Here is a 135540-nt window from a genome sequence, read left to right on the forward strand (position 1 = left end):
TAGCTATAACCAGAGTAGCAGACACAATCGTGATGCTTCACAGATGCTCGTCCTTCGCAATTCCGAACCGTCTGAACCACTTCAGCACATCCACAGCCCGTTGGGTGCTAAACACGTTACTGCTTACTTGCAAGGTTCCCTTCGACCACGAGGCGATCATGTGTCCTGGCATGGCATTCCCTTGCCTCTATCTCCTCCCTTTTTTTCCTTCATCAGTAGCTCTTGCCCCTGTCATTCAGTTACCCACTTACCCAACACATGGAACAAAAGATTGATATGCGCAAACAACTAGCACGCCTTCGTACGTGCCGGCGTACTTTCGCTGGACACAAGTTTTCCAGTCAGTAGGTACGACCCAAAAGGAGGGGGTTTTCTGCACACTGACTACGCCACCTTGGCCTCTGCCTTACGTTTCAAGTTAAAGCATTCCATGGAATTGCATTGGATGTGCATGTGTGTGTACTAACCAACTCTGAAGAAAAAAACCGAAGCAAGCTAGCATCTGTAGCAGGGTATCCTGCTGATCTTCGTCGGTGGTAACAGGGCTCGAGATCTAGATTGTGCTAATTAATAGCTAGAGGATCCATCAAAGGCACACAAATGGAATGCAAACATGATTATTTGTTGATGTGGGTCGAGCTGAAAGCTGATTCATCTTCTTTATGGAAAGAGCGCGAGTAGTGCCAAAGATGAAGAGACAGCCAAACAAAATTTAAGTGGACCAGTGGGACAGAAGAGAGATATCCAAACAAGAACTCTTCTTGTTATGTTTTTTTTTCCTTCCCCCATTTGTTTTGATTTATTTACAGAGATTGGTAAACAGGGGTGGGCCCAGAATTTTGACGCCGGGTATTCAAAATTGTTCTAAAAATCACTAGTCAAAATTGTTTCGAAAATTCATTGATGCAAATTTTGCGTCTCTAATCGAGTGAGCCGTAAGGTGTTTTCCTCTTGTGTGTAGTGTAGTGCGTGTGTGTAGCCGTTCCACGACGAAAGCGCCAAAACCTGGAGCATCAACCAGCCCGCCTAGTTGGCCAACGCCGCAAAAGGAGGGACGCCGAGGAGCAGAGCATATGAGGAGGCAGAGGAGAAGTCGCTAGGTTATTCGATTTGAGACATGTTTGTTTGGGGATTTAAAAGGAGGCGAGGAGGCACGAGGTGTAGGCACTGACCGATGTCGTACGAGGCTATGAGTATCCAGTAGACGGTTCCATTTAAACGATTCAAAATCCTACTTTGACCATTGGACCAACTCGAGGGAAGATGAGCTTGAATACTTTGGCTAGTGTGTTTTAGTGCTCAATGCTTGAATACTTTGAGTTTTACCCCAAAATACTCCCTACGATCCTAAATTATTGTCGAAATATTACATTCATCTAGACGCTTTTTATGAATAGATATATCCATATTTGAACAAATTTGAGTCAAGAATTTAAGGTCAGAGGGAGTACTTTCTACATGCATACATATAAGAATACATAGTACATATATTCATTGTTTTGCAAAAAATCAAGGGTATTCAAGTGAATACCCTTGAATTGAACTGGGCCAAGACGAACACGGATCCAATCTTATTATCCCTCTGGTAAAAAATTTCAGTGCAGAGATGTCAGATGTTGAGAGAAGCTCCATCATAATAACGTAATGTGATTATTGTGACCCCACGGGATCTCCTAGTCACTTAATCAGTACTGAACCGCTGATGACATCTAGTGCTTGGCTGCTCGCATCTTTACAAACAGTAGCCGAGAAACATCACGGAATGATTTTGACACAACCGTTCATTTTATTTTACTTTATTTTTCTGATATTGACACAACAACACCTACAATTGAGTGAGTAGTGATGTACAAAAGCTCAGCAATAATAATCAACGTTTGGTGATCAATATAAGAAAGAATTGGCAAAACAAAACGAGCAGCTTGCAACAAAGGTGTTTGTAGATAATGACAACAATCCATCCGTATCTATATTCCATTTTGGAAGTACTGTAGTACTATATGTTTAGTGAAACTTCAATCTTCACTGTTCTTTTGACAATGATGAGAAAGTTACAGTGTGTTTCTCTATCAAAAGTCAAGTCAAAACCTCTGTCAGCAATCCTCTCTCTTGACACAAATTAACACTAATCAAATCCCCAGAAAAGTCAGATGATCGGCGGGGGCGGCGTCTCCCAGACATCGAACACATTCTCCTCGTTATGCAGGGCGAAAAGGCGGCCCCCGCCGATGGAGAAGTCACAAATGGCACCCCCGCCGTCGCTGCCCCGAAGCGTCGACGTCAGGGCATGATCGGGGCCGCTGAACACTGAGACGGCGTCATCCGTCGACGCGAAGAGCTGCCCGCCGTGCGCGGCGAGCTTGGGGTAGCACGTCTCCTCGGCGTGCATCGCCTTCTTCGTCTTCCTCAACAGCTTGCTCCGGGACCTCCAGCGGACGCCGCCAGCGTTGCTCCGGAGGTCAAGGAACCCCAGGTCGTCGTACTGGTTGACCACGCAGACGGACCGGCCGTCGTCCATGGCGACGGCGTGCACCGCGTGCTTGTCCTCGAGCGAGGCCGGCGTGCCCACGTCGGACCACGACCACGCGACGTCCTTGGCCCGGAAGTCCAGCACGCTGATGAAGGAGGAGTCCGTCCGGGGGAACATGGTGGCCGCCATGAGCGTGCTGGTTCCCTCCAGCCACTGGAGCTTGTCCGCGTCGCCCAGCGCGCAGCCGGGCGGCTCGTAGAAGAAGTCCGTCTGCTGTCCCGTGGTGGCGTCCCACGCGCCCACGCCGTACTCGTTGAGCCGACCCTTGCAGCTCGCGAAGATCTTGGAGTTCTGCCGGTCGTCGAAGGCTAGCGCCCCGGGGGTGAAGGGCCTGGGTTGTTTGTCGTGCGTGACGCGGAAGCGATGGCGGATTTCGCCTGTGAGCGCCGAGAAGACGGCCAAGCCGCCATTGCCGTGGTGTCCGTCTCGTCTGCCGCCACTGCCGGGGCGCTCGCGCGCGGCGAGGAGGAGCGTGGACGCGTCGAGATAAGCGGCGTCGTTGACGGGCGCGTGGTCGAGGTGCACGGGCGGGCGCTCCTCGAGCATCCAGTTGTAGACGCGCACCAGGGCGCCGCCGTGCGCGACGCAGCAGCCGCCGTCGGGGGCGGCGCGGACGGCCGTGCCGTCGTGGCCCGGGGCGCGGCCAGGGCCAGGCACGGACGCGGCCAGGCGGAGGCGGTCGCCGTCGAAGCCGTCGCCGTCCTCCAAGCGCGCGGCGCGGACGCGGTCCAGCAGGCCGTAGTAGAGCGCCTCGCGGCAGAGCGCGCGCTCGGAGACGTGCGGGGGCACGCTGAGCGCGCCCGTGCGGAGCAGGTCCAGCAGCACCGCGAAGCAGGCCGGGTCGCGGTCGATGAAGTACTCCGCCGCGGCCGCGGGGCCGGCGTTCCAGGAGGCGTCGACCATGGCGCCGAGCATGGTGTCGCGCCCCGCGGAGGAGAGCGTGGCCGCCGTCGTCTCGAACACCTTGCCGCCGACGTTCAGCCGCACGCGCCCGCGGCCGGCCGCCGCTGCAGGCGTGCACATGGTGCGCGGCAGGCGCTGACAGGAGCAGGAGGCGAGGCACCAAATCTTTTCGTTGGCTGGGTCGAGGGAGCTTGGCGTATATAACGGCCGCAGCGTTGTTCCGTACGTGCAGGGTGTTTTTTCTGGGCGGAGAAAAGGTCGGGTTCAGGTTTTTCAGGTGGCGACGGAACCGAGGACCTGATCGCGCGGGACGCGTCACCCGACCCACGGCCAAGGATGTTTTTCCTTGTACGCGAGACGAGGTTAAAGCGTCTGGGTTTTGGGGATCAGCGGACGGATTTGGTGCATCGGTGGGGGGCGGCACGACAGGACTGGTTTACGGAGTGGGTTTATACTTTGGATGCGTGGTGTGCCTTTGTCTTTGGTGAGTGCCGCACGGGGAACGGGGAAATCGGAACTCATATCTGCCTCGAGCACCCAAGACTGTAGTGGATTAGAAAGTTCTGTGTGGGTCGGTTGGAGATCATGAACCACTTACCGGAAGCACTTTGGATGCTGGATTGAACTTAAAGAATAGAAATACTTGAAAGGGTGTGTGTAGGCATATCGCGCAATTATAACCGTGGCCTGGGACTGCGCTTTGCTTTGCGTTCTCTGTCCGTCAATCCAAGTGAGACAAATACCAAGTGAAAAAGGATACCAAGAATTTGGTCTTAGCAGCTAGCGCCGGATAACCTTCAAGACATTTCTTCTTCTAAGAGACAATTCTATTGTTTCGACCAAGTGCAGCGGATGACCAATTAATAAAAGATGACCACCACTCACGCTAAAACACGCATGGGCGGCCTAATCCCACTATCTCCTTCTGTACAGAGAATGCAAACGCGCTCCTAAATTAGGAGTCCTAATCCAGCTGACTCTTCTATTCAGCTTGACCACTGGGAGACAGGAGACTGAAACCACTGCAAGCCCATTCCAATTTTCCAAATGGCTAGCGACATTCCAAAGGCTATGTCCTGGTGCTTTCGAGTGGGTGAGTTGACCTCTTCACCAGCACCAGGGTCCGGGGCGTTCCTCCTGACGGCTTTGGATATGTTCCAACTTCCCAACCAAGGTGGAATTGTTGACCTGGTCACTATCTGCCAATTGTGGATGTTCATGTCACGTGAGAACAGACGACCAAGTCGACAGTAGTTGATTGATCTGTGTAAAAGGAGGAAACAGTACTCACTGCACGACGCTGGAAACGCAGAACGTGCTGCCGAGATGCGCACTTGCTTCTGAACATTCCTGGGCTCTGGAATTTATTCCTTGCTTACACTTTTTTATTGAATGATGCTTATAATCTGTTCACGGTTCCAGCAAACCTGTCTGGACTTGCTGGACAGGGCACGGGTGAGGTCTCTGCAACCAGACAGGAAAACGTCAGCCAGGGTACATCAAATTAGCTGCAGAATCCAATGTAAACAAGTTATAGTGAAACTGCATATTGAGAACTTACCAACGGCCTGATCTTCACCATCACCAACAAACAGTTTTCGAGATACATCTCTGAAACCAGCAGCACTACTGCTTCCACTCCCCTACAGCGTTCGTTAAAAAAAAAACTCTACAGCTACAAAATATCGAACTACTAAAGCATGCACATTTGACAGACGAGTACCACCCTTAAAGAGGTAGCCACTGCCATCAGTAGGCATACACTGCTAAAAAAAAGAAAAAAAAGGAATAAATACTACGGTACCTACGAGATGAGCATGACCTCCAAAACAGCATTTGCAATGTGCGACCGGCAGGAGAGAACCTGCACAGGTGCTACAAAGGATCGAAAACCTGCACGTCAGCTACAAAGAATATATAAAGCTGCACGTCTGATAAAAACTCACAGATCAAATAGCCTATATAAATTGAACATCAATAAACTGGCTACAACATCATCCATAGGTTCCATCATGCATCCAACAACACAAGTTACGCCTAGCATTACAGCTACTGCAAACGTTTCTTGCTAACAGCTCCCTACCTACAACACGATGATGCCCAATCAGCAGACAATTTAATGGGTAACCGACAATAATACATAATCCATACACGGTGCAATGTGCCAACACCGATGACTAAAGAGAGGGAACCCATTTACAAGACAAGTTCACGGGCGACCAAGTTTAAGCCTTCCTTCTGCGCTTATTTCCAGCTGATGCCTTGCCAGATGCCTCCTGCTCCAATTCAGATGCCTCAGCTTCTTTCTCCTTCCGCTTCTCTTTGACAGATCCACTATCAGCTGTAGGAGTAGCAGCAACTTTCGGTTTCCGGCCTGGCCTACCTTTGACAGATCCATCACCTGATTTGTTTTCATCCTTTGAATCCTTGCCCTTGCCGGATGCCTCCTGCATTTCAGATGCCTCAGCTTCTTTGTCCTTCAGCTTCTCTTTGACAGACTCATCTTCAGCTGCAGGAGTAACAGCAGCTTTTGGTTTCCGACCTGGCCTACCTTTCACAGATCCATCACCGGATTTGCTTTCATCCTTGCCCTTGCTGCTGTCTTTAGGAACATCAACCTTTGTCTTGTCAGCTGATTGAGTGGCTTTGTCCTTGGATCCCTTTTCACCTTCCCTCTTAAGATCACTGCCAGTTTTGGGTGTCGCTTTGGCATCCTTGCTAGCAATTTTCCCCTTTGATTTACTTGGAGTAGTAGATGGCATGCCACCATTGTTTGGGCGCCATCCTTTCGGGCGGCCCCTTTTCTTCGGAAGACTCCCTCCATCACTGCCATCGTGCAGAAAACAGTAGTCTCAGAAGAGTTGTAAGCAAACATCCATATGGCTTCTATGTGTCAATTACTTACCTTTTAGGTGTTTCAGTTTTTTCTTCCTTCACTGACTGAACAGAGTTTCCTCTCCCTTTTCTGCCACGTCGCCTGGTTGAAACAATCAGTAACAAAAATTAAATAAATAACGCCTCTTGGCTCTTGGGGATGTTCGGCAACAGTTCAGAACAACGCTTTTAAGTTTTAACTTTGCTGAAACAAGTCCGAATTATTAAAAGGGTTCGAAATTGGGATAACTGGTGAGTGATAAGGTGAATTGGATTTGCAGTTCCCAAGAATTGGCAAGAGACACATACTTTCCTTGAACTTTTTAAGATTTGGCTGACAGTAGTATTTTTTCAGTGGAAACCACAAATCCACAACAATTCCAGAATCAAAGATCTGAGACCTGATTGGCATGCTACCAGAATCACTCAACTAGAACCGGAATGATATGAACAAGCGAAATGACCATAATAAACCAATGCCCAGTGTTGATCGAAACAACAATGGAAACCAGGGAGGTAAAATGGACAAACGTGTCCTCAAGAAACACATCGGAAGCACAAGGTTGGCCTACTTGCACTGTGCACCCAGATATATTCAGTTGTGTGTGTAGATTTAATGAAGTTATACATATGAATGCACGTGCATGTGAACTGAGAAATCAATACAATCGTGTAACCTGGTGCTAAGTCTGATGAAGCAAGAATCAACATCCAACTCTTCAGTGCATAATTATCGGCAAATTAAACAGTATTTCAACACCATAGGGTACAGGAGTGGGATAAAATATGATTTTACTTACGTCTCAGTTGCCACGTCAGGAGTTCTGTCTTTTTCCTGCAAGAAGAACGGTTAGTCAGAAAGAAGTTTAGAAAACATACACCTAATATTATCAGGAAGTCAAAAACATGTGCATACCTCACCAATGAAGTCCCATTTTTCATCCCTAAGCAGTAGTACCTCCACATCTCCATCATCATACGCTACCTAGGCTCCAAAATACAAGAGCCAACAAGAAAAGATAAAAAAGAAATGAACAACAGATTTTCAATCAAAATTAGTTCATGTAAACAAAATAGCCACAGCAAGGACATAAAACTGTGTACAAACCTTGTGCCTTTTTGAGTTAGTATCAAATGAGTCAACAATACCCTTATAAAACCTGCAAATGTAAAATAAGTCTTAAAATAGAGCACTAACAACAAAAACAATAAGGTAACCAGACTTAACAGAGTGGATCCACATCAACAATGAGGCAAAATGGTTGAAATTTAAAAAGAAAACCAGAGTTTCTAAATTTAAATGAGAATATAAGTTTTGATGTACCATTTTGACAGAAATTTGAAACAACTTCAATGTAGATTTATATAACTGCTATAAAAAATAATCAGGTAGTTGAAATTGAGCTAATAAATGGCACGAAATATCATATCTACATCTACTTCACTTAGATAAACATTGTACTAGTAATAATTACTAATCCTTTATAATAGAATAGGAGAATCCAGGAATTAACTATGCTAAGAACGTGCTACATTTCAGATGTATAATATCCATCCCACTTACATCTCATCATCTGGCCACCATACTTTAATCCTTGAACCAACTAGGCTACCATCCAGGCCTTTGTTTTTTCTTGAACGAGGAGTCTATTAAGAGCATGTGAAATTGACAGTCAGATTAACTAGACAAACACGTGCAAGATCTGGAGCAGTCAGAAAAGCAAGGAAAAGAAACTAAAATGATAACACAGGGGAAAAGAAAAGTAAGGTGATGCAAAATGATAGCACAGGGGATGTCAGCATTGAAGATCTTGAGAAACTAGAAGCTCAACTGCAAGTTTTTAAAACAACTGTGGACATTATGAGAATCTGAATCAATTGAATAGGCTAGGACCATGATGGTGATTTGTTAGGTTGCACTGACAAACTCTATTTAAACTCTTTTTATTGCAACCAAAGATATTGCAAACGGTCCAGGCATGTGCACAGCCACCTGTTGAAAACTATTTCAACAAATAGAAGTATCAAATTTTGACCTATTGCATAGCAAATGAAGCACAAAAAGGGGGGCTATCTGCCCTCTCTACAGGACAGGCAGATGTACTAAACAGGAGTTGCAGTATGCACATTACATTTAACTTTTAGCTGCAGAATGACAATTCACTCGTGTTACACTTTTATAAGTAATGAACAAAATGTGAGCAAAAGCAGGTGAAACAATTAAGCCAGAGACCAAAATATTTACAGCAATAATCAAGTATTCAAATGTAACCAAGTGCTATTGAATACCTCTTCAGTCTCTTGCTCACGCTTCCTCTTCATCCCACTATTTTCCCTGCCTTGACCCTTGGTTCTACCTGACCCCTTGGCCAGAGACTTTGGTGTGGCCATTTCCTGTATCAAATTTATTAGGGTGTTAATAACCAACCAAACTATGATACCACATTTAGAATTGTTGATTGCTCATGCAATTGAAGCTCTGGGTTATAACTTCCAGCAAAGGTAGGTTCTTCACAGCCACTGAATTGCAAGAATAACTGATACGATATGTACTACTAGCATTAATTTAAGTACTCGTGAAAATACATTGTGAGGTACTAAAAAAATAGAAATCCAGCAGAACATATAAGAAAGATTGGATACTGCAGGAAAATCACTGTGAAAAGCAGACACCTTTAATATGTGTACCAAAATCAGTGAGTGATAAGAAAATAACCTTCAGAGTCGGATCCTTGGCAGTGTCATCCTCAGAGAGGGTTTCATCCTTGTGGTTTTGCTGCTTCTTTGATGATTCTTCTTCACCAGCCTTTCTTGTGGAAGACTTGACATCATCCTTAGCTGACCGTTTTGTTAACTTTCCAGCTGAATTAGTAGCCTCAGCCTTCTTCAAATCTAAACCCGAAGGTTTGTTATTTCTACCAGCCTTCTTCTCTGATGACTTTGGTCCAGGGGGGCGGCCTCGTTTTGGCTTAACTACATCAGCAAGCTTTGATGTCTTATCAGCCACTCCATTTACGGCCTTTTTATCTGCAGACAACTCTCCAGATGTGTCTTTGTCGATATCAACATCAGAATGTGGAGTTGCCTCAGACTTGCTGGATTTGAGCTTCAGGCCTTTGTCTGAATCAACTTCAGATGATTTCTTGGGCTTTGCATCAAGAGATTCTGCGCCTTCACTGTTACCAGATTTCAACTGACCAACATCTTCTGCGTCTTCAGTATTGCAAGGCTTATCTTTTGGTGAAGGTGGTGCTTCACTAGCTTCATTATTATCAACTGGAGTTGCACCACTGCTAATAGCAGTAGTTGGAGTACCATCTTGCTCCACTTTCGAAGATTCCTGGAAACAGAAATGTGATGTTGTACCATCAACCATTTCTATAAGAGATCCATTTCCATGAATATGCAAAATGCAGAGCAACATACCTGAGGTAACTCGTCAGAAATAGTCCTTTCAGAAAGTTTGCCATCATCCACCTGAACATCAGAAACCAAAAGTAAGGACAGACGCATCCATGCAGTCAAACACCACGCAGATAACATATTATTCTTTTTCATAGATCAGCTGATGACCTGAACTATTCGTTAAGTTATTACTCTGACCAGGTAGTCCTACAGGCTAAGACCATAAAAGCAATCACAGTTTCATCTTCTAAGTGACCCATTCCGTTCTATTCAAGAGAACTGGGGAAAATCATGAATTGTAGGCATATCGTACAATACAGAAATTTCCACATAGCACGTAAAATAATCATAGACAATCTAAATTTAATGAAGTGCAAAAATCTCCTAATACTGGTTGTCACATGTAAGTAATTGAACTGACCGTGTCCTTCCCAGAAGGATCAACGTTGTTGTCTTCCTTGACAACTTCAGCATCTTCACAAACCAGCGTGACAACTTTGCTGTAATCATCCAGGGAAGTGCCTTCAACTTGAAGTAACTCCAGCAATATTGGTTTCAGTTTCTCAGCATCACATGAACTTATCACCTTCTCTGCAAGTTCAAAAGAAGCTGGAGATTTTTCCTGGAAAGAGAAAACAAAACCATTAGATCATTGAAATCTCTCTTCTTTGGAATGTAAATCCACAAGGATCAACATCAAGAAAGTTGAAAGCATATACCCTCTCTTCATTTCTGACATTTTGGAGAAGACATGACACAAGAGCAGTCTGTACTTCTTCACTCTCATCTATTACCAGTCTCATTGTTGTCACCATAGATGATATGACATATTCAGGATGGTTTGATCTGAAATATGAGATGGTAAAGAAAGTTATTTTCATCAGAATCAATACAAAGAATACAGTAGATGCATCTAAAATTATAATATCTCGCCAACAGTTTATGGATCATTTGATTAGACATATGAGATGATAAAAATGTTTTATTCATCAGAATTCATGCAAAGACTACAATGGATACATCTAAATGATCTAATATCTTTCTTAAAAACTCCTAGAGGATAAAGCTTGGCAAAACATAAAACATATCCAGAGAGGTACCTAAACTAAGATAAATAGATGAAACTAAGATAAATAACAGTAAGAGGTTTCTTACGACACAGTTTTGAAGAAGTGGTTAAACATATCCCGTATCAGATCATCCAGCTCAAGATCTAACATCACCACACATGACCGGACCTTTGCCACAGTGTCAAGGATTGAAAAAATCCTTGCAAAGGACGGGCTCTCAATATCATCTAAATTCTGAAATGCCCCCACAATTATGGAAAACACATCCTGAAACAAAGTAAACAGCACATGTCAGAATACAAAATACAGAACGAAACAATCTTGTAATCAGGAAAGATACAGTACCTTCATAACATTATCATCATATGGGGCCTCAGGTGCAGTGATCCTTGTAATCTCAGATATACAGGATGCTACACCAAGTTTGACATCAGCGTTAGAGTGACTCAGCAGGTCTTCCCTAACCAGGGCAGCCATTGCTGGGCGGACAGCATCAGATGTGCTTCCTGGAGGTGATTGTTCCACTCGCGTCAAATAATCCTCGACCTCCTGCATGAAAACGAGATCGATTTTGATGAAATCAAACGAGCGACTTTAAGCTAGAATAACCGCTGCCATGATTAGACTGAAGAAACATCTACATGAATACTAGACAGCAGAGGTATGCATATCAAGGAAGCTAACACCTCGGTGGCTCTGTACATCAATAATCCACCATGGAAACTACCCTAAAAACAGTTAAAATACTCCGTTTTTCTGCTAGAACGAAGAATTGGGCAAAATCAAGAGAATAAGCGACGAAATAAACCTAAAGCAATCCAAAACAAACAATCATCCAAAGGGGATACAACCAGAGATAGAAATCCCACAAACAACTGAGAAAGCATAAGAACAAAAGTAAACACAGGAAGTTGGGAGAGAAGGCTCACGGCGAGGAGCTTGAGCAGGCCGTCGGCGTCGTCGGGCGCCGCCTGCAAGCGGGCCCCGACATCCCTGAGTTGCTCCTCGAGCTCGTTGTTCGCCCCCTCCGCCGCCATTTCAGGCCACGGGAAAAGCCGAATCGGGGCGCTGGCCGCCCAGATCGGAGCGCCGGCGCAGAGATCTACAGCCGCTAGGGTTTCCCCTGGCGACGCGGTGGGCGGAGAAGGGCTCGGTGTCCCTCCCACGCGAAGGAGAGAGGCTTAAGGAGGCGACAGGGAGGGTGGCGGTGAACGGTGGTGGTGACGAGAGAGATTTGTCTAGAACTCCCAACGCCCCGCTCCCTTTCCACGACGAGACGCGATTGCGGTGCGGTTCTCCGTGGCTTTGCTCGGGCTTGCGTTGTTGCGGCAGGGGTGGAATCGGCGGGCGATTTATGGAGGGGGTTTGGGCCAGTTCGGCGCGGCCTGCCAATTTTGCGTCGCCCACGGACGCGTCGGGCGCAATGGAGTTTTGGTTTTGGGCGCCCTTGCGTCCGTCCCCGCAGCCCCGTCCGTCCGTTCCAGGAGCCGCCGCCGGGCAGGGCCAGGATTGCCCTTGGTACCATCTGGACGGTCGATTCCGTGGAGCGGACCGCCCGATGATTGCCACGATGCTCGCTCTGCCCGAATTGGCAATTTTGCCTAGGGTTTTGGCCATCCTGTATGCAAACCACGAACAATCATGTCAAAAAGAACCATGAACAATAAGAAAAGAGCGAATTGGGAACTTTTTTTTCAAAGAGGTACATAGGCAACCATGGTGGGCGGCGCCGCCGCGCCGACTCGACGAGGTTCCAGAAACAAAAGAAGACCAGTGGTCTTGGAGTCGTCAAAGGAGAAAAGATGCGACGGGCGAAAGACCGAAAAATAAAAATGGCGAGGAAGAGTGCGGCGAGAGGTAGGAGACGACGGTTCGAGAAGAAGGGTTTATAAATACAGGCGGGGGAGGGGGGGTCTTTCGGTCGCCGCAATCCAACGGTTGCGTCTAGTTTTATATAAAAAGCAATGTGCTTCAGCACCTCATACGCAGCACGTGATAAATAAAATGTATATTCTATTATGTTGCGGCATATGACAGCATCACGCATTTATCATGCGGTGGCACCGATGGTAATGACAAACCTTCTAGAAACACCACAGAGGCTTGTTGGCGAGGATGTCTGATCCGTCATGAAAGATGGTGAATGGTGGGTGTAACTCTCCACGGTAGATTTCTATAATAGACTATAAGCAAGGTGGATGTTGTCGCTGAAAAGTTCTCAACCAATCATCAAAATTAACTCTCGCCGAAGTGAGTTGGAGATGTGAGCTTTAGGGTTTGGCACCGCTTTGAGTTCACTATCATGATGGAGGAAGCAGGTTGGTGGAGTTCTAGAAATTATGGGTATAAGGACCAAATACGGTGGGATCATAAATCGATCTAAGGGGGATTTACATCGCTAAAGTCCAAAAACCAATGAAAAGAAAGGCTAGGAGCTTGTATAAGTTCATTGTATCTGTATACGAGCCCTCACAGTATGAGTTGTATATGATAGTTGTATCCATATACGTACACCAAGGGCTTATACCCGGAGCACCGACTCAAGGACCGCGATGAGTGATGGGATACAAAACGTACCCATGAGTACCGAAGTCCCTCAAACGAAGGAAAGTTATCCCTAGGACTAAGGTCGACGAGAATCCTACTAGGAGAGGAACCTACATGTAGGGTGTTTGCTAGGGTATTCTATTTGTTATGTTTGGTTATGATATGTTTATAGCTGCATATTGTTTACTTTGTTTTTTATGTTAGTTCTGATCAATCTTAGAGGATGGAAAAATAATGTGTGCAGTCGGAGCATTTTGACTTGCGGGGTGGACCCTAGTGACAAAAAAGATAAAAGGGGATAGCTACATTCTATGCCCCATGGTGGTGGATCGATTTTCCACTTCACGCCATTTTACGTAAAACAATCATTTGTACATTGTACTTTACTTTTGAATGTGCATGCTTGGTGAGAGTATTGGTGTGCATGCTCTTGGATGTATGGATGTGATGCCTATATAAATGTAAACAGTCATATATTTTTATTAACAATGACGTTAAAATATCTGAATAGATCATTACTCGTGTGTTATGCATGACATCATTTCTGTGAAAGACAAATCAATTGAAACCAAGAACATTGATCCATTACTCTACACAAGAAATCGTCCGCTTTCCTGTGTTGGAGCTTATTTTCTAACACCATTGCCCTATTCGTACTTTTTCATTGACCACTTCGAATAGGAAATTACAAATCATCTTGTTGTTTCACTCATCTTGGCAGCTAGCAAGACCATCGTAATTGACAACTACTTCGGTACCATTAGATCACATGAGTGCTTTTAGTGTCATTTCCGGTTTCTTAATCTCCAGCTAGTTCGATAAACCTTCGGTCACCCACCTAAGGGAAAATTGTCGCCGCTGCTAAACTCAATTTTAGGAGATCCAATAGTCATGATGTTTATTGTCAGCAGCAACCACTACAAAGGAGGATGAGACATTATGTGCTCATATGTTGTTCAAGTTACACGAAGCCGAAACCATAGTAGCTGAGTAGATTCGCAAGGGCACAAATCTGCATCCGGCCTAGATCTAGATCTCATCTAGCCGATGTACTAGAATAAAGGATAAATATTAGTAAAGATTAAAACAAATAATATAAAAAAATAAAAAAAAACTGTTAACACGAAGAAAATCTGCTTCTGCCCGATGCTGGTAGAAATATTAGTAAAGATTAAAACAAATAATATAATAAAATATAGAAAATCTAATAAATAATAGAGTAAAAGAGAATTTGTCGCATTTCTTTCCATTTTTGCACCCTTCATCGGTTACAATAAGAAATTTTCCACCATGTATATTTCTAGTTTTCTTTGCATTCTAACTATTTCTTTCTATTTTTACATTCCGCGTTGTATTACTTTCTGCTTTTACATTTCGTGTTGTATTTCTTTCTACTTTTACATTCCGCATCTTTGCACCAGAAACATAAACGTGTTTGCTTGTTTCTATTTTTACATTACGCGTTTTTGCAACAAATACATATGTGTATTTCTTTCTACTTTTACATTCCGCGTTGTGCTTCTTTCTAATTTTACATTATGTGTCTTTGCAACGGAAATATAAGCGCATTTCTTTTTACTTTTACATTCCGCGTCCTTGCACCATATACATAAGGGTGTTTCTTTCGACTTTTACATTCCACGTTGTGTTTTTCGTACTACTTTACATTTCGTGTTTTATTTCTTTCTACTTTTACATTCCGCATCTTTGCACCAGAAACATAAGCGTGTTCATTTCTTTCTATTTTTACATCCCGCGTTTTTGTAACAAATACATAAGCGTATTTCTTTCTACTTTTACATTCCGCGTTGTGCTTCTTTCCAATTTTACATTCCGCGTCCTTGCAACGTAAATATAAGCGTATTTCTTTCTACTTTTACATTCCACGTCCTTGCAACAGAAATATAAGTGTATTTCTTTCTACTTTTACAATCCGCGTCCTTGCACCATATACATAAATGTGTTTCTTTCTACTTTTACCTTCCATGTCTTTGAACCAAAAATACAAGTGTGTTTCTTTCTATTTGTACATTCCGCGTCTTTGCACCAGATACATAAGCATATTTCTTTCTACTTTTACACTATGTGTTGTGCTTCTATCTACATTTACATTCCGCGTCATTACACCAGAAATATAAGCGGAATCCATGCAATGAGCCAAAGTCATGTCAAATTTACTTGATATCAAATGGACGAAACCATGCTGCTACTTTTGGCAATCCAGCTTGTTACCCGTCATGTGGGCCCAGGCCTACGTGGCTCTGGCCAAACAACCACAAATCACCCGAAGGAAATATTAGTAAAGATTAAAACAAACAATATAATAAAATATAGAAAATCTAATAAATAATAGAGGAAAAGAGAATTTGGCGCATTTCTTTCCATTTTTGCACCCTTCATCAGTTGTTGTAAGAAATTTTCCACCATGTATATTTCTAGTTTTCTTTGAATTATAACAATTTCTTTCTATTTTTACATTCCACGCTGTATTACTTTCTGCTTTTACATTTCGTGTTGTATTTCTTTCTACTTTTACATTTTGCATCTTTGCACCAGAAACATAAGCGTGTTTGCTTGTTTCTATTTTTACATTACGCGTTTTTGCAACAAATACGTAAGCGTATTTATTTCTACTTTTACATTCCGTGTTGTTCTTCTTTCTAATTTTACATTATGTGTCTTTGCAACGGAAATATAAGCGCATTTCTTTATATTTTTACATTCCGCGTCCTTGCACCATATACATAAGCGTGTTTCTTTCTACTTTTAAATGAGTTGTGTTTCTTTCGTACTTTTACATTTCGTGTTGTATTTCTTTCTACTTTTACATTCCGCATCTTTGCACCAGAAACATAACCGTGTTTCTTTCTTTCTACTTTTGCATTCCGCGTTTTTGCAACAAATACATAAGTGTATTTCTTTCTACTTTTACATTCCGTGTTGTGCTTTTTTCTAATTTTACATTCCACGTCCTTGCAATGGAAATATAAGAGTATTTCTTTCTACTTTTACATTCCGCGTCCTTGCAACGAAAATATAAGCGTATTTCTTTCTACTTTTACATTCCGCGTCCTTGCACCATATACATAAATGTGTTTCTATCTACTTTTACATTCCGCGTCTTTGAACCAAAATACAAGCGTGTTTCTTTCTATTTGTACATTCCGCGTCTTTGCACCGGATACATAAGCATATTTCTTTCTACTTTTACACTATGTGTCGTGCTTCTATCTACATTTACATTGCACGAGAAATATAAGTGAAATCCATACAATGAGCCAAAATCATGTCAAATTTACTTGATATAAAATGACGAAACCATGCAATTACTTTTGGCAATCCAGCTTGTTAACCGACATGTGGGCCCAGCCTACATGGCTCTGGCCAAACAACCACAAATCACCCGATCAGACTAGGAGACGCACATTTAAGACCTATGATGAACAACTTAAAAAAGTATTATGATCCAAACGTGCTTTTCGAAGTTTCGGGATTAACTTATAACACCTTTAAAAAGAATTAGGACCTCCAACGTATTTTACTCATTCGTTTTCTACAAACTTTTGTTAATTTTTTTTTTACTTAGGACAAATCTAAAATACTATTCAAATAACAGAATAATGCAACGAAGACTGTACGTGTATAAGTTTTTTGAGGTGATGGCTGCAGTATAACTGTATTAGTTCACTAGCTTCATTTTCTCCAAACACAGATTGACAGTATAGCTACACCATAACAGGAGGAAGGCACACAAATATTCTATATACATACAGCAAAGATTGTTTTCCGATCGAGAGTCCCATTTATTCGCTACGGTACAGATTGATCAACTAATATTATGTATACTACGATAAAAGCACACATGATATCTCTTCCAGCACCAGTTTACTGAATCATTTACCAAAGAGCGACTTGAACCACCAGGACCCTTTGGTGTCGGCGGGCGCGGCGTCGCTCTCCGGCGGCGGGTCGCTCTGCGGCGTCTTGTGCAGCTTGGCCACGTCGTAGCCTTCCTCCTTGGCCTTCTCCAGCAGCTGCTCGTACACCTCCTCCTCGATCTGCGTCTTCCTGCACAGAATCTGCTTGCACACAAACAAGAACAATTAAGCATACACTCGCAACTGTAAACATATACGGAGTACTCCTCCCGTTACTAAATACTTCTAACTGTTTTAGTACAAACTTGTCGCCGCTACGAGTATTTAGGAACGGAGAGAGTATGTGTTAACTGAAAGTGCTCTATATTACGTACCCAGAGGTTTTTGCGGCGGGGCTCGCCGACGAGGGCGTACTGGTAGTCGGGGTCGACGTAGAGGACCCAGTAGTCGCCGACGACGGGGATGATGGGGAGGATGGGGGGCACGTAGAACTTGACCTTGAGCTTGGCCTCCTCGCTGGACGGGTCGGCCTTGTAGGCGGTGCCCTCGATGTAGTCGCGCTTCCCTTTGCTCCAGGTCTCGTTGAGCACGTGCACCGTGGCGCCGTCCTCCATGAGCTCGTACGTGGCGCGCGTGTCCCGCCCGTCCCGGGGCTGGAAGAAGTTTGGGAACGACGCGATCTCGTACCAGCGGCCCATGTACCGCGGCACGTCCAGACCAAGAACCACCCCCATCTCGCTCCCGCTCTTCTTCGCCGTCGCAGCTGCCATTTGTAATTTGTGTCTGACTCGAACGCTAGCTAGCTAGCTTTGTGAATGATCTTGGTTGCTTGATGGATGCAGCTGTAGTAGTGAGCTTTGCTTCAGATGGGTGGATTTATAGAAGCTGCCGTGGGAAGGGGGGGGGGGGGGGGGGGGTTCAGGGGGTTGTTAGCTTAGCTTGTTCGTAGGGAAGGAAGAGGGGGGGAAGAAGGAAGGCCGGGGGAGGATAAGGTGGTCGAAAGGACGTGGAGGGCTCTGGAACGCTTGTCGACCGTGTTTGTAAGTTTGTTTGCTTGCTCGGGGCTGGGCTCTACAAGCTCTATACGTGTAGTCGACTTCTGGCTTGCTCGTGAACGTGAAGGTTACCGCTTTCGCGGGACATGCGATCCATCGTCGTTTTGGCCTTTTGGTTTTCATCAATGGTAAAACAAATTTTAGCGTCCATTGACCAAATATCGATCGACCATTACGTGGGGGTTCATTGCTACGTACAGTTCACAAAACTCACGCTAAGCTGGCTCATCCATGCCTTTTCTTTTTTCACATCTTTTGAGAGGCATCCCGTGCAGTTTTTTTTGCTAATGAACTGCTATGTCTCGCCACCGATCCTGACAAATACACGTCAATTGCACACAAATTGGAAAACGTTCTCAACTTCTCCTACAAGTATTGTGGTTGGATCTATATTAACCTGAAGTTCTAAGCCACACAGAATTACTCCCAAGACCCAGGGACTACTTTCACACTGGGCTCCCTTTCCACACATACCTCTAGCTCTAGAGCACTCCGGAATGTGGTAGACATTTTGCTCAACCTTCCCCTGGCTGGTTCCTTGCCCCCCAAGGTTTAAACTCTACCCAACCAAGCATAAAGAGAAAACAAGAAACCATTCCGGCCGTATACCGGTTGTACGTGGGTAAACATCTCGAAAGGGATATTCAGGCTGCCTCCTCTACGAGCTAGTGTACATGCATGTCACTGCTTACACTCTTTGCGACTTTAGTTTATTTAGTTACTCCCTTCGTTCCAAAATAACTGGTCTCCGTCTCAAAATAAGTGACGTCAAATTGTATAACGAGTTTAGTTTATACAAATACACGTAAGTTATTTTGGAACGGAGAAAGTACGTGGTCCCGTAGACCCGTACCCCATGGCTCGCATGAGCACGTCTTCTCGACGCAGGGCTCACTCGCCGGCTGCAATCTGCCACGCCGCGTTGTTGTGTCAGGCTCGCAACACAAGTTCCGTGCTAGGTGGTGCAACTGGATCATCAGAGATTTCGTTTAGGGTGTGTTAGAATGAACTGAGATGCATGTCACGGAGGCTTCGTTTAGGGTGCGTTTGGTTTAGATAACCAAATGCGCCGTTTCCAGGAATGCTTGCACACTTATTACAGTACAAACTCACTTCAGACGAGTCATCTCTCAGAGGCTGAAATGCTATCCAAGATTTTCCGAACCACAGAGTATGTAAATGATATGATATATATTGACGGGTAGCCAGGTAACTGCATAAATATTCTTCACCGAAACAACAAAGCACTGAATTTAACACTATTAGCTTGAAGTTTGGAGAACTCTCGAGTCAAAAACCCTAGTACAGATGGAACAATATAGATGTGGCATCAAAAATTTCCTGATCAAACTTAGTAAGATTCTGTAATGCTTTGATCAGGCACCGGTAAATGCCTTCTTCACTGCACCACTCTTTGAGCCTGCCGGGATAACCTTCAGCACATTGAACCGCACGGTTTTGGACAGTGGTCTGCATGGCATAATCGATGTTGTTCAGTATGAGCCGTGTCAACCCGATATCATAAACACAACAGCATAAGTTCCCTGGTTCAATCTTCACTCTATCGGTGGGATTTTAACAAGGTAATGTTATGTCACATTTAACCATATTACAAGTTTTCAGCCATCTAGTTAGCTAGCTAATGTGAGCATGAGCAAGGTAGATATTTTTACCTGCACTGACCAATGATCACGTGATCTCCTTCCCTCACACGGAAGCAAGGGGAAATGTGGGCAGGGATGTTGGAATGCCTCTTCTCATACCTATTCACGAATACCAATATAATGGTTATGATCTGTAATAAACTAATAACCCCAGGCAATTTGAAACCAGGGAAGAACATTTGACTTACCTCTGATATTTCTTGACAAAGTGGAGGTAGTTTCTGCGAACAATGATGGTCCTGTTCATTTTAGCACTATGGCATGTTCCAGCAATGATGCGACCTCTAATTGACACGGTGCCAGTGAATGGGCATTTCTTATCAATGTAGGTTCCTGTAACACAAGCCAAATTAAGGACAGTTAAAATTCAAAGTACAACAAAAGTTTCCAGGCAGTGCAATGGATGGGACAAACAATATTGATTAAACCACAATGCAAAAACAACAACAAAAAAGATTAATAAATACTACAATTCAAACAAGTTCTGCTATTTGAGTTGTTCTAATGTGTTCTTGCAAAATCTGAAAAAAATGTGAAGCAAGCCTAAACAATCACAAATGCTGAATACCTTAAAAAACGACAAATACTGAATGCGAAAGTAATCCACGCAGTGAACATATGAATTCAAAGAATAAAAATATTGTACTCATATAACATCAGATACACAAAGATTCAGGGACATCATTAGAACAGAGAGAACTTCATAGATCAAATGCGCCAAAGATCACTAAGAGAAAAGAAATGCACTACAGTTTTAGATTAGGCCAGGTAGCACACATGAAATTTAGTGCTCAACATTTGAAAGCTATTCAGGCTCAAAAAAATCGTCGACACAAAGAGATAAGAGTATCAAACAGCCAAGAAATAATTGGATATGAACTCTCTAGCCAAGACATCAGTAACGGCAAATGTTTAGAAACAAGTATTACATTTTGCCGTCATCGCCATAAAAACATTCAGACCGTTCTATATTAGAAACCTAAATATGTTAAATGACAAAAACAATACCTTAGAGCATTCTCAAAAATAATCGAACGGTGCAAAAGATTGACAGCTGAAACACCATATTTCACGGCAAGTAAAATTAGATGCTAGCCATAGATAATCCTCAGAAGCGAAACAGACAAAACAACATTGAATTTGACATAGTTGCGGACTACTAGTTTTTTATGATCTACAGAAATGAAAGGCATATATCTAGCCGTACAGGCGTACAGCATATGGAATACACGAAGAAATTACCGAAACACAACCAATATGGAGCAATAACATTAGGTATTATAAAATGGAACAGGCAGACCACCCAAACAATAGCACTGCTTGGAGAAATGGACTACAGAACATTACCCTCAATGGCTTCCTTGGGAGTCTTGAAACCAAGGCCAACACTTTTCCAGAACCTGTTGCCCTGCTTGCCAGGCTTATTATTCCCCTTGGTGATCTTCTTCGGGCTGTAATTGCAATGCAAGTCATGATAGGCAATTGAGGACACACGGTAACACACCATCAACTTGTAATACCAAAACACCAATTTCTCTTACCAGAGGAACACCTTTGGCTGCTTCAGAAAAGACTTCTCAGTCTGCAAATAACAAAAGAATTTTCAGTGTATGTTTGGTTCAATCCTAAGAGTGACAGACTTTGTGGCTTAACAACCCATATTTTTTCGTAACTTAGCAGAGCCTCACAGCATCTATCACAGAAATAAATAAACCCACTTACCAAAATTAGCAATTATAAGGATCCAATGATCAAACGAATACATGTCACTATTTCGGATTGATCAAGTTCAAATCCAGCTGAAATAATAGTTACTAGCGATACCGATGCATGGATTTAATACTGCTCTATTAACACCGATAAGCACCTACGTGGTTGTGCTAGATCTAAATCTTTGATCAGACAAACGAGTGAAAATTATAGGAATTGACTGAAACCCCGAGAGCTCCAGCTGCGTCGTCTCCGATTTGGCAAACAAAAGAAGAAGAGAGCCTGCGCAGTGGGAGAAGGGAGATGGCTGACCTGCTCCGCCATGGTTGATGCAGAGAGGAGATGGAGACGACGGCAGCAAGATAGGCGGCGGTGGGAGATGAGAGAAGGCGTTCCCGAAGCCAAAACCCTACTTGCCTGGAATATGTATGCAAGTCGGGTGGGCTCTTGCTGGCCTCGATCTCAACCTAGTTTCCCCAATTGGGCTTTTATCGTTCTTAGGGCCCGAAATATGGGCTGTTATTGAATGGGGCTTGGTTCGAAAGATCAGTTGTGTATTAAGATGGGCTGGGCCAGAAAACCTCATCTCAAATGTTTGAAGTTTAGTCCTCTAAAAGTACGTGCGAGTGTGCGTTCATAAGAGTGAGTGTACGTGCGTGTGCTGTTTTTAAAGAAACGATAGAAACTTTAGGGTGGTCTATTTTCGAAGAAAACTTTAGTAAGTACTCCCTCCGTCTCATAATTCTTGTCGAAATAACATGTATCTAAACACATAGGTTTTAAAAATAGATACATTCATTTTTGGAAAATTTGAGACAAAAAATATGAGACGAAGGGAGTACTACACACTATGAGGTAGAAAGGTTATCTCCAAGTTTGGCTTCTATAAAAAATACAAGGCCACATCCTCCTTTCTGTATCCTAGACAGAATAGCTCGTTTTAACATTTTGTTTCTTACTTGTTTTTATCACACACATTGCACGTTTTCATGGGCGGAGCCATCGCTCGGTCACCGCAGGGCGGTTGCTTGGGCTACTCGGTTGGACTCCTCTGCAATTAGAGTATACATGATTATTGAATTAGCAAATTTTAATGAACAAACTCTAGTTTAGAAAGAAGAATATACAATTTGACCGGGTTTCAATAATCAGTCGGCTCCGCCAATGCATGCTCCACATCCATGGACCATCCGTCTCTTATAAATATGAATTTCACTGCCTATGTCTGTTCATTGTGGTACTCCGAATGATTGAGACGCGTTTTGTATACATGTATGAATTAAAGGAGTATTTGTTATGTTCCAGTATTTTTGTTTAAATTGACGTACCCAATGAAAATCCCAATTCATTGCAAACTTAAACTACCTCGTAGATCGTAGATCGTTGGATGAAAAACATACGGTTTAGACCAAAGGTGGAAACCCCACCACACAGTGAAACTCAATGGTAGAGGTTATGCACAAAAGCTTATTTAAGTGGCTAGTGAGATTTCCATCTTTGATGAGAGCTGTGTGTGTTTTATCCAATGGTTATGCACAAAGGCTTATTTAAGTAGTTCACAAGTTTGTACTGAATGTAGATTTTCACCGGATATGTCGTCGTAATTTATTCTAGCCCATGCTGCTTGATATTTCCAGTTTTCTAAACCACTGTGTAGCTTTTTTTTACGAAATGAATTTTGCACACCTTTGAAATAAAGACTTGGACTATGTTTGTTACGTTGCCCTTAAAAAGTTGCACAGATTGGCTCGAGCCTAGAAGAAAAATTCACGATACATTAAGTTCGTAAAATCACGATACATTAAGTTTGTACTGAGTAATATTTAAATTATGTATTGTCTCAATTCATTTACTAAACTGAACAAAGTTGTCTACTACCACTATTTCGACATAATGGTATAAATGCCTATGCGTATTCGTAGGTTGACGATTTAACCACTAACATGAGCTATATCATAAAAAAAATCATGAGAAACTTCAAATATTTCATTCTCTAATGCTATAACTTTTGACATAAGCAATTTACATCATATTGATCGAATTGATGATCTAAGGGTACATATAGGTATTTTATATCACAACAGAGGAATGGTTAGAACATCGTATTAAACAACTATAAATACCATCACCACACCTAAAACAACACCGGCTGATATTGTTAACCACGCACACTACACATATGACCACACCTAGAACAACACAGGCTGATATTAAACACACACAGTTCACACATTCGTTCGATTATCACTATGTTACCGATCCGGTTGAATTTCCGAATGTCGCATGCTCGTAACATGTGCCTTTTCTGCTGTTTTAGTGCACACTAAAACATTGACGATTATGTATTTAGAAACGGAGGGATGAACATCGATGCCATGGCTGAGCACGCCACGTGATAGCCGAACGACCAAAACGGAAAAATAGACGGAATACTGCGCAGGGAATCACCACGCGCGCATTATTTTCTTCTTTTCACGAACTTTATCGTATGGCTCGAGACGATGCCACTACAAAGCCGGGCAGGTCATGGTCTCATCTCACCACCGACCATAAATGGCAGCTTTGCCCCACGGTAATCGCCCATTCCTTGCCTCACATTTCGGCCACCGCGTCCCACTCTCCGTGCGCCCTCGCATCGCCGCTTCCTCTCCACCCTTCCCTTCCCTTCCGAGAACCGTACGTTGCTCTCCCGATGGCCGCGCTAGCACGCGCGTCGCTCCTCCGATCCGCTGTCGGACGGCTCGGGTCCATCCGCGCCTTCTCAGCGGCCGCGCCCCCCCGCCGCGACGCCAGCGCGGCGTTGGTGGCCGCGGTGGCTGCCGGGTCGGGGCTGGGGATCTGGCTGCTGCCCCCGGCGTCGCGGCCGCTCGCGGACTCCGGCCAGGGCGATTTCGCCGTGGCGGAGGCGGGCTTTGGGGACGCGGAGGAGCGCGAGGAGAAGGGCAAGTTCCTGTTCGGAGGTGCATGCCTTTGCTTTTGATCTTTCGATTCGGGGTGCTGTATTCATGCATGTTCGATTTTATTTTGCGAAGGCTCGATAACTATTTCTACGTGCCTTCTCGTCTAGTTTCTGGTTGGAATTTTGCGTTGGAAGTTTCGGTTTGGAATTTTGTGAGTGGGCCGGGCGAACATTTTTAATCGACTAATCGCGCTATTCGATCATTTATGCCGGGCGAACATTTCTAGCTATTTATTGTTTTGAATCCTTCTGCTCATATGATGGGTTCCTTCTTCTTTTTTTGACGAAAATATGATGGATTCCTGGAAACGGAGCAATTGCTCACGGTCCTTTTCGTGTCTTTGTTATGCAGACTCATACCGCAGAAGGGTGTTCTTCAACTACGAGAAGCGGATTCGGACGCGCAGCCCTCCTGAGAAGGTAACAATGGCTCGCGGCATTACGTGTGATTTGATAAATTGTTATCATTCTAATTGCGGACTCGTGGTGTTCTTCCTGCTAGATATTTGAGTACTTTGCGTCTGTTCGGAACCCGGAGGGCGAAGTGTACATGTTACCTGCCGACTTGATGAGGGCGGTTGTCCCCGTTTTCCCTCCATCCGACTCTAATGTTGTCAGGGAGGGGAGACTCAGAGGGGAGCGCAACCCCGGCGAGCTACAATGTGCCCCATCTGAATTTTTCATGCTATTCGACACCAATGGTGATGGGCTCATCTCCTTTGCTGAGTAAGTGGTTTGTGGCTTCAGATGAAATACCTAGCATGGTTGCCATTTTCTGTGGCATCTAATTTCCTGTATCAGATAGAAAGGGTTGTTGCAGTTTGTCTAATTATTATCATGCACTGTATGATGTAGTAATATTTTAAATGGGGGCGTATCAGGTGAAAACTCCGTGAAAACTGAAAACCATCGTAAAAAGTTCAAAAAATTGCATATGTTAGGAAAGTGATGTTTTATATATGTGTAAAATTTGAAGTCCAACTCAATTGCTTTTAGCGGGTGGGGAAAAAACAGATTCAGCATGAATAGTGGTTCTTCACTGTTTGGCACTATTCATTTTTATTTCTCTTTTTAATCCTTCTAAATGTAATTGAGTTTTGACTTGAAATTTTGCACGTTTGTAGAACATCACACCTCCAACCTATGCTATTTTGTAGGAATTTTTTGAAACTTCTAAACATGGTTTCCAACTTTCTATGGATTTTGCACAGTTTGCACCCTAAGGGTGGTTTTCACCAGATATTTTGCCATTTTTTTTTTCCATACATATATTATATGGGATTGACTAGGGAGCAGGTGACTGAGATTAAGATAATCTCAGTCGATAGATACCCTGTCCATCAGCTTGTTCTGGACGGAACATGCATGCACGAGATTGAATACCGGCTCGGGACGGAACATGCATGCACAAGATTGAGTACAGACCACAGCCATCATGTGCATGCACGATTGAATACGTACGAAAAACAATCCGTGCTAAAAATTTGCATATACATTTTCACGTGCAATTTTAAATTTGCGTATAAAATTTCACTTGCAATTTTTAAAAATTACACATAAATTCCACTTCCAATTTTTAAAATTGCACCTAAATTTTGGGGTGCAATTTTTAAATTTTGATAGTTATTGTTTTTCTTGCCTTTTTCCTTCCCCCTTTTAAAGAAATTGCGGTGCAATTGTAAAAACTTTAGTTGCAATCCCATGAGACGGAGAAGCATGAATGTGCGAATTTAGGCTTTCAAAATGTGCAGCCCTATATAATTACACTCGCACATATAATATTTCTGCCGTTATGGTTTTCGGAATATGCAACTCATCCAAAAAAATCGGAGCACAAAAAAATAAGACAAATATACAAATGATCTTATACTGCTAATTTACGTTAGTGTACATATATAAAATTTAAAACAAAATATTAAGAGAAATAAAAAATTGAAGACAAAAAAGAGACGAGTCATAAATTATAAACCAAAAATAGGAAAAGGAAACAAAAAATTGGACGGGAAGGCATTCAAACCTGTGACCTCCAGAACAGAGCGACCATCCATGAACCACCAGGCCATGTACATATCGATGTTTCATTCAGTTATTAACATACCTATCATATATTAGTTTCCGCCGTTGACTGAGAAATTTGATTCCTCAGGCGACTGTTCCCTAGCAAATCCGATATTATATAGGTCTTTTTCTTGAATCGTCTCAACTAATCAGCATGTATGCTTAGAGATGATGTATGTAGATATATAGGTGTCACCTATAGGGTGTCACTATGGTATGAGCAAGTGTGGTTTTGTACTATCTTGAACTATTAGTGGAAGAAACTCAACTCAATGCATTTCCTGAACTGCTTATGTTGCCTTCTACAGGTATATCTTTTTTGTGACATTGCTTAGCATTCCTGAGTCGAGCTTCAATATAGCTTTCAAGATGTTTGACCTTGACCACAGTGGGTAAGCTATCCTCCAGCTACTGCACCTGATTTAATCATGTCACAATGCTCATGAGATCGATATACCTGTGTCTCCTAAATATTATTTAATTAATAACCATCTTGACAAAAAAAATTCATTACCAGAAACATCATTTGATAGAAACTTTACCTTGAAATACATTTCATAAGTTTTATCGTTATTTGGGTTTGATGTCAGATCAAGAATTATGTTGACCTGTAAAGTCTTTGATAGCTAAAGACATGTGAAGTAAATAATATTAATATTATATCTTTTATTTTCTGTTGACCGGACTTGATCAGTTTTGTTGTATAGAATTTCCTATGAGCAAACAGCTTCCTTTCTATTGGGAATTAAACACAAACACATGGCAACTGAAAAAGTACTGCATACAAGTACTGACTGTACATAACACGTGTGGGACAGACCTGGTTTCCATTTTGCTTTTTTAGTAAGAAATCCAGCTCATTAAATTTATCAGGCTAATATACCGTGGTTCTAGTTTAAGTTCTTTTTTTCTTGCCAACAAGACCACACCTTGAGTCAAAGGGTCTTGCAAACATTGCAATGACATTTGACCCTATCAGATACTTAAGGCAATCCAAGCCTATAGAGAGCAAGTATCTCAGCTTTATAGCTGTTAATATTGCAAGCTTGAGAGTTCACTGGGAACATATTCTGATAGGGAGAAGGAAGATTTGGCATTCCTAGTGGTAGTTCTTTGATTTCTGCATTTGTTTTCATTTCTACTTCTAAACTCATTATTTTCTGAAACTATTAAATGTATGCTTTCCCCCTTTTACACAAGGATCATTTAGTAGTGTTTGTGCTTTATTTTTGTTTACGTGTCACCATTCGTGTGCAGTTAAAATTGTCGTGCAGAAAAGACCTGCTTTCTGAGCATGTTCAATCATCCCACTTGTTATTTGATGATAAAGAAGGGTATGAACAAAATTCGGCAAGGTTTTTCTCTGTTATTTCTATATTCTCATCTGCTATTTATCATTCTCAGGGAAATAGATAAAGAAGAGTTTAAGAAAGTAATGGCATTGATGCGGTCCTATAATAGGCAAGGAGCTGCCCACAGGGATGGGTTACGTATTGGACTTAAGGTTGGTCAGCCAGTGGAAGATGGTGGACTGGTTGAGTACTTCTTTGGCAAGGATGGAAACGGACATCTACACTATGAGAAGTTCTCTGATTTTTTGAAGCAATTGCACGATGAGGTGCGTTTTGTTTTCATGTTTGGTTCCCTTGAAATATTCATCATCCATCATGCTACGAACAGTTTACGTGGCGCAAGAACAGCTCCTTGGCTACATTGTTATCTCTAGAAAGAACATGGATAAACATAAGTATGCCTTATGTTTATCGTTAGTACAGACAGTCAAACACTGACTGTGCTGAACTTCCTAGTTTTATGTTGTTTGACGTGTTGTGTTGGAAGCATAAAACTGTGTTAAGGTGAAATTTCAACAACTGTGCTATCCATCAATTTCATTTTGTACTGGATAGTGTAAGTAATGAAGCATTGTGATTCTATTCTACCTTTCAATAGTTCCCACTTACCCACCTGCCCACACACAGTTCAAATTTATAAACCAAGTTAAGGATATACAGAACTTGTCCCCCCCTTTTATTATCTCTGGTCTGATCTGTTGTGACTATACATATAATATTTCTTTTATTTAATCATCATCCACAGATTGTTCGCTTGGAGTTCAGCCACTACGATATAAAATCATCTAAGACAATATCTGCGAAGGACTTCGCATTATCTATGGTTGCTTCTGCTGATATGAATCACATAAACAAGCTACTTGACAAAGTTGATGATTTCGATGAATCTCCTGATGTCAAGGATTTGCGCATTACCTTTGAGGTTTGGGAGTTTGCTATACGGATATCCGGGTTATACTTCTTGTGTTCACCATGTTTATAAATCATCATTATTATTCCCTATTTCAATATTTCAGGAGTTCAAGGCTTTTGCTGATCTGCGGCGAAGATTGGAACCATTTGCCATGGCTATCTTCAGTTATGGCAAAGTGAACGGTTTGTTGACGAAACAGGATCTAAAACGTGCGGCAACCCAGGTATGGTCTTCCTCAATTGTACTTCCGTCCTTTAGATACCAGATATTGGCTGAACTACCTAATGACAGTGGAACCTTTTCTTTTAAGCTTTCTTAAGAGAATCACCGGCTTGTTTCATTATGTAGCATTATGTGCTAGCTGGACTGGTAGCTAATAGATGATATGTGTAGTTACCCAGCTTGTTATTAGTTTTGATTTCTCATTGTGTTCCTAATCATGCTTTTTAGGTTTGTGGGGTGGACTTGACTGATACGGTGGTGGATGTCATTTTCCATGTGTTTGATGCAAACTGTGATGGGAACCTAAGCTCGGAGGAGTTCTTGAGGGCACTACAAAGACGAGAAAGCAATATTCGCCAGCCAACTACTCCAGGTTTAATGGGGGTATTCTCCTGCTGGCTGAACTGTACGAAGTGTTCTTTTCAACAAATGCTGCTCCAGTAGATACTTTCAGTACTCACAAGATTAGCATTCTGTCGCCCCTGGGTCACTCTCCCTATTTGATGTATGTACGCCCAACTCACCTTATGAGATCTGCTATTGCACAATTTGCACTTGCATAATGGCTCCTATCGTCCTATATCAGTACAGTATCTGATGGTGATGTTTTCGATCATGCGCAGGAGCTGGAGAACGAACACAACAACCACTAGAGGTCTGCAGAGACGATCTTGTTGTAAATATTGGCCTGCTGATCAAAGTTGCCCAAGTATGTAGCAGCTGTAAATAACATCGTTCGTTCTAGCCCAAGGGCTCAGTTGACAGACATCTCTCCACTGATGTAACGAACCTGTGACTTTGAAGCTTGCTTACTGTCTGCCACGTTTTCCCTTACATCTGTATGGTCAATCTAACACGAACCTGTGGTGCATCTTACAAATCTCTCCTGTTGATCATCAGGGTAGAATTGATTTATCGGAGCCTGCCACCTGAATTATATTTCTCAATTATAGAGTGATATGATATACTCCCTCCGTCCCAAAATAAGTGTCGTGAATTTGTATAAGATTTTGTACAAATCCACGACAGTTATTTTGGGACGGAGGGAGTAGTACTATGCAATAACAGCCTGACCAAAATCCTTCTCTGTTATCTTCTTTGGGTCAATTTCTCGATCTTTGATTTTTAGGAGTCTGCCCGCATGTTTGATTCCATACAATTCAATTCGATGTCATACAATAACAGCCTGAATAAAATCCTTCCCTGTTAATCAAGATTTTCCGACAGAATCAAAACACACACTACACAAGCATCCTGACCCCTGAATGATCATCAGTAGGGAAGCCTGACATTGAGCCTCCTGAGCCAGATGGAGTGCAGCACCATGTGGATCATGTCGAAGCGCCTGGCCGGTCGGTGGAGCACGAAGTGTCGCTGCGCCTGGAGCACCCTGGCCCGCAGCACCCGGTACCTCCTCTCCGACACGCCCCTCAGGATGGCCTTGAGCTCCGGTATCCTCGCCGCGGGCACGGCCACCGACATCTTGCTCCAGTCCAGCACGTCGCCGAACGGCAGCGGGTAGCCCTCGGAGATGATCACCGGCACGCACCCGGCGAAGACGGACTCCACCACCCTGGGGCTCGCCACCTCGAAGCCGCTCGGGCAGAGGCAGAACCTGGCCCGGCCCATGAGCGCGTGGTAGTCGTCGTAGCCCGGCCCGCCGCCGTGGGGCGGGAGGTACTCGTGGACGTCCATCTCCGGGTCTTCCCTGCCGGCCCACTGCTCCAGCAGCGCCCTGCGTATCTCCCCGAGCATCCCGCCCGCGAAGAAGGCGAGCGTCGTCCGGTTCTGCCGCGGCAGGCCTTGCGTCGGCAGCCGGAGCACGCCGTCGGCCAGGTTCACCTCGGGCAGCGTGGCGTCCTTGCGCGGCACGAAGCCTTCCGAGACGTTGGCGTTGCAGAGGACCCGGATGGCGTTGTCGCGCAGCTCGGGGCTCCCCTCGGAGACCAGCGGCGCCCAGTCGTGGCAGGAGACGAGGACGTGGTCGGCGCCCCCGGACCGGTTCCAGTACGGGTGTTTGTCGGAGATGACGGCCACGTAGTCGGCGAGGAGCTTGCGGAGCGGGGCGAGGTGTGCCGTGGTGTTGAGGCGGTAGACGTAGTGGACGAGGTTGCAGACGCTGATGGGGAGCAGGAAGACGTTGGCCTCGTCCGGGTGGCGCGCGGCGAAGCGGTTGAGGGGCTCCTCCATCTCGGCCAGGAACTGGCCCTCGATGGAGTAGATGTCCGTGCCCGGTGCTAGGTGCGCTAGTGGCGGCTCCCCTTCTGAGTACGTCCATATCTTCAGCCTCTTCTCCATCTCCACGTAGCTCCTGCAGGAATTATCCATCCATCCATCAAGCGGCGCTTAAGAACGACGACATCAATGGCATTATTTTGGTTCAAAAAAACAGAGAGAGAGAGAGATCCGGATCAGCCAGCCCGATCCGATCAAATGCTCGTGAATCGTGATTGGAAGTGCGCAGTCAGTAATTCTGTATGCGTTGTACCTGTGGGAGGCACGCGCGTTGCGGTAGATGGCGCCTCGCGGCACGAAAGCGTCGCTGGCGTCCTTGAAGCTCCGGATCCGGCGGACGCTCTCGACGCCATTCGGCGCCGCGCGAGCCGCCCGGCGGATGGCCGCCCGAGACCGTGCCAGGCCCCGCTCGATCGCGCCCCCAACCACCTATATATGCATGTATACATCACACAGAGTGTCAGAAGACGATGCATGCATGCACGCGTGTCAGTTGAGTATTCACCTTCACCGGCAGCTGCAGCGACGCTTTCTGGGTCTCGCCCGGGACGTGCTGCGGCAGGGGCGACTGCTCCCGGAGGCGGCGCCGCCTGTCCTGGGTATGGCTTCCAGTAGCGCTGCCACCTCCAGAGACAGCGGACTGCAGCATGAACACGACGGCCGGGGCGACGACGACAAAGGCCAGGAGCGGCGGCACCGCGATGGCATTGCCAGCGCCGCGACGACGTCCGCCTTTCTTCTCCATGGCCGATTCGTACGCACCAAGAGCTCCGTGGCCTCTAGCTCCTGAACGCCCTCTTCTCCCGGCCCGGTGCCGCGTGCCTTCAGCCGTTTGACTAAGCTATATGATGCGCTGTGTGTCGATCAGTTGAGCTCGATCAACGCCGCAAAACGCTACTGCTGGGTTTGACTCTGTAAACTTGGCAACATCCTCCTGCAATTTGAATCCAGCGCTCGGTGCGCAACCGACCCACGTAGCAGCGCAACAAGCTAGGAGGAGGTGACCGTTTCCAGGAACGGCACGAGTTCAAATTTTTAAACGTCCAGCAGCGTACTCGTAGTAGTGAAGTTACGCGCTTATAGACGTTAATCATCCGTTAACTTAGCTTGCCGGCTCATCTCTTCGACCCACTCACCCAAACAGAACCCGAACTAATCTCATGACCAATTTATACTACCATTTTGTACTCGCACACATTCTCTGGAATCTCCATGCAGTCTACTATCAACATACCCATCCCCATGCAATCCACTGTCTAAAGCGAAGAAAAATCCTGAATAGATTTGTGCCGTAAGCGATGACCCACAAGGCCACAAGAGATAACATGCAATTACCATAAATGATAACCCTCTACATGGCGAGGAAGCCTGATATTTACAAGTTCGTTCCTTCCCGTCGTGCCTTGAAGGGGAGATAGCATCAGTGTTCTTTCAGTACACCAAAACGAAGGCCTTAAAACAGATAATCTACTTGTGTGTTTTTCACTCAATATCCTTGCAAGCTGGATTAACATTTACAGGTCTTGGGACTCTTGGGTTCCAACTGTCAAACTACTCAGGCCGAAAGCTTATCAGATTCGGAAGCGCCGTCGCCTGGAGCTTCCTTATCTCGTTTGCTGTTACCCTGCAAGAATCCAGTGTGAGCGAGCGCAGGTTCTGCAGTGCGTTCAGGTGGCGGAGACCAGCGTTGGATACCCGTGAGTTGGAGACATTCAGGGAGACTAAAGCAGTCAAGCCTGCAAACCAGGTCCATGAGATATTAGCACAAAAAGGCAGATATCATTTTCAATTTTTGACAGGGAAGAATTTACCAGATATCAGCTCCAAAGTTTTGTCTGTCAGGTTAGCATTCTGGGAAAGATTGAGGAGCGTCAGAGCTTTGAGTTCCTTGATATTCTTCACTCCAACATCAGTAATTGACCCACCACATGCTTCAAGAGATTCAAGATTCTTAAAATCTGAAATAGCACAAACGATGTCAACTTACGAGCCATTTATTTTCGGGGAGAGAATGTGTTGCACGAGTAAGTACAGAAAACACTAAGATACAAATAATTTCAGATGATACATCTTCTAAATGGGATTACAATTGGAAGATGTGATGCTTAAAAGTAAAGTCCAGCAGAAAAACAGGCTCTATGTATCTGCGATAGCCTCAACTAGCCAGGTGCAGCAGACGGACAAATGGTGATACGAGAAATGGCAGGCTTATTAATTGAAACTGACACTATTGGATTCAGAACTAGCTACCATTTCTATGCGGGGAAAATAATTGCTTTCAGAATATTCAGGACTAGCTGAAAATAGTGACCTCCCTGAATAAAGGGTCAACAATCGTAGCTTAGCAGTTACCACAACTATCAATAGAAAATGATTGAGGTGCACCACGTACATCTGAAGCAGCTTGCCCCGTTGTCAGTTATCCGAGCTCCAAAAAGGTCAAGATGAGTCAACCCAGTAAGACCTGTATTACCACCAGGAATCCAAACTTCAACGTATGGTATACGGAGTACTAAGTAACAACGGAACCAGGATTCACACCAACCACCGGCACGTGTGCATAACTATGGAAAATTTACATATAACCTTTACAAATTATCAGTTCTTCATATCACAAATTTTATCTGAGGTAACAAACCATTCTGCATTCTCACCAATACTTTAAATAAATATCAAACACGAAATACAACACATAATAAAACCTCCCCAAATGCTGCATAAGATCCATATGAGACTGAGAGAAAACCACAACAAGCATGCCGATATTGAAACAAAACTGCCCAACACTTTACCCACAAAAATTAATACTCCCTCCGATCCAAATTAATTGTCACAGCTTTGTCTACTGAGGGAGTAGATACTAGCACCACAATTGGATATTACTCCCTCCGTCCCGATAAGTGTCGCAATTTTGTCTAAAGATACGTATGTATCTAGACACGTTTCATTGTGTAGATTCGCTCATTGGGGAAAAAAATTGCGACACTTATTTTGGGACGGAGGAAGTACTATTTTACTTTAATCAGTTCAGAAAAGGATTATGCATCAATGTAGGATGTGAATATGGGACCCATACCAGTAAGTGCTGCTAAGCCAACATCAGTTATCAGGCGACTGTCAAGATTAACCGACTTCAGCGAACTCAATGCAGAGATCTTCTTCATACCAGTGTCTGTGACCAATGTAAATGAGAGATCGATCCTTTGCAAAGTCCGAAGACCTGCAAAAATGGAATAGCTTTGTAATCAAGATGTTTCCAGTGGCCGTGCAATAAGCGAACAACAGGCAAGTAGGCAACAAAACAACTCAAGGGACTTCTTATTCGATAAGTTCTGGCAAGTGGTGACAACTAAGTATTAGAATTGCCTGAAGTGAGGAAACAATACAAAACCATCTACTGTATGTCTGTAGCAGAACGTCTTGATAAGGTGTCTGTTATAAACATAACAAAAATATAATGGTGAAGGTGTGCATTTTGAGTTTCAACTAAGAAAAACATCCAGTATTCTAAACATCATGTTATCCAGTAACCACTGACCTGCTACTTGATGTAATACCGCGAGGAAATTAAGAAAATGTGCACTAGAAAACAATTACAAAATGCACACAAAACAAATTTCACATATATTATGTTTTGCCACACTTTCAGCATATTATAGTTACTCGTATTATCCATCAGTATTTTCATTTTGGCATAATGGAAGAGAACTCTCCCAGCTCCCAGCTTCTGCATCATAAGATGCAATCCATCAGTACGCTAGTGTAAGTGAATGACATGCTTGTTCTATTCATCATTTCTTGTATGCAACTTTTATCCAGTGGTTTATAAGACAAATGGCATCAACTTAACTAATGAAAATTGAGAACTGAATAGATCAACATCAAGAGTCAAGACAAACCAGAAAGATGCCGGAGCCCGTTGCTTCCAACTTCAGTGTCAGAAAGCTCCAAGCTTTTCAATAACACAAGGCCTACATGAAACACATGGACAGATTGTCATAAGCATAAAGTAGCAAAATGTACCCATTGTTACAATCAAGCACTACTCTGAAACAGCTGCTAGTACAACCTAAGATAACAGTATAGTTAAATGAAGTGCTTGTAACAAGATGCAGTCGACAGCGTATCACTGATGCTAGTTTGCGCCAATCACAATGAATAAACAAATTATGATACTAACTAGATACAACCTAATTTTGAAACCAAACACCTTGTGAAAACTAAGAATCATAATAATTAACAGAATGGTACTCAATAAACGCTACACTCAAGACTGATGAGAAACTAACCCACCCTTCAGATGTAGTAGACCGGCATCTCCAACCTTGCATGAATCCAGGTTCAAGAACTCCAAATTGATTAATTCTAGTACGAATAAATGAGCACCAGTTAGCTTTACCGCATAAAAGTCCTGCAACTCTAAAATGGCAGTCTAGTTTTGATGCATCTCTTCAGGCACCAAAGCAGAAAAGGGGTATCATCAGTCTAGAGCAGCAATCAAGGTAACCGATGTACAAGGGAACCACGTGTCTTATTTTATCTTCTTTTTTAGCCTGTGATGTGCATTTAATTTAGTTACACACAAGAAACATTATAATGCCTCTTTCAAGGGAAAATATCTCCTAACATTTCAACTATCCAGCCACCACCAATTTGTCAATTTCACCATTTTCAGATCATTACTATCAAGTGCTTGCTGCATCTTCTTCATTCTAAGATCACGACAAATGACACCAAACCTTTTTCTCCTTCCAAACACATCTACTTGGGCCCTTACAAGAAATAGGAATGAATGGGTATTTAATGAGGTGACAGCGGTGTGCAAAATCAAGCTAGATGTATTGCTTAGATAAACGTGCAGGTGTATCCCATATGAGTGAAAACCCAAGATGTAAAAGCATAGATATATTTTAAACAACATACTCATACCTTTCAAATGCACCAAACAAGCATCTGTAATATAGTTAAACCCCAAATTTAAGACCTTCAACTTTTTAAGATCTGCAAAGCACCAGTATTTTAATGAATAAAACAAGCCTGACAAAATGTTGCCCAAAATGCTATGCAGTTATAATGACACTACGTAAGTACTAAGTGAAATGTAATTAGAAAAACTTTCTTGGCTTAATAACTAAAGTAAGACCTAACAAAGCAGGGGCGAACACAAGTGTCTGTTCTGTAGCATGCCAATGGGCGTATTTTTTCACAAAAAATTACAAATTCATGGTACATCTAATAAAGTCCGTGTATGATGTTCTTGGGAGTTTTCCAGAACTTAGAAGTGTGCAAACTCACCTGGGTGTGTGCATGCATGGTGATTGGAAACAAGAAGCATTTCTAACGGAGTTTACACAATCATTTACTGAAACTACCAGCACAAGGTTTCAGGGACACACACATCTTGAACAAAAAAAAGACTTACAAGCGTTTTTCCAGCTTAATTCAAGCGATAGTTCTATGTTTGGTTCAATGGCCAACATGCATTGCTCACTTATTTTTGCTCAACATACATGCTTGGATATTGTGAAACAGCATTGCTCCATAATAGTTAGCAAGCAACAAAGGATATACCTTTAAAGCTTTCGCAGCCTTCATCATATATACCACAACGATTTAAATTCAACAACATCAATGAAGCCAATCCTACAGGAGCAAATGATTTGTGAGGACATGAGATTGTAACTTTTACTTTTAGTATCTTTGAGATGAAAACATAATCGTCTTTCATAATTCGATGCAATTCTGGTTTAAAGACAAAATATAATAGCATCACTCATGTAAATCAGTGATCTCAAGACAAGCATGTAATGCTCAGAGTGGAAACCACTTGAAACTGGCTGTTTTTTGGAAACCAGTACAACAGTCGTTTTCCATGGTAGGGCTTGTTGAGCCCGTCAAGGATACTGACCCAACCTTATTTTAAGAGGAATAGAGACATCATGATTTGTGCATTTCACTCAAACATCAGAATTTCATTTTTTTTTGGAAAGACAAAACTTTCTCTCTTTTTTAGACAAACAGCTCAGAAAACCGGAACAACCCAAATAGCACTCTTTCGGGCAGTCCCAATTATCCAAATGTTGTTAAGGCCTCACTAGAAGGAGCTAATAGTAAATAAAGTCACTTAACTCTTATACACAATGAACAGAACAAATGAGACACGGTTAGGGTGGAACATAATTATATTTGCCAACTCTACAGCTACAAATTAATCAAATCACCCCTCAAGCAGCAGAACCAGATTTTTTTTTTAGATAAAAAGCTCAACAGTCCATATTACTTCATGACAATACACATTTTCTAAAAAATATCATGATAATAGACACACTCTTATCATCATATCTATTACTTAATATTTTGTGGGGAGAAATTTTATGTGTATAAAGATAATAAATAAAATAATCAAAAGATTGACTATCAAGGTAGAAGCCAGTACAAGGAAAGTTGGAGGACCTGAGATATCCACCAAACAAGCAGCAGTCACTGGGCAGCTCTCCAAGTTCAACCGAATTAACTTGGACAAGCCTACAGAACACAAATGATAAATAGAAACCATGAAAAGATTTGGATAATATCCAAGTCAAGCAGTTAAATGAAGATCATTGTCAGACCCATAAAACACCAAAAAGTGACTGATCCTTGGAACATTCAATCACTCAAAACTAAAGCACCAAAATTCTAACCAGGAACAAGGACACGAGGCAGCTTAGTCATATTTACCTCTAAGATAAGAAACACCCAGGTCTGTAATTCTACAAGACGATAATTGCAGTTCCTTCAAATTTGTGAGATCTGCAAATAGAAAGGTGCTTGTCAAATTTGCAGGGACAGTATATGTTATAAATTCCTTAAGTTTTGTCTTTCCAAATTAACACTCCTTCCTTCCTATTCGGAGAGTGAGTCATATGCCATGCCAAAGCAGAGAATATCAAATGAAACAAATAGATGACTGTTACCTGATAAATACTTGATATCTGAATCCGTAATGTTGTTACAATATCTCATATTAATCGACTCCAGTTTTCTCAGACCTGAAAATGACAATTGCAGATCAAATACCAGTATCCACCACTCGAATGGTAGTCAAAGTGAAAAAGGGACAAAAACAGTAGCGGTACCAAAAACCCATCACAGCATCCCAAAACAAAAGGAATCCAGAGGATCACATTTGGAATCTTAGATCTCTACAAGAGTAAGTAAATAAATGTGATGTTCAGAGGATGGGAAAGGGGGGCGGCATACCTTTCAAATGAACAAGGCCGCCATGAATCTTCAGGCATCGCTCAAGGTCAAGATTTACCAAATTAACTAAATTTGCAAACACTCTCATTCCTTCAGCAGTAACACCATCACTTCTCTTGAAACTTAGAGATGTCAGGTTAGAGAAACCTGCAACTCCAACATAGCAAATATTATAGTAAGTTAAATGATATAAAGTTAGAATATTACACATTGGAAAGTGGAAGCTTCGGATTGCATAAGCCTGATAAGTCCATATGTATGTCTTATCCAGATAATGGAGTTTAACTTTATCTAACAACCCATTGCATTTATTTTATTTTTTCATAGCAGATTTATTAATGTGTTACTGACCTGACAAGACTCCAAGGCCGTGTTCTGAGATTTGATCACAGTAATTGCATACCAAGCTTTGCATGTTTGAGCAATCTCTAAGAAGGTTTAAGCCACTATCAGTAACTTCAGAGCAAGAAATGTCAACGGATAATAATGACTGCCTTTGTGAAGCCACTACTTCCATCCAGGCATCCTTAACTCCAGGAAACTCCCCCAGACAAATGTCCTGACAGTGAAATACATGTGAAGTGTCAGTTATCCCACGAAAAGAGAACTCTGGTCATATATTGTGACAATTCATTTTACATAGTCAATAAGGCTTCAGAGCTTGGCTTGTCATTTGTGAATATATGGTTCAGTATCAAATGGCCAAAATATAAGCTGGTCATCAGTTATACGTGCTTAACTAATCACTACATTCCAAAGGAGGGAAGAGCAATTAATAACCTTAGTCTTACATAAAATCTTTAGTTGTTTGATGGAACCAGAATACCAGATCCACTTTCTTGGTAAAGACTACCGGCTTATGGTCCCCATGAAATCCCACCATTTGTTGTTTTGTGTCTTACAGGAATAAATTGAGCATCACACTTGCAAGTAAAGTACAGACAACAGAAGCTTACATGCAGTGCACAATCCCGAAAAGTTTCAAGCGACGCCTCTTTGAGACAGTTTGAATCCACAAGTTGGTTGAAAACCTGTTGGCTGAGATCACTCGGCAGCACAGCAAAACTAGAATACTTGCTGATATCCTGCATGCATTCGATAACATCAAACAAAAAATGCAAATTTCTTAGTAAAGGGAAACAAACATAGCCACAAAACTACCTTGCAGACTTTGGCCACACAAAGCTCCATGAGTGACGGGCACCGGCCAGGGCCCTTGCCCAGTCCCTTGCGGGAGACATCAGAGCTGCTGCGGGGCAGTGTAAGCAGCAGCCATTTCAAGCTGCTGGTCTTTGAGAACCTTGTCGGTGACTGGAAAGAGTCATCCTCATCCACCAACTGGCTTCTCTTCCTTGAACAGACGCCGCCCATGATAAGGGATTCAGGGTGACTTGGAAATACCACTCCACTTATAGGAGTCGAATGGATCTATGCGCATGCACAATTTTGGTTCTGAATGACTGGCAGCTGTATCTCGTCAGTCATTTGCGGCGTATGCGTGTAGTTAATTAGGAACCCGAGACAAACTTAGTCAGCTTCCGCTCCATTCTGCAACATGAAGATATCTCACGGTTTTAACATTTTACCATTCCAGTTTATTTATAAAAAAATGTTAAATCATTCATGATGCATCATCCACCAAATACCAGGTGACCAAAATTCCAGTCCTGAATAAAATCGATCGGTCGAAACAGAAGTATATCATGGGGACATCAAAACCAATTAGAAGTGGCACAAATTTCGCGGGATCCTAGCAGAGATATCAGACGCTACGGATCAAGCATCAGTCCTGTAACTAACTACTCGAATAACAAAACCCCAGGTCCCCTGACCCCCCCGGCTAAGTAACAAAATCGAAGATGAAATAACAGCACGATCGCACTCCAATCTAATTCCACCTGAACCTAGAGTCAAGGAGCCAATCAAAACGGCATCGAAAAACCTCACCGATCAACCCGACTCAGATAAAAAGGACAGATTAACCCTCCCCAAAGCGGATAAAGTTAACCGAAGGAATTGGGGGAAATGAACAGTAGCCCACGGACCAAGCGCAGTCCCCACAGAAGCATCGAAACAAACAAGACCGAAATTCTCACCCACCACGCCGCAGAGCCGCCACGGCAGCACGAACCCAAACGCCCGGCGCTAGGGTTCAGCGCTCGCCCACTCCGAGTCCCCGACCGCGAGAGATCAACGAAGTCTCATAAATATCTGATGAGTTCTACTAGCGCGGGGAGAGGGGGCAGTGGGGATGGGAAGGGAGGAAGTTGAAGTGGGGGCAACTGTTATTTATCGCAGGAACCGGAGCGGCAGGCGAGCTCCACGTGTCATGCGGCGCCGTGGAGTTCGGTCTCGCTGCCACATGGGCCCGAGGTGTCGGCGGGGAGCGGCAGGTGCCCCGGTAGTGGAGGCGATGAGCCGATGAGGCGAAGAAGAGTCACGCAAGGGGCCGGCCGGTTATGTGGCCCCTTCTTTCCGTGTACACATGGGCCCGGTGATCTACATTCTACAGTTCAGTTATTGCTGTGGTGATGTTGCTTCGTGCTCGTAGTACAAGAGGTAAGTACGACAGTCGAACAGTACAACCGTACAAGCTTAGTTCGTTTTTATTCATATTGTTAAATCATTTTCCATTTTTCTATGTTCGATAAGACATGCTTGGTTTGTTGTGCTGTTTTTTTAAGGCCGCAGACAATGCACAATTCCGCCATCCCTTCCGTACTCACTCTTATTACTTGTTTCCGGACGCGGGGAGAGTGTTACCTCATCTGTTTCAGGGGGCTCTCAGGAGGGCCAGCCAGGGTCGTCTCCTAGTGTTGTGTCACACAGTACTCCGTACCAGATGTTCAGGTCCGGGTTTGACACTTGTCAGTGTGGCCGCAGAGCATCCTTTACACGTTGGAAGTGGGTTCGAGAGACTGTGGACACATCACGTAGGACACCACTGTACGAACGTCACATATCATAAATTCATAAGCAAAGAACGATACTCTTGAATTGAAGAAACCAGTTAATTAGCAAAGCAGAGCAGTGCCTCCGTGCAAGCTACTACCGAGAGTGCAGTGGTAGCTGTGGCAACCGCAAAGCGTGCAAAAGTGAGTTCCTAGCTACCTAGTCCATGTTGATCAGAAGTATAATTGCTTTCGGATGATGCGTGCTTGGCTGCTTGCTCCTCGTCCAAGCATCTGACCTGACCGTTCTTAATTTCTCCTTCCTCCGAATCCGGACCATCAGTTTGAAGTGCTCCAAGATCACGATCGCCTTTCGTTCTCCAAATACGCCTTTACTGTAAAGGGCCCAACAAAGCTGAGTCTGATTTCCAACTCTCGGGAGAATTTTCGTCAGCACGGGCTTACTTCCTACGCGTGCAAGGTATGTTTCATGCCCGGCGTCGGTGACTAAAGATGCCACGGTAAAGAACATCTACAGTGGAATCTAGAGCCAATAGAGGGTCAATGGCCCTTTCTCTTTTCTGCAATCTTTGTCCGATTCGGCGCTAGGAAAGGATGGTACATTGGTGGTGGGATAGAACGACGGGTCGATGCGATTTGGTACCCGCGTGTGGGCCTGCCGATCGATTTGCTCGTGACCCTGAATTCTCTCGCGATCTACTCCGTACATATCATCGAAGGTTGTAGGGCGTTCCTTCTTTTTTTTTTTTTTGAGAGGACGTGGGGCGTTCCTATTTCGTGACATCAGTCCGTTCGTGTTGCTATCTTGCGTGAGCCTGCCTGCCGATCGATTTGCTTGTGAGTTGTGACTCTGGATCCTGTCGCGATCTATCATCATCTTACGCGGCGGTCTTGTCCTAACTGCCGTGTCGATCTCCAGCCCGGTGACACGTGAACGGAGGCGCGCCTTTAGTTTAAGAGCTTGGCGTGCCACGCCTTCGGCTCGTGTTGTCGTGTGCCCTGGGCCCCTGGCACGGCGGTGCCACGTCCTGACGTGCTGCCGTGTCTCGAAACAGGAGACGTGCCGTATCCCAGAGGCGTGAGAGCAGACACGGCACAGGTAACTCTCCTTTAGTTCATTTTGTAAGCCGGCGTGGTAGATATGCTCTTCTTGGTACGAACCGAATTGAAGTCTTGACAATCAAAAAGATAATTGCGTTTACACATATTGCCATGCAAGTATAGCATGCTGTTCCTTGGTGGTCGTTACATGCTGATTTAGTTGTGTCGATCCACCGGAGCGTGAAATGAAAGCATGAAACAATAAAGCTTTAGCAACCTCCTAAAAACCCAAGCTTCTCCAGATTTCTCTCCAAAATGAGAGGTTGTGGGCAAATTACCACCACCAGCTTACTACTAATTTATTCATTAGAACATCACTATCTGCAAGCCTTAATAAAGCTGGAAAAAATAAGATGATAAAATATGGACGCTGGAGAGGAACGATCAATATGGAAAAACAAGTATTCCCCCCCGAATTTTACACACATATGAGAGCTATCATACGTCTTTACCGAACTAAACTGAAAAGTGAGAAAAATCATCTGTATAACAAGCTCATTTTAATTCGATGTCGTATTGCAGCACAAGAAAAGTACACCACGGTTCACAACGCTTTTGGGTAGGAACCGTAAATGTAAAACCAACAGACATCTAACTCATCATTTATCCTGAACCTGAAGTAAACATAGAAGAGAAAAAATTACTCAGATGTAATGGGTAACTTTATGAACTGATATAGTCGCATAGATCAATCATTAGGAAGTAGGATGTGAGTAAACAATATTTGTACCTTTGAAGTCTGAAGTATACTTCATCTTGCAAAGAAGAAAACTGCACAATTGCGATGCTAGCCACTATCAATGTCGGCGTCCCCATTGTTGTGAACTTTGTGACGAGTCCCCATGATTAAACTGCCCAGAATTGAGTTGTGTAGGAGGCTGACCTCCATTCCCATGGGATGATGGGAGGAGCCGATGTCCTTGCGGGTTGGGGAACCCAGGAGATGGTCCCTGGTTACTACCGGCCAAGTGTGGGAGATTGTCCAAGTTCCCATGCGCTGTTTGCAATCCAGATGATGAAACAAACGGAGGATTTACTGGTGGTCCACCTCCACCAAAAGGCATTCGATTAACAGCCATTCCGCTCTGTGGCATAAACTGTTGTGGGGATATAGGCATTCTGTTCAGTAAGCCACCAAAATTCTGATTATTGCAATATTGCTGGTATTGGTTGGTTGCTCTGAGTATGTTCTGCATAACATTAGCTGCAAGAGCAGCTCCATTGACCCCCATGTTCTGGTACAGAGAAGGTGGAAGCCCGCCAGGCCAAACCACATTTGGCTGTTGCGGTAAGAACTGCTGTGATAGATTGGTGAAGCAGCCACCATTCTGACCTGGAAATTGAACGGATGATGGTATGGCAGGATTCACTGAGACTGATGGCCTCATTGTTGGTGGACTCATAGGAAAGTTTTGAGGACCCAATGAACATGCTGCATTGTCAGCAGCAGGAGCCATATCTGAATGGTGAAAAGGACGATGTGGTTGATGACTTGGTGTGGGTAAATCACGGATCCTAGGTGGCATGTCCTTGCGGAATCCAGCATCCCTTCGCTGCTTCCTTTTCTTATCACCAGAAGGTTTCTTAGACTCGAGTTGCTTCTTAGTCTGCCTTTTTGCCAGCTGTAACGACCTTTTGTACTCAGCCTCTTTCTCGTCATCAGAGAATTCAGGATCATCTGTTTGGTCCTCAACATTATCACCTGATTCATCATAGCTTTTGGTGCATAGTTCCTTCACATTTAATATATGATCTGCAAACTCCATAACGGAAGAGATGGCAGTTCCTGCACTGATCCCAGCAGGCACTTCTTCAGCAGAGTTATATCGCACGAGATAGTACGGGTTTTTTACCGGTCCAAACAATTCCTCAACAATACCAAGCGGTGACCTGCTTTCCGTTATCCAGAGTATAGAACCCTCATTCAGGGGATTGTGTTCCACTGACCCTTCAACAATCACTCTCTCCCCCATGATCTGGATGGACAGCAAACAGGTGTAAACAATCAGAGTATGGTCTTACAGGAAATACACTATGTTTTATCTATAAAAAAAGAATTTATTGTGTATGTCATCAGTCTAGGACTAAATGAGAAGGACTGAATATTCATAAAGATCTCAAACACTACACTAGAGAAGTATGCCACTAAAAATTCTCCATAAAAATGCTACTAAAATAGTAGCTGGAATAAATAGAATACATAACCGTTATCATTCAGGCATTAAGATATTCCAGAACATGCTAATATTACAGTCTAATACTCCGTACATCTTAGTGGATATAAGTAGAAATAATATTACTGACTTTAATTAGACTTCCTAGTAGAAATAATGTACACCGTTTACTACCTACCCCTAACTGGACATATAACTGACTGAATCTCCACCAGATGTCAGATAAAAACTAAGTGCTGAAAAGATTTTTGTTCGCGATAAATGAGGACAAAAGTTTAGACGAAAAGTCAGTGTTCAATGTAAGACTTACAGCTGAAATTGTTCCCACTGGTAGTGTCTTATGATGTGGTTCGAGATGGACTTCAACCTTTGGCACCAGAGGAAGGACCTGCAAGGTATATGATACATCTACTTTAGAAATTAGAATTGGCATACTAACACCACATTTTTGAAAAATCAAACATATTAGGTTGTACCTTCATATACTCTTCCAGAAATTCTATCTCTGGTTTTTCGTGGTCGAGTATAGAAGTTGTTGCAACACAGAATAGTTTGTCGCTAGCGAATGGATAACTGAGCACGAACTTCAGGTATGTACTACTATTAAATTATTATTCATCATCTAACAGAGATTCATTGCAGCCAACTGAGAAAAAAACGGTAGCTCTCTAAAAATGATTCACATTCTGCTAAATGAGCGAGAATGCACAAGATACAACGCAATACCTCTACTGCATGTTTCAACTTGATAGGAGTATCAGATGCTTCCTCATCATCGTCGTCGCCATCATCGATCCCAACCATCAATTCACCCTCTTTAATGAGGGCATCCATGCCACCAACACCACCATGTTGCTTGCCCATCTGCTCCTCATCACTGCTCGACGAGGCTTCACTTGATTCCTCCTCACTGCTTGAAGAAGCCTCACTTGATTCCCCATCTTCCTCCTCGTCCGTGCCACTCTCCGTCTCTTCGTCGTTGATCTCCTCCTTCCCCTTGCTTTCTCCACCTTCCACTTCCGCTTTCACCAAGACATCAGAATTCATCTCAGCACCAACAGCAGCCTCGTTGTTACTCTCTACCTTCCCCTTGCTTCCTCCACCTTCTACCTCCTCATTCACCGAGACCTCGGAATTCATCTCAGCGTGAACAGCAGCTTCGTCCTTGCTCTCCTCCACAACCTTGCCTCGTCCACCTTCCACTTCCTCTTTCACCGAGACATAGGAATCCATCTCAGCATAAAACAGAAGCTACCGTGCTGGGATAGGCGGAGGGCGATGGCACGAGGGGGGTCCGCCGGCGAACCACTGGCGGAGGAGGTCTGGGAGAGGCGGAAGCGATGCCGGCGTGCGGAGCGGAGCGGAGATCCGCCGTCACTTGACGCTCTCACCGACGAAGCTAGGCAGGGCGAAGGGGAGGAGGGGGCGCGAGCGATGAGGCGGGCGCGGCAGAGAGGGTGCGGGCCGGGGTTTTGGGATTAGGGTTTTACTCTACTACCTCCGCGGCCATTCGACCCCAATCTGTCAGGGAGCGAAGCGCGACCAACCCCAGCGTGCACGAGCGGTTCTGATTTATCCAATAGAAAATCGGACGGCGAGAGATCAGCCTATGTTCTCTCTCCCTTTTCCGATCCAGTTCAAAAGTTCTGTTTTTTTTTAAAAAAAAGCTCATGCTTTTTCATCAAAAAAATTGAGTAAGGTTTACACTTGCAAAATTTTGACAAGTTTCATGCAATACAATGCACAATTTTGTTTGCAGAATGGAATCACGTTTTTGCACCGAGTTTTCGCATATGAAATCAGGATAAGTATCCACAATCTCACACAACATACTCTTTTTTCCAAAACACCAAACTTTTTTAAGTGTGTGAAAGGAGGATCTCGATCAAGTTGCCATCCAAGAAAGAAAGAAAAAAAGTAGTTCGAATGTGTACCAGGTTCAGCAGCCACAGTAGATGTAAAGTAAAAGAACAGAGACACGTGCATGAAATACTTCCTCATGTCGCACCTTTTGAAACGAAGGAAGAACAGAATTCCAATGCTTTTGGAAATAACCAAGCACTGGATGGTATCAACCATTTCCATAGCTTTCCACTTGCAACTGATAGTTCCATCGGATCTCTTGATTATTACAGTTTATTTCACATGGAACCCCTTTACGCCCCATGACATATCGAGCCGACAGCACTACCAGTTCAGATACAAGGGGAGAAGCCAAAACGGAAAGGCAAAAACAAAAAGGCTACCGCGCCAGATTGCTCAGTAGCTGGTGAATACAGCCAGGCAAAATGCGGTAATATTGAGTCATGCACAAAATGAACATCTCCGGACCTTCAGCTTGCAATTGCATCTTCGGAGTCAGGTTTGGTTGAACCAGGGGCTCACTGCATTGTTCATGTGCCCGTTTCCATTTGCATTTCCATGGGCACTCACACCATTAGGTGCTACGGAGGATGTGTGGATCAACGAGGAGGATGGACAAACTGACATTGAAGATGAGGGGTATAAGCCAGCGACACTCAAGAGACGGCTGCTACCTTTCCTTTGCTGAAATGCATGGATCCGTCTTAAATTCTGCTCGTGGATGTTTTCAAGCGTCTCAAGTTCCTCCAGCGACAAAGCTTCCACACCAACACCATACAGTGGGGCATGCCGAGCCATCTCTTCTTGGAGTGAAGTTTCTAGGGTGCAAATATATTGCTGCAATAAGAAGATGAAAAAGTAAATAAAACATGCAGTTGAATTCTCATGCAAAGTTCTAAAACCGAAATAAATGATCACGACAGATGTGGTTGACTTGCTCATGAATCCAAAATTACCAGTTTTCAGTGCAGCAACATAAAAGCTAAAAGCAATGCACATCTCATGTGGTAACGATATGTGTTTGGCTCAATGCCTAATGTTGCCACACTTAATGTTCCTTGGTGTGCTTAGAGGTGCAACATGCTGACCCTCAGGGTACCCTTTGACCCTCCTTAGTTCAAACAAATGAACTAGTTTTTAAAAAAGTTGTGTCATTTTAAAACTTTAGTTCATTTGGTTGAACTAAGTAGGGTCAAAGGGTACCCTGAGGGTCACAAAGTTGCAGCTCTAGGTGTGCTGCACTTCCTTAGCTGGCGTATCTTTTCCCACATCAAGGTCCCAATAACTTTATACACATGAAAAATGTAGGTCAAACTTTTGCAATATGAAAGGGAAACAAGATAGTTTAAACCTCAAAACAATCTAAATTGGCACCCAAAAAAGCAGGGCCTCCCAATTTGATCCATGCAAGGTTACGATCCAAATTTCAAGACTACTAATACTTCCTAACAATGATTTTACATGTTGCTTATTCCACCCTTACGTAATTTGTTTCTATGGCAATATTATACGGAATTCATATCCATGTTTTTTTTTTGCTACAAGAGCATCATATTGAGATATTTAGTACCTGCAGCTCACAACAATATGCATCTTTTTAGAAAATTGGAAATAATCATATAATCAAATACAGTTTGAGCATAGAGAGCATAGATTAATATGTTATTTTGACAACATAAAATTAGCAGGGTGGAAAACCTGGCAAACTTGCAGTTTTGACTCCATTCCATCGATGTAAGCTTCGCAACGAGCAATTTGCTCTTCCTTTTCTTTCTTTTCTCCCTCGGTTTGTCCGACTGTATGAGTCAGCCTTCTTACTTCAGCCTCAAGTGATTTTCGAATCTCTTCACGAGCCTGTGTTTCGGCAGCATGCCGTTTTAATTCATCATCAAACCCTTTCCTTGAAGCTTCAGCATTCTTCAGCCTCTCTGCCAACATATTCTTCTCCTTTGTAACTTTCTGCAGCATACAAGAAAACACCAATACTATTATTCTCACTGAAAATTCCAATGTGTCACAAGGAAACATTCAAATAGTTAATACAAATATCAAGATGGCTTGATTCATTTAATCTTCATGATATAAACATGCCCTCCCAATATATGAACATATCTACTTGTGATGTACCAGAGTGAGTTGATCACCAACACATGCTGGAAGTTGTCTTATCGCTTACCGCACTCCTACAGTATCAAGTACTACTTTAGTCAGATTAGGAAAGATGATCGTAAATTGTGTAAATTAAAGTAGGGGTGTTAATTTGTACGCTATAGCAACATTGGAGTGCAGGTGATAAGTTGATAAAAAACACCTAAGCTGAGTGAGTCTACTGTTTCTGACCCCACCAAAAAAAAGAGTCTACTGTTTCTGGAAAGAGCATGCAGATATGGTGCGGCCTGATCTTACTTAACCTCAGAACACATAAACTTCATAGATCAAATATTGAAAATCAAGGTCTTGGTGTATAACTACTTTAAACTGACAGGATAAACATAACTACAAAATAGAAGTAAAATGTGAAATATGGAATTTCCTTAAGGATAAGGCCAAATCTGTGTGTTCAAAGAATTAGTATTGCAATCAAGTGATTAAGAGAAACATCAAAAGTATTTATTTTGTTAGACATAAATACATTTCAACAAACATCTACAGTATGGTGTATTTTATAGTAACACCTACCTTTAGTTCTTCACGTTTCCGTGCTTTGAACTGTGATAATTGTGTCTCTGCATCGTTAACACGATCATTAAGATTCTTCCTATCGGCAGAGAGCTTTGCAATTTGCTCATCTTTTTCTGATCGGACCCATTCCATCTGTTTCTCAATCTCTCGCATCTGCCTGGCGAGTTCCTTCTTCTCCCGAATATGACGATCTCTCTCAGCTTTTAGTTCAGACTACAACAATTATAGAATAAACAAACATTAAGCTAAGAAATAAAGAAGACAGGTGGGTCAGCAGTGGATCACAACAAGGAAATACCCTTAGATGCCCAACAGTTGCCTCGGACTCGGCTATTTGTTGGGTCAATGCAGCTTTTTCATTGGTAGATTTAGTCTGTTCCATGTCCATGTCCTCTCGCAAACGAACATTCTCATTCTCGGTAGCACATATTTGGTGCCAAAGATTGGCACGATCTGCCTGAGCAACTTCAGCAGCCTCACGCATCATGTTTAAAACAGGTCTAGCAATTCCAAGCTCCTCCTTAACAAGAAATACCAAGACATCCATATCGATGTCAACTTCTCGGAAGTTATCTGAAGTGTTTGTTGCTCGATCAACAAGGCCCTTCAGAATTCTGCATCTATAATGATCCTCCGCATAGATCTTAAACATGGTAGCATAAAGCATCCGCACAAAGTCTTGCACCCTCGCTTCCGCAGATAGAGACAATACCTCGCCAAGTGCAAGAACTGAAGTGAAATCACCTTCTTGGACAGTCAAAGCTTCAAACTGCCCGTTTAACAAAACTGGCTTGTTCTGTAAATCATACACGGGAGCCCCAGACTCTGAACTTAACCTGTGAGAATGCCGCCTTTCCAACACCATGGCTACTAACTGCGCCCCAAAGGCCCCTTGTGATAAAGCCCTTTCAAGAACCTGTGCAGCTTCAACGAACAATCCAGGTATTGATAACATTTCTATCAATACAAAAACATCTGATAGATGACTGCTTCCATGTACAGCCTGGTCTTGCCAAGAAGGCATCCCTTCAGCTGTAAACCCATCTTTACTGCAAGTACTAGAAGAAGATGAGAGACAACTGTTATCAGGCTCAGGGTCAGAGGCAATGTCCTTTAATAAAGCTTCAGCTACATCTGGCCAGCTATGCACCGTTTTAGAAAAATAATCAAGTACACACGGTGGAACTTCAGTACCCAGACCTTCTAATCTCCATCGGACAGCTCTAGCCTTGGGGAACAAAATGTAAATGCAGTTAGCAGTCAGCAATATGAAAAGATGGTATAAAAACAGAAATGAAACAATAGATTCGTCGATATTAAACATACAGCTTGAGCAATATGTTGGCACTGTGATGCTGCCTTGAGAACATATGTAATGGCCGCTACAAGAGGCTCATCATTTGAATCAGCCAACAATTCGAGTGCATGAAAAGATGCTCGTTTCCAGACATCACCCTCAAATTCTAATTCGGATAAGGCCCCAAAAACCTGCCATGATTAAAAACAGGAATCAAAATAGGTACCACGTATTCTTTTGCATTTGTACTGACCTGATATATCATGTATGATAGCTATCCCCACAAAGATAAAGACACTAAAGGTCTAAGGCATAATAAATTCAGACAGTTAGACATCCGTTCACCCCCAAAAGTGGAAAGTATGTTCCTTCACAAAAAATATTCAAGGGACCAAACTTACCGGTAACCTCAATGAAGGCTCAGCATCTGGCTTTTGAAGATGATCTAAAAGCGCACAAGCAGCAAGTGAGTGCTCCGAACCATCAACCAACTTTGGTACAAGAGCAATCAAATCTGGTTGAAGCTTCTTTGGAGCTTTCTCTAGTACAAGTGCTATTTTCTGGACAGACTTAGGTCGCCTTCTTGGTTCAGGGCATCCATGTGGCACAGCACAGTCTAGTGCCCTCAATGAGTTAACAATTAGCCCTAACAGTTCCTCAGATTGATCTGGCCATTTTGTCTGGGAAAAAAAATCAGCTGGTTAGCTTATATGGATAAAATGTAAAATGCAGCTGAATATGATGGGAGACATACCCCAGAAGTCTGATCAGAACTTTCATCCCCTGGCAAATCGACGGCAGGTGTCTCTGGAGGAAAACTGGACTGTTCTAGAATGTTGGCAGGCATCTCATTTGCACTCGACTCTGTATTTTGTAATGCAAGATTATGCCTAAAATGATCACTATCAGATCCAACAGTTTCATACTCATTGCTGCATGCACGTTCTGTTAGGTCACCTTCAACACTAAGCTCTGGTGGAGAGCTAGCCTCATTTGAATCATGAGAAATTTTAGAGCTCGCTGACGAGTCATATGTTGATCTTTCATCTGAAGGTTGGCAGCACTCAACCATTATATCTAGAAGCAAATCAATGATAGCCTGCTTCAAGACGCTAACACCCATCAACAAACTTATGAGACTTGTGGAGCTTGAATCACACTTTGAAGCATCTTTCTTTCCACCTCCCTTGGTAGATACTTTGGTAGGAAGAAGCATGCGCTTCACTTTTGCTGGGTTATCAAGATAAACACGCAGGCCAGTAAGAAATCCAGCAATTGCACTAGCATCTGTTAAAATTTTCTCTCTTAAGGTAACCTGCGGCTGAGTATAGTTGTCTCCAAACGTAAGGGAAAATCCAGCTCTTGAGAGGAGGTTTCGGAACATATCTTCCTCGTCGCCGCTCATATCATCGCTGTCTTCCGACTCTATCAGTTCATCAGGATCTGTTGACAATTCATCCTGGTCATCATCTGAGGCCATAACCTGCCAGATAAGTTAATCGTGTGATTATTATATGCAAAGAGCAGTTTCTACCTTATAGGGAATCTGAATATCAGTTGAGAAAATAAGGCATGAACCACAACAGGGTTTTGAAAAGTATATAGGGAAGGACTTGATGAACATGTGAATGATTACAACTGCAACTCACTGATAAATGTTATGATATGACCCATACTTTCTTTTAAGGTAAAAATAAAATAAAAGCCATGTACTCAATATTAGCTAATAATTCTCAACAAGAGGCATATTCTCAACAGGGTAGTAGAAATATAGAACGGTTTGAGTAAACTAGAGGATAGATGCAGGCATCACAGCAACAGTTGACCAGCTATGGTACATACATAGTTACAGACCATAGTTGGGACTTCTAACAGCAAAATAAAGAATAAAGTGTACCTGCAACATCAAATAGAAGATTTTCAATGGGTTTGAGGAAAAATATCCATTTAAGAACCTAAGATTCTAGGGTTAGTTACTGAAAAGACGTTGATATACAAGGGCTAAAATTTATCTCTAACTGCAATCTTATCAATGTTTATCAGCTGTTCTGTTATAGGTGGCATCTTGTTGCAACTCAATAAATATGAATATTTATTAGTCTCCAGTCTCCAAAGTTCATAGAAAACTCAGAGCAATGGAAGTAGTTCATTCCACAGCTTAACTGCGGCTTGGAGTACTCGAATTGCAGATTCACCAGGCTTCACAGTTTGTCAGTCTTTGGTGCGACCAGTTCATTTAATCATAAATATTGCAAACAAGACCTAAGTATAAGTGACCCACACCACCAAATATGAGTACTCTAGGTCTTAACATGTTTATTATTTTCTTTTCACACAATATCCATATAGAATGTACCATATGCCAAGCTGCACAACAACATTTAATATGAGCCTGTGGGTCTTGCAACTGTGCCTTTCAGATTTTTAAGAATGTACATGCCATGCCACGTAAAGGCAGGTTAGCTTGGAAACAGTCTTTTGAAAATGCCTAAGTATCAGCAGAACATGCACAGTGATAAGCCAGACGAAAAATAAGTAAACCTATGCCCACCTCAAGATCAGAGAAGTCAAACCATGGACAGCAATCTATGATTTCACAAACAAAGACAACAGTGTCCCGGACAAGAAAGCCAGCTTCAGTATCCAGAATGTCTGAAACCTTCATAAACTGGAGAACTGAATTATTCCATGTTTTTGTGCAGATTGAAGATTCTTTGCACACGGTTTTTGAGGAATTCTTCTGGTTGACAATAGCCATCTTATAGTGTACCCAAAAGTTCTTATCAGGATCAACCCCAGATGACTGATCACTCTCCAGATATATGCAGATGGTATCAAACGACTCGTATACACCTGGAGGTTGTGGTAATAAACAGAAAATATGTAAATACAAATGAAAATAGAAAGCACAAGGCATGACTAGTAAACAGGCTTCCTTACCTATCCGCAGCTCACAATCGCCAGCCTGGAAATATTTACTGAAAATTTTTCTTGTCTCCATAATATCCTTAAAGGACAAGAAATTTTCCACCTTCCATGTAAATGATGGATGCTTTGGTAAAGTATCAATCTGATATCCAGAACTTGAACTGCATATTTCAGAATCTTCGTCGCTAAACTCTTGCATAGTTACAGTTTCCTTCAGAATGAGAACCTCTGCAGAGAACACAACAGTGTCCTGTACAAGAAAACCAGCATCCTGGTCGAATAGACTAGTTAATGTCAGAAATTCACGCCAACCCCAATCCTTTGCTGACTTAGAGTACCGATTTTGGGACTCTTTCACGATTGACTTCTCCTCCACTTTCTGATTGATGACAGACAATCTATGGCTCACGAAGCATGTCCATTCACCGGTAGTATTTCGGGGATCTGTCACTTCCAGAAACACTGAGAGGTGGCATGGCGGTTGAGACTGCCCTGATTGCAGCAACATTAAAAGAACCAACTGATGAAGTCAGTACATTTACATTCCGAAATACGCACAGGTACATAACTTTTAAAAGTAACCGTACTGATAGCTAACTGGAAGCAAACAAACAATAATCAGATTGCAGTGAGATACCACGTTCACAAGGACTAAATAAGAAGGCTGGAAAATGTAGCAGATGTTTTTTTAATATAATTTCCTATGAGTCTGGCGGAGCCAGCTTGCTCTTAGAGCCTGGGCAAAACCTATACAAATTAGTACTTGGTCTAAGAAAAAAACATGTCTAAACCTTCGGATGATTGTATTAATTAGTAGAACATTTTTTGGTTGAGCCATTTTTTGGTTGAGCCTGGGCAGCTGCCCATGGTCGCCGGGCGGTAGCTCCGCCAGTGTGAGTCATGACATATTGTTTTAGAAGAGGTAACAGCTACTTCACAAAAACAGGTATGCATGTTATCACAGGCTAGGCTTCAGTTCAGTTCAGAGCAAATGGAGCCTGATCAGAACTGGGACAGGATAACTGACACAACATTTACAAGCAAGGAATGATCCGAATTCAATTGTAGTGTTTCCAGATTATTAAAGGGTGATGAAAAGCCACACCAGACACTACTGAATCTATCAACTGATAGACTAGCTAGTAGCTACATTATTTATAAATACAAAGCAGAAGCATGATTTTTCTCACAAAGTTCCCGTTTATTCCACATGTGTAATTGCAAACCTCGAAACAGGCAGTGATTTTCTTCATTTATGCGGATTACATTTCAGTTTCATTCTCGAAATCTAATTTACACCAAGGGCCACCTATAACCTATGCTTGATTCACAATGTTGCAAACAGTTAAAAAGCTTCGGCCCATTTTGCTGTGTGACAGTTCAGATCAAGTCGTTCAGGCATATATATCTATATGTAATGAGGTTGGTTATCTTGTTTTAAGCAGTATATGCCAGCAAAACTCCCACAAAGTTGATGTTGGGACTACCAAATAAATCTTCAGAAAGCACTTTCCCTAATACTTACCGCGTGGATAAACAATAAGGCGGCAGTCCCGATTCCCGGCCTGAAACTTTCTGCTCTTGATGCATAAACCTGTGATCTTCCGCTTCTTGAGCAGCTCCTTCAATTTTGTGAAGTTCTCAATCCTCCACACAAACTTCCCAAAGTGTCCATCCGACTTTCTAGCCCCAGGTCGTCCACCACCAGCACCACTGACGCCCACCACCATTGGTAAGCTACGAGTGAATGAGTTTGATTCCTTGATAACATGCACCGAGGCAGTAAACACCACAGCCCCATCAAACAGGTAACCCCCATCAGCAGCCAAAAACTCATCCATCTTCAGGTAATCCCCCCACCCAAGGCTGGAATTGTCTGCCCCAAACCGCCCATAAGAGTCCTTATGGATGTGGTTCCCCCCAGGCTTCTGATTAAGGATTGAAACACGGAAGAGACACCAGCACCCGCGGTCACCATCCGGCACACCACTTCCCACGCTACTTGACGCCAATGCTGATGCCGAGGACCCCGTGGTCACCTGAACCACAGGCTCCTTGCTCTCCAGGCACACCGACAAATGGTCTGCACCAGATACATTACTCTGATAGACACTAATCCGGAGCCCACAGTCATTCCCGCCAGCAGCAAGGGCAGCGGCGGGGAAGAATGGGGGGCTCATGATCTTCTGTGTGCGGATCATCTCCCGGAACAGGCCGAAGTTGAGCACTTTCCAGGTGAAGCGGCCGTCTGCATCGGCGAAGGAGGTGGACTCCGACAGCACAGATATGTCTGCCGCAATGACAAGGGAGTCGTGAGGTGGCAAGAGGTAGGCGGCGGCGGCGGAGGGCGCGAAGTCGCACCACCCGTGCGAACGCTTCTTAGAGGAGAAACGGTGCCAGGAATCGCGCGCCAGGGACTTGGAGTTATCGGTGGGGTGGACGACGGAGAGGCGGTAGCTGAGGAAGCAGTCCCATTTGGATGATGAGGTGGTGGTGGTGGAGGAGGAAGACGACGATGGGGTTTTGGGGTCGAGAACCTGGAGGTAGAGGGATAGGTACCCCGGGAGGGCCTGGGTGTCGCCGCGCGGGTAGAGGAGGAGCCGGCAGTCGAAGCCGCCGACCTCGAAGTAGCGGCTGTAGAAGGTGCGGGCGCGGCTGCGGGGGAAGTCCGGGAGGGTCCATCGGCAGGAGGCGGAGGCGTCGCCGCGGCGGTCGACCGAGAAAGTGGCCGAGACGGGGTCCGACTGCGATGACGAGGGGTCGTCGGTGGCCGCCGCCGCCGCCGCCGCCGCCGCGGCGGCGGGAGGCGAGACAGTGGTGGGCTTCATGGATTGGGGATTTTTCGTTTGTTTTCTCGAGATGTTTTCTCCCTTCAGTTTTGTTTTCCCTGTGGGCGATGGTTTTGGTTTCTTTGGTCTCGGAAGGCAGAGAGCTGGAGCCGAACTGCCGAAGGGGGGGAAGGTGAGGAGGGCGTGCATCGTGCTATTTTCCCATTTCATTTTATAATCCGTAATGCTGCATATTGCTGTGAAATGGAAATAGGAAACTCTCGTCTGCTCAAGGTATTCGAAGAAAAAAAAAAGTCCCAAAGTTACGTAATGCTCACTCCGTCAATAAATTTTTAGGTTTTGTCCTAATTCAAAGATATTAAATTTTCACCGATTTTATTGGAAAACGTATATATCCGTTTTGAAAAATAGTTTCATAATATATAGATTTAATGTCATACGTGTTGCTACTCTATTTAACAAAGTTGGTCAAATTTAAAAAAGTTTGACTTGAACTAAACCTAAAAGTATACTTATTCGTGGACGGAAGGAGTATACAACAAGGCCTTGACGCTCGTAACCTTGACGGAGCAACTCTGGCATGCACCCGTGACACTCTGATTGTGGTCACGTCAGCATATGGCAACAGACATGTAATTGAATCCTTGAATATTTTGCAACAATTCCATGAAATCCCCTCCCCCAATTTTGTGGCCCTCCATTCCCCATTGCACGTGACTTGAAGGCAGACTATATCTTTGGCCAGCACACAAACGGACAACAAATGGAAAGTAGGCTACTAGCCAGCGGATGCTCCGTGCGAATGGCCCTATTGAGGCCATGCCAGTCGCTCTTCCTTCGCGACGAAGTAAGACCTAGAACCCTAATATGATGTCTATGACAACCCGATCGAGTGTGACGCCTAGGATTCTCATCGAAGAGAGGTGGGTGCGGCCGCATGAGTTGGGGTGGGTTCTATTCGGGGAGGGCTGTTCTGGAAGAATGAATCAGCATGATGGCAATTTTGTCGTTATATGAGATTTAGTGAGAGGGTAATTCAGTAAAAAAATAACTTGACCCAAGAAGCACTGAAATTTTAAATTATGTTTTTTGTCCGTATCGTATCTATATAATTTATAAAATTACTCCACCCTAAGGTGCATTTAATGTTTGAAAGTTGCATGTGCAAAGTGTCCATCTCACCATCCACATCGCACATTATGCAACCCAAAAACAATTAATTTTGGTGGCACCTTCCACAATTCAATATTTTAGCACTTATGACTTTTCACCCAAATATTTCTCCAAGCACCCATATTTCTAAAAATTGCGAATATTCAGTTTCCCGTAGTTTCTTTTTTTCTAGTTTCATATTTCTTGCATTTGATCATTTTCTTATCATTTGTTCAACATCATGCGCAAATATGCAAACAGAATTTTCGGCTGGAATCACTTACAGTTTTTTTAATAAACGCTTTGTTACAAAAATTGTTTATTTGGGCCGATTGTTTTTTTTTTTGAAACGGGCCGAACTTCCACAGCCGAGAAGCTGTCGGAGCTGCCTCCCCGATTCCTCTTTTCGGACTCGTCTTCCCCCTTCTCCCTCCCGTGTCCCGATCCAGCGCGCAGGCCCACGCCAACCTCGGCCGTCGCCTCCGCCTGCACGCCCACGCCCACGCCTACCGCTGCCTGCCTTCGCCTCCCCCGGCGGTCAGGCGCGCTGCCTGCCCCTGCGCCTCGACAGGGACAGGGGGCAGCGGCGGGGGAGGTCGTTCTCCTCCTGCGCGGCGAGGGCTGTGAGCCACCACGGTGGGTCAACCTCCAGCAAATAGATCGGGCGCATTCTTACCAAGTCTTCAATCTAAATTGTGTGAGTACATAATTTTACCAAGATTTTTTTGTAAGCAGATAATTGTGCCGCATTAGATGATAGCGGAGTTTATGGTCGAAATCCCATTTTCCGCCTTTTTTTAATAAGAGCCTCCTGATTTTCGCTTTAGCGTGCGCTCCATTTATGCTTGTAGATAAGCCAACTGCTCAGTAGACAGATTGATTTGCATTGTCTAAGCCTTGCGATCTTAGTTACTTGACATGTATGTTGTATCATGTACTCCCTACGATCCATAATAAGTGTCGCTGATTTAGTACAACTGTATTATATATCAGATACTTAAAAGTGGCTAAGTATGATGTGCTATTTATCTTTCTGACTGTGTTACTGTTACTTTGCTTTTTGCTCTACTCAGTGTCTCCTGCTTATGTAATTTTAAAATTTCTGAACAATGGATTTGTTCTAGCTATGTAGTTATGACATTTTTGTTTGCAACAATTTCAAACTGCTTTCAGAGCAATAAACTGCAATATTCCTGGCGGAAATGGCGAGCACAGCGTGCTTTGTGATTGTTAGTAAGAATGATATCCCAATTTATGATGCTGAAGTTGGATCTGCTCCAAAAGTATGATTTTTCCTATATTCCCTGTAGTAATTAATGTATGTTTTACTTAATTACATTCTTGGTATTTTTATATGTTCATGATAATATGATGGGGTTTAGCTGCTGTAACGAAGTCCAAGCAGGAATGGTGCTTAAATATTCATGTGATGTTTTGTTCCTCTATTCCTTGTTGCTGATGGAATGCATGATGTGTGAAATATTGTATTTAGAGGTAGAAACATGCACACTGGTTTAACTCTTACCCTATGATATATCCTCTGTCAATTACGTTCTGAGCAAGAATAAATTATTCATTTGAACTATATATATTATATGTATCCTTTACAGCTATTTGTTAGACAACAAGATGTTGCACACTGTGATGAACTGCAACACTTACTGCGTATTTGCTATGTTAGCAAATAGCAGTCGTGCATGTGCAATGCACACTTTTGCATCGGACACCTGCCGACCGAATTTTTTTGTAGCTTCAATGAGAAACCAGTTAGGTTATAAATCATAGAAAACACTATGAACTTAACTCTGGCATTTCATAAGTTTGCCAGAATAATGATGGCAAAACAAATTATACCCGTGGTTAGAAATTGCTACTACCTCTGTTCAAAGATGTTCTAACTTTGTCCTAAGTCAAACTTCTTAAAGTTTGAACAAGTTTATAGAAAAATATACCAATATCTACAACTCTAAATTAGTTTTATTAAATCCATCATGATATATATTTCCGTAGTATACTTATTTGATATTGTAGATATTAGTATATTTTTCTATAATCTTGATCAAACTTTAAGAAATTTGACTGAGGACAAAGCAAGAATGTCTTATAAAAAAGAATGGAGGGAGTACTATTTAAAAGCTTATAAAATCATGGAAATCACATAAGTGCATGATACATTGTTAGAAATATAGCAAGAAAATAAACCAAAAGATCGTATCCTCAGCTGTTCATGGATCAATCTGGTACAAAAATGTTATCATCAAAGAGCCTAATTAATGCAGAGTTAGTGTTGAATTGGCAGGGATTGAGAGGTTATATTATGTGAATTTGTGTTCAATTAAGGCTCTATTTGCAAGGGTCCGACTAAAATGGTGCGTTTTTGGATTAGAGTTGGATAGATTATATGCATGTGTTGCATTTATATTTCTCTGTAGTTTATCCTATTACGATCTGTTTAGGCAGTTTGATTGTTTCAACATGAGCCTTTACTTCCTATTGCAGAAAGAAGATCAAGCTTATCAGCATCAGTTCATTTTGCATGCTGCATTAGATGTTGTTCAGGATCTTGCTTGGACTACAAATGCGATGTGAGTGGTTGTTAGTTCTCTCATAGTACTGTTTTATGCAATCAAAGATACCGTATGGTGACAGTTTTTGTTGTTTCTGGCTTCACATAACCCATTCCTTTTTACCTGCATTCTTTTTCAGGTCTCTGAAGTCGGTAGATAGATTCAATGAACTTGTGGTGTCTGTCTATGTAACTGCTGGTCATATCCTTTGAATACCTATATGTAGTGTATTTACTAGAGATCCAAAGCGGCGTGAATCAATCTTAGGATAAGAAGAAACTAAATGTGAGAAGTTAGATAGGGATAATTCTACCTGCACTCTTCTAATCAGAATTATCATTATTTCATGTCTGCTACCTGCACTCTTCTAATCAGAATTATCATTATTTCATGTCTGCTACCTGCACTCTTCTAATTAGAATTATTATTATTTTCCTGTCTGCAAATGACTTAAGTATGGCTATAACAGGCAAATTTGGTTTGTCTTTATTTTCTGTGAGGGGCATAACTCATAACCGGGATTGGCCTTTCTATCTTTCTGTTTTCATTCTTTCAACATCGTAGTAAACTGTTTCCTTAACGGTCAGTTCGCCACATACGAGATTTATGTTGCTTCATGATACACGGACTGAGGATGGAATAAAAAGCTTCTTTCAGGAGGTTCATGAACTTTACATCAAGGTAAACTGTTAGCTAGTTATATATAGTGAGAAAGCTACATGAATTTATTTTGATTGCTATGGTAAAGTATGACAGAGATTTAAATACCATCTTTAAAACTATGTCATATGTTCCCGATGTTCTCTGTCCAAATTTTACTATTCGCAGTGGGATGAAAAACCTCCAATAGTTTCTCATATGTTCTCTTTATGTATTAATTTATCTATAACATTGTCTTCCATCAAAGAGATGGAGCTAACTTGTCTCTACTTTGTATGGTATGCTAACTGTTTCTGCTGATAACTTATCCTGTTTTCCAGTAACTTGCATAAGAAGGTTCTCATGCAATCCAGCATTCTTCTTGCTTGTTCTAGAAATAAGCCCCTTTACTATTCTAGAAAAAGAAATAAGCCCCTTTTGCTCCCTCCAAGTATCTCACTGGTTCATGTTGCAGCTTTGACCTGAGTCCAACTCAGTAAACCAGCCTAGTAAACTCACTTAGGGTGATTTGTGAACGGCATTGGATAGATTAGAGGGTTAACTGAACCATTTTGTACTTCAAGGGGTTATGTGAACCAGTGAGATACTTCATCGGAGTAAAATGGACTTACTCCCTTGGTCTATAATCGAGCTCTACATATTCCTCCTTTGATGTGTGTGCAGATATTTCTCAATCCACTCTACTTACCTGGTTCTCGCATCACGTCCTCTCACTTTGATACCAAGGTCAGAGCTCTTGCAAGGAAATACCTGTAGCATCCAGTCAGGAGGAAGACGTTTTTTTACCGAACACTCAGGTGGAAGACTTTGTAAGCTCCACAGGCTCGAACTTTGTGGTGACACTTTCTTTCTCTGTTTAGTTCTGACTATTAAAGGACCTATACAATTTGTAATAAGCTACTACCCCTGATCTAGAGCTTTCTTTGTTAATTTCTTGGTTTTTCTCTCCCTTGGCTCATTGTATTTTGAGCAGCAAATTATTGAAATAGCCTACCCTGCCGAAATTTCAGCTTTCTGTTCATCTCATCACTTCTGTACTGCACTGCTTGCTAAGATGGTGTCCTAAGCTCAGTCCTGTGAACTTTTCTTTGTACGTTGCACTCGATGCTGTACCTTGATATCTGTAGTTATTCCCGTGAAAGGAGGTGCTGTGGCAGTATCATCACGAGCATTAATATTACAGGACAGTGCAGCTGATCTCGTACTGTTTGCTTTCACCGAAAGGATCAATGAAGAATCTCCGCTGGAAGGACGATCTTTGCGCGTCAGACGAAACTGGCTAAATACCCTCTGCCAGGGTGGACCGCCGTCAAAGATCAAAACATACAGGTATCGTCATGGTGCTTTGTGTCATATCTTTGAAAGTTTTGCAAAAAAATTGAAATCGTTCCATATGTAAAGATAATACTCGGGAAAGTAAAGATCTACGTAACTAAAACCTGCAACCATGTCATACTTTTGTACTAATACCTTGTCGAAAAACTGCAACTATGACATACTTTTCTACTAATACCTCATAAAAATTTTAATCATTATGCATGTGTTTTTATAGGATCCTACCCTATGTTTTGTTTTATATATGCTTTGAAACTTTACAGGGAGTTTCTCAACTTGGTGTATGCACACACGGAATCAACTACTCGCTCCAGTTTACAAAATCATGTAGGTGCATAACTTGTACATACAGGTATGATTTGTCCCTAAGCTACGATGTAGGTCCACGGTCAATTTCGGAATTGTGCATTTCTAGCAAACACAACTGCAATTTCTAGTCTTTAAGTTGTCTATCGAGTGAGTGAGGCTTTGAGGTGGAGGTAAATATGCTTCTGTATCTGACTCAAAGCCTAAGAAATGTAATGGAGTTAAAAAAAAAACTCATAGATGTTGTAGATAGATAATTTCTTATAAGAGTAACCTTGTAGCTTGCAAAAGTTAGTGGAATGGAGTATTCTTTTCAATTTTTTGACAGGCCTCATACATCTTCTTTGTTATCGAAACCAACCTGTCCTATAAAAAAAAATCTTTAGAAAAGATCACGTGTGCGATCTGAATCTGCATTAGAAACAACGTCTTATGATAACCTAGTCTTTTGCGTTGTTAAATCTCTGACGTGACTTTCTAAATCTAGTCTTTCCACTGGCGAGATAGTGGCCGTACTTATCCGGCGAGATCGATAGCGATCCCAGGACAGTGAAAGCCATCTCGCTGCACTGCACTGTGACCGGAATCGACGCCTCGCGTGACACCACGTTTTGCCATCCGCCAATCCAGCTGCGGCGCAGCTGATCGGCTCTTGTCATGAACTGTAATCGGATCGGATCAGATCCAGCCCTTTTGTTACAGCAATCAGCAATGTTACGCATGTCCGTTTAGAAGAAAGGCGATAAGGCCGCCCACTGTTTCGTTATCTTTTCTTTCCCTGGCTGGAACTGAACCGGCCGGCCGGGAGAGCTTTTTCCTTGCTCCTAGGTTTCGATTGGGTGAGGATCAGTTATTAATAGTGGGACTCACTGCATTGCTGACTGAGCACTGCCGGATCTGGAACGTGATGTGTGTGTTTGCCGGCGCTTGGGCAAAATCTCCTCCCGGATTTGCTTGTGATTTGATGCACTAGCTACCAGTAGGTTCAGCGGGATCAGCTTGCGAGGAGGACAGGTCCATAACGCCCAGCGGCTGCACGGGGCTCAGCTGGCGATCGACGATTGATTGACGGGGGAGGTGCTAGGCCGGAGGAACACTCACGGCTAGTAGAGCCAAGTTTAGGAGAACAGCTAAGCACGCGGCTGCACGCCTCAGCTGTCGACCATTATTGACAAGCGAGCTAAGACAGGCATGGTTGTCCACGAGTTTTTAACACTCTTGGCTGTTCTGCGTGCGAGTTGTGATTTTCTTGTCGGTTCAGCAGCTTTGTAATTGTGCCTGTACCTCTATTGCGGCGTCTGCATGCGCCAGCTTTTTAAGTTTTGATATGGGGAACTGACTTAATCGCAAAGATGAAGTCGATCCATGCAAAAAGTGTAAAGCACTGCTTTTTTTTCCGAGAATATGCCTCAAGCCGGGCATATCATCCATTAAAAGAAGGAGAACTGCAGAGCAGTTAGACCTGAAGGCCAGCGTTTACAACAAAATTAGCCAGTGTCTCTCCACTCATCGCTCCCACTCGGTAGTGTCGCAAATCTCGAAAACTCTAACAGTCCCACCGTACGCCAAGCGTCACCCTAATTGGATGGGACGGATGATGCTTGTTGTTTGGGTCTCAACTTCTCAAAAACCACCTCATTCCGGTGCTTCCAAATCGACCAGCAAATGAGCGCCGCGGAAGTGGCGATCACCTTCTTGTCCTTATGGGAAGCCTGGACATTCTTTCGTCAGGAAGCCATGGTTGACTCTTGAGCAGGCATCCACCGGACCTCATTCCACCCCGAAAGAATCTGAAACCAGACGATCCTAGCAACCACACAACCGAAGAGAAGGTGGTCGATTGTTTCCTCCTCCTGATCGCAAAGAGGACAGCGCTCAAGGTGATTCAAGCCCCTTCTGCTCAAACGATCAGCCGTCCAGCAACGTCTACGACATGCCAGCCACATAAAGAAGCGACGTCGAAGAGGGGCCTTTGAACGCCAAACCAAGTCATGTGCCGCCATCTCCACACGTCCTTCGAACCAGGCTAAGTAGGCCGAACTTGGAGAGTACCTGCCATTCGCCGACCACTTCCAACGAAACTCATCCCGGCCGTCCCCAAGCACAAAATCACCCAAAGCCTCCCAAAGAATCAGGAACTCTTCCACATGCGGGGTGCAAGCCTTGGGGTTCAAATCCCTAGCCCAGTTTTGGTTAAACAAACCGTCGGCCACCGTGAGATCCAACAGATTCCGCCTCGCCGAAAACACACCGGGAGCAATGTCCTTGACCCTCACACCATGGAACCAAGGGTCTGACCAGAACAATGTCGAGGTACCACTACTGACCACCGCACACGAACCGGCCTCAAAAAGCTCCACCGACGACTGATGAATGGACAGCTTGTACTCAGCCCAAGGGCGCCGGCTGTCCATCCTCTGAAGCCAACACCATTTTGCCAGAGCATGGTTAAGGACCCGAAGATTTGGGATGCCCAAGCCTCCAAGCCTCTTCGGGGCGCAGGCCGCCTCCCACGCAACAAGGTAGTGACCTCCATGAACGTTGGCTCGTCCCTTCCACAGGAAGCCACGGCAAATCTTGTCAATTTGCTCGATGGTGCATGCCGGGATATCAATAGACAACATCGCGTAGACTGGCATCGCCGACAGGACAAACTTGACCAGAGTCAGACAACCTTCGATGGAGAGGTGCCCGGCGCACCAGCTCTGAAGCTTGTTGGCAATTTTGTTCACCAGCCCAGCGAGTTGAGCCACCGTCGGATTTCTCAGACCGAGCGGAAGGCCCAGGTATTGGTAGGGAAAAACCTCCACTGGGCATTGCAAACAGCCCGCCACCAAGTCCCTTTGGGCCTCCGAGCAACCAATCAGGTAGGCCGAGCTCTTGGAGAGATTCGCGATGAGGCCCGAAGCCAACCCAAAGTCCTGAAGAAGAACCGACACAGCGCGGAGATCGCTAGCCGTAGGGCGGAAGAAAGCCACCACATCATCCGCAAACATAAACGCCCTTCTCATGAGCCCGCAATCAGAAAGCACGCCCACTCTCGTTGCCCAATTCAGCAGCTTGTTAAGAACATCCATTGCCAATACGAACAACATTGGCGAGAGTGGATCACCCTGCCGGAGGCCACGACGGTGCAGGATCATCGCCCCCGGGATCCCGTTCAGGAGCACCATCGTAGTAGCCGTACCCAACATGCCACCAAGCCATGCCATCCAACGCCTTCTGAAACCCAACTTGATCAACACCTCGAAGAGGAAAGGCCATAGCACTAAGTCGAAAGCCTTTGTGATATCCAATTTGAGTAAAACCGAAGCGCTTCGAGTAGCATGTAAGAACTTCGCCGCTCCACGCACCATCATGAAGTTATCGTGAAGACATCTCCCCTTGACAAAAGCGCTCTAATAAGGCTCCACCATGTCTGGCAACTTAACTGCAAGTCTCGCCGCCAAACATTTCGCCACAATTTTCCCCACCATGGATCAAGCTCACCGGTCGATAGTCCTTTAGGTCAAGCACATCCTGCTTCTTCGGAAGAAGAGAAATAAAAGCTTGGTTGATAGCCCCAAGCCCTCCGAACTTAAGTGAGTTCAGAGCCGCGAAGCAGTCCATCAAGTCGCCTTTAATAATCTCCCAGCAGGTCGTGAAGAATCTACCCGAGAAGCCGTCAGGTCCGGGGCATTTATCCGGCGGCATAGACCTAACCACATTCCACACTTCCTCCTCAGTGAAATCCACCTCAAGACAGCTTAGGTCGTGTCTCTCCAAGTGGAGCAAGTCCAAATCCAGAGAGAAAGCCATGTTCGGCGCTGAGCCCAAGAGGTTGAAGAAGAAATTATCCGCAGCCCCCGCCATCTCAACATGCTCAGTCAAAATCCTCCCTTCCGCTCTGATTTTTCCAATGAAGTTCTTGCGGCGTCTATGGCTAGCATGCAAGTGGAAGAAATGCGTGTTCACGTCTCATTCCTTCAACCACAGTAGTCTCGAACGTTGACGCGCCATCGAACGTTGCAGAGACGTCAACCCCAACAGCTTGCGTCTGAGGTTAGCCCGAAGCGCACGTTCATCCGAGGAGAGGCGCCTGGATTCCATCGCCACATCCAGACGCAAGATCACCTCCGAGGCCACCAGAAGTTGCATCTTAATGTTCCCGATCAGCTTATCACTCCAACCCTGGAGTTTCTTCGCACAATGTTTGAGTTTTTGCACGATACAAATAAACGGGTTCCGCAAAGGAGGCAACGAGGCCCAAGCATCGGAAACCACTTGAAGAAAGCCAGGGGCCTTAGCCCAATGGGCCTCGAACCTAAACCGTATCCCGAATTCCACCATCGCATCCAACTCCAACAAAAGCGGGGCGTGATCAGATGTATCGGTGCTTAACGCCGAAAGAAACGCCGCTGGGAACATGCCTTCCCAGTCCACCGACGTAAACACCCGATCAAGCCTTTCCAACGTCGGAGAATCCCTCTCATTGGACCACGTGTAGCGTCTGCCAGCCAGGTAGAGTTCCTTCAGGTCCAAATCTGCAAGAACACGCCTAAACCGGCCCATCATCCTAGGATGAATCCTAGAGTTGCTTTTGTCTTCCGGGTTCACGATAAGGTTAAAGTCACCAAGGATTGCCCAGGGGCCTGGATGCAAATCCCTGATATCCCTAATCTCTTGCAGAAATGCCGGCTTATCCACCTCCCTATGTGGGCCACAGACCATGGTGCACCACCACTCTCCCCCCTCCCCACCCACCGCAGAAATCCTAGCAGTGATTGAGCAGGATGTCTGGTGAGGGAAGGAGGCCACAAAGACACTGGCATCCCCGGCAAGAAGGATACCCCCACACGTCCCAGACGCTGGAACATAAAAGAAGCACTGCTATACGCATGAGAATAGTTTACAATACTTCCTCCGTTACATAAAAGGTTGGCACGAATTTGAACTAGAACCTTATGGAACGGAGGGAGTATTTTTTTTTAAGGATGTGTGGTATGTGGCCTATAATAGTTTGAAATGGGCTTTCAGCGTTTCAGTTTTCATCAACAATTATAGTGAAAAAGAGTATTACTACTCCGTAGTACCTCGTTGAGATTCGAGATTATGAAGCCTTTTTGGTTCCTCCCTCGTAATATCATGGCTATTTGCTCTATTTCTCATAATTTTAACATTGATATTAATCCCTTGAATTTATTGAGTCGTTTTTGCCTTAGAACCAACATTTTATCTTGGTATCAACGTTTTACCCTCACACGGATATTTTGGACATTATCAACATTAAACATCTTTCTTTCTTTTTTTTACAGCTTGAACATCTTTCTTCCTGATTTGCCTCAGTACCAGCGTTTTTCAGGAATGCCCTTCTAAACGGAGCAAGGCGGGGCGTTGGGAGAGGCCCAGTAAGAAACAACGACATATCTTTTTTTAATTACGATGCCATATACAAAGAGTAATTAAGAGACGGTGCAAGGTGGAGCATTAGGTGATACCTTGACTATGTGCCACATTAACAAAATGCTAACACAAATTAATGATTAAGAGACGACGCCACTTAGAACCATTGGTAGAGGCCTTAAGATCAAGCCTTACCATTGGTAGAGGCCACGTAGTTCTTTTTGGAGACTTCACAACATATAAATATGGTTTATTTTACCATTATCAATTCAAGACATTTAGCAACTACTACCTCTGTCTATTTTTATAACAAGTCTTGGCAAGCCAAAATGATTTTCCAAAACGTCTTATAAAAGGGAACGCATGAAGTATATTCCTGGCAATGTCACCATGAGAACAAGACGTACGTTTTTCTTTTTCGGAATAGATGTAATGGAGATATCGATCACGTACTGGAATACTCTTCCATCCCACGACACACGCATAATCCGCTCGATCAGACCTAACAAAGTAAAAATAGTTCTGGATGTTTCCTCAAATAAGCCATATGATGACACAAACGTGCCTATGCATGGCGTGTTTCTTCCGTGCAGTACTCACTCTTTAACTCCCATCTCACGAGTAGGTCACACAGTTGGTTGTCTTTTCCATTTGGCAGCAAATTAAGACGTGTGGTCTCTGCTCTTTCCACTTGGTGTGCTCATCAAATGCTACGGTAGAGCATCGGTCGCTACTCGCGGCTGAAACCAGAGTGCGACGCCCCCGTTTTGGCTGCATTGTTGTTGGTACAACCAATGATGCTGGCTTTTGACGGGCGATCGAGATAGGGCGAAGGCAGCAGCCATAAACATATCGTAGCATCGTCCATATCAGAATCGTTAGATAAGACTTCTCGTCGTCGACGAGATGGCCCGGAGCATTATTATTAGCTTGACAGCAAAGTTGCAGATCCAGATTTCAGAGCAGCACTAGCTCCAACGGTAAAAAAAGAGAGGTGCCGGCATTTAGGGAAACTAAAAGTAGCTTGCGCGCAATTCGCCACTGGAAAGAAAATTTAACCGCACGACGGCGACTGGCAGAGAATTTCCCGCGGTAGAAACTTGGGGATTTTTACGGGGGAGGAAGTTGACGTGGGGGACGACGTGATCGCTCTTTTGACAAAGTCTTGCAGCGTTTGACGGAGACGGTGAAAACTTTGTCCATTTTACGGCCCCTTGGTGAAAACCTTGTCCATTTTACTTGGTGAAAACCGGCCATGTCACGTCAACCTCGTCCGGAGAAGAATGTTGGGTGCGTGCAGGAAGATACGCAAATATTTTCTTCACATTCTTCTTGGCGTGAAAACACGATGGACATTGGACGGTACCTTTGACGTTTTGCAATCGATCGTGCAAGAAAATCGTACTAGACAGCAAGGAGAAGAGCACAAAACAAATTTTGGAAGCACGCTTCTCACGGCGGCCGCTAGTGAGAATCCATTCTCCGTAAGCAAAAGAAAGACGAAAAGAACAGGTGACTGGTTAAAGAAAGACGAAAAGAACAGGTGACTGGTTCAATTTTGAGGGGAAAGTTACCGGAAGAAGAAGGCCCGATGAAACGTTCCTCCCCTTTCTGCGTGCAAAAGTCTGGCCAAGCTACACCGTAGACTCGTAGATTCTCGAGCACCTTCCATATGCAGAGAAGTTTTGCCAGAATTATTTTACTGGTTGATGATGATTGGGAACTGTATAGAGCGATCATTATCAAGATTTTGTTATAGCTAGCTAGCTAGCTAGCTAGGATCTAAAATGTAGGTCGTGGTGGGAATCATGAGAGGAAGAAAATAGTCCTACTAGTAGGTAAACTTACTATGGATTTGTCCTGATTTCTCTCGGACGCGGTACGTACGGACTAACTAGGATCTTCCCCATGATCTCACCTGGAGTTTTGGAGATTTATTTTGTTACTTGCATCCCTGGCTCGACACGAAGGTAGACAGCACATTTGTAATCAGGTCGTGGAACAGAACTTCCTCTGTTACACGGGATATATCTACAGACCCAAAGGGCCGTGGATGTCGCATGCCCACTTTTTTTTTCCTGTTCCATGGCCCCAGCTTCTATCGTTCCATGGCCCCATCCTATCCTACCAAGGTAGGAGTAGACTAGACATCATCATCAGCCCGAGCAATGCCGAGACGTCAAGAGAGATAGTAGCCCCCTTTTTTTTGCACGCAGCGTCAAGTTGTTGCATGACGAGCATACCTACACTTTTTCAGCCCCCATCGATCGACGATCCGCCAGCCGGACGAAGAAAAACCATTCCTCCTTTTTTCCAATTCCTGATCGAACAAGACCCGAGGGGTGGTGGGTCGCGGGATGCGGCGGATCTGGACCCAAGACGTCTTCGATCGTGGCGTCGCCGGCAGAGTGCGTAGCGTAGCCATTTTCTTTCTTTGCCTCTTTTTGCACCTAGCTAGGGGGCCGCCGGCCGGGTGAAGGAAGAAAGAAGGCGGGGCTCGCGATCGATCTCCCCTAAATATCATGGCGCCATCATGATCACGCGGTAGCGACTAGCGATCCATCCGTAGTAGTATCAGCGTACACATTGCGGGGTATGCATGCGGGCGTCGCGTCGTTTTCCTTTGCAGGGGCAGGGCAGATCCGGGCGCACGGACGCACTCCATTGCGCCGTTGAAAGGCGCTTCTTATGGCTGGCGGATCTCGAATTCTCGATGGGGCGCGGGGGTGAGACGCTCATGGGCCTTCACTTTCGCGCGCCATGCAGCCTACGAGAGGCTACGGTTAATTAGATTGGCTATGGCGACGGGGAGTTCGTACGTGGGACCTGCTGCTTGCTTTGAGTCTAAAGGCACGTCTCATGTCGACTGTTGCCGTCTCTCTAAACATGCAAATTTCGTGTTAGTGCCAGATGGCATTCCATATTGCAATGGAGAACGGGGGACTGGTAGTACCACCAAGAGAAGTGCCTTCTACCGCAAATATATTTACCCGCGGTTGTCCACTGCATGTCGAGATTCTGTACGTAGCAGCGGTAGACTCGGTACTTGGGTTGAACACTGATTCTCAAGCTTATTAAAGCATGCATAGATTACTACTCCCTCTGGGCTCTGGGAAACCATCAACGGATTCTTTTTTACCACATATGAACCATCAAAGATTCTAAGTCCTGAACTACTACGGCGCATGGTAAAAACATGGGACTACTGCAAACAATAAATCCATATATGTATAATTCGGAAAGTCCGTTCTAAATACAGAATTATGGCTCTTGATCCGAACCCGGCCGCTACACTAGCCATTTCTATTGGACCCTAAACTTTTCAAAACCGTTCAAATATATCTGAACCCTAACATGGTTTTCGAAAGTGAGTTTGCATTTCGTCATTTATGGAAAAAAAATCATGGATATATGGTATGTTGTGAAACAGTAGCTAGCAAAAATTCATCCATGAATACATTTATAAAGCGACACACACAAATGGTTTCCTCTCGCCTTTTTTTATTAGAATACAAATGTGTCCGTATTTTTTGGAAAACGAAAGGCTACGATACGAGCTTCTTTTGGCTGCAAATTTGTTAGAGAGAAATTTGTGAACCCGGATGATTGTGTCGTCTCGAGAGCCTACGAGAGCCTATGTAACTTTGCTGCTTCGCCACTGGGGGGTGGGGGTGGGGGTGAGGGTGAGGGGGCCTAAGAATTGACATTTTATCAAATCTTTTGTCCTCCTAAGCTGCGAATAAACGAAAAATCAAAAGGCAGGCTACTAAATTCCAAGACCACCTACATTTTCAATTGGATGGAGCATATGTCACTTACGCAGCGTTGGTTCTTCTCTTGTCTTTTCCATCCGACGATGACGTTCATACGCACCACCCAGCTCTCTCGCTACGGTAAGAAAGATTCTGGATGGACAAAATCTTGCAGGTGATGCCCACAAGAACTGCTCCTCGGGTCCCTCATTTCCACATCCATGCTTAAGACCCTGGGGGCCTCTTGGAAAAGCAGCAGGCCATCCAGGCCACTTTTCTCGTCGCCCCGCCTGCCAGTTCGCAAAAGATTTTCTCGCGGCGCACATCGATTGCACCGTGCGGCCGGCCGTGCAAGCCATAAAACGCACAATTAAAGGCGGATCCAGCCGCATACGCATGCATGATGCTTGCTTGCTTGCTTCCGGTGCGCTCGATCCTTCCGTAAACAGCCTCGCCATCGGAGGAGTGCGTAAGCGAGCACGTCGCCGCACGTCTCCCCGATCCGAACCGGGCTGTGCGCAGCGCAATAATAGCATTGGAGCCATGAGAATCATAGATACTTTTGCTTGCGTTCCTGCGGGAAAATCTGTGGATTCGCGTCAGCTACAGGGGAAGATCGTCTGCGTACTGTTGAGACGGATGCCTCGATCCGAGCCGCTGGTACTCTAATCGGCGGCCGGAGCCGGCTGGCTTTAGTCGTGCGGTTCTCGTTGTTTGTTGTAGTACGTGCTTCGCTGAATCGCTGCGATCTGCATGGGCCACTGCCGTGGGGGGCAGGGCCTGATCTTTCCATTGAGACTGTAGCCCTCGTCTACAGAGCTGTAGTGGCGCCCCTGGCACTGTTTGCTCAGCATTGCTCGATCGCCGATGTCCGTGCAGCCGCAGGAGCGACCGTAAGTTGCGTGGATTCGGCTCCTGTCGCTGCCCGCTGATGCGGTGCGTCATTTCCACTACTGCGAGTAATTTATTTACTACTACGAGCCAGGAAAAAAGGCGTGCCACGATTCATCGAATCTTGGTAGGTGCCCAGATGGGTAAATACTTGTACTCAGCGGGCTTTTTGCGGGTTTGGTCTGGTTGGGTCACGGGACGGACATAATTTGTCAGTTTGGGTCGGGCCGCGCGTCCAGCGGGGAGACGCGGATTGAGAATAAAAAAACTAAATTTGAAAAAAAAACACAAGATGAACCATATAAATTTGCTTCATTTCAAAGATACAAAAAATGTTCCAAAGCAGCCTTCGTCTTCCTACACAGGTGGGGAACGATGGTTATACCAGAATAGGTCGTGAACTAGTTATGAAAACTAAATTTCTGAAATGGTTCATGACCCATCTCAGTGTAACCAGCTTTCCACTCCTGGAAGGTACTGACCATCCTCGTCGGCGCCGGGGAACCGGAGTAGCTGACCATCCTCGTCGGCGCCACGTCCTTGTTGGCTCGCCATGCCCGTCGTTTTATTTCGAACGCACGATCCGCCGCCATCCCTCGGGCGATCTCCGCGTCGTCCAAGTCCTTCCTGCGGGCGTCATCCTTGGCGTCGCGCTCTGACGAGGCCTTCATCGCGAGGAAGACGAACCGCTCCTCCTCTTCCTCGAGAGGCCCGAGAGCCCGGAACACAACATAGGGGGCTTGCTCCTCCATCGCCTCCGCCTCCGGCGCCGCCACTCCTTCCTCCTCCCTTGCCTCCACCTCCAGCGCTGGTACTTCTTCCTCCCGCCGGACCTTGGGCTTCCGGACGTTGCGCCTCTTGCGATGCCCTCCGGATCGACGGCTGGCGACGGCGTTCGTACTGAACGCCGACGGAGCAGACGACGGCGGATCCATGTCTCCGGCGGGAAGTTAGGATTTCAATGGGGCAAGCGGGGTATGTGGTGGGGTGGGGGAATGGAGTCGGCTCGGTCCCATTAAAAAGGACCCGGGGTGGGTTGTTGGGAATGCGAAGGTGTCTGACCGCGCGGTGCTTCGTTGAGCGTCCGTGGAGACGCAAGCCCACCCTAAATTTGGGCCGGATTGGGTTGACGCGGACCCGAATCCGGACCGCCGCGCAAATGGATCGCCCCTCTGGATGACATTTTTTGTCCGTTTCAAACCAACCGGACCGTGCATGCCCATTTGCGTCGCCCCCGCTAGAGTTGACCTAATAATCAGCTCCGGTGCCATGCTTGTCCGGCCCGGGACTGTGAATGAGCCATGCATATCAGCTACGGCCGTGCAATGCAAGGAAACGACGCGGTGACCGAGCTTAATCAATTCCGGCCAGCATCCGTGGGTTCTCTGCAAACCAAAATCCGAAACCACATGCTGATCTGATCGTGAAGCAGAGCAGGGGAGATAATGACCAAATCAACCCGATCGATCTTTTTCGTCAGCCACTCTTAAGTACTTGCATTGATCCTGGGTTGGAAGTATAGGGGACGAGCGCTGAGCAGAAGCAGCGCCCGGCCGTCATAATTTAGCGTGGCGCCGAGTCAAGATCCAACTACGGCAACAGTACACCGAATACCTGGACGAAATAAAGGTGACATAACTGGCGCCGTACCGCTCGCCCACTGGTGATCCCTGCACGTCTCTGCAGCGGCAGCAGCGGCATCGGATCCCCGCCCTTCTCTCTCTCTCTCGTTTCCGGTTCCGGGCGCGAAGAAACGTACGGGGAAAATAAAGGAAGTGCGATGCAAATGGCGCCGGTGCGGCGCCAAGTGGAGGGGCAACCGGCGCCAAGTGGAGGCAGAGTAGCCTAGCTCCTCCCATCCCCTGTTTTCTTTCTTCTTTCCCTTTTCTCTCGCTGAAACGGCCAGGCACTGCTCATCAACAGACGCAAAACCCTAGGGATAGGGAGAAAGAGCCTCGTAGTAGCTGTATCCCGGCTTGGGAAAGCGACGCACCATATACACATTGTCACGTACAAGTAGTAGCTGCTAGGCAGGGGCTGGGAGAGTGGGCGAGGCCGAGGGAGGAGGGGGCGCTATAGTGTACACCTGGTCCTAGAGTCAGGGCGTCTACTCCTACACGTTCAGGCTATGTGTCGTAGTAGCAAACAGAGCCCCGTTGTCCGCTGCTTGTTTCCAAAGATAATAAAACCGCGCAGCCCCCCCCTCCGTCTCTCCCACTTCCTTTTTTTCAATTCCCCGCTATATATACACTGGCACGGCCGGCGCACCAGTCCACCAAGTAACATTAACTCCTTAGTTGAGCTTGACACTCAAGCGCACAGGAGAAAAGGCTGAGGGCGAGTGAGCTTGAGACTCAAGAGAAGAGAGAAAGGAAGAATGGGTGAGGAGGCCAGTTGCAACACCGTGATGGAGGTCACCACCAAGGCAAAGGAGAACGGCCACGCCGTGCCCGTGCCCGTGCCCGTGCCGGACGATGATGCCAAGGCCAAGGCTGCAGACGCCGTGGCGGCGCCGGCGGAGACTACGACCGACCCCCGCCTGCAGGGCATCTCCGACGCCATCCGCGTCGTCCCGCACTTCCCCAAGCAAGGTTAATTCACCGATCCGATTCGTCTCCTTTTCTCAAGCTCGCCACTCTCTTGATGACTGATACTAGCTACCTGATCTCTTGGCGTGCAGGCATTATGTTCAACGACATCACGACGCTGCTGCTGCGGCCCGGGGTGTTCAAGGACGCCGTGGACATCTTCGTTGAGCGCTACCGCGGCATGGGCATCGCCGCCGTCGCCGGTAATTAACATCACTTATCCTTCCATCCTCCGATCCCCTCGCGCATGTAATACGTGTAGGTCCGTCTCTCCCGACAGCCCCGATCCCCTCGCGCATGTAATACGTGTAGTCTGGTATAGGAGCTTAGCTGTGCTGTTTTGCGGTGTTCTGAGATTCCTAATATCTTTGGGGGAGATCTCCCGCGGTCCTTTTTGCTCCCCCCATGCTTGTCGTCGCCCGGCCGGGCTGCGCGCTTTTTCGCATCACTCTAGCTACTCTCCCCCCTCGTCGCCTTTTCTCGGGAGGATAATATCATATCGCTCAGACAATAATACTCCCCACGCCACTGTTCCGCTGGCTAAGCTTTGCCACGCCCACCCCACGCTTAAACCCAGCCGTGGATCAGTGGATGCCTGCCTCGGGCCCCTCCTGGGACATACCTATCCTGTTCACCACGATGAGCTAAAAAGATCTTCTGGCGTGCATTGAGCATTTCTGGTGATGAGTCCACACATAACCTCCAGAGCACGCCGCAATCTCGAGAGAAAGCTCCCGGCATTTGGTATGTTTGCATGTGGAGGTTATGGTCTTTTTCGCTAAGATATTCGTATATACCGTTAGCCACGGTCGACACCAGGAATTTTCTATGGTGTTTGTTTAACGGAGCTGTGCGTTGGCGCCTGCTCGACCCGGTCACCGGAATGTTTTTGCACATGAAGCGGTCTCCGGCGAATTATTTTTTCAAACGGGCGCTCTGCCTGTGCCTGTGCGCCCGTGGGCCGTGGCCGGGATCCGCTGCATTCAATAGCGTATCTGGGGCGCATGTAGAAGCCCTGCCACGGGCGGATCTCGCGGCTGAAGCACGCCCAGCCCCAGCCAGAGCGGGGACCAAGGTGACCGACGGCCACGGCCGTGCCCCACTGGGAATCGGACGGCTGGTGGTAACGCAACAGGATCGAGCCCTCTCCTGTCATGCATGTGGCCAATCTGCCGTCGTTTTCACGGGAAAGTACTGCTTCTGAGATTTTGCTTTGTTGTTTGTTGGATCCTCTGTCTGGTTCTGCGATCCTTGGTCCTGTTTTCTTTCTTTCTTTCTGTTTATTCCTTTGTTCTTTAATATAGTATATTGTTTGTTCTCGAATAAATGAGCTTATGTTGTGTGTCAACCTCATTTAATATTATTATCTCTGGCTGTAAGGCTCTTTTTGTTTGGCTGATAGTTAATGAGTACTATTCAGTTTGATGAATAAGCACCGTTCTGACTCGTTTATTTGGTTCTTCAGGGATTGAAGCGAGGGGATTTATATTCGGACCGGCGATTGCATTAGCCATCGGTGCCAAATTCATACCCTTGCGTAAGCCTAAGAAACTCCCAGGTGAGGTTCCCTTGAAGAAGTTCCCTTGTACATGGATCATTTGCTTGTTCTGAACCTGTTTGCTATACTCTTATGTCTTTTCAGCTTGCTATTACAACCTAGTTAAGTAAAAAAAAAAGGAACATACTTACAAGTAAATCTGGTAACATCACAGTAAAAACAATACTACTGCTCTGGGCCGTAATCTCTGACACCAAAGTCGTTAAACTAGCGAGAGTCCCTTTATGCAGAGCATGATGAAATCTGAAGAAATTTGCAGTACTTTTAAGCACTGCCTCCCTTTGCACTTTTCATCACGTGTCCCATTACACTGAGAGATATTCTGTGATTCAGTTTGACTCGATGGTCAACTAAAGTATACTCTGCAGTAAAAGAATGAGCTAACATCTGCTTTTACAAAACATGAAAGGCGAGGTGATTTCCGAGACCTATGTTCTTGAGTACGGGACTGATTGTTTGGAGATGCATGTCGGGGCCATCGAACACGGTGAGCGTGTCTTGATCGTGGATGACTTGGTTGCAACGGGTGGGACGCTTTGTGCTGCTATAAATCTTCTTGGTACGTATCGCCTACCATCCTAAGTCTAAGATCATGCAAGCAATTGCATGCAATCCTTGACCTGTACTTGCATAATTTTTATCTGAATGTGATTTGCATTTAGTAGCTAATGGAGCCTGCAGGATTGAAATCCTGAAAGATCTTTAATTTTATGACTATTTTCTTCAGTGATTGATACGGATGCTATTTGTTTCCAGTGGAAATCACCTCTGTTCCTGGTGGTACAGCTTTAGATGTGGTTTCCACTGGCATATTTAAAGCGCATTATTCACTGAACAGTCTCACAGTTAATCCGGTCAATTCTCTTGTTAGCCCCTGACACCCTGCAGCAGGCACTAGTGCTTGGCAGTTGCTTCAGTAACTGATTAACAAGCATCACTTTTCTTGAAACTGTGAAACCCCCTGAACATCTTTTATCGGCAATAGTTAAGTCGATATTGTCAGAATGATTACAGTTGTCAATTGGGCTGGAAAGTAGTAGATTAATTGGATTTTCTTGTACGGATGGCAGGCATCCCAACCACTTGGTGATAACCAGTTCATTCCCTTGATTATTTTTTTCAAAATTATCCGTAATGGGAGATGCTTTATATCTTCTTAATTGAGACATCTTGATTGAAGATCTCTTTGGAGAGAATCTTGTTTCAAGATATGTCCTAATACGAATTGATCCGGGAACATGATTTGATGTTGACGCTACATGTTTTGGGTACTTCTGCCGCAGAATCAAGTACTCCCGCCTTGTTACTGTCTTTTCAGCTATACCTTTCAGTGTCTGCACTCTGCAGCTTCTGACCCTATCATGCCATTAAGCATGCGTCGTTTTTTATTAGTTTTTTACAAAGCCTGTTCTAGAACACTACACTGGCTTTTTGGACACATTTCTGGCTGAATTTTATCTTGCATCTGTACCACTAAAGAATATATTAAAGGCCTGGAATGCCTTTTCTTACTGAGAACAATTTGATTTGCAGAACGTGCTGGAGCTGATGTCATTGAATGTGCTTGTCTCATTGGGCTCCCTAAATTTAAGGTACTTTCACTAGACATGACTGATATTTATCCGAACTATTCGATTGATATTTAATAGACATGTTTTCTGCTTCTTAGTTTCCTAGTACATATATTTACTATCTACTACTACTACTCCCTCCGATCCATATTAGTTGTCGAAATATTACATGTTTCTAGACGCTTTGTAGGCATATATACATCCATATTTGAACAAATTTAAGACAATTAATATGGATCGGAGGGAGTACTTATGTTCCTAAACATAAGAAGTTTTAGCTCAATAAGTCAATTTTTAAATTTTTTGACCAACTTTATAGAAGAATCTACTACTTTATAATATAGGGTAACATCTATAACTCTAAATTAGTTTTATTATATCTTCATAATATATTTATTTGATATTGTAGATTTTATTACATTTTTTTAATATACTTTTGACTTAGTACAAACCTAGAACATCTTATATTTAGAATCGGACGTAGTACTATACTATGAAGCCTTAGCCTGTTTGTGGGTCTAGTTTTGGGTCCAATACCCTTGTTATTACAAGTCCATTCTGAAGGATTCTTATTAAGAAGTTTACAAGGGTAAAAAGAAACTTGACTACCAAACAGACCTAAATCAGACTTTCACTGGATTTGACGACCACTTCCAATCCACAACAATAGTCCTTGGCATGTAGACCTTTACTAGCTTGCTCAGATACTGTCTTCTCTGTTCACTTCATATAGCCTGCTGGTGCTATATGGCTTCAGACAGCGGAGCCATGTTTTGGTGCCTCATTATGCAAGTAGTATACGACAAACATTGCCCTGCCTGCTCTGTTCCCCACAGCCAAGAGATGCTCGTATCATTCAGTACCAGCTGGTTATCCATAGACTTGAACAAAACCACTTCCGGATTGGGCATCTCTTTTCTTTTTATTCGAAAGCAAGAGCGTGCCTTATTTTTAGTTCATGTTACAGAATAAGTGATGCACACACAGCCTGCATCTTTCCACACTCAGAATCAAATGTCGTGAAGGCATAACAGCGGCAACCATTTTATATCACAAGTTGTCAATATTGCACTAGCCGCTATCACACTAGGAAAATTCAAAATTTCTTAATACACGCATTCGTAAGAGAACGTGACATCGTTATTGTTTGGATCTTGTTACTGTACTTTTTTTTTTTTGAAACTCTTGGGTCTTGTTACTGAGACAGCAGCTTCCGTGCAGGATTTCTACAAGCTCAACGGAAAGCCGGTCTATGTACTCGTGGAGTCCCTCGAATAGGAAAAATAAGAAATCGACGGCCAGGTGAACACATCGAGTTCTCTATTCACTCTGAACCTCAACTCAATACGGGAGTGATGCATTCAGGCCTTCTCATCCTGCTCTGTATCTCGTTTTCTCAGGAATGCAACATGGCTGCAAGTGAACGGTGGGCGGATGTCGACGAAGCCTGCGGTACATTATTAAGGCGTATTAGCTGCTGTCTTAGAGAGAGAGTGGGGGGAGGCTAGAGAGTGAGTGGTACTACGTGAATGGATCGATGTAGTCTTCGTAGGCTGAGTAGTTTTTCCGAGAGTACTTGAAGAGCTTGTTGTTCTCGGGAAAATGATATCATTGGACGAAAACGCGAGTTCTGTGGTTCCATTATTTATTAATTAATTAATTGTGTGTGGTTGTGGGCACGTACGGGTAATCACAGCAGCAGAGAGATCTTGCGGTTTGACTTGTCTGAAGGTTTGTGACGGGAATCAGAAAGGAGCGATGTTTTGCTTCAGAGTTCAGACATAAAAGCCGTGTGTGGCGAGCAAGACCGGTCCTCGCCGCTGGGATCACGGCTCACGTGCACGTTACGGCCAAGAGCTTTCGTGCGTGTCGTGTCGTGTCGTGCATGCTAGGAGTACTGCTGCCATCCGCAATGCACCATGCATGCATGCATGCGCTGCTATGCTTTCAGGGTCGACGCTGGCGACGTGTTGTCTTGTCACATCGACCGAATCGGCAGGCAGGCCTTGCCGGCCCCGGCCGGCCCGCCGGCCAGAGGCTACAGGAGTAATCTAGGCTAGCTAGCCTACGGGCGCGGCCGGTCGTGCATCGCAGGGCGCATCGGACTGCTCTCGGCAGACGCCAGCCCGACGGGCCGAGCGTGCAGCTAGCCCCTACAGGTGGTAATTCTATACTCCGTATCATTGACTTGACCAATAAAATGATACTCCTCCGGTCACTTGGGACGGAATAATCATGTTTTGTTGATTAAATCAAAAAATAAATAAATTGAAAAGAAGTACTAGCTCCGTTCAATAATTTTTGTCTCAAATTTGTTCAAAAATGAATGTATCTATACTTAAAAACGTCTAGATACATGTAATATTTCGACAAGAATTATGAAACGGAGAGAGTAATATATATGTTGTGAGTCGTCCTTTTCTTTTACTACTGTTATACTAGTCACAAAAATAAATTACCAGTATGGCATACAAAATAACTTCCGGCACCGGCTCATTGAATTCTTCGATCTATGGGAAATTGCAGGACGTCCACCGAGCATATAAGGGCAACTCCAGCCACGCGACCCAAACATACCATTTTTTGTGGTCGTTTTGGTTCGTTTGGATCACGGACCGGACAGAAAAGGTCTCGTGTCCGGCCATCGTCCATTTGGGTCGTGTCCTGCATCTAGCGGGGGAACGCAAATTGAGAATGAAAAAATAAATTTGGAGAAGAACACACATGAACCCTAAACAAATTTGCTTCAGTTCATAGATAAAAAAATGCCTCAGACCAGCCTTTGTCCTCTGACATCAGGAGAGGAACGATGGTTATACCAGAGTGAGTTGTAAATCACTTAAGGCTCGTTTGGCAGCAAGGGACAAAAATACCAGGGTGTAAACTCCCACAAAGGGATTCTGAGGAGCACCAGGGATCCCCTTCTCCGATGGGGGAGGAATTGTCGGCTGGGAATTTTCGTTTGGCAACCAGGGAGAAGGGGAGAGAGCTCCAAGCAAGAACTACGTTTTGAATAAAAATCATAGTGAATTCCTGAAACCTGGATGAACAATTCCTCTCCGAAAATTAGAGGAGCAAGATTGAAAACCCTCCAATCTAAGCCCTTATTTCAATCCCCAGAAGATAAATTTTTTGATAGAGAGAGCAATTAACGCAGAGATATTTGCACAAAAAAACACAAACATGATGAGATCTCGAAGCCACGCACATCAGTTGGCACCAGAAGGTGTCAGACGAGGACCTAGCGGCACCAGTGGTGGAGATCCAAGACCTAGCACCAACGGGGCGACGGGAGAGAGGATGTGGACTGTGGAGAGCACGGGAGAGAAAAGGAGAATGGCAGCTAGCTCGCGAGGGCTCGCCGGGGAAGAATTCTAGAGAGGAAGAGAGGTCGCGAGGTGGGCGGATGAGGAGGAGATCTTGCAGCGGGGTGGCGCATATCGATCGGTCGCGAGAGAGAGGCGAGCGAGGGATTCCTTCCCGACCTCGCGAGGCGTGGATATTTTCCACGTGGAATCGGTGGGGATTGGGCCGGTTTTAACCCCCCCGGATGGTGTCCAAATGCGTACGTGGGCTTCCCTGGGTCGAAATTGCCCGCGGGTTTACCACCTAGGGAAAAGACGAGGATCCCGGCGGGAATTGGGACAACCATTAGGACTAAATTTCTAAAATGATTCATAACCCACCCCAGTGTAACCAGCTTTCCACTCCCGGAAGGTACTGAGCGTCCTCGTCATCGTCGGTGAACCGGAGTAGCGGCGCCACGTCCTTGTCGGCTTGCCAGGCCTGCCGTTTTATTTCGAACGCACGGTCCGCCACCATCCCCTAAGCGCTCCGCGTCGCCCCAGGCCTTCTGTCGGGCGTCATCCTTGGCGCCGTGCTCTAACGAGGCCTTCCGAGAGGCCCGAGAACCGGGAACTCAACATAAGGCGCTACCTCCTCCATCGGCTCAACCTCCGACGCCGCCACTCCTTCCTCCTCCATCAGCTCCACCACCGGCGCCGCCACTTCTTCCTCGCGCCGCCCCTTCTTCCTCCGGCCCACGCTGCCGCGCCTCCTAGTGCGACGGCCTTCGGATCCAGGCTAGCGCCCACCTTCGACTGAACACCGACGGGGGAGATGCCGAGGGATCCATGGTGGCGGTGAGCTCGGGCTAGGGTTTTTGGCTCGGGGGCGGCAAAGTGGGGGAGGTGGGGATGTCGACAGGGGCCAGTCCACATTTAATATGACCAGGACACGGTTTCCACGACGCTGCCTGGTGGGTCCGGACTGCGAGAAGGTTTGACCCGGCAAGGACGCGTGGACCGAGCGGCTCTCTGTTTCTCGGTCCGTGGGGACGAAAATTTGACGCAAATTTGAGCCCGGAATGCGTCTCCACGGACCAAAAAACTTACGCGGGCGCAAATGTGTCGCCCGCCTGGACCGCCCATTTGGTCTGTTTCGCGCAAACAGATACGCCGACCCAAATGGGTTGCCCCGCTGGAGGTGGCCTAAGGCTCACTTTGAAGGAATTGATGGTTCAATAATGAAGCTGCCATTTCCATGGTGCTAGTTATCTAGCTCGTTCTGTCCGACTAGGTTGTGTGCTTAGGCGCTGTAGTTTTGTTGTATTTGAAAAATTGTACCTGCCGGCTTGTTGCGACGCTACCCTCTAAGGACCTTTAGATTGTGAAGCATTGCTTAAAAGATAGCCACCGGCTTGTGGCGTGATTATATTTCTCTCCTTTTGTAATTATAACTCTTGAAGTAATATATTCAGGTGGGAATGCTCTCCCCCCTCCCCCCCACCCCATGATTGCCTAAAAAAAGACCGTCGTTTAAAAAAATTGGACGTCACCAAAGTGCAAATTTTTTCACATGGCTCATTATTCAAAATCAGGTTTGGACGGCCGACCAGTTTCAACAACGAGGACGATGGCCAAACTACAACCTATGTCAATTTGAGAGAGAGAGAGAGAGCATGAATCAACGGGACATTTATTCTTCAAGTGGATATTCGTTGCGTGTTTGGAGAGTGATTAGAGATTGGTTAGGTTTTTTATGCATATTGATATGCTCCTTTGGTCAAGCTTTGATTTGGTCAACGATTGGTGGTGCTCCGTTATGAACATCTAAGGAACCCGACAAAAAGGTATGGCCACCTTGATGATGCTTGTTTCTTGGGAGATTTCGAATGAAAGAGAACGACATTGTTTTGGAAGGCTTTCTCTATCAAGGGATGAGAGGGGGGTTCGAGGGACATGTGAGGCCATGGCTAGCGGGGAACTGAGGCAACACGTGTCGAGAGACCGAGAGATGTAGGATTAGGGTCGAGGGAGATCCATATCAAGGTATGAGAGACTGGGGATTCGAGGAACGTGGAGCGATATTTTTTTGTACGGGGATGAGTGTGACTCATGGTTGATCGAGCGATATGTACCACATAGGTGCATCCAACCCATCACCACCAACTAAAAGTGAAGAGATAGTAAAAACACACCTAGAAGGTGATATCACATCAATTAGAAATTGTGAGAACAGTTATTGATGCCGCACCTTAATGCTAAAAACATTTATACCACAGGTATTTAAGTACTTGCTTTGATCCATATTAGTCGTCACAGATTTGTCTAGATACCCATAGACGCCTTTAATTGTTTAGGTAAATGAGTATCTAAACAAAGATGCAACAAGTGTGTAATATGGATCGGAAGGAGTAACGTTCTTTTTGAGAATGTCTAAGTAACAATTAAATTCCCCCCAAAACAACAACAATAATGGTTTGCTGAAACAGACATATATATGTTCTAGTATATCAAAAAAATCATATCCCGCGTTTCTGCTGCAGATGCTTAATGCCTTCGCTTCAAGATTTGCCTATCCAAGTAACACTTCAAAGCTCCCTAAAAAAAAAGTAACGCTTGAAAGCGCAACCAAAGATGGAAGCATATAAACACCCGCGATCCCACAACCAAAGATAGAAGCATATCGTGTAAAAAAAGAAGAAGATAGAAGCATAGATTTGCCAGTTTAAGCGATCCAGTTCGCCGAATCGATCAGACCTACCAGGAGCAAAGCAACTAGCAATGTCTCTAGACTGTAGAAACAGCAAGTAATATTTCCTTTCCTCCTTTAACGAACAGAGCCCATCAAACCTTGACACATAACGCCACCGTATCCGGCTCGTGGATCTCATTCCCACGCCCCTCTTCAGGAGATTTGTTTGTTTAGTCGATCGCGCCGGGAGTGGCCCGTGGTGACATCGCACACTTGAGAAGTTGAGATAAGCGTCCACCGAGCCCCTGTTGCCCACATGTGGGAGCTGCAGCAACTGCTGCTTGTGTTCTTTGGGCTCGATCACGACGCGATGGACGTGACCAACAATTAACGGAACGGAACACACAAGGCAAGTGACCAGAGAGAGCAACCCATTAAAGCTAATAACGAGCATCTCCACTATAAAAAGGCGGCCGCCGCGCTGGCTGGCCAAAGCCCAGGCGGACGCGGTCGGGCAAGGGAGCCAGGGAAGTTGTCCCATCAGGGCGGCGGCCAAGGACCGAATAATCGCCGAAGCCGAGGCCAAAACGACCGTCCGATCGGGAAGTCTCCTCCAAACGGGCATTTTCATTTCCCTTTCCGCGCATCGGCACGAGGGGGGGAACAGAAATATCCTCCTGCTCCTCTTCCTCGGCGTGGTCGCGGGCGGAGATCCGGGAGGGAACCATGCGGAAGGGAAGCGGAGAGGTGCTGCTGCCGGTGTCCGCGGAGGCGGGGAAGGACGGCGGCGGAGCTGGCGACGAGCCTGCGCTGGTGAAGGGGTCCGCCATGACCCGCCGCGGCGCGCTCGCCGCGCTGTCGTACATGTGCTGCTCCGGTACGTGCCTCGATCCGCGCCTCTGGATATGACGGTTTTCGGATTCTGTATGCGGTTGTCATGTGGCTAGAATTGGCCTCTGTGCGTGCGTGCGTGCGTGTATCAGTTCACGGCGGGGGAAGGGTGCCTCCTTGCGTGAATTTGGGTCGGGCACGGGTAGCACGCGGTCGGGCATGGTGATTTGGTACCAATCGTTGCTAACTCCTTGCTTTCGTTGGGTGTTACTACTCCCCTTATTCAATTTCTTGAGGTTGGGGACTTGGGGCCAGAGCCGGTTAGTTGACATGTGTCGCAACTCAGCCAAACTTAAGCATGAAACCATTTTACTAGTAATTGCTAGTTCAGTTGCCACGGGTTATACGCAAAGTACATACTGCACATAAGTAAGGGTGGTCTGATTTTTTAATCTGCCAGACGGGTATGCATCAATAAGAGCTACTCCGTACTTGGGAGAGGATGTAACACCAGTAAAAACTGCATTTTATTTTATTTTATTTTTGTGACGAAGTAAAAATTGGTTATTGCTGATGGATATTTGGGTGCTATATGTCAAATGCGATCATTATGTAAGATTATGAACGTACTTGGAGGTAATTAATAGACTTAAATGTGATGAATCTAGTGGATTAGACCAGAGTTCACTGTTTTGTTGGTTATGTGAATCTCTTAGCAGGGGGTGAATGCTGCTGCTCTGTCCGACATGTCCACCATGACCTACCATGGCATCTGCATCCTGCTCTCCTGCATGGTCATCCCCAATTCATTTATTGGCCCCCTCTTAGCTTGTTTGGTTTTGGGATGCAGTTGCCCGGTTGCCTTGTGGCATGAATTGGCATGTCGTGGTCAGAGTGCGGTGGATCGTTCAATGTGTTCTACTAATTTGCAGATACCATGTGGTCACATCTTGTGATTTAGCATTAGTTACAGGTTATTTCTGTTAGGCATTACTTCTGCTACTCAATTATCTGGGGCTGGGTTGAGAGTTTGTTTGTTCACTTGTATCAACTACTCAACTGAGCTTCACTTGTATTGAGGAAGAATTTGAGTGGCGAGACTTCAGTTTGAATAACTTTTTGATGCAGCAAATACATCTTCTGAATTATGCGCCTGTAATCTGTCCAAATTGTTGTAATTGAGACATGCTAGAAATTCAGGTGGGTCCACTGGCAAAAAACAACATACAAATAAAATAGAACCTGACAAATCTATTTCCATTTTGATAAGAAAGCGGATACATGATTCAGTGCAAAATGATAACTGATATTCTGAATGAAGATTTTTCTTATGAAATGATTTTGATTTTTCTTTTTTTTTTCTTCAGCACCATGGCAAACCGGGTTTTGACACAGAAACTTTCTGATGCCATTTTTGTTTCTATCTTTATGTCGTAGAACTCTTGCATTCCCTTACTAATGTTGTTTGCGCTGCAATTTCAGTTCTGCTGGTGATGTTTAACAAGGCGGCTCTATCTTCATATAATTTCCCTTGCGCGAACGTCATTACGCTCCTTCAGGTACTTCATTCTGGTTGGATGCCTTCAGGGAAAGTCTTTCATGTTAAGGCTCTCTTCTCTTTCTAGTTCAAATGGCTATTTCCTTGAGTAAGTAAAGGTTCACTTAACAGAGTAGATAAATTCTTTATGCCTGTATTCTGTCTCATCACTAGTAAACAAACACTCATGCGTAGCGATTTGACTTGCTTGTGGCCTTGGAAAGTAATGCCGGATTTCCAAAAGTATCATATTCCAGTTCTAATTCATGCTTGAGGAGCTGTGAACAGTGGAGTTACTATGAATTACATCCTCTCATGTGGTTATATAGTTTTGGGTGTATCATGTCTATGTAATAGCTTTGTTTAAATATAGACGGCTGTTGGCTGAACTTATTATAGTATGATTTGCATTCTCCTGTCTTTTCCTTCTGACACCTATTCAACATGTGCAGATGGTGTGCTCAACATGCCTTCTTTATGTTCTGAGACGGTTAAAGATCATTTCCTTCACAAATAGCGAACCATCAGTACCTTCTGAGGCACTATTCTTTGTGCCATTCAGAATATTGTTGCGTACTTCACCTCTTTCGTTGTCTTACTTACTCTACATGGTATGCTTCTTCCCCTGCACACAGTATGAAACTGCTGAACGGCAGATAGGAAACTTTATTACAATTTGTTTTGAATTCTGAATCATGTTTACCTGGTTTCTAAAAGTTAGCTTCAATGGAATCTGTGCGTGGAGTAAATGTTCCTATGTATACAACTCTAAGGCGCACAACTGTAGCTTTTACAATGATAATGGAGTATTTCTTGGCAAAGCAGAAGCACACTCCACCTATAATCGGCAGGTAAATGTCCAAACATGTTTTTTTCTTACCATTTCAGGATTATTCCATAGCAATTTTTCAGAAACTCAGAAGTAAAAGATGTATGTCCTAGCTAGCTGACATAAGCCTATCTTTTGCAATGCTACTGCCCCAGTGTCAAAAATGTTGTTAATTCATCGGTAGTAATAGAATTTGCCCTGTTGCTCTTGTGGTTACCACACCCTGCTTCTGTAGCGTGGAACAAGGTAGCTTGAAATATAGTGATCCTTGTGTTTTGCAAATGCTGAACGTTTTTCAGAACATAGCTGTGTTATCTGCCTTATTCCACTTTCTGGTTATCAGTGTAGCTTTGATTGTATTTGGAGCGTTTATTGCTGGGGCTCGAGACTTGTCATTTGATGCTCGTGGGTATGCCATTGTCTTCGTCGCCAATATTACTACGGCTGTTTATCTTGCTACTATAAACCGCATAGGTAACGCACCTTTTTGTCACTTGCAATCCCAGTCCAACCTGCATAATATTCTGACCAGCACTTTTTTTGTTGTTGTTTTAGGAAAATCAAGTGGCCTGAATAGCTTTGGCCTGATGTGGTGCAATGGTATTATTTTAATTATCTGTACCAAACTGAGATTCGGCGTCATATTTCATACACCTAAAATTTAGATCCTGTTCATCTGGATTGCAGGACTTGTTTGTGGCCCTTCAGTACTTTTCTTGACATATATTCAGGGTGACCTCAAGCGGGCTATAGAATTTCCCTACCTTTATTCCCCTGGATTTCAGGTACACACGACACAGATTCTTTCTTTTAGCTGTACTAATGTGTGTTACCCTCCTTTCTTTTATTACTTGAGGTATCTAAAGACTGCGGTACTTGCCTTCGGTATCAATCAATTGTTTAATCTTTAATGTGACATAATTTTGTAGGTGGTGCTGCTCTTTTCATGTATGCTAGCATTTCTGCTAAACTACACCATCTTCTGGAACACAATCCTGAATTCTGCGCTCACACAATCAATGTGTGGCAATTTGAAGGTACAGGCACCAGTCATTTCTTCCACTGTACTCACTAGGCAAAGTATCTTGGAATCTTCCTCATGTTGCTATTTCTGCAGGATTTCTTCACTGTTGGATTTGGCTGGGTGCTCTTTGGCGGGCTTCCTTTTGATCTGGTAAGTTAACATTTATTGCTCATCCACGATTAGCTCTTCAATCTCTTCCTGAATACTGACCCAAAATTTTTCTTCTCTTCCTGAATACTGACTAGTAGTTTTTCTTATGACAGCTTAATGTCATTGGCCAAGGGCTCGGATTTGTCGGCTCTGGCATGTATGCCTACTGCAAGATCAAAGGAAAGTAGATATTGATCTCTAATGGATCAAAGGGAAGTAGGTATTGATGTTTTGATTTGGACGAGCAGTACGGTTTAACCAAAGTAGGGTTCTTCATGCTGTTTGCTCCTGCATATGGGAGAGAAAATTTTGTAGGTTTTTCTGTGTACATTTATATACTTCAGTTCTCCTGGGTGGAACATGAATGAACAGCCATTGTTTGGCCAAGGAAATAGAATACAAGATTTCAGCATTTTCAGAGCCATCTCGAGTATCTTTACTGATGCACGTAACATATGTGTAATTGAGTAATAGCCTGAAATGAGCATCATGCCTTGTGCTCCAATTATTCTCTTGGAATTGTGTGATCTCTCTCACAAAGAGGAGCATTGAGCAGGATAGACACTTGCTACGATCGTGGGGTACGAATGGAGGGACTAGTCGATTTATATTTTTGGTCATTTGGTCATCGTGAGATAAGAAACTGTCGTTCTTAGTTAAAAAAGAAAAGGAAAGGAAACGACTGTCGCCATTTACGGAGTAGTTGAGCAAAGAACCTTTCGTGGCCACCTGAATTCTGTAATCTTGAGTGGAAAAGATGTCAGGTTCAACAAGAAGGTCCTGGAGAAGTGGCTGGAAAGGCAACCCTTGTGCAAATACGAACACCAGGATTTACGCCCTGCCGCCCTGGTGTATTGCCGCCCCATCAAAGAGGAGTTCCCTACCCAATATTAGTTCAGAATGTAAGGAAAGTTTTAGCCAGTACGTTGTTCTAACTACAATCACACGAAAAACCAATTAGTTCAAGATTTTAGGCTGCATTTATGTGACTATGATAATTTAGCTTTTTTTTGGAGAATAAGATAATTTGGCTTTCTAACCAGCTTTTGCCTATTTTACCATTTGTTTGATGGGCTTTTTCATAGTTCTACACGGCTATTTTTCCATAGCAGAGACTTTGTGGATATCACAACTGTCAAAATAGCTTACAAACGCTCTTTCAGCACCCTGGAGCATCACAGATCATCACTGCTTTTACGGAACAAACCTGTTTAACATGCAACAGCTTATTGTATTGTATACTTGTAAATATCTTTCTGTCAGAACATAAGAATACGTATCAATTCATATTGAAACGAGTGGAACAAAACTTCCATAGCTTTAGAAAAGCTCAAAGGTCCATGCAGAACAAACATACATCTAGAGCCTATATAAGCCGACAGAACTAACATTTCCAAACATAGCTCAAACCCCACAAATTCTCTGGAAGACAAAGCACATTGGACACTGGGTCTATCTATCAAAACTCACGTCATTCAAAATTACTCGGTTGGCTTGTCCGGGTCATCTTCCTCAGGATCTTCCTTGTCAGGATCATCCTCCTGCGGTTCTTCTTGAGGTTGTGCTTCTTCCTCTTCCTCTTCCTCGTCATCATCCAGAGGATCATCAGCTGGTAATGGATGGGGCAATGGAGTTTTCATAGGGCTGAACTTTGGGAAGATGTCAGGTCTCCTTCCAGGCTTAGGTTTCTCCCATTCCTAAAAATGTGCGATAGACCATGGGCATAAGCTTCAATGTAACACAAAGAAGTGGTTGCTGGAACATCTTATCTAAACAACTAATTAGTATATTGACATTGTTCCAGTGATTCCTACTATGGCTAGACAAATCATGCATGAAAATAGACAGCAATCAAGATATAAAACGGATAATTCAAAACAATTTTTTAATCGCAGGTTATAACCATGATCATAGTCACATAATTGCTCAGCTGATCAGCATAACATAACAATGAAATAAAGGTTAGCTAGTCTCAATATATGCAGGTGTCGCAATGCACAACCAAGATAAAACACAGTTGTGACTATAAATAGAAGATCAGTGAACATATATTACACTTCAACTTAGAGGCTTAGAACAACTCAAAGGTGCTCCATCTAGCATTCTACCTATGTACCATGGACATGATCTTTCACTATTTTCATCCTAATGGATTAGTGCATCTACAGTATCCTAGGTCAAAACAAAGCATGATATCAGCAAGCTTTTAGATCAGTAGTTGCAATAAAATAAATTACTAGCTTCGTGACATCAAGATTGTTTAGATACAATCATAAAAGCTAGACGAGAATTAAGGTAGAATATTTCCTGCATAAGCCTATTTATTTTGGGATGATTCTGGTACTTGAACCTCACTTTGCAGAATAAGTAGCTAATGTGCTAAACAACATACTAACCTAGGTGGATATCTCTGCATGGGCACGATTTACAAAACAATCTCTAACTCCTCAACCACCTATCTTAGCCTATGTTTTCTCATACAGATATCGTTTTGAGATCTTTATCTTTTCAATTAAGCTCTAAGTTAACACTCTTAAAACAAGAAGGATGAAACAGTGGTGTCACTATAACACAGTACTGATCAAACGGCAGTTAGTTAAGTATAATCTATGTTTTCTCACATGGGGATCTTCAAATAGAACTCTAAGCTAATACTCCTAAAAAGTACAAGGATGAAACTGTATGTCACTCATTTGAAGGCAGTTATCTTACTATATAATCCATGTTTTCTCATAGGGAGATGTTCAAATAGAAACTAAGCTATCATTCATAAAATATATGAAAGGATGAAACCCGGATGTCACTATAACACAAATTCGTCCTCGAGGCAACCGATGAAGTATAGTATAACCTATGTTTCCTCATAGGCTCATATGGCTATCTTCAAACAGAAATCTAAGGTAACACTATCTAATCGTAGGAGCCTTCGTAATATCGACAGGCAAAACCAATGTGCATCAGAGATTGTCCTGTCCAATTACTAGAACAATGACCACCTACATAGCATTCCTACTGATTTTATCCAAACCCAATCTCTAAACCCCTATAAATCTAAGTTTAGAAAGCTAAAATGACCCAAAATTTCACATACCCGAGCATTCAGTCCAACATGGAAAGACAAACAAAATATAACTAGGAGGGGGAACGGGCGGAGGAGAATTACGATTGGGAAATCGAGGGGCGAGCGCCGCGTAATCTTCTCCTCGTCGGGGGCCATGCACACCACGAGCGCGTCCCACCTGCACCGCCTCCTCGCCGGGACCGCCGCCCGCGCGACAAAGGCACCCCCGGATGCGGAGACGCCGAGAGCGCCGGGCGCCGCCACCGGCGCGGCGGCCGGGGCCAAGAGGCACCACGCGGACGCCATGGGAAGTGCTCAAGGGCGAGGCGCTTCCGGCTTCGGGCTCTCCTGGGTGGAGGCCGGAGAAGTGGAGAAGTCCGGATGGAATTTGGATTCCGTCTTTCCTGTGGCTTCGTGGAGTTGCGGCGCAAGGTCTGCTACCGGCAGCTCTCCGAGGCCGTCTTCGGGTGATAAGAGTCGGACCGCGAGCAGCTGACTGCTGAGCTAGTGGAGTCGTGGAGAATCCTCTGAGAAGGAGTAGCACGCAAATTTTCTACAACGGCTGGCAATATGTTCACGGTTTATACCTTCTTAAAAAAATGACGTTACTTTATAAAAAAATACCGTGTTAGACATATTTGCAAGAAAAAAATCTGCAAAAATTAAACACACGCATCACTTTGCACAATGTCTACACTTTAGTTAGGAAAACTAACAAGTTAATTGATAAAGTAAAGGCAATAAATGAAGGTTCATGAAACTTGTTCATGTATTTCAAATAACGTTTATCTAACCTGTTACAAACGTTCCATATTCCACTCACACACATGCTAAACTCACATATGTTGATTTTTTTTCTATAGAGAAAAATTCTTCCAAAACGAGCCAAATGAACTTGGAAGAAAAAAAAACTATCAGTTGAATTGACAGGTTATGTATTGGTGTGAAAAACTACAAAGAAAATAAAGAGGAAAAGGATAGAAAAGAAAGACAAAGACAAAACTGAAAGAAAAAAGAAAAGAAAAGAAAAGAAAGACAAAAGAGCTACTCTAATGGACGGGCCCAAGAGAAAGAGGAATAGCGCAATCACTGTTTCTTAGCTCTCGCAACGAGCAAGGGACACGATCCTCCGCGTCCAATTTGCCCAGGCGCGCGAGCCTTTTGCCGCTCACCTGGCTCTGCGAGCCCAGAATCAGCCCATGCATGCCGCGCGCGTCCGTCGGAGCAATCACGGCCCACGTACCCGCCCGCAGAGCGTCCGCCGCCTGAATCATGCACGGGTCGCAACGGCTGACACCGTCGTCGACTGACACGGTACGCCCGGTGGAAACTGGAAAGCACCATACCCGCTAGAACTGACTAACGGATTGAACTCTCTCGCTCACGTTCTTCGATCGACCCACTGGCTTACGGTGTTACACCATTCGTGCAGAAATAATTTAAGGCGCCAATGCTGCAGCGAGCGGCGCACACGCGCGCACGGACGCGAAATACAGGACAAAAGCCCGTGGGGTTCGGCCGGCCTTGTTTTGTTTTGCCTCTTGGACGCGCTGGCAGGGCCACGCACGGACGCGCGCGTGAGTACCGATCGCAAGTTCAATTTTTAATTTAAAGCGAAACCGACAGAGGCCAGGGAGCCAAGTTAAAACGTGTTCGCCACTCGCCGATTACCTTTCTGTTCAACGACGACGAGACAGCGAGAATTACCACTAGTACTACACTCGGGCATGCATGCACGGTGTGTTTTCACTTTTTAACCGCCTCCTTTTGGTGCCCGGCCCTGCGCCTAGAGCATTGACGGTCAAAGCTTCTTCGCGGCAGGAAGCACGGGAAACGGAGTCCCCCCGGACCGGACCGGCCCTGGCGCTAAAATATTCTATGGCGCGCCACGAATACTCTACTCCCCGCCGTTGTACCGCGGCATGCAGCATGCATATATGGAAGGGCGCGCGCGGCCGAGGAGGATCCCATGTAGGAGTAGCCAAGCTAAGCTAAGCCATGCGCATGCAGATGCAGATGCAGATATTGTGCGTGCATGGGAAACCTACATATACTATATGGCTCCTCACGTGCTCCGTGGAAAACACCAACACCCTGTGTGTGGATGTAAATATGGTTAATGGGTGCACTTGCATAGTGGCATGCATGCAGTGGCAGTTGGCTCACATCTCGCGCCGAAGCACGCAAAGCAGGGACGCTGTGTTGGACTGTCACTCACCGACAAATTTCACCCGATCGCTGTCTGCTTCTTCGTATGGATTCTCATGCATGAAAGTAAATCCTATCAGTAGACTTTCTTCTTGTTGTGGGAATGTGGGTGCTCTTAGGCTCTTAGCCCCTTACTAAAGCATATGCAAGCATGTTCGATGAAAACAATTAATGACAAGACCATACGTACAATGGCAGCAAATTAGCACCAGGACATGTAGTATGTTGCAAGCTGTTTATGTCCAAATAATTGCCAACTTCTCCTATATAGCTCTAGCCACATCTAGCTGGCTAGCTAGCTAGTTGCATGCAGTAGGATTATTAACATTCGCTCCGTGTAATCATGTACATATGGTCCCTGCAGTGCTGCACATGACCCGGCCGCGAGAGATCGAGGTGGACGGACGACGGGGATCAGGAAAATGCATGTTCGCAGAGACGTTTAGGGCACTCTTTTGGTGCGTGGCATCACTGTTCCTCTCCTCTCTGGTGTGCCCGGAAGACAAGGGTGTGTGTCCTTGTAGAGGGGGCACAGCTTGCAACCCCACAGCTCATCTACTTTATTCCGAGTCACCGTGAACGTACCTTTCTTTAGGGTTAACCTTTCTCGCTCTTTGGGGTGTTGGACGGGCGCGGCGTTTCTCGATATTCTTAGAGAAAGAGGGAAACGCCCGAGTGATGCGGGGAAGATAGTGGGTCTGGATCATTTTGATTATGGTACCAAGGAATGATCAAGAAGATAACAGTATAGTAGGTACGTGCAATATAATACTGTATGTTGAGAGTGAGACTCACACTAGCTAGATTGCCACTTTCAGTTATATATAGCATTATATCTTCGACGACAATATATGTAGTAAGTAACTAAGGATAGGCTACTATGTACATGATCATGCATATCGATCAGCTGCCCGTGACGAGGTAGTGTACTGTACAACCTGAGATGAGAACCTCTAGTATTAAATCCTAACACTTATTACGGTTCGGAGGGAGCTAGTACAAGATTTTGATCGGTGCTTCGCTACACACACTGAATATCTTGCGGTTTGCAGTGAACCACCAGTTCATGCATGTCAGTTAATTGCAAGATTTGGGGATACAGCCAGTCCAAGCAGGTCGTACCAGCAGTCCATGCAATCCAGTGATCTGCCTCGGAAGCGGCGTATAATAAGGCGAGCAAGCCAAGGCCTGCCGTCCCCGGTAGCTAGCCCTGGGTTGGAACTCGCGGAAGAGGGGGATGTGCACGCGCGCGCGCGCTCCGCACGACATGTCAGGGATCGATCTCCACAGGTGTGCGTGCGCGACGAGTTTGACCGCTAACTTCTTTTCCACGAGAATCTTTCGCTGGATTCGTCTCTTCTCCGTTGGACGGGACGATCGAACCGTCTGCGCGCTCATCGTCAGTCTTCTTGTTGGACTCCTCTTGCCGCGCCGGATTAAGATCGATCCAAGGATATGTGCTGGCTCATTTCAAGCTTATGTTAGCCATCCTTTTTTCCCATGCATGCATGTCATGTCTGGGACCTCTCAGAAGTCAGCTTTCGTTCGTTTATCTATTTTCTGGTCTTATACGTACTTACTCATGCTACAAGCAACAGTCAGATCGTTTTCCTATTAAAAATTGTCGAGAGGCAGCCGGCCGGCCAAGTAAATTTGCTGCGTAAGAATAGCGCATCTATGCTCCATCTAATCAATTGCCCGAGTTCTCGTAAATGCCTAAATGGTTTTGAAACTTCAAGGGGTACTTATTTGGTCGGTTTTGTAGTTCACGGATTTATTTTTCCATTGCTGAATGGGTATGTAACTATGTACGTATGAATATTTTAGCTTGTTTTTTCTTCTTTTAGCAGTGTATCATTTTGCAATCATTCTGAGACGATTTGTATAAGGAGTACAATTCTTTTACCCATGAACTGTTTATCATCGGAAACAAAAGCATAACTACTGCTACTTGTACTCTGTTCTCTGCATATATAAATACACGCCTCCTAGAACATTTTGCCCTTCTCTCATCTCAGATGGTCAGGATATTTTTCTGACCACTCTCCTGCCCTCTCCGCATTGACCCAAATGTAGCTCTTGGCTATTTGCTAGCTTAGCTGCCTCTGAAAAAGCTATACCTCCTCCCTAGCTCTACTACATCCTCTCCTCACCAATGTTTCCACTGCCCTGATCAGAAAGAAGCAAACTCTATCGATCGGGGCGGCATCCCAAGAATGGCTTCCGGAAACAACTGGCTGGAGTTCTCGCTCTCCGGTCAAGAAAACCCACAGCCTCACCGGGATAGCTCGCCGGTGGCCGCCATTGATATCTCCGGCTCCGGCGACTTCTACGGCCTACCGACGCAGCCGGTTCCGGACACCCAACTTGGCATGCCGGGACATCACGCTTCATACGGGGTCATGGAGGCTTTCAACAGGGGCACGCATGAAACCCACGGTGAGAGGAAGAATGTATAGCTAGCTAGGTAGCAATGTTGCACATTCTCCAATTCATGGCTTGTTATTTGATGTGGTTGGATGCAGATTGGAGCAACATGAGGGGTCTGGATTACAACGGCGGCGGCTCTGAGCTCTCCATGCTCGTCGGGTCCAGCGCCGTGGGCGGCAAGATCAGGGGCGCCGTGGAGGAGATCACCGAGCCGAAGCTCGAGGACTTCCTCGGTGGCAACTCGTTTGTCGATTCCGAGCAAGATCAGGCCGGCGCCGGCGGCTTCTTGTTCTCCGGAGTCCCGATGGCGCCCATGGCTGGCAGCAACAGCGGGAGCAACACCATGGAGCTGTCCATGATCAAGACCTGGCTCCGTAACAACCAGAACCACGTTTCCCAACCGCACCCACAGCAGCACCAGCCACAACCCCACGAGGAGATGAGCATGAGCACCGACGCGAGCGCGAGCAGCTTCGGCGATGCGCTGGGGAGGAACGGTGTGGTGCCCGCGGCCGGCAGCTCGCAGAGTCAGAGCCTTGCGCTCTCGATGAGCACGGGATCCGGATCCTCTCACCTGCCGATGGTTGTGGCCGGTGGCAGCGCCGCCGTTGTGGGTGCTGCGGATCAGCCGGAGAGCAGCTCGTCGGAGAACAAGCGGGCCAGCGGCGCCATGGATTCGCCCGGCGGTGCGGTGGAAGCCGTTGCGAGGAAGTCCATCGACACCTTCGGGCAAAGGACCTCCATATATCGAGGTGTAACAAGGTTAGAACAAGCTAGCTAATTCCATATGAAGTTTTGTTAGAAAATGACATTGTCCTTGATGAGTGCTTGAGCGCGATCGACCAATCTATGTATCTAGAACATAAACAATCATCATATCTGTAGTAACTACTACTAATTGTTGCAATTGTTCGAGACAATGGTTAGTAGTTAATTTGTGAGTGATGCCCTGGAAACCTTAAGCGATTATTTGAGTATATAGATTGATCTTCATTGACCAGTCTTACAATTTGAAATGAAAGGAGTAGTATAATATAGTTCATCTATATTATAAGGAACAGGCCGGAGTCAAAACTGAAATACTCGTTCATATGCCATGATTAACAATAGTGTTTTTTTGCAAGAGATTAACAATTAATAGTGTTAATTAGTTCATTTGCCAATGATGAGTAAACGGAGTCACAGTTGAAATACTTGTTTATATGCCATGATTAACAAATAATTCCATCAATGATGATGATAAACACAATAGCCATATTTATGTATATATGCACACATTTTTTTTCTCAGAACTGCACAAACATACATTGACCTGTACACTAATAGTACTAAGGCGTTTTGACTAACATCGTCAGAGTGCAAGGTGTTCTTCATTTCATATAGACGGAGAAAATAAAATAGTAAAGATGTTGGCCTGCTTTTTATGAGGAAATTAGAGTACTAGAAATGAAGTATATTGGAGAAAAAAAACAGAAAAAAATATACATTAAGGTACTTTGTCCGAGTATTTCAGCTTTTCGTCATGTGATTTTTTGATGTAGAAAAAAACATGCCCATGAGAGCTTTTGTTATGTGCTTATTAATGGCCGTCTTGTGTTTTTCAGACATAGATGGACAGGGCGTTATGAGGCTCATCTCTGGGACAATAGCTGTAGAAGAGAAGGGCAGAGTCGTAAGGGTAGGCAAGGTAACAAAAATGGCTACACTTCTTTTCCCTCCCTCTATTGCAACAACACAGCTTACAGTACTAATTAAGCATCTTGATCCAACTTGTGCTCCATGAACAATCTGCTTCACCTATATGTTGCCTCCGGGAATGACTCTGTATTATCCTCCGAAATGTGCAGTTTATCTGGGTACGCTGATGCTTCTTGCTCTGACCTTCTTTAGTATCTAATTGATTGCGAGTTTGCATTGATATTAATTGTTGAAAACTTAGGTGGCTATGACAAGGAGGACAAGGCAGCAAGGGCTTATGATTTGGCAGCTCTCAAGTATTGGGGCACAACAACAACAACAAATTTCCCAGTAAGCAAGTATTCTGCTATTTTCCTACTGTTTTATTTATTGCATTTGCTATTTTTATTTATGCAAAGTATATCAAAAGAGGTGGAGTATCAATTACGTTTGTGATTTTTTTCTTTGTGTAAAATAACAGATAAATACCTACGAAAAAGAGGTGGATGAAATGAAACATATGACCAGGCAAGAATATATTGCATACTTAAGAAGGTATATATTTTAGTAGCTGACGTACGTTCATCATATGGAATTAATCATCATACTCAATTTATTGGAAAGTGACCGATAATATGATCCAACTAATGCAGGAATAGCAGTGGATTTTCTCGTGGTGCATCGAAGTATCGTGGCGTAACTAGGTAATTCTGTTATACTCGTGGAGTATTTTACAGTTAACTAATGTACAAATTAATAGAAGGTAAAATCTAACATGTTCATGCCACACAGTTATTCATATTAGTAGGCATAGCCGCATAGGTAAACATGTATATTAGATAGTTATCAGAATATAATTGTTTCAACTTTTGTTTCAACCGTTCTATTATGATGTTCTTTTATCAGGCACCATCAGCATGGGAGGTGGCAAGCAAGAATAGGAAGGGTTGCAGGAAACAAGGATCTGTACTTGGGCACCTTCAGTAAGTTACTTAGATATAACCTCTCTCTCATCTGCACTCGTAGCTAATTGCTGGACTAACGAAGATCCTTAAAACTAATTTATGACTACCCAGTTACTAGTGTTATATAGCTCCAAGATCTAAGTCATTGAATTGCAGTTGTTTAGTCCATTTTTCTTGAAATCTTCGTCTCTTAGAGCTGAAGGCTAGATATTTCTATATGTTGCCCTATGGGCATATAAAATAGTGATCACTGCATTAACTATGTCCCAAATGTACCTTTCCAAGTTTTTGTCTCAAAGTTGTCTGGAAAACCGGGGCATGGAGTCAAGAGCCAAGTTGAAACCCTAGTGGTTTGAAATCCCACAGCTTGCATGCACAGCCCGGCCCAGCCTAGAGGGGCGCCTCTGCATGCATGCATGCGATATGTAACATGCATGCATTGGGCCAACCATAGCCTAATCATGCATGCATCCTAACCGTGCATTAATTAATTATTCTCTCCTAGGCACCGAGGAGGAGGCGGCGGAGGCCTACGACATCGCCGCGATCAAGTTCCGCGGGCTCAACGCCGTCACCAACTTCGACATGAACCGCTACGACGTCAAGAGCATCCTGGAGAGCAGCACCCTCCCCGTCGGCGGCGCGGCGCGGCGTCTCAAGGACGCCCCGGAGGCCACGATCTGGCGGGCGGGCGACATGGACGCCGGCGGCAGCAGCATCTCCCACCAGCTGACGAACAACGTCGGGATGGGCGGCATGGGCCCCTACGCCGGCTCGTATCACCAAGGGCATGGCTGGCCTAGCACGATCGTGTTCCAGCATCAGCCGTCGCCGCTCTCAGTGCACTACCCGTACGCCCTGCATCAGCCGCCCCGCGGCTGGTGCAAGCCCGAGCAGGACGTCGTTGCTGCAGCCTCGCACAGCCTGCAGGAGCTCCAGCAGCTGCATCTCGGGACCGCCCACAACTTCTTCCAGCAGGCATCGGCGGGCTCAACGGTCTACAACGGTGGAATTAACGGCGCCGGCTTCTTGATGCCGGCCCCGGCGAGTACCGTCGTGGCCGAACAGGGGCACAGCAGCACGGCCACCAACCAGGGGAGCATCTGCAGCTACGGGGACGATGAGGAGGGGAAGCTCATTGGGATTGGGTACGACGCCATGACGATGGCGAGCACCGGCGACCCGTACGCCGCGGCGAGGGCTGCAGGTGGGTACGGGCAGCTCCCGCAGGGCTCGGCGTCGACGGTGAGCATCGCGAGGGCGAACGGGTGCTCCAACAACTGGACCTCGCCGTTCAATGGGATGGGATGATCGATGGTGATCAAGAAAACAGGGGAGAAGCTAGTTGGTAGGGCCGGGGATTAGCTAGCTAGAGAATCATAATTAATCAGGTTAATTAGAGTCTTGTTCGTTGTAGTGTTTCAGCTCAGGGTTCACGACGGTTCTGCTTGGCCGGGTCAATGAGATTCCTAACCGTAAAGGCCGGCTGGTGACGTGCATGCCTTCTGGAAGCTGGTAATGGCAAGTCAGGGTAAGGAAAGCTTGACTTGCTGTTAGTTTTGGGTAGTTTCAGAAGGTCGATCAAAGTTAATCTCCGGAGGAAAAACTGATCCACGTGTGCGATAGAATAACTTAATTTATAATGGAGTGAATTCCATTTTTTACTCCCAACTACTTTTGTGACACAATCTATTATACTCCCTCCGTTCAACAAAAGATGTCTCAAGTTTGTTAAAATTTAAATGTATCTAAACATAACTTAGTGTATAAGTACATTCAAATTTAGTCAAAGTTAAGACATTCTTTGTTGGACGGAGAAAGTATTACATTTAGTGGAACTTCAACAAATTTACCCCATTTAAACAAACTTTTGACACTAATTACCCAATCTACTGTTTTCCCCATTTTCCACGAATTATGACAAGTAGGGTCCACTCGCCAGGCCTAGTTTGCATGCCATGTAGGAGGCGGTTTTTCCATAGGCGTGTCTTACACATGGATTCCGAAGACCCCGAGATGAAGCTTCCCGTTGCTCCCGCCGTCCCGAGAGCCGAGCCGCTCGCTGCCTTCATGTCGTTCCTAGGCGCCCGCTGCTTCGGCGTGGCCAAGTCAAAGCTCATGTCTCCCCTCACTCCTTCCACCCTGGCCATCCATTCGTCAACCTTGCAACATCCACCCTCTTGCACGGGCCTCGAAGCACCGTGTCATGTGTTCCACGACATGCTCTTCTGCGCCCTTTTATGTGCAATCTAGAGTTATGCTTGGTTTATGTTCAATTTCTATCAAAATTTTGGCCACATATCCTTTTGGCCATTTTATATATAGAAAAATGCCCCTAGCTCCTTTGTTTAGTTGATTTTCTATGAACATTTGCCCATCCACTTGTTCTCTTCATTTTTTTTTGAATTTTTTTAGGGCGGGCGGCCCATGGGAAAATCGACATTCTTCCGAGCCGTATGATCTGAATATGAAAAAGGATCTTGGGGAGTCCAAAAAAGTTCCCGTATGCAACATTTCTTTATACGTTCACAACATCCTTGCAACATTTCCTCTCATGACTCTGGCAACAACCATCTAAAACTATTGGAACATTTGAAACATATCCTTGCAACAAAATAAATCTAGGTTGCAACAAATCCCCATTTTGTTGTAGGAAGAAGGCGAAAATGGTTGCGACACACATAACATAGAAAAAACAACACATGCATCATACAGAAAGAACACAAACACCATAAAAGGAACATGTTCGCAACAATATATTTAACCCTTCGAAAATAACTTCAGAGTGATTGCAACATTTAGTTCATGCATTTGCAACAAATATATATCACACATAGTTGTAGCATGTCAAAGCAACCTTTGCAACATAAAAACAAATCCAAATTGACAAACCTTTGAAAATCAACATTGGAGACTCCTTTGAAATTTGGGCTTATGGGCCATGAATCTGGCTCGCCGGAGCCAAGTTGCTACTAGATAACGCACGTCCACATCCATCCAAAGAGAAGTTGTTGGATGCAGAGGGAAGAGGGGCTCAGAGAAATAAGGGTCCCTTAGGCAGGACGCAGCCGACGGAGGCAGCAGCTGGTGGCGGTATTGGAGGCTTGGAGAACCAAGAAGCAGCAATGTCTAGTCTCGGTTTCTTTTGCAAGGAAAAAGAGACACATGTGGGAAAGATAAGCATACGTGTGTTACCATAGGGACACGTGTCGAGCAAAGCACCCGTCCCAATTTTTAGCAGGATTAAGAAGAAATATGTAGCCAATTTCAGCTAAGATTGGCACAAACGAAACATGATCCATACCAGCGAACCCTTCCTTTCCTCTTCTTCTTCCCCTTCCAAGTCCCGACCTACTCCTAGTTCCCAAATCCGACCCAATGCGGCTCTAAAGGGTCGCTGCTTTGGTGACTTACGTTACCCCTCTCCTGATGATGTCCAAATACAATCCAATTGCTGAGGCACATCCAAGACAAGTCCCGGCCCTTCCAGACTTTGCGGTTTACAGCCTATGGAAACAACAACAGCTATGCAGACTATACTATCCCAGATTGCATATCTTCAAAAGAATTAGTTTCGGATCACATAACTGAACAATTATTTACTACTTGTGCTTGAAATTCAAAGCACTTATAACATATAAATTCTGTAGCAACAAGTGCTACTACTGTACATTCATTCAAGTACAAACATACATGCAATTTCACTTTCACATTTAGCCCACAAAATACTATTGTTAGCCCCAAAAATCCTGTCCAAAATGTTATAGTTATCTCTGACCAAAATACTACTTGTAGATGCTAGAAAAATAATAATCTGCGCATCATCATCAATTTCTGTCAAATTGGATAGCACAGCACAACATTCGATTGCAGATCACAGCACTGGAATCTGAAAATCATATCACACCACAATAAATCAGGGTGTTACCTCGTGAAATCGAGCAGCGCTCGAAATTATCGGGACTCTGGCCCTCCGCCTTCTCCTCCGGCGGTGCTGGCCCTCCTCCATGGTCGTTGTCTTCCTCCTCATCTCCGCGACGGCTCAGCGGCGCAGCGGATCGACGGCGTGGCCCTCCTCCTCGCCTCCGGCGGCGCTGGCCCTCCTCCATTGTCATATGTCTCCTCACCTCCGCGGCGGTGCGGCTCGCCCCCCCCGACCGCAGCCACATGGCTCTACTCCCTCGCGCTCGTCCCTTCCTCCGGCCGACATAAAAGATTTTGCCGCCGGCTCGCGTCCCACGGTTTTGCACTGCTCGCCCTCTCAAGTCTCGATTCAGCTAATAACTAGCTGAGTGACAGTGTGTTGAAACGGAGACACAAATATTCTAACGATTCATGCTACCTGAATATATTGAATCAGAGCCGCAATCTTAATTGTTGGATCATAAAAAACCTCGAAATGTAAAAAGTTAGTTGTTCTCCAGTTTCTACCCCAAAACCTGAAGATAGGCTACAAGATCGAGTTGCCACTTTAACAAGGAAGCTACAGGCTACCAATAAATCTCTTATCTCCAGGTAGTGAGATTCCGTTTGTGTTAATTTTTGTACTTTACTTTATAAAGATTGGTAGGCAAACAAAGAGTACAATTTCTTTGAGAAACAAAACAATACGTACATGCACAGAGCAACCATCACAAATAATTTTAGTCTATCATGAATTGGTTTTTAGATGTTATCTAAACATGTCAGCAAACAAAAACATACATAAACAGCTGTGTCCCTCCCTCCAGGTGAATTGTGTTTTGAAAGAATAAGATTGTCTAGACAGCCATGTAATTGTACAAAAACTTGAACAGACACAGATTGACAGATATGCAACTCCAGTGCATCCATTTCTCTGAACAAAAAAATATAAGCCTGCTGCCACACTACAGATCTGTTCTACTGAAAAAGCATACAACCAGAGCATACACATATAAACATAGTTCATACATAGGATGGGGTACATAAATAAAAAGGAAAACAAATCTCATATGAGCATAAAGAAAAAAACCAATAACTTTTTTCACACTGCATAACAGATCTACGATGTGAGTACATCTTTGTGCGCAATGTTGTTGGTAACTATCCCACATGAATAGAGATATCATCCTTTAAAGGTGCATAATGAGAAGAAAGTGTGCATGTGGTAGGCCCTTTTTTTGGAACTCAACATAGGCATGTGCGGCTACAACACCAAAAATGTGATCCTTGAACAATTGATTCTTTAGGTCTTCTAGCTTGGCTTGGAACACTCATATAACAAGATCAGGTCGGTCTTGAGGGGTCTGACCGGGCTCAAGCTCATTGGTTATTTCATCCCAATTCGGGTTGCAAGTCATACTTAGGAATATGTCTGGCCTACCATACTTCTGCACCAAGGCCATAGCGTCATAGTATCTATTTTTCATGTTCCTTCCATCACTGTTAAATGTTGCCATCTATGTATGAAAAAGGTTAGTCTGGGTAATCACCACGAGTTAGAAGTTTTTGAAGGTCTATGATTTAATTTGAGCATTCTATAAAGCAACGAGGTGAAACAAATAACACTCATGGGATATGATTTTCTATACTGTCAAATGCGTTGGTCCAATTGATTCCTATTCCTGTATCTATGCATGCTGAGAAGGAAAATCTAACCATCTATAAATTGGAAAACTCAGCCTGAACTGAAAAGTACATGGGGTATGATTTTTTGTAGTGTCAAATATTTTCTGCAAGTGGCATCAAATGATTTTAGAATCAGAAGCAATATCTTTGCTTTTAGAATCACTCATCATTAGAAGATTCCTATTCCTGTATCTATGCATGCTGAGAAGGGAAATCTGACCATCTATAAATTGGAAAACTTAGCCTGAATTGAAAAGTACTCCGTACATGGGGTATGATTTTCTGTAGTGTCAAATATTTTCTGTAGTGTCAAATATTTTCTGCAAGTGGCATCAAATGATTTTAGAATCATAAGCTGCTTTTAGAATCACTCATCATTAGACCACTTTTACACCTGGCGCAATACATGTTAGGTGCAGAAGCATACCTTCAGGCAGCAACCAATGGCTTTGCCACCACCAACTGGGAACAATCCAGCAAAATAAGACAGTGCTTGCTATATTCTGAAATAAGAGGTAAATAGTCATGTAGAGTCCACCAAATTAGTCAAGAGATTAGCTAGGTAAGGACAAAATGATAGAAAGGTTGCTCTTTCAATGTGAAAGCAAATTAGCATCCAAATTAAAAATTAATTGGTTTGCCTATGATTAATCAAACATACCTATGTTAAAACAGGGCACAACTCTATTATTTAGAGTCTAAACTTCAGAAGCACGACATTATTACACAAATTCAAAAAATCAAGTAGGAGATCGAACTCCATTTCAGTTACACGTGAGCATCAACCAAGAAACGAAGTAAGAATAAACCTAAATCGAAGCTACAAACCAAACATTAGCCACTTAGTCCAATAAACAACATGGCGATGAGAGCTACAGAAGGGGAAGTTTGGAACTCAAGAGGGAGGAGAAACTGTAGAATTTTGAAAGGAAACATCAATGCCAGAAAAAGAGAGTAACAAAACTAACCTGTAGCTCACCGAAACCCCTCTAACTTCGCTTGTTTTCCGAGTTCTGCAAATCGATAAGACAGAACAAATGAGAAGGAAGAATACAATTAGCAGGAACACGGAGGAGAAAATATAGAAATTTGCAATCACCATCAATGTCGGAAGCGTCGGAAGCGAGAGTAGAGCAGCGGAGAGGAGACTGAGTTGTAGAACTCGTACCTGGCCTTTCTGTAGCCGCGGAAGGAATTTAACCACCGAAAGTGGGGGGAAGTGGGGCGGTTCCAGTCCACGGGGCTGACCATCGAGTTGACCGAGGTCGTGCACACGCACGAACTTGCAACCGCCCGTTGCACGGTCGACGCAAGTTGCTGGAACAGCCCTCGTATGGGACCAGCGCCTCGACTGAATCGCCATCGCAATAGTTCCGCCGTGCCGAAGGAGAGGAAGCCATTGCTGGAGGAGAGACGCACATCGGAACCGCTCCTCCAGCTTCCTGCTTCATCTCCTCCACAACGACAGCTGTGGCTGCTCCGATTCCACCGACAGGGCGGCTAACAGCAACATTTAGTGGCAGAGAGGGGCGGAGGGGCTGTGGGAGGAGCAGCGGCCCGGTGGGGCAGCGGCTATGGGAGGAGGCGGCGCTGGGGGCTGATGGGCGGACGACGGCGGCGGAGGAGGAAGGGCGTTGGATCCGGCGGAGCAGAGGCTGTGGGTGGAAGCGGCGTGGGGAGGAGGCGGCCGGGCGGATGCCGGCGGTGAAAGAGGAAGGGAGAGTGGAGCAGAGGCTGTGGGAGGAAACGACGCGGGGAGGAGGCGGCCGGGCAGACGCCAGCGGCGGAGGAGGAAGGGAGAGGGAGATGAGAGGAGGCAGGACGAAGGGAAGCGTGGATCGTTTTTTTTCTCTCTTTTTTCGTTCGCTGTTCTGTGCAGGGGGAGGGGTGGACAATCTGGGACGTCGATAGACACTGATCGGACGGCTCACAGAGAGTGAACGGTGAGCGGTGGGTAAATAGTGTGTTCATAGTAGCAGAGACAGAGATTCAGCCTGTTTTCTTTTCCTTAGCTGTGCGGCTGTGCCTCAGCCCGTCAGCCGTTGGATTGTATTTGGACGTCATCTAGCGAGGGGTAAGGGCGTAAAGGCGCTCGGTGACTCGCAAGACGTCCCACGGTGAAGCAGCGTCCAATCTAAAGTATCTCCGTCTCCGTGGCTCCGTGCCCTGCAGCCGCCGGCCGAACCCTACCTTATCGTCGCCACCGGCGTCTCACCCCGCGCCCCCCGCCCCCCGCCCCACCCCCGCAGCCACAAGGCCGCAACCCCGCCTCCTTTCAAGCGTCGGCGTCGCCGTTCCCGTTCTTCCTCATCGCGTCCCTGCTGTGTGAACCCCATCCGCAATTTAGCCATTGGTGTGTAAGGTATGAAGGTTTTCTTTCATCTACTAATTAGTTAAGGGCTAGTTAAACCCCACCGACCTCCAGGAATTTGCACCTGGCACACCATCTAGATCCGCCCCTGAGATTTAGTCATGCTTCCACCTCTGCGTTTATCCATTCTAAGATTTGGTTAAATTAGAGCCGTAGATGATTAATTGGGTGCATTTTGGTTAAAGGTTCACGGTTATCGTCGCTGTTTATTCACATACCCCCTTCGTAGCAATTTTGGAATGTGGTTTTGTCTAATATCAGTTGCGGCTGCTCTATGCTAACTGAAAATTTCATCGTTGCAGATTTGGTCTAAGATTCTTCTTTGCACACGATGTTGCCTTGTCAAGGAGTAGCTACTGCAACTGCAAATGCTCAGCTATTTGGTTTCCCTGCCGCGAACCGCTATGGTTATCATGCAAGATCATCGGTTTATGCTAAACCAGCGTTTCTGAAACTGCCGGCACCTGCACTTCGATATGACAAGAAAATCCTCCCCTTGACAGGTACTGATTTTCTTTTATGGGTATTTTATTGTAGTGATGCACGAAGCTTTTCTAGATGGAAACAACCAAATATTCTAGTCTAGTACAGTTAAAAGTTGCACAGTATAGTGAAGACAATTCTACAAATACATACATTGACAAGATCTGATCTGCAGGTCATGTCATATCATATTGTTTTGATTGTTATAACATGAAGTTACAAGCAAAATAATTCATATTAACTAACTTGCAATAAGTATTCTGAAATTTCACTTTCAATACAAGTATAGTTATTGTGCATATAACTTTCGCATTGCAGAGTATTTTCTCTTTCCTTAACAGTGATTTACATTTGCTAATGTTACCTGCGATATTTAGGAAACTGAATTAGTATTAAGCCATAAAACATACTTTGCAAAATGATCTTGGATAGTTGGAACTCAAATACATCTTTGACACCATACCTTAACAAAACATTTCTTTCTTTCAGCTTCTGTGGATTTTTCCTCTTGTGCGGTATCTCCGTGCTTCCCAAAGTATGATTCTACAAAGGGCAACAATCCTGTCAAGCCATTGCTATCAATCCGCAGCTTCCGCCCAAGAACTGAAGTCAGTTGTCAAGCATCTTTAGCATCGTTCAGTTACCCTGAGTTATCTTCTAAACCTAAATGGTGGTGGAGGACCTTGGCATGTGTACCCTATCTTCTGCCACTGCACAACATGTGGTCGCACGCAGATGCTGTGTACCAGCTTCATCCATACTTGCAACAATTTGGGCTGTTTTATGCCTTCATTGATACAATGGCATTGGTCCCTGGATGGCTTTTTCTGGTGATCTTCATGACTGTCTACTTCTTCGTGGTGAGACGGAAGTGGTCCCCACACTTTTTGCGGTATCACATCATATTGGCCATTCTTCTTGACACTGGATCTCAAGCTTTGGCAACCATGTGCAACTGGAACCCAAGCATTGTTTTTCAGGGTAAACCAATGGCATATTTCTGGATGACACTGGCCTTCATTCAGATCTTCACAGTTATTGAGTGTATGAGGTGTGCGCTTGCAGGCGTATATCCTAATGTTCCATTTATATCCCACACGGCGTTCATCCATTCTGATCTGAACCTGTTCAGATAATTGGCTATTGCAATGTGCTTTTTAAAATGTTAGAGGGATCAAGGAACTGTGTGTGTAGGCAATCATGTGTGTGTTCATTGAACCTGCCTAAGGCATTAAAATGGTTGGAGAATGCATTCTGGGATGTAATAGGGCATGTAAGGAGATGCAATCATGGATAACCGTAGTAGCTTGTGTGCACTCTGCAGTGCTGGTATTGTTATAGCTACATGTTTTTATGTAATGAAGCTCCAAGGGGAACGTGACATAAATTTTGTTTGGCCGAGTTTCCAAAACGGCAAGGAAATTCTGATCATCTTATTGTATTTTGTTTCAATTTCAGAGCCATTGGACTCTGTTTGCCTGCTGTTGGACTCAATTTTCCAAATTGCAAGTGATAGTTTTCCTTGGACTATTCTGCATCTTATGGTGTTCTGTTTCAATTTTGGAGCAATTGGACCCAATTTCGCTCTTCACCATGGCATAATTCCTTGTGAAATCATTCAAAATGACTATCTGCTTGCAATTAATTAGTTGAGGTAATCCAGACACTGTAAGGTGGAACTGTACATGCTAACATGCGGGTACACACTGTAACACAGGTTACTGAATCGCTGTGGCCCAGATGAAGTCTCGGAAGTATCACAGGATATATGGCTCTCAACAGGATGTAGGGCTCTTTTTTTTGAATTAACAGGATAGAGGGCTCAGTTTCATGCACATGTCCCTGTCTTCAAGTTGAAAAATAAAATTAAAAAAGCTGAGGAAACGTAATACTCCCCTGATCCCATATTAAATTAAGTGACTCAAATTTGCCCAAATATGGACGTATCTTGCTTAAAAAGCGTTTAGATACATGTAATAGAAAGTCACTTTAGATAGATGTAATAGAAAGTCACTTTATGAGACGGAGAGAGTATCATATATGTTCATGCTATATAAGAAGAAAAGTAGATAGCTAAACACAAGTAGCTCAACAAACAAGATTATCATACACCACAAAAAATAAGTCTATGGCACCACTTCTCCATGTTACCGCAGTGTTGCTCGATAGTCGATAACAAGGTGAAGATCTACTATTCACAGTTACCAATGAAATATTACAAATTAAATAATCACCCCACTTGGTGGCTGTGATATTTGCGATACAAAAAAAGTAAAGTCAAGGTCTTTTTGCCCAGATACTCCTCTTTCTGCTTTGGTCTACCCTATAGAAACATATCAGAAATTAATGGAATGTGATGTTTGCCGCAAAACAAGTATATTCAAGGTCATTCTGCCAGATACTCTCTTCCTGCTACGACCTAGTCTGCAGAAACATCTCAGAAATGAGTGGAAAGATGTTCAATAAGAACTAGCCCTTAGAACAGTTCAATAATTTCGCATTCCTAATCTCAACCCTTAGACTTTCTGATCAAGTTGTGATTGTGATGACAGTATGCCATGCTTCTGTGTCTTCTCGCTGGGTATTATGTAAACCTGCCGCTCTTTGCCTCCTGGTTTGGACGAGGCATTCCCGTACCAAACCATGGCAATCACTGCTAGGGTCATGCCAAGTGCGACATGGAAATTGAGGCCCTCTTTTCCAAAGAAGAAAAAACCCAGGGTCAACACAAGAATAGTCTTCATGTGGCCTAGAACTTGAAACGAGACAGCTGTGAATCTTCCGATGCAAATGAACTGGCTTAGATTAGTACCAACAGCAATTATGCACGACAATACAATGAAGAACTGAAAAACAAGTGAAAAAGGAAACATTAGTGTGCAGTTTGCTCAGGTAAAACTAGTTTAGGTCAAACAAATACTCTTCCAAATCGTTAAGGAAGGCCTTTGACCAACATTTACATCATTAGTGTGTGATTTGTGTGGTACAAAATCATAATCAAGTACTTTTGAATACAAATCTAACGACATCAATTTTATGCCCCATAAATTAAATTTAATGAAGTATTTGTTGGTCAAAGGCTTGTCCTAACGAAACAAAATCCACCATATTTTATTTTTTTGCGGAGGGAGCATCAATTAAGAGAACTGTTACAAACCGAACTATGCATCACGTTCATATCATACAATTTTAGTGATAACTGACAGAAAACTCAGAAAGTATTTAGAAAACTCCATATATGTACAAGATGCATCTATGAAACAGTATGTTGCCTTTTATGGTAGAACCTGCATTAACTATTCTCAATCAGGCATATTTGACATATATGCTTCTTTACTACTCCTTCCGTTCCCAAATATAAGATGTTCTAGCTTTGTCCTAAGTCAAACTTCCTAAAGTTCGAACAAGTTTATAAAAACAATCTACCAACATCTACACTCTAAATTAGTTTTACTAAATCCATGATGATATATGTCGTAATAGTATACTTCTTAGATATTGTAGATAGTAGTAAATTTTCCTGTAAACTTGGTCAAACTTTCAAAAGTTTGACTTAGGACAAAGCTAGAACATCTTATATTTAGGAATGGAGGTAGTAGCATAGTGGAAAAGTCTGATATGAACATAGGTCCATATGCACCCATTCATGAGTTTGTATACTTGTTTACTTCAGAAGAATCTCAAAATTCACGAAAAATAATAATCATGTATGCACTGTACAGAAAAAACACAGAGATGTTAAGCTATATGACAAACGGACATTCTTGTCTCTCTTTTTTCTGCTGTATAACAATAGATTACGTTGTACTCGTGACATATAGTAAACCTGTGTAGATGCATGATTAATCTTTTCCCGTATGATCAGTTTGCTTACAACAATTGAGAGGAAATGAACATGCACAATGGAGGTGACTACTGAAAGACACATTTTCTGTACAGAGGACTCTAGATTATACTCCCTCCGTCCCATAATATGAGGCACGCACGCATACCTAGATCTTCAATTTGACTAATTAAATATGCATGTTTTTTAACAAAAAGTACACCATTAGATTCGTTATCGAAAAAACTTTCTAATGATATAATTATTTAATTTATATTAAGTTAGCTAAATTGACAATCTAAGGATGCGTGTGTGCCTCATATTATGGGACGGAGGAAGTACTACTTAACATAACACAGGACTAAATACCATAAAGAAATAAGAAGGGAATGGATCCAGAATAAGCATCACGTACCGTAACTACCACCGTATAATTAAAAGTATCGACTCTTTTGTTGGTCAACCATAAGTCCACAAAAGGACCCAGTATTAACAATGATGCTGCCTGAGCAGGAGCAGTGTGACCCAAGAGATCAAAGGAGCCAAGTGAGTACTTTCGTTGAAGGTGATGAACATACTGCCACACAAAATAAGGGTAAATAATCACAATTCCCATTAGGACATGTGCCATGTAGAAATGTGCTCAACAAACGCACAAATTCTAGAACCCGGGATACTCACATGCTGTTGTAATGCAGTGCTCCAGACAGCTATTATGGCAGCTATCAACCCTTGAGAATTCACACTAACATCAGTCACAGTACAAACAGCAACGCCTACTAGGACAAGCATTATACTGAGCTTTGTATCTCTTGAATAACGGACTTTGTCAAACAAGATTTCCAGAAAGCACAAAACTGGAATGATACACAATTTGGCAATCTGAAACAGCAGAATGTGCAATTTAGTATTCGCACTCCATTTTAACTAACATTTCATTGCATATTGAAGAACTCAATTACTGTATTCACCTGATAGAAGCCAACAGAGTTCCACATCAAACTAACATTCATGCCAACAATTGACAGGTTTGCAAAGAAGACAAATTTTACTAGTTCTGGCAATGGTAAGTAGGAGGGCTGAATATATCCCAACCATTGCATTACTAATGTCATCAAGGTTGTGGTTGCAAAATGTAGCCCAGTTAATGTAGTAGCTGTACAATCAAACCATAGCACACAACATCAGTACAAGAAATCTGATTTCTTTTGCTGCATAATCATAGTTTAGCTCTAGAGCGAAGTGATAACACAGGGAATGGCATCAAAACAAAAATGAATATTAAACCATTGTCTCACCAAAACTAAAACCATGTGTAGCCATTAAGGCCTTGTTGACCATGATTATACCCACTGATGTTACAACATTGAACATCCATGCTCCAGCATCTATTGCTGCTTTTCTCTCGGCCTTGCTTCCTGCTGCCATACTTTCTTTTCATGTAGGGTCTGAACCAATTTTCAAAGTAGCAGAAAGTGCACCTTCAATACAAACCGTAATCAAGAAATAAGTACAAGTCAGCATTCCAAAATAATCTACTCCCTCCGTCCAACAAAGGATGTCTCAACTTTGACCAAATTTGAATGCATCTATGCACTAAGTCATGTCTAGGTACATCCAAATTTTGACAAACTTGAGACATCTTTTGTTGGACGGAGGAAGTAGAAGTCTTAAATTTTGCTTTGGCAGAGTTAGCAATCAGTAAAGAACTGTTCCATAAACTGAATGCACATATAGTAGCACAAATGGATATAACTGATGTAAATTTCAAATATTGGTGACTGAATAAGATACAAAATTCAAGCACGAGAGAACTTCTGAAAAGCTTAACACATGGAATTCGTACGAATAAGCACCAACAATTATTCATTCAAGACTATACATTCTGTCCTAGCTGGATCTGCAATTTTGTACCTTCCCCCTAAATTGAAAGACATGTTAACGAATTCGAACGGAGCTAAAAGATAAGTGCACAGGGGATAAATTCGAGGATAGATCAAACATGGAAACTAATGTAATACCGCTAGCAATCTCTGCATTTATGCTCGGAGGACCCAGTAGGGCAAGGTAGGGCGGCCGCCCTACCTTGATTTTTGCCTCAGACACGAATTAGGAGAGATTAAGGAGATAATACGGGGAGATACAGAGCAGAATCAATTCTTGGGGTGATGGGAGGAGAAACGGTCGGGAGCGATAGAATCGAAAGGGAGATCAACCGGCGGCGGCGCTTGCGCTACTGGAATCCAGTCGTGCGCGAGGAGGGAGACGAGCGAGGGGGGTGGGGCGCTCCGCAGCAGATGACCAGACGGTCCCAGACCCAGAAGGAGGGACGGGTGAAGGGAAAGACAAAAAGAGAGATACGGAGTAGTTTATGTTTTTTCAGAAACATATGGCTTAATAAACAGAGAGAAAACTGAAACATAAACAGATACTCGTGATCTCATGCTCCTTCCATCCAACAAAAGATGTGTCAAGTTTGTTAAAATTTGGATGCATTTAGATATGACTTAGTGTATAAATGCATTCAAATTTGGTCAAAGGACGGAGGGAGTATGAGATCACGAGTAGGTTTGGATTTTTCTTTTCTTTCTGAAACAAGCTTCAAGATAGGTTTGGTGCGGAGCTTACTTCACAAAACCCACCAACCACTCGGCACTCTGCAGTCTACATGCATTACACGATCGTAGTAATATCTTGCCTTCCAACCGAGATGTCATCCTCTCCCCAGGTGCAATACTCCAAAATCTGATGATAAATTCTGCAACAAGTTTTGCATTGTCAGAGAATTTAGAAAAATATCTCGCATGTCAATGCCCAAGTCTTTCAACTTTGGAGGATCTTCTGAGTACTACTGTCTCAACCCAAGCATTTAAGGAAAGCTTGTAGCACTGAATAAGTACAGTTGGTTCGGTACGGCAAAATGCTTAAATCCCTTAAACACTGGCAGGAGTAATGCACAAGATTGCAGATCACAGATAGCCAGATATGTAAACGGTAAATTAAACTGATTGTCTTGCGGTGCCAAAGCGATGACCTTTTCTCCTTTAATCAAGTCAGATTTATCATTTATGTTGTGCTGCACATCTCTCGTGTGCAGTGCAGGACAGACAACTTATGGCCAGTTCCTTCGCTTCCGAGACAATGAACTGACGGCATGTAAGATTCGGCGCCTTGGTCTTAAACATCTAAAGTTGACAGCATCTTTTGACCAAATTGTCTCCATTAGCCTACGAACCATGATCCCAGTGCCGCCACGTCGATTTCCCAGGAAGAAAACTAGTCAATTAATATGCTATTGGAATAGGTAGTTCAGGTTGCTCTTCACAGGCTCCACAGCAACAAGAATTTAGTAGCACTACTCATGTAGATACCAAAGAAACAGAGGCACAAAAGTGTACTTCAGGGGAGATAAAGCTTAGGAGGAAGGAGAGCACTTCCTTTCCGGCCGTGGGGTCGTGTAGTACTGTGGTTGGACAGAACTTAACAGCCCAACCGCTTGAGTTGGGAGAATTTTGGCTTTGAGCTTGACACCATGCCTTCTTCCCTCGACCCAGCGCCTTCTCTCCGCTGCCCGCCTTGCAGAGAGAACCACTCGCGCTGCAAGCTTTCCTCTGTTCGCTCCGACCCCTCAACGCGCCGATTAAACTGCCTACACCTTCACCTTATTGCCAACAAGATTGTGGGCTGGAGAATGGAGATAGAGTGCCGGGAGTGTTCTTCCCTTCACTAGCTGGTTGTCTACTTGTCTTAGGCATCTGTGGTATATCACGGATTTAAGCTGCTTATCCAGGTTGGTACTGGAGTATGTTCGTTACCTCTGTTTTGTATGATTGCATCAATTTTCGGCTTCTTTGCATTTGGTTTATTTTCTGCAACTTCATTATCTATCCAGTTTTGCAAGTGTTCTATTCACAAACTTCAGTTCAAACAGTCTGACAGGTCAGCATAGCGAATTCTAAGTGTTTTACGTAACAAAGTCCATTCTTCGCCCTCTATACATCAACAATTACCAAAGTATAGGTTTCCTGACTCGCTCTACTTTAGAACCCAAAATAACATATCCTCAAGCGCATAAATAATCCTCAGACCAATTCAAATCAGTTTTGACCGGAGAAAGTTTTAAAGATTACCTAGTTTTGAATACCATGGAAAGTGCAAACTCAAACAAAGTCTGTGGTGGTCAATGAAATAAAATAAAATAAAATATGGAGCAAGTGAAAGGATGTATCACATGTGGGCCCATCCATATTATTTTCATTTATTTAGTTATTTTGAAAGCAATGCGGTCGTGATATGGTGGGCAATTGGTGTCACGTTGGTAAAACCGGGTTTTGGCAATAGTCGATATGTGCAATACTTTTCCATATGAAACGAATATACAACTTTGGCAACAACGATTTGATTTATAGGTAAAAAAAACTTTATACTTTCACTCAACAGCCGGTGTTTCTGAAAATAAGCTCAAGTTAAGCAATTGGGATGTTGAGTTGCATCTAACAAATGCTAATGATGGTTGCTTTAGAATTCTCTAATCTTTTTTCAGAAAAGCACAGAAATAGAGACACACCAACTTTCTGAGATTACTTGGTTTTATGGCAATTCTAGATGTATGATGCCCAATTCCCTGTTATAAAGGAATAGTAACTCTAAATTAAATGACCAATCCCAAATTTTGCAAAATGTCCTCTTGGACCCTTTAACTACAAAGTCACCCTTCAAATACTTAGTTCCCTAAAAATCTAACTTCTTCGATGTCAATAACAAATATCATTCCCTATTCAATATACCAAATTATCAAGTCATGTAAGTCCTTATAGAAAAAAAAGAGTTCCGAATCAGCTCAAGGTGTATCTTGATTTATCTTTTTTACAGCTATGCGTGCATTAGTGATCCAACTGTTTAGCAGATCTTTTGGAAAGTTCAAGCAGAAAAATTGGAGACTTTTTTACTCTTATAAAAGGTTTAGTTGGTAGTGCAGTGGTCATTACCTTCGGATCGTGTTATTTTTCTTGCATCATTTGTTAATTTGTCACAAATCATTAATATTAAAACGAATATGAATTGTATTGCCCTAAAAATGATTTGTATGACTTAACATAACAGAACATAAATATAATATTTTCTTTAATATGTATTTTTTGTTTAGTCCTTAACAACGCAAAGGTTCCTGGTAGAGTGATAGTGTTCGGTAAGAACTAAGAACCGTACTTGTCCATTTGAATCATTTTTTTATTTTGTATTTTTGGAGAATCAAACGGGCAGGTTGTCACATGACGAATTAAGGTGGATAAGACATGAGAGTGACAAGCTAAGACAGTTGCTCTGACGAAGAGTGATCGGTGATACATCTCGAGGGAAGGACTAGGAAGCACACAGGAACAAATGGCCGAAATGGAGGACGCCTTGAGATCGTGCATGGAGCAGCTGCTGATCGCGAGAGAAGAGCGGGAGCAAATCATCGTGGAAGCAGCCAGCGAGATATCCGCCCAGCAAAAGAAAGCACGCGACCTGCAGCACAGCCTCGACTCCGCGAACAGGAAGGCCGCGAAGCTCGCCGCCGAGAACAGCGGCCTCTGCAAGGCCATGGACGCCAAGGACAAGCTGGCCAGGGAGCTCAGGGAATCCAAGGCAGCCTCGGACGAGAAGGCCGCGAAGCTCGACGCGACGCAGAAGCAGGTCGCGTCGCTGCAGTACGAGGCCCGGATGCTCCAGAAGGCGCTGGAGGTGCGGAGCCAGGAGCGGGAGTACGACCTCAAGTCCGTGGACGCCGCCCGCGCGCAGCAGGCGGAGAGCGCGAAGAAGATCGCGCTGCTGGAAGCCGAGTGCCAGCGGCTGCGGGCCATGGTCCGGAAAAGGCTTCCCGGGCCGGCGGCCTTGGCCCAGATGAGAGACGAGGTCGAGCCGCAGCAGCAGACCGGGCCCGGGCCCAGGGCCAGCCCAAGAAGACAACGGTCCGCCATGCCGATGACGCCGCGGCGTGCTCCGGAGCCTGATTTTCAGAGTTACGCAGTCAGGTTACGCGCCGTGGAGGACGAGAACAAGGCCCTGAAGCGGGTGCTGGCCACGAGGGACGCCGAGCTGGAGATCGTGCAGATGAAGTACGCCGACGAGGCTCGCGAGCTCTCGGCGGTGAAGGGGCAGCTCCTGGAGTTGACGGAGGAGAGTGAACGGCTGATGAGCGATGCTCAAGCGAATGCGAAGTCACAGTCGTGGGCCTCTGCTTTAGTCTCTGAACTGGACCATTTCAGGGCCGGGAAGCAGGGACAGGGAGCAGCGTCATCCGTTTTGGTGTCTGAGTCTGACATGAGCTTGTTCGACGATTTTGCTGAGGTTGAGAGGTTGGAGATGGCATCAGGCGATCATCAAACATTGTCGGGACCTTCCGGTGTGCCGCGGCAAGATGCGCAGAACAAGGCAGATTCAAGATCGGTTGTTCCAGAGAAAAATGGCAAGGAGCTCGTCCTAGATGGCCCTGTGTCCAATGGCCATCCTGAATGGGTGCAGGATGTTTGGAAACTCGTCACGCGTAAGCATGAAGCAAGCGGAGAAAGCATCGACGCCATTCTTGAGGAAATAGCTCGTGCATTGGAGCAGAGCCATGTTCATGCGAAAGGAGATGATTCTGATGTGCTGTATGACAGGACCAAAGTGGAAAAAATGATGAGCAATCTGGTTGAAAAAATGACTGTCGTTATTCGCGTTCCCGAGGAAGACAATGCTGCAAGATTTGGATCATCGCTGCACGAAAAGTCTGAATTTCGTGCACGCCTCGAGTACCTGATTCATGTCTGTCATGATGTGCTACAGAGGAAAGCCAAGCTTGAAGATTTCATTGACGAGGTTTGCCTGGTACTGGAGCATATAGTGAGTCAGTACTTCTCAAGCCAAGTTCGACTGGGTGCGGTGGAAAATAATGCAAAGAGTTTTGATGGAGCGGAGTCGCTAAGTACAGTCAATACACATGGTGAACATGACACGCAGAGTGTAATATCAGCAGCAGCTCCAGATGTCCAAACAGAAGCACATACAGAACCAATTCAGTCATCAGAAGGTCAGCTTCCTGATAAAATTCAAGAGAGACGTCCTAATGAAGAACTTGCAATAGTTGTAGTTGATCAGGATGATGATATTCAGCCAGGGAGGATGTCATCATACTATGAGATAGAAAGGTACGTAGTAACTAATGAGGCAACTACATCCACTAAAAATATTACTTACATTCAGTAATTTCAATTATGATATCTATTCTTCCGCAATGCAGATCCAGTCATGATGGAAGAGGAGAAGGCTTGGCACAACAAGAGGGAAAACAACTAGCAACAGTAAGTTTCATGCTGCTCCTATAATTTTTTTTGAGTAAAAGCAACAAGAACAAAAAAACATTCTGACATAACCTTTTTTTAACCTGATATGTTCATTTCACCCCTTTCTCATTTTATGTAAACGTTATCTGATATGTTCATTTCACCATTTGATCTTTTGACCTATATCACCATCAGGAGTAAACTGAACAATATTTTGCCCTTCAATGCAGAACTCAGAAATATCAGCAGCAGCTGACAAGCTTGCAGAGTGGCAGGAGACCATCACAAGCCTAAGCAAACAGTTGCAGGCTCTTCAGAGCATGCCGAATTCAGGACATCTAGATCACCCGGTGTACAGCCCCAGACCAAGCTCGGTCGACTACAAGCCCAAGACACTCGGCAGCATCCTCGCTGACGAGGGCACCAGCACAACCCAGGGTTCCAATTCTCCTACGCCCGAACAAGCGCACTCCATGGAAGAACATGGCGAGCCTGACGCTGCAGCACGAAAGAGTGTGGCAGGAGAGCAGAATCCTGATGCCGCCAGTAACGGCGACGGCGATGAGCCTACGCAGATTGTTGTCTATCATCCAGTGTTGCCGGAGCTGCGGCATGATGGGGTTCCTGCTGATCCTAAGAAGAAGAAGCGGGGTCCGAGCTTGCTGGGCAGGATGATATTCAGGAAGAAAGTGGAAGGCAGCTCGTAGATTGTGTTGTGTTGGCGGATATATACTGTGGTGGTATGAGCGTGAGATCTGACTAGTGCTAGTGTCATGCGACCAGCAATTTGGAGCTCTGCATTCCTGCTCCTGGTCTGCGTCCTTTTCGGCCATATATTCTGTTGCAGAACCTGAAGACTGAGAAACTCTAGCACTTGCCCTGCCCCTGTATCGTTTTTTGTTGACATGAACATGTTTTTCGTTGTGTATTTATGGATTGCGTGGTTATGTAAGTTATTGTTGAATAAAGTAAATCAATAAAAAACAGTAAAAACAGTATGCAGTTGTTTGCTACATTTTAAAACTCAGTTGCTAATATACACAAATTATTTGAGTTTATCAAGGGCAAATGCTATTGATAGATTTATCATCAAAAGTATTTCCATGTCATTCTTTATTTTAATATCTAAATATAAAATAGTAATGAACACATGGATAAATAAGAGATGGTATCAATGTAAAAAAACCAAATAAAAAAGAAAGGAGTTAGCCTGCATTTAGGACCGATTTGTTTAGTTAGAAATTGGACCTTTATTACTGAAAAGGAGAGAGTATTAACAGGACAACTAAAGCAAGCTTTGACAATTCATACTCCCTCGGTTCCAAAATACAAGACACATATAATTTTTTGTTGACCGCCAAGCTTGTTAAAGTTTGAACAATTTATAGAGAATACGAACAACAATTAAAGTTCCATATCAAGATCACTAGATTTAGCATGAAATATATTTTCATACTGTATTTATTGAAAATAGTACATGTTAACATTTTTTTTTATGTATAGTTTGATCGAAGTCTAGAAAATTTGACCATTAACAATGTTATACCTATATTTTGGAACAAAGGGAGTAATATTTGAATATTACTGAAGTTAAAAAAAGATAAACTCAGACACACTTTATTACCGATGTCTCATCACAAACTCCGTACTACAGTAACCATTCAGGTTAGAAAGCACATTCTGAATTGAGTTCTTCTGAGTTTGACAACATTCAGAACTGTGGTTGAAACCATTACAAACTGAGAGGCAAGCTGAAGCATTGATATCCCTGTTGGTATAATTTCAGCTACGGAATGCAAAAGCATCTCAAGATTCTTTAGGTACGGTAAGGTGTCAGCAAGTGCTCATCCCAAGAAAGGATCACTCTCACATGAAGGTGATCCTCTGACTTCCATTACTTAAAGCAATTGAATAATTCTACTCCGTACGATCATGTCGTTGGTGATACATGCTTATCCTACATACATCATGATTGGCCACCCAAGCTGATCTCGGCAAAAAAGAAAAGAAAATAAAGAGAAGCCTAATTGGCCTGGATCTCACCTTCTACCAGCAACGACGTCCCGTCCAAGTTACAGAGGACGGACGGCCATATTCTAAAGGCGGCTGAGCGGACAGAATGCAACGCCACTGGGTTCCCAGACACTGACCGGTCGCAAACTAAAAGGAAGATCAGCATCTGCCTGGTGCTGTAGAATACAAAAAGGACACCACTGCATCCGCGTGCAATAGCAAATTCGCAGCACTGTTAGTATATCGCCTGCGCCTTGATGTCACTGGTGATATTTGAATTATCATCGTTCCGGCAGATCGGATAGGTCCCATCCGGAGTTGCTCCAGTGACGCCTGGGACGGCAAGACCTTTTGGCTTTGTCCCTTTCCGTCTTTGATTATCTCCTGATTTAATTTGAAGAGACTGACGGCAACTGATTGTCACTTCTCCAGGTCTGCTGTACTCTCTGATCTGTACTCTACTTCTTTTTGGCTGGATACCGTCATTCGGCAGCTAGCATAGCCCAGGTTTCTTTTCTCGGGAATCCTTGCGCTACGAGGAGCCAAATGGCACAACTTGGGGAATGGTTCGGATGCTTTTCCGTCGGCTTTGGTTTGGTGGTAGACCTGGAGTAAATCCGGCGGTTCCTCCGCCACATGGTTGGTTCTGTTGATAGGCGTGATCCGTGAGGATGCTTGCACTCCGGCTTATCCAAATTCCCATTTCTCAAATTCTTTCCGTGCCGTGATTTTTCTGTCGTGACACCAAAACATTCCACGCCTTTAATGCAAGCTCGCGCTTGACGAGTCCACGTACTGCAACAAAAATAAAAGAAAAGACCATGGACAATGCTTAAACGCCTTTCATTTTCAAGTATCATGGTGGGCATTGAAAGTTAGACATTTGTACCTGAAAATTGGGCTCGAGCTAAAGTTTAGAATGCTTCAAAAATTATATATTTCAGCCAACTTTTCACAAATCAGAAAAATATTTACTAATTCAAAAATCTCTAGCTACTGTCCACAGTAAAAACGTGGAAAATTCAGTCAAATTTTTGCATATCTTGTCAATGTGTGCCGTTGAAATTTTGGGACACCAATACACGTTGCATCTTCCACTGATGTATCAATCGGTAGCACTGAACTGGAGCTTTGTAGTAATAAGACCAAGTTTAGCCATGTAAATGTGTATCATGTGGAAAATTACTTTCCAATTAAAGCGTTTTCCCGCACCTTGCCTTGCTCCCCTTTATTCCAAATTCTACGTACTTACAGAAGCTATTTAGAGTTAGTATTTACAACCTCAAAAGAAAAGTAAAAAAGGTTGAAAGTGGAAAAGAGAGGACGAATCATAAGCTCATCATATAAGACAAGCTTTCAATCCTTTCGATCTACTAGTTCCACTTTTCACAGCATCTAGATAAACAAACAGGGAGAAGATCCAACGACGGCCATGGAAAAACCTGCATCTCCTGCGGTGTCCTAACTCCTAAGCACGTGTCAGCATCGGCATCACCGTTGGCCATTAATGCCGCTAATTCCTGCTTGACCAACGAGCCACCTGCCGCTATCCGTTTCGTGTCTCAATCTCGCAATGAGATCTCGAAGAGGTCGGAATCGGGCTCGAGGTCGCCGGCCGCCGAGGCGCTGTCCTTCCTGCTCCTGCTGACCCGCGAGGTCTCCGTCCAGCCGGAGGAGTCGACGCGGCCCATGGAGAAGAGGTCGCCGCTGTCGTCGAAGTCGAGGCCGCCGCCCATGGAGCCGCTCCGGCCGTCACCCGAGGACGCGGAGCGCACGAAGCACGGGTTGGGCGTGCGGCGCGCGTTGGCCGCCGCGTACCGGAACTTGCTCTGCCCGAGGTTGACCAGCGCCATCACGTCGAAGCTGGACGCCATGGCCGGGTACAGCGGGCAGGAGAAGGCGTCGGCGTTGCAGCTCACCGCGTGCGCCAGCTGCCCGTCCACCGTGAAGAACACCTTCCGCTTCGCCGGGTCGAAGCCGCAGCCCACCACCTTGTCCACCCCCGCCCACGACGATTTCGCCGATTCGTACGCGAGCTTCATCCCTGAACAAAATCAAAAAAACTCTTCAGTTCATGGAACCGTCGTGGCAACGCTAGAATTTCTCCTCGAAACAGAGTGCGCTTAATTATTACCGTCGAGGTAGACGGCGCCGTTGGAGTGGAAGCCGATGGAGGACGCGTAAGTCCCGGCCAACGACGGCCGAGACGGCGACCCAGCGGCGAGGCCCAGCGACATGACCAAGTGCCTCTGCTTGTGGTCTCGCCGATCGTCGTCTTTCGTGGCTCTGCTTTCTTGGACCGTGTCCTTGGTGTTGGTAATATCCGGTGCGAAACTGATGAGCTTGATGCGGTCGCTCTCGACGGAGCCGTCCTGCTGCGCACGCCTGCTCCCCGCCCGAGACGCCGACGACCACTCCGGACGCCGCGTGTTGAGGTATATGATGGTGATCTCGAAGTAGGCTTCCTGCGGGAACGGCGCGCCGGCCATGGGCGGGCCGGGGAGCGGCATGCTCATCCTGGCGACGCACAGCGCGTTGTTGCTGCTGTTGTTTGTCAGATCCTGGTGGTCGCTAGTGCGGAGGGGGCTCGTGATGCTTCCAGGAAGCCACTTCTTGCCTGACGCCGCGGACGCAGCGGACGCGGCCGCCGGGTTGAGCCGCACGGCCTGGAGCCGCTCGGACGAGCCCGCGGGCACCTCCCACGCGGCCTGGTCGGCCATGTCGCGGCTGGCCCCGGCGTCGCAGACCGGGCAGAGCCCCCAGAGCGGCGACGACGACGCGGACGTGGACTTGGCCCGGGACACGGAGAACACGAACTGCGCCCACCCGTTCTCCGCCGCCTCGATCACCAGCCGCGGGTGGTCGCCCCACTGGAACGGCCCTTGCTGCTGCTGCTGCTGTCCTCGGTGCCTCGAGGCATGGTGCTGGTGGTGCAGCTGCTGGAACCGGACGCCCACGCGGCCGCTGCTGGCGTTGTACTTGGCGTTCAGCTTCGCCAGCCCGGGGCTCGCCGACAGGTCCGCCGCGTGGCCGCCGCCGGCTCCGCCGCTCGCCACCGGTAGCTCCGGCGGCGCGTTGCGCGGCGAGCGCTGCTGGAGCCGGTACACGAAGAACGCGGCCGCGACCAGCGCCGCGACGGGCAGGGCCACGCCCAGGAGCAGCGTCCATAGCGCCATGTATATATACGCGCTACTGCTACTGGTACTGGGGGAACCGGAGCCGCGCCTGCTGCGAGGTGGACATGGAGAACATGAACGTGATGGCCGATCTCTGCTGGGGTTTCGGGGCGCGGGTTTGGGTGGATTCTGTTCTGTTTTTGTGCGTGTCGCGGAATGCAGCTGAGTTCTTGGGATGGGAGCGGGGGATTTGGGGGTTGGTCTTGCTAGGCCGGCGGGGGAGGAAAAACTTGACCGCCTCAACGGAACAAGCCAACGGATTGAATTGAGGGCAGCCGGGGAACACTTGTAAATTGCGTCACAGCGGCAACGGCGCTGGCTTGCTTGCTAAACGGGTTCTGCGACGGGTAAATCGGCACGTCATGCCCTGTTTTTGCATTCTTTCTTTTTCTTTCTTTCTTTCTTTCTTTCGGTTTTGCTGTTAGGTTGTTGATGTGATATGTGAATGTTTTTACATGTGTTCCAACTTCCAAACCTCCAGACTGTTGAGTGCAAAGTACTTTTCTTTCGACCTATAAAGGGTAGCAAGCAACAACGTTTTTTATTTTATTTTGAGAGAAGCAACAACGATTTTGCATTCGAATAAGATTATTTTTGGTTATTTCAGTTTTCAGTGAGATTTTGTAAACCGAGATGTTAACACTCGCCGTGCGCATTAAATTAGAAACCTGCCCCGCCCTCCATTGCTGCCCGCCTAATTAGTGAAGTTTATTTATTTTGATTCAGCTTGACTGGATGCAGCAGTGGTTGAAGGACGCATACGTAGTCAAATATCTGCTGCGACATTAATCAGAAACGGTCTGCCCTCGTTGCCTTGCCTAGTGAAGTTTAGTCAGCTTTGATATATGCATCATCCATTTAAAAAATTGTTTTGAGGTATATGTAGAATTGCAATCTGTACTCATTAACAAATGTATTCACCCACCAGATCTGCGTCATTGAAGAGGGGTTGGTCAGTTACTATCACTGTCGTAGTCACTAGGATAAGCTAAATGATCTTAGTCTACCAAGTACTCCTACCAACGGAAGAGCTCAAAGCGTAACTTTCACCTACCTCTCTTATTTCTCGAATACTCCTTCCGTTTGGGTTTATAAGGCTCTTATCGAAATTCTTGTCACACTTTGACAAACAATTATTCAAATCATATTTAAATTTAATGTCCAGAAGAGAAATTTCAGAGTAACTATAACAAGTAGGAGAATAATCGTTTGCACATGTATTCTAGAAGCAATGTATATTCTCGTATTTAAATCTTTTCTTCTGCGGGCACTTATTTAAATCATTTTGTCGGTCCTGTCACCTTGTTTGTAGTATTATGATGGGTGTGCAATGTGCCATGTAACATTTGGATGTGAAAATATGCCGAGAGACTTAAATAATATTCAGAAATATTTGAACTTTTCCCCAAACTTATAATCTCAAGTTACCAAAGGACTAATCAATGTATTTCATTTACATTTTTCAACCCAGAAGTGACTTGTAAATTCTCTATGTTTTTTCCCTATAATCCAAAGAGCCCTTTGATTCCATTCTCGGTGTTTTAGTGGTTTATTAAGAGGCACAAAAAACGGGTGGATGTAACAGAAGCACAGAACACGTGAGAACATGAGATACCAAATCCTAAGAAAAGTATATGTTCCTTTTCTAATGTCGGTGTCGCAACTAACGTCAGAAATGCAGGTCTAAGTGGTTCGGGTTAGCACTCCTTGACCTTTTTGTGATTCCCTGCTTCTCTGCTTGAGTGAGTAATCAATAGGAATGCAGTTTCTGCATTACAGTACGGAATAATGGAAAGGGTATGTGTTAAGAGTCCGTATCGACCATAGTACTACGTACTGTGGGGCTGACGATGGGCCTGGTGGCAAACTGAAGAAGATTACAGCAAAGCCATATTGAAATTATTCTAGATAAATAAAACTGTTTTCATTTTGGAGAAATAGTATTGCCTGCTGTATAGTAGAAACTTGCATATGGATAGTAGCTCAAGTACGTCCCTTCATCGACATATTTAAATTGCATCGACTCGAGGTTGACCATGAAGACGCCGCTCTCATCCGTGTCCACAATAATCACGTTGCTGTCCTCATCAAAACCCCGGATCATAGGTTTCTCCATCCAAGATCGTAGCTCAAGGAGCTTGCCCAGATCGACTGTATTCTGAAGCACCCATGTGGCAGTTCCATCACAATCCCATAGTTCCATGTTTCATCCCTGTCAAGATGGCAAGGGACAAAGGGCCTAAAGAGCCCAGCCCCCGCGTCGTCCTCCCCGGGCGACTCGGGGGAACCCTAGCCGCCGCCGGCCCTTGAGGCCCTGTCCCCTTCCTCCCCCACCTCGCCGCCACCGGAGGGGGCGCCGGCGAAGCCGTGCACCTCCGGGGAAGGTGGCGGCGGGGCGTTTCTTCTCTCTCTCTCTCTCTCTCTCTCTCTCTCGGCGCCCTCCAGATCCGGGTTGCGATGGAGGCGAGGCGCGGGCGTGGTCGCTGTGAGGGCGCGCGGCGGAGGCCCGGCGGGCGAGTCTGCGGTGGCGGCGCGCGGCGGTGATCCGGCAGGCGTGGTCGTGGTGGGGACGCGCGGCGGAGGACCGGCAGGCGAGTCCGCGGTGGCGGCGCGCGGCGGTGATCCGGCAGGCGTGGTCGTGGTGGGGACGCGCGGCGGAGGACCGGCAGGCGAGTCCGCGGTGGCGGCGCGCGGTGCTTGTGGGGAGGCGCGCGATGCTCCTTTGATCTGTGGGGCTGCGGCCGGCTACGCGCGGCGGCCGCCGATCTGCAGGGGCTGCGCGGGGTGGCCGTCGGTGTGGCTCGATCTGGGGGTGGAAGCACCAGATCCGGGGCGGGTGGTGCTGGATCCGGTTGGCCGCGTGGCTGATTTGCGGTGGGATGCGTGGAGGCCGCCGTCCGCAATGCGGCGGGCCCATTCTGGGCCTGGCGGGCCATGGCCATGCCGTCCTGTTCCGCTAATTGTGTGGCCAGGATGGTGGGGCCTGATCCGGTGCGGGGGGCGGTCGCGGAGTCCTGGCCGGTGCCCGGTGGTGGTTTGGCGCGTGGCATTCGGCGAGCTTCGCCGGCGCTCGCGGTGGTGAGGTGTCCTCTTGTCAAACTCGGCTATTCGCTCCTGTCCGTGGTGGTTTTGGCGGCTGCGGGTGAAAACCCTGCATCGACGTGGTCGGTGCCGGCGACGACGGCGTCCTCGGACGTCGCTTCCTTCTTGAAGGCGTCGTTGCGCAGCTTCGCCACTTACCACCCTTCGCAAACGAGGTGACTCCGAGCGAAAGCTCTGATCCGGTTTTCGGGTCGGGCAACGGCGACGTCCTCGGACGCCGCGCCCTTCTTGGAGGCGTTGCCTTTGGAGATCTCGTTTGGCGGCGGAGTTTGCTTGCTATGGTCCTGGCCAAGGAGGACAACTCCGTGCTACACGGGCTTGCCGATGTGCGAGCCGTTCCGTCGGGACAACCTCTTCTGGCTCCGGTCGTCGAAGGAGCCCCGCTCTGCCTACCTTCTTCTGGCGCAAGGAGCCGTTCCCTGTTCGGCGTCATTGGAGCGGAGGAGGTATTCGTCTTTGCGGTAGCGGCTTGTTTTTTCGGTTCCTGTGTATGCTCTTTGTCAGGGTTTTCCACACGGCTTTCCTTGAATAAGCCGTGTATTTGTATCGGTTTTTGGGTCCGGTTTCCCTCATAAATAGGGCCAACTTTATTCTTCTAATCGAATCACGTGGATCGACCGTTTCGTCTAAAATAAAAAAAGATGGTAAGGCCAAGCCTGGTTTCCTCTGTCCGTAGTACCTGAAGGTATGACCTTTTGGGGATAGCATGGGAGTTGGCTGGCTTCTCAATCACATCTAGACTCTGTCTTTTAAGATCAAACGCAAGGACACTGTCATCTAACAGCATCCAGTAGAGTGCATTGCCAACGAGGATTCCAGGCCTGATCGGGTTAACCATATCTGAAACCTCTGTTGAGATGATATCCCCCCAAACAGCAGAGTTCGATTCATAGAGGCAAGCGGATGCTTCTGTGCGGTCGTCGCTGTTCCGCAGCAAGACCAATTTGAAAGGGCTCGAGTGGCAGCCGCCGCCATGCACGTGGCCTCTGTTGGTGGCAGCGCAAACCACGGCGGCGTTGCGGACCAGATTTCCTTTGTCGTTGCCGAACTCCGGTGGAAAAGGTACGGCACGCTGGTGGCCAGTGGCAGGGTCCCACACGACTGCCTCGAGCCGCGTCCAGTTGAGGAAGAGATCGAGGCCGTGGCGGCAGCCTTTCAAGGACCAGCGCTCGTCGCGTGGCGGCGTGAGGGAGAAGGGGATCCGGTCGGGGGCGTCCAGCATGGGGATGAAGTCGACGGCTTCGCCTTGTTGTTTCACGAAGAAGCCGAGGAGTGCCGGTGTCCGGTGGTAGGCGCGGAAGCGGCGCAGGAAGTCAGGGTTGGAGATGAGACGGCCGCAAGCGCTTGCAGACAGCAGCGGCACGGATGAGGGAGGACGGCTGCCGAGGGAGGCGGATTAAGATATCCGTGAGAGTGTCGTCGTGGCCGTCCGGCAGGGTCATCGCCATGGCTGACCGCAAGTAGCAGTTAACTTTTGATCTCGATTGAGCGCAAGTCGCCTGCAACTAAGATTTCTTTTGCTAGCTAGTACGGAGTACTATAAATTGCTTGTGATACATGCAACATGAAGCGGACTCGAGCTCCCATGTGATTGATGTTCTCAATCTACTTGATCTCCCATATTGGTATTGCCATATACAATCGTGTACGACAATGATTGTTGCTGCGCTTATGGATACGTAATATTCACCTCGATATTCTCTGCCTTTATATGCAGGATATATATACTTTTTGGATCATGGATAGATCCATCGCAATTAGAACGGCTCGATCTCCAATTCTCCATGGCGGCGCTGGATGAGATGACTGTGGAGGAACGACGGAGCGACGTGAGGTGGGCCGTGGAAAGGTATCCGGTCGCGTCGGCGCTGGACCAGCAGCAGCTGGATGTGGTCATCGACCGGATCCTGGAGCAGAGCCACCCGGAGAACCTCCACCGTCGTGATGGCAGGAGGCCTCGCCATGATCTAGCCACCGCGCTGATCATCGCAGACCACCTTGGAACCGGGTCGGACGCTCGAGCTAAACGGCTATTGTGTGCCACGGATCAGGCCAACCTGCTCACCAAGGGCTACCTCGAGGTCGACGACGACTATTACGCCAACCAGGCCGACTTCATTGCGTGGACCGCGGAGGAGTGGAAGAAGGTGTTCCTCCGCGCCGCCGACTTCGGGATGGCAGACGACGACGCCACGGTGGTTCACCAAGGATACACGGAACAAGAAGAAGAAGTTGATGAAGACGAAGAAGTTGATGATGGTGTTGACCAGGGAGAGTATGAGCTGTACTACCGGATGTGGGTGAAGGTGGTGCTCTCGACGTCCCCCGAGGCCGTGACGCTGGAACCGCACGAGCTGGAGGCGGCCGTCGACAGGATCCTCGACCCAGCGCCTGCCGAGATGACTTGCATGAACATTGCCGACATCAGGCTGGTCTTGGCCCACAAGAGTAACGAGCCGGTAGACGAGGACGGCGTGGAGATGGAGGAGTTCCAGGCCCAGGTTCGCCGGGACTTGATCGCCACCGGCTACGTCGAGGTCGACCCGGAGTACTGGTCGATTTGACGTGTTTTTCTTCACATAAATAGTTGACGTGTTTATTTAGGTTTGTTGCTGTTTGATTTGTTTCTTTGGCGCACATCTTGACGCCCCTACCTTCGGGAGTTCGGGTCTCGTTTCTTTTTCGTGGAGCTTGTTTCGTTAGGGCATGTACAATGGGGTGACGTCAACCTTTTCTTAGCGATACCATATATGATAAAATCTGATGTGGAAGAGAGAGAAACGAAGAAAAGACACAAGACTTTTCTTAATTAAGAGATGATCTCTTCACAAGAATGATAAGGCGAAAATAAGACAAATTTGTCATAGTACTGGATTTCACCTTTTCTTAGCATTTATTTAGTTAATTTTATTTATCTAAACATTAATTTTAAGATAGAACACTAAAAGATAACTCATTGTACAACATGTTTTGTTGTCTTTTCCAATTGACGTAGAATGCCTAAGATAAGACAGTCTTATCAACCATTGTACATGCCTTTATTGGGTCGCCCGTGCATCCGCTTATCCGATTGGCCCGTTTTGCTTCTTTTCTATGTCGAAGCCTGACTGCCTTATTTGAATTTGTTGTTCTACTCCATCCGTTCTTAAATATAAAAAGTTTTACATTTTTCTTAAGTAAAAGAGTAAATTTCACAAAATCACACTTCTTGGTGTTAGGGTTTCAACGGGCCACAGTTATGACTAGTAGTCTCACAAAACCACACTTTTTCGGGCAGATCTTCTCACAGAATCCAAATCAGGTAATTAAGAGCGTTGAGTAAATTTCACAAAACCACACATGTTGGGTAGGCTTCTCACGGAGGCACCACTTTTGCTAATTTGCCAAAAAACCCACACATTTTGAGTCACGATGTACCAACAAATCCGAAATGACGTGTTTAGCGCATTGACAGCATTCCTTATAGGTCGGGCCCACCTGTCAGGTGACACGTCGGCCGAACCCAACCCGATAGGCCGGCAACTATCTAAGGGTATCATAAACGGTTGTTTTTCCGGCTGACTTGGACCTTGATACAGACAGTGTGATCTGTACCTCAACGGCGTCACGGAGAACTTCGCCAGCTTCGTGCCCCTCTCCGGCACTGTCTCAGCTCTGCACTGCGTTGAGGCATCGGCTCCTCCCTCCACGACGCACAGGGCCCATACCAACTATTCGGACGTCCTCTGCTTTGGCAATGGTGGTGTCTACATCTCCGCCCGCCTCGACCACCTCCTCTCGTGGTCGTCCGCCGGCACCTCAACATTCCGCCACCAGCAAGCCGCCTCCGCAAGCACCAGCAAATGAGAAGCCCACGGGAAAGCGACGAGGAGTGGGCACACACGTGCTGGCGGTGCTACTATAGGGGACTTGCGAGTCCAGTGCGTGCTCGCGCGCGCCGCCTTGTGCCGCCACGGCCAAGGCCCTCCCTGTCTCCCTGAGCCGCTCAACCTTGCCCCCGAGCTCCGCCGTGTCTCTATGCGTCTCCCAGACGAACAAATCGACCGGAAGGGCAAGGAATCGACGCCGGCGTGGTCATCTTCCTCAACTCCGACGCGCCGAACGGGGAGAAGGCAGGCAAGGCGGAGCGCGCGGAGGGGAGTGGCTGCACGCTGAGGTCGCCCGCGCCGCCAGGGCCGAGGCCGCCGTCGCTCTCTCCACCTCCCCCACCTCCACTTGGGTCTCATGGGTCAACCACTGTGTCCCAAATTCTCCATTCACCCATCCCAATCGTGCCCCAGCCTAGTCCCCAATGGTGCTCATCTTCCGGGCATGCGAGACCGGCGGCGCGAGGTCCGGCCAACCTAGATCCAGAACGCGCGAGTCCGGCGGCACCAGAAGGCCTAGGGCGTGGTGGCAGCTCCTCCGTGGCCGTGTCCTTTCTGTACTTGGCCTCCAGCCGGCCGCCGGTCGCGGCCACCTTCTTCTCCGTGGAGGTTGAGGAAGAGCACGGCCAGAGGCATTGAAGACGACGTTGAACGCCCAGCCGGCCATCCCGTCAGCAGCCGCTGCCGGCGAAGAGGAACCAAACTTACCGGGCTAACGGGTCAGGTCGGGTTCGTCCGATGTGTCATCTGACATGTCGGCCCGACCTATAAGGAATACCGTCAAATGCGCTAAACACGTCATTTCGAGCTTGTTGGTACATCGTGACTCAAATTGTGTGGTTTTTCGGGCAAATTAGCAAAAGTGGTACCTCCGTGAGAAGTCTGCCCCAATATGTGTGGTTTTGTGAAATTTACTCAAGAGCGTTTGATGGTGTTTCTGACAAGTGGGACCCACATGTCGGATGCCATGATCGAATCGGAATTTCCCGGGTAGACAAAGGAGCTTAACGAGGGTGTCGGACAAAAGATGACGTGGACAAAAAAACGGTTCGACCCGTCCGACCTGGCATCCGACATGCGGGTCCCACTTGTCAGAAACACCATCAAATGCTCTTAATTACCTGATTTGGGTTCTGTGAGAAGATCTGCCTGAAAAAGTGTGGTTTTGTGAGACTATTAGTCATAACTGTGGCCCGTTGAAACCCTAGCCACAAGAAGTGTGGTTTTGTGAAATTTACTCTAAGTAAAACTTTTTCAAGTTTCATCAAGTTTATAGAAAAATATATCAATATTTCAAACTTCAAATTAGTTTTATTAGATTTGTTATTATATATACTTTTATAGTATACTCTTTTGATATTGTAGATCTTAGTAGTTTTTTAAATTTTTTTGATCAAACTTCAATTTTGTTTGACTTAGAGCAGTACTTCTTACGTTTAGGAACGGAAAGAGTATTGTTTAGGTTTTATCAGTTGCTACTATAAATATTTATCTTATTTTATATGGTGTTCCAATTGACAACCTTATCTAGGCTACAATCTCTGATACTGCTCTCTCCAACAGTCTGCACAAGAAAACCGGGTTCACATTTACGTGGTACCATCCATTACTTAATAAAATTACATTACGTGTTAACCAATAAAATAAGTAGACACACTAAAAAATTGCACAAAAGGACAGACACATTCTGACTAACCTATCTGCCAAACTGCCACACATAAGTGAGTGAGACATGAGACAGTTAAACATCAGCTAAGATTCTACTTTAAAATCCAAATCTGCAACTAGATCGTCCTATTATATTGTGTCAAGATTGAATCGACATTTCGTTTCTCTTTTGTCAAACAATGCCTTGGTTATATGTTTTTCAACAGGAGTCTTGTAAATTCAAGGGATTGAGTACTTCCACCGATATGTATTAGACTTGGTGCAACTTTATATTAATTTTGTACTAAATCCGAGACTTATTATGGATCGGAGGAAGGAAGTATTTATTATGATTTATACACGAAAATATGTGACGGCTAGGCAGGCAGGTACATCCAGGACAATCAAATATGGAGTACTATGTTGTGCCGGGGTAAAGTAAGACAATGAATATCAACAAATTAATCTACCCGTAAAAAAATTGGCCCGTCAAAATAACAACAAATATTTTGCACAAAAAACCCAACAAATCTTCACTTAATATGTGTATACCACTCTTCGTTCATAACGGACTTTTCGTCTAGCTTTGCTATTGATCCAAGCCTTAAGCTTGTCATCAAAGGCCCACAAAAACCCTGTGATGAAATTACGAAAAAAAAAAAAGGAAGGAGGATCCAGCCCAGGGTTCTCGGGCACTCCTCTCAAGCTGCCCCGTCGTCTCTGGTTTCATCATTGGCCGTAGGGCATGTGAACGGTTTCTCTAGTATATTCATGAAATGGAGGAAGCCTCGACCTTCTTTTGCCTGGCTTTTCTTCCCGCATACGAATTTTCCGTCCAGCGGGTGCAAAATCTCAAAGCTTTCTGGGCAAAATGCACACGAAGTCTTCAAGTGACGCGACGACTTATCTGTTGGTAGAGAAAGACAAATGCATAAATCAGGACTCTTTTTCTTTTTCTTTGAGAGGGCAGGACTCAGGAGGATGAGAGTCCTCTTTCGGCATAATAAGTCCCAACTCGCAGTTAACCAATCAAGGCCCAAGACGGCAAATTCAAGAAGACACATATATACAATGGTAGCTAGCTTACCGATGATGGTGCATGTTTCGACAGTTGGTCTGCAGAGTTGGTAGTCGTATCGCAGCTCAGCGAAGAAGTGCTCCACGGGGTCGTCAACCTTGTTGGGCCTCTGTTTGCTACTACTGGCGTTCCTCTTGCGAGCCAAGAAGCTGACATGAACCCAAATGTTACATCTGAAACCTACGTACACGGCCATCAAAGGCTTGACAGGATCAAACTCCGAACCCTGAAATTGTCCAAGTAAAATTTGTTAGTACAGTTTAGAATACTGAATTATCATGACGCTGCTTTGATCGATGCCCACTACCGGATTGTCGGCGTTGTAACGGCGGAGAGCGTAGTGGACATGGCAAATGATGGAGGCATCGCGCTCCCTGCAATCGATCCAGACCAGACCAAGTATTGAGGAATTCGAAAATTTAAGATCAACCTATGAGTTAGCAAGGCGCGCAGTGGATCGGTAAGGAGATCGTACTCTTCTGTGCGCCGTCTCCAATTCTCCCCGCCGTGAGGCGATTGCATCCCGCACCCGCACATGGAGCGTGCCTGGAGTATCTGAGCCTCGCGGGTCATGTTGCACGCGTCAGGGGGCAGGGGTTCGTCCTCCTCTGGAATAACCCGCTCCATCGACTGCCGCGATCCCATCGTTGTCGTTGGGCGCAAGCGTCTTTTATTAGCCTGTTCTTGGGAGCTGGCGGCTAGCGCAGGGCGCAAGTACTCTGGGTCAGATCTGCAGGAAGAATAGCCTCCAGTATGCCGTGCGTGTATATAGAGAAGCAGGAACGTCTGCGATCCGATAGCAATTCGATTAGGCCTATGTACGCTAGGTCACGATGCCACCAGAACGACCGAATCCTATGGTGAGTCGGACCCTGGGTCCACAACCACAACTGAAACTAAACCAGTCGTCTGAGATTAAAAAACAATGGGCTATTCGTTCTGGAAAGAAAAGAGACCAGGATAGAAAAGAAAATATAAGTTAGCCAGGCAAGAACAAATTAATTAACCTATAGGATGTGTCGCGACTCCTGATAATGTGAGGTTTTGGTGTGGCATAAGTAATCAACTTACTAGTACAATGCCCCGTGCGTTGCAACGGAATAATAAAATTAAACACATAAACAAGTTGTGCACATATACGGTGCCGGTGTGCTTGCTTCCCATATACGGTGATTGACTTTTGCGCACATCATAATCCATCTCCTTCATGAACACTCCCTCGCCGCAAAATGCATATTGTCATCAAAGCACAAATTTTTTCACTGTTCAGTTATTTCACGAAATAAATTACATACCGTTCAGTTATTCTATGAAATACTTGTATATGTTTGTATCTAACTTTCTATCATTTCATTTTATTTGTATCTTTTGAGGTATCTCAAGGAACACCAGAAAACGTCATAATTAAGCTTAACCTCCCAAATCATGATCTTACATCCCCAAGAATAAACTTTTCATGGCAGCCTATGGCAGTAAACATTTAAGCTTTTGCATCAAATAAAATAAAACAGTACATGTGGTAGGACAAAATCTCTACCTAAGCAATATTGCAGCAGAATAAGTACGTAAGCATTGATCAGGAGTCAGAAGATTAAGATTAAAGTCAAGCTATAGATAGCCACTAAAGCTGCCTCTAGCTAGCCGTGGCCGTTTTTTCCCAACTCAGTAGCTGATGGATCCCTCGTCGGTAATTAAGGTATAGACAGCCGCTTGATTGAGTCACCATCTGAATCTGATCCAGCTTCTGGAACAGTAAGTAAATCCACAAATTTCTAACTCTGAATTCAGCCTGAAGCTAAAGCCATTAATTCATCAATTCTGCTGCATACGCCCATTAATTTAAGCTCAAAATCCAGTACCACACATACTTATTCAATCCATCCACACACAGTGAGACACATAGCTCAACAGTCGATCCAACACTTGATCGATACAACACTTCATTCATCCGCAAACAAAAGAGGAAAAATAGCTCAACAAAATCAAAAACTATTTATTTTTATTTTTTGTGTAGGCAACTCATGGCGCCGTCGAAGTCGGCATGCGGGTGTGGTGGCGTCGGTTGTAAGACAGTGTAGGAGAGAATTCTGTAAAATAAAATAAAAAATAAACGACGGTCTCCTAAAATAAAAATGAAAAATAAACGACGGCTCTACAAATTGACAGGTAGGACCAACACGATGTTGGTTCGGAGACAGGGAGCTCCAGTACCAAATTAATGCACATACGAACAAAGATTTGGATACCATCTAAAAATGATTTGGATACGAAGAGG

General features: G+C 45.0%; 19 protein-coding genes and 1 long non-coding RNA gene across 28 annotated transcripts in view; 7 read left to right on the forward strand and 13 right to left on the reverse strand.

Moving 5' to 3' along the window:
• Window positions 1-1936: 1936 nt before the first annotated feature.
• Window positions 1937-4104, reverse strand: LOC100835125 (BTB/POZ domain-containing protein At2g24240). The gene has a single exon (XM_003572661.4). It carries the CDS (start codon window positions 3551-3553, stop codon window positions 2147-2149), a length of 1407 nt encoding a protein of 468 aa, XP_003572709.1. The 5' UTR covers window positions 3554-4104; the 3' UTR covers window positions 1937-2146.
• A 1264-nt stretch (window positions 4105-5368) lies between these two features.
• LOC100823597 (muscle M-line assembly protein unc-89) lies at window positions 5369-12124 on the reverse strand. The gene is made up of 14 exons (XM_003575296.4): window positions 11712-12124; window positions 11128-11331; window positions 10868-11049; window positions 10432-10558; window positions 10134-10334; window positions 9734-9784; window positions 9024-9647; window positions 8597-8701; window positions 7872-7954; window positions 7416-7467; window positions 7224-7292; window positions 7108-7142; window positions 6339-6410; window positions 5369-6259 (listed from the first exon to the last, which is right to left on the reverse strand). Exons 1-14 carry the CDS (start codon window positions 11817-11819, stop codon window positions 5659-5661), a joined length of 2514 nt encoding a protein of 837 aa, XP_003575344.1. The 5' UTR covers window positions 11820-12124; the 3' UTR covers window positions 5369-5658.
• Window positions 12125-16986: 4862 nt separating this feature from the next.
• On the reverse strand, window positions 16987-18143 carry LOC100823901 (temperature-induced lipocalin-1). The gene is made up of 2 exons (XM_003575297.3): window positions 17582-18143; window positions 16987-17408 (listed from the first exon to the last, which is right to left on the reverse strand). The coding sequence occupies exons 1-2, from the start codon at window positions 17975-17977 to the stop codon at window positions 17223-17225; spliced, it is 582 nt and encodes a 193-aa protein (XP_003575345.1). The 5' UTR covers window positions 17978-18143; the 3' UTR covers window positions 16987-17222.
• Window positions 18144-19431: 1288 nt separating this feature from the next.
• Window positions 19432-22092, reverse strand: LOC100824210 (40S ribosomal protein S11). The gene is made up of 6 exons (XM_003575298.3): window positions 21949-22092; window positions 21468-21508; window positions 21274-21377; window positions 20115-20259; window positions 19936-20025; window positions 19432-19732 (listed from the first exon to the last, which is right to left on the reverse strand). Exons 1-6 carry the CDS (start codon window positions 21958-21960, stop codon window positions 19639-19641), a joined length of 486 nt encoding a protein of 161 aa, XP_003575346.1. The 5' UTR covers window positions 21961-22092; the 3' UTR covers window positions 19432-19638.
• A 2085-nt stretch (window positions 22093-24177) lies between these two features.
• Window positions 24178-30020, forward strand: LOC100835432 (calcium uptake protein, mitochondrial). Its single transcript, XM_003572662.4, has 9 exons — window positions 24178-24596; window positions 24948-25015; window positions 25098-25321; window positions 26962-27045; window positions 28058-28271; window positions 28751-28927; window positions 29022-29141; window positions 29369-29645; window positions 29764-30020. Exons 1-8 carry the CDS (start codon window positions 24329-24331, stop codon window positions 29582-29584), a joined length of 1371 nt encoding a protein of 456 aa, XP_003572710.2. The 5' UTR covers window positions 24178-24328; the 3' UTR covers window positions 29585-29645; window positions 29764-30020.
• On the reverse strand, window positions 29829-31748 carry LOC100835739 (probable glycosyltransferase At5g20260). The gene is made up of 2 exons (XM_024462122.1): window positions 31629-31748; window positions 29829-31451 (listed from the first exon to the last, which is right to left on the reverse strand). Exon 2 carries the CDS (start codon window positions 31436-31438, stop codon window positions 30413-30415), a length of 1026 nt encoding a protein of 341 aa, XP_024317890.1. The 5' UTR covers window positions 31439-31451; window positions 31629-31748; the 3' UTR covers window positions 29829-30412.
• Window positions 31749-32690: 942 nt separating this feature from the next.
• Window positions 32691-40894, reverse strand: LOC100824516 (F-box/LRR-repeat protein 14). Of its 3 annotated transcripts, none has more exons than XM_014901440.2 (16): window positions 40718-40892; window positions 39779-40165; window positions 39574-39702; window positions 38969-39176; window positions 38618-38764; window positions 38332-38406; window positions 38096-38167; window positions 37829-37900; window positions 36947-37018; window positions 36305-36376; window positions 35669-35740; window positions 35275-35346; window positions 34452-34595; window positions 33768-33839; window positions 33187-33333; window positions 32691-33111 (listed from the first exon to the last, which is right to left on the reverse strand). In XM_014901440.2, the coding sequence occupies exons 2-16, from the start codon at window positions 39986-39988 to the stop codon at window positions 32927-32929; spliced, it is 1749 nt and encodes a 582-aa protein (XP_014756926.1). In that variant the 5' UTR covers window positions 39989-40165; window positions 40718-40892; the 3' UTR covers window positions 32691-32926. The 3 variants fall into 3 exon arrangements, with proteins under 3 accessions (XP_014756926.1, XP_003575347.1, XP_014756927.1); XM_003575299.4 differs by having other exon boundaries at window positions 40714-40892; XM_014901441.2 differs by lacking the exons at window positions 32691-33111; window positions 33187-33333 and adding an exon at window positions 33654-33680 and having other exon boundaries at window positions 33748-33839; window positions 40714-40894.
• Window positions 40895-42996: 2102 nt separating this feature from the next.
• Window positions 42997-46294, reverse strand: LOC100836047 (H/ACA ribonucleoprotein complex non-core subunit NAF1). The gene is made up of 4 exons (XM_003572664.3): window positions 45531-46294; window positions 45115-45192; window positions 43361-44606; window positions 42997-43244 (listed from the first exon to the last, which is right to left on the reverse strand). Exons 1-3 carry the CDS (start codon window positions 46035-46037, stop codon window positions 43428-43430), a joined length of 1764 nt encoding a protein of 587 aa, XP_003572712.1. The 5' UTR covers window positions 46038-46294; the 3' UTR covers window positions 42997-43244; window positions 43361-43427.
• Window positions 46295-46829: 535 nt separating this feature from the next.
• Window positions 46830-56513, reverse strand: LOC100836358. Of its 2 annotated transcripts, none has more exons than XM_003572665.4 (10): window positions 55100-56508; window positions 53587-54066; window positions 53198-53499; window positions 51401-52129; window positions 51048-51326; window positions 50676-50837; window positions 49648-50577; window positions 49347-49562; window positions 48366-48626; window positions 46830-47504 (listed from the first exon to the last, which is right to left on the reverse strand). In XM_003572665.4, the coding sequence occupies exons 1-10, from the start codon at window positions 56400-56402 to the stop codon at window positions 47163-47165; spliced, it is 5004 nt and encodes a 1667-aa protein (XP_003572713.1). In that variant the 5' UTR covers window positions 56403-56508; the 3' UTR covers window positions 46830-47162. The 2 variants fall into 2 exon arrangements, with proteins under 2 accessions (XP_003572713.1, XP_010235693.1); XM_010237391.3 differs by lacking the exon at window positions 46830-47504 and adding an exon at window positions 48795-48850 and having other exon boundaries at window positions 48484-48626; window positions 55100-56513.
• A 1400-nt stretch (window positions 56514-57913) lies between these two features.
• LOC100824824 (trafficking protein particle complex subunit 2) lies at window positions 57914-61901 on the forward strand. 4 transcript variants are annotated; one of them, XM_010237393.3, is made up of 6 exons: window positions 57914-58212; window positions 58689-58798; window positions 60015-60100; window positions 60222-60283; window positions 60678-60763; window positions 61406-61746. In XM_010237393.3, the coding sequence occupies exons 2-6, from the start codon at window positions 58718-58720 to the stop codon at window positions 61496-61498; spliced, it is 408 nt and encodes a 135-aa protein (XP_010235695.1). In that variant the 5' UTR covers window positions 57914-58212; window positions 58689-58717; the 3' UTR covers window positions 61499-61746. The 4 variants fall into 4 exon arrangements, 3 of the variants coding, with proteins under 3 accessions (XP_010235695.1, XP_010235697.1, XP_024318183.1); XM_010237395.3 differs by lacking the exon at window positions 57914-58212 and adding an exon at window positions 59815-59884; XR_002965626.1 differs by lacking the exons at window positions 57914-58212; window positions 58689-58798 and adding exons at window positions 58823-59009; window positions 61753-61901 and having other exon boundaries at window positions 61406-61551.
• Window positions 61902-74608: 12707 nt separating this feature from the next.
• LOC100825126 (adenine phosphoribosyltransferase 4) lies at window positions 74609-79804 on the forward strand. The gene is made up of 7 exons (XM_003575301.4): window positions 74609-74999; window positions 75089-75199; window positions 76462-76554; window positions 76964-77113; window positions 78088-78146; window positions 79347-79427; window positions 79526-79804. Exons 1-6 carry the CDS (start codon window positions 74786-74788, stop codon window positions 79401-79403), a joined length of 684 nt encoding a protein of 227 aa, XP_003575349.1. The 5' UTR covers window positions 74609-74785; the 3' UTR covers window positions 79404-79427; window positions 79526-79804.
• Window positions 79805-84596: 4792 nt separating this feature from the next.
• Window positions 84597-88894, forward strand: LOC100825433 (nucleotide-sugar uncharacterized transporter 3). Its single transcript, XM_003575302.4, has 10 exons — window positions 84597-84978; window positions 86415-86491; window positions 86922-87080; window positions 87187-87320; window positions 87642-87772; window positions 87854-87898; window positions 87986-88083; window positions 88228-88335; window positions 88416-88472; window positions 88586-88894. The coding sequence occupies exons 1-10, from the start codon at window positions 84828-84830 to the stop codon at window positions 88658-88660; spliced, it is 1035 nt and encodes a 344-aa protein (XP_003575350.1). The 5' UTR covers window positions 84597-84827; the 3' UTR covers window positions 88661-88894.
• Window positions 88895-89682: 788 nt separating this feature from the next.
• On the reverse strand, window positions 89683-92062 carry LOC100825740 (cell surface glycoprotein 1). Its single transcript, XM_003575303.4, has 2 exons — window positions 91636-92062; window positions 89683-90169 (listed from the first exon to the last, which is right to left on the reverse strand). Exons 1-2 carry the CDS (start codon window positions 91837-91839, stop codon window positions 89954-89956), a joined length of 420 nt encoding a protein of 139 aa, XP_003575351.1. The 5' UTR covers window positions 91840-92062; the 3' UTR covers window positions 89683-89953.
• A 3895-nt stretch (window positions 92063-95957) lies between these two features.
• LOC100826056 (AP2-like ethylene-responsive transcription factor AIL7) lies at window positions 95958-100484 on the forward strand. Its single transcript, XM_003575304.4, has 9 exons — window positions 95958-96180; window positions 96267-96933; window positions 97776-97858; window positions 98019-98027; window positions 98111-98199; window positions 98330-98403; window positions 98502-98552; window positions 98755-98831; window positions 99319-100484. Exons 1-9 carry the CDS (start codon window positions 95958-95960, stop codon window positions 100122-100124), a joined length of 2079 nt encoding a protein of 692 aa, XP_003575352.1. The 3' UTR covers window positions 100125-100484.
• A 1904-nt stretch (window positions 100485-102388) lies between these two features.
• LOC104583801 lies at window positions 102389-105919 on the reverse strand. The gene is made up of 4 exons (XR_731818.2): window positions 105571-105919; window positions 105371-105415; window positions 104830-104864; window positions 102389-103155 (listed from the first exon to the last, which is right to left on the reverse strand). It is a non-coding gene; the product is annotated as an uncharacterized LOC104583801 (long non-coding RNA).
• Window positions 105920-106587: 668 nt separating this feature from the next.
• Window positions 106588-108708, forward strand: LOC100826365 (protein TIC 20-I, chloroplastic). The gene is made up of 3 exons (XM_003575305.4): window positions 106588-106764; window positions 107076-107276; window positions 107746-108708. Exons 2-3 carry the CDS (start codon window positions 107105-107107, stop codon window positions 108390-108392), a joined length of 819 nt encoding a protein of 272 aa, XP_003575353.1. The 5' UTR covers window positions 106588-106764; window positions 107076-107104; the 3' UTR covers window positions 108393-108708.
• A 632-nt stretch (window positions 108709-109340) lies between these two features.
• On the reverse strand, window positions 109341-113422 carry LOC100826680 (UDP-rhamnose/UDP-galactose transporter 6). Of its 2 annotated transcripts, XM_010237396.3 has the most exons (6): window positions 113101-113422; window positions 112378-112560; window positions 112051-112235; window positions 111761-111961; window positions 111495-111656; window positions 109341-110102 (listed from the first exon to the last, which is right to left on the reverse strand). In XM_010237396.3, the coding sequence occupies exons 2-6, from the start codon at window positions 112505-112507 to the stop codon at window positions 109773-109775; spliced, it is 1008 nt and encodes a 335-aa protein (XP_010235698.1). In that variant the 5' UTR covers window positions 112508-112560; window positions 113101-113422; the 3' UTR covers window positions 109341-109772. The 2 variants fall into 2 exon arrangements, with proteins under 2 accessions (XP_010235698.1, XP_003575354.1); XM_003575306.4 differs by having other exon boundaries at window positions 112378-113422.
• Window positions 113423-114546: 1124 nt separating this feature from the next.
• Window positions 114547-119398, forward strand: LOC100826993 (filament-like plant protein 7). 2 transcript variants are annotated; one of them, XM_014899959.2, is made up of 4 exons: window positions 114547-114869; window positions 116328-118248; window positions 118341-118401; window positions 118614-119398. In XM_014899959.2, exons 2-4 carry the CDS (start codon window positions 116462-116464, stop codon window positions 119088-119090), a joined length of 2325 nt encoding a protein of 774 aa, XP_014755445.1. In that variant the 5' UTR covers window positions 114547-114869; window positions 116328-116461; the 3' UTR covers window positions 119091-119398. The 2 variants fall into 2 exon arrangements, with proteins under 2 accessions (XP_014755445.1, XP_003575355.1); XM_003575307.4 differs by having other exon boundaries at window positions 116342-118248.
• Window positions 119399-121578: 2180 nt separating this feature from the next.
• On the reverse strand, window positions 121579-123863 carry LOC100827805. Its single transcript, XM_003575310.4, has 2 exons — window positions 122531-123863; window positions 121579-122440 (listed from the first exon to the last, which is right to left on the reverse strand). The coding sequence occupies exons 1-2, from the start codon at window positions 123570-123572 to the stop codon at window positions 121959-121961; spliced, it is 1524 nt and encodes a 507-aa protein (XP_003575358.1). The 5' UTR covers window positions 123573-123863; the 3' UTR covers window positions 121579-121958.
• An 8831-nt stretch (window positions 123864-132694) lies between these two features.
• Window positions 132695-135540, reverse strand: part of LOC104583802 — an 8818-nt gene continuing 5972 nt past the window's right edge. Inside the window, exons 2-5 of the mRNA XM_010237398.3 lie at window positions 133741-133963; window positions 133573-133639; window positions 133275-133491; window positions 132695-133094 (exon numbers count right to left, since the gene is read on the reverse strand). Of these exons, the coding sequence (XP_010235700.1) occupies window positions 132889-133094; window positions 133275-133491; window positions 133573-133639; window positions 133741-133910 (660 nt within the window). The 5' untranslated portion in view covers window positions 133911-133963 and the 3' untranslated portion in view covers window positions 132695-132888. The remainder of the gene's footprint in view (window positions 133095-133274; window positions 133492-133572; window positions 133640-133740; window positions 133964-135540) is intronic.

This window comes from Brachypodium distachyon, chromosome 3, assembly GCF_000005505.3.
Source record: "Brachypodium distachyon strain Bd21 chromosome 3, Brachypodium_distachyon_v3.0, whole genome shotgun sequence".
NCBI classification, from domain to species: Eukaryota; Viridiplantae; Streptophyta; class Magnoliopsida; order Poales; family Poaceae; genus Brachypodium; species Brachypodium distachyon.

Excerpts from the sequence above, each read along its gene's own strand:
- LOC100835125 (XM_003572661.4), bottom strand. The coding sequence starts at position 3,553 with ATGTGCACGCCTGCAGCGGCGGCCGGCCGCGGGCGCGTGCGGCTGAAC.
- LOC100823597 (XM_003575296.4), bottom strand. The coding sequence starts at position 11,819 with ATGGCGGCGGAGGGGGCGAACAACGAGCTCGAGGAGCAACTCAGGGAT. Across the intron at positions 11,050-11,127 it reads ATGATGATAATGTTATGAAG|GATGTGTTTTCCATAATTGT; the intron begins GTACTGTATCTT and ends ACTTTGTTTCAG. Across the intron at positions 7,955-8,596 it reads GTGAGCAAGAGACTGAAGAG|ACTCCTCGTTCAAGAAAAAA; the intron begins GTATTCAATAGC and ends TGCTCTTAATAG.
- LOC100823901 (XM_003575297.3), bottom strand. The coding sequence starts at position 17,977 with ATGGCAGCTGCGACGGCGAAGAAGAGCGGGAGCGAGATGGGGGTGGTT. Across the intron at positions 17,409-17,581 it reads CCCGCCGCAAAAACCTCTGG|ATTCTGTGCAGGAAGACGCA; the intron begins GTACGTAATATA and ends GTGTGCAAGCAG.
- LOC100824210 (XM_003575298.3), bottom strand. Across the intron at positions 20,260-21,273 it reads TCCCAAGGAAGCCATTGAGG|GAACCTACATTGATAAGAAA; the intron begins GTAATGTTCTGT and ends CTTGTGTTACAG. Across the intron at positions 20,026-20,114 it reads TTTGTCAAGAAATATCAGAG|GTATGAGAAGAGGCATTCCA; the intron begins GTAAGTCAAATG and ends ATTCGTGAATAG.
- LOC100835432 (XM_003572662.4), top strand. The coding sequence starts at position 24,329 with ATGGCCGCGCTAGCACGCGCGTCGCTCCTCCGATCCGCTGTCGGACGG. Across the intron at positions 28,272-28,750 it reads TGAAGCAATTGCACGATGAG|ATTGTTCGCTTGGAGTTCAG; the intron begins GTGCGTTTTGTT and ends CATCATCCACAG. Across the intron at positions 29,142-29,368 it reads TAAAACGTGCGGCAACCCAG|GTTTGTGGGGTGGACTTGAC; the intron begins GTATGGTCTTCC and ends CATGCTTTTTAG.
- LOC100835739 (XM_024462122.1), bottom strand. The coding sequence starts at position 31,438 with ATGGAGAAGAGGCTGAAGATATGGACGTACTCAGAAGGGGAGCCGCCA.
- LOC100824516 (XM_014901440.2), bottom strand. The coding sequence starts at position 39,988 with ATGGGCGGCGTCTGTTCAAGGAAGAGAAGCCAGTTGGTGGATGAGGAT. Across the intron at positions 39,177-39,573 it reads TTCGGGATTGTGCACTGCAT|GACATTTGTCTGGGGGAGTT; the intron begins GTAAGCTTCTGT and ends TTTCACTGTCAG. Across the intron at positions 33,334-33,767 it reads CGGGGCAAGCTGCTTCAGAT|ATTTTAAGAATCTTGAATCT; the intron begins GTACGTGGTGCA and ends GTGCTATTTCAG.
- LOC100836047 (XM_003572664.3), bottom strand. The coding sequence starts at position 46,037 with ATGGATTCCTATGTCTCGGTGAAAGAGGAAGTGGAAGGTGGACGAGGC. Across the intron at positions 45,193-45,530 it reads AGTTGAAACATGCAGTAGAG|GTCCTTCCTCTGGTGCCAAA; the intron begins GTATTGCGTTGT and ends TATACCTTGCAG. Across the intron at positions 44,607-45,114 it reads CAGTGGGAACAATTTCAGCT|ATCATGGGGGAGAGAGTGAT; the intron begins GTAAGTCTTACA and ends CTGTCCATCCAG.
- LOC100836358 (XM_003572665.4), bottom strand. The coding sequence starts at position 56,402 with ATGAAGCCCACCACTGTCTCGCCTCCCGCCGCCGCGGCGGCGGCGGCG. Across the intron at positions 51,327-51,400 it reads GTTCTGATCAGACTTCTGGG|ACAAAATGGCCAGATCAATC; the intron begins GTATGTCTCCCA and ends TTTTTTTCCCAG. Across the intron at positions 48,627-49,346 it reads GGAAACGTGAAGAACTAAAG|AAAGTTACAAAGGAGAAGAA; the intron begins GTAGGTGTTACT and ends TGTATGCTGCAG.
- LOC100824824 (XM_024462415.1), top strand. The coding sequence starts at position 58,836 with ATGTTTTACTTAATTACATTCTTGGTATTTTTATATGTTCATGATAAT. Across the intron at positions 60,101-60,221 it reads GCTTGGACTACAAATGCGAT|GTCTCTGAAGTCGGTAGATA; the intron begins GTGAGTGGTTGT and ends ATTCTTTTTCAG. Across the intron at positions 60,284-60,677 it reads TGTCTATGTAACTGCTGGTC|ATACGAGATTTATGTTGCTT; the intron begins ATATCCTTTGAA and ends TCAGTTCGCCAC.
- LOC100825126 (XM_003575301.4), top strand. The coding sequence starts at position 74,786 with ATGGGTGAGGAGGCCAGTTGCAACACCGTGATGGAGGTCACCACCAAG. Across the intron at positions 76,555-76,963 it reads TAAGCCTAAGAAACTCCCAG|GCGAGGTGATTTCCGAGACC; the intron begins GTGAGGTTCCCT and ends AAAACATGAAAG. Across the intron at positions 77,114-78,087 it reads TGCTGCTATAAATCTTCTTG|AACGTGCTGGAGCTGATGTC; the intron begins GTACGTATCGCC and ends TTTGATTTGCAG.
- LOC100825433 (XM_003575302.4), top strand. The coding sequence starts at position 84,828 with ATGCGGAAGGGAAGCGGAGAGGTGCTGCTGCCGGTGTCCGCGGAGGCG. Across the intron at positions 88,084-88,227 it reads TTTATTCCCCTGGATTTCAG|GTGGTGCTGCTCTTTTCATG; the intron begins GTACACACGACA and ends ATAATTTTGTAG. Across the intron at positions 88,473-88,585 it reads GCGGGCTTCCTTTTGATCTG|CTTAATGTCATTGGCCAAGG; the intron begins GTAAGTTAACAT and ends TTCTTATGACAG.
- LOC100825740 (XM_003575303.4), bottom strand. The coding sequence starts at position 91,839 with ATGGCGTCCGCGTGGTGCCTCTTGGCCCCGGCCGCCGCGCCGGTGGCG. Across the intron at positions 90,170-91,635 it reads CGCCCCTCGATTTCCCAATC|GAATGGGAGAAACCTAAGCC; the intron begins GTAATTCTCCTC and ends GCACATTTTTAG.
- LOC100826056 (XM_003575304.4), top strand. The coding sequence starts at position 95,958 with ATGGCTTCCGGAAACAACTGGCTGGAGTTCTCGCTCTCCGGTCAAGAA. Across the intron at positions 96,934-97,775 it reads ATATATCGAGGTGTAACAAG|ACATAGATGGACAGGGCGTT; the intron begins GTTAGAACAAGC and ends TGTGTTTTTCAG. Across the intron at positions 98,553-98,754 it reads AAGTATCGTGGCGTAACTAG|GCACCATCAGCATGGGAGGT; the intron begins GTAATTCTGTTA and ends TTCTTTTATCAG.
- LOC100826365 (XM_003575305.4), top strand. The coding sequence starts at position 107,105 with ATGTTGCCTTGTCAAGGAGTAGCTACTGCAACTGCAAATGCTCAGCTA. Across the intron at positions 107,277-107,745 it reads GAAAATCCTCCCCTTGACAG|CTTCTGTGGATTTTTCCTCT; the intron begins GTACTGATTTTC and ends TCTTTCTTTCAG.
- LOC100826680 (XM_010237396.3), bottom strand. The coding sequence starts at position 112,507 with ATGGCAGCAGGAAGCAAGGCCGAGAGAAAAGCAGCAATAGATGCTGGA. Across the intron at positions 111,657-111,760 it reads GCACTGCATTACAACAGCAT|TATGTTCATCACCTTCAACG; the intron begins GTGAGTATCCCG and ends TTTGTGTGGCAG. Across the intron at positions 110,103-111,494 it reads ATTATACGGTGGTAGTTACG|TTCTTCATTGTATTGTCGTG; the intron begins GTACGTGATGCT and ends CTTGTTTTTCAG.
- LOC100826993 (XM_014899959.2), top strand. The coding sequence starts at position 116,462 with ATGGCCGAAATGGAGGACGCCTTGAGATCGTGCATGGAGCAGCTGCTG. Across the intron at positions 118,249-118,340 it reads TCATACTATGAGATAGAAAG|ATCCAGTCATGATGGAAGAG; the intron begins GTACGTAGTAAC and ends TCCGCAATGCAG. Across the intron at positions 118,402-118,613 it reads AGGGAAAACAACTAGCAACA|AACTCAGAAATATCAGCAGC; the intron begins GTAAGTTTCATG and ends CCTTCAATGCAG.
- LOC100827805 (XM_003575310.4), bottom strand. The coding sequence starts at position 123,572 with ATGGCGCTATGGACGCTGCTCCTGGGCGTGGCCCTGCCCGTCGCGGCG. Across the intron at positions 122,441-122,530 it reads CGGCGCCGTCTACCTCGACG|GGATGAAGCTCGCGTACGAA; the intron begins GTAATAATTAAG and ends GATTTTGTTCAG.